This window comes from Haliotis rufescens, unplaced genomic scaffold (assembly GCF_023055435.1).
Source record: "Haliotis rufescens isolate VD_foot unplaced genomic scaffold, xgHalRufe1.0.p SCAF_21, whole genome shotgun sequence".
In the NCBI taxonomy this organism is placed as follows: domain Eukaryota; kingdom Metazoa; phylum Mollusca; class Gastropoda; order Lepetellida; family Haliotidae; genus Haliotis; species Haliotis rufescens.
In genome coordinates this window covers 98,808-242,986 of record NW_025963902.1, presented here as the reverse complement: position 1 = coordinate 242,986, position 144,179 = coordinate 98,808, and the positions used below count along the sequence as shown (strand labels likewise).

General features: G+C 41.3%; 5 protein-coding genes across 8 annotated transcripts in view; 1 reads left to right on the top strand and 4 right to left on the bottom strand.

Annotated features, from left to right (window-relative positions):
* LOC124141672 (putative phospholipase B-like 2) overlaps nt 1–7 on the bottom strand; it is an 11,257-nt gene extending 11,250 nt beyond the window's left edge. The window contains exon 1 of the mRNA XM_046509721.2: nt 1–7. This exon is cut by the window's left edge and continues 181 nt beyond it. Within this exon, the coding sequence (XP_046365677.2) occupies nt 1–7 (7 nt within the window).
* A 2,196-nt stretch (nt 8–2,203) lies between these two features.
* LOC124141674 (putative phospholipase B-like 2) lies at nt 2,204–19,942 on the bottom strand. Its single transcript, XM_046509723.2, has 11 exons — nt 19,734–19,942; nt 13,850–14,111; nt 13,636–13,730; nt 12,076–12,299; nt 10,628–10,719; nt 9,366–9,526; nt 8,417–8,503; nt 7,225–7,296; nt 5,723–5,875; nt 4,832–4,991; nt 2,204–3,530 (listed from the first exon to the last, which is right to left on the bottom strand). The coding sequence occupies exons 1-11, from the start codon at nt 19,931–19,933 to the stop codon at nt 3,321–3,323; spliced, it is 1,716 nt and encodes a 571-aa protein (XP_046365679.2). The 5' UTR covers nt 19,934–19,942; the 3' UTR covers nt 2,204–3,320.
* A 1,011-nt stretch (nt 19,943–20,953) lies between these two features.
* On the bottom strand, nt 20,954–36,866 carry LOC124141677 (putative phospholipase B-like 2). The gene is made up of 10 exons (XM_046509724.2): nt 36,647–36,866; nt 35,549–35,801; nt 34,797–34,891; nt 32,637–32,857; nt 29,637–29,883; nt 28,839–28,934; nt 27,748–27,819; nt 25,895–26,047; nt 24,975–25,134; nt 20,954–22,653 (listed from the first exon to the last, which is right to left on the bottom strand). Exons 1-10 carry the CDS (start codon nt 36,841–36,843, stop codon nt 22,450–22,452), a joined length of 1,698 nt encoding a protein of 565 aa, XP_046365680.2. The 5' UTR covers nt 36,844–36,866; the 3' UTR covers nt 20,954–22,449.
* A 188-nt stretch (nt 36,867–37,054) lies between these two features.
* On the top strand, nt 37,055–41,488 carry LOC124141678 (sesquipedalian-1-like). The gene has a single exon (XM_046509725.2). It carries the CDS (start codon nt 37,571–37,573, stop codon nt 38,357–38,359), a length of 789 nt encoding a protein of 262 aa, XP_046365681.1. The 5' UTR covers nt 37,055–37,570; the 3' UTR covers nt 38,360–41,488.
* A 13,313-nt stretch (nt 41,489–54,801) lies between these two features.
* On the bottom strand, nt 54,802–122,572 carry LOC124141682 (E3 ubiquitin-protein ligase TRIM56-like). 4 transcript variants are annotated; one of them, XM_046509730.2, is made up of 3 exons: nt 111,969–112,135; nt 104,896–104,974; nt 54,802–57,677 (listed from the first exon to the last, which is right to left on the bottom strand). In XM_046509730.2, exons 2-3 carry the CDS (start codon nt 104,910–104,912, stop codon nt 56,075–56,077), a joined length of 1,620 nt encoding a protein of 539 aa, XP_046365686.1. In that variant the 5' UTR covers nt 104,913–104,974; nt 111,969–112,135; the 3' UTR covers nt 54,802–56,074. The 4 variants fall into 4 exon arrangements, with proteins under 4 accessions (XP_046365686.1, XP_046365683.1, XP_046365684.1 ...); XM_046509727.2 differs by lacking the exons at nt 104,896–104,974; nt 111,969–112,135 and adding an exon at nt 122,297–122,572; XM_046509728.2 differs by lacking the exons at nt 104,896–104,974; nt 111,969–112,135 and adding an exon at nt 97,993–98,422.
* Between the last annotated feature and the right edge of the window lie 21,607 nt (nt 122,573–144,179).

Genomic DNA, 144,179 nt, shown 5'->3' with positions numbered 1-144,179 from the left:
TCGCCATCTTGCTGTCATGTGACTCGTCTTGATCATGTGACTTTGTACATATCAAATGTACAGGACAAGTTCATGGCCAGGTGAAAAAATTTACTCAGCAACGTATCACGAAGATAATAAGAGATAAAAGTAGGAACAGAAACGTCGCATTGTCAACTTCTGAGTGTGCAGTTCAGTTGCTTCTGGACTCAACAATTTATACCCTTATCTACTTGCCATGATGGGTGCGTGCATGGGCTAAACACTGGTTGCGTTCAGGCGTGTTTTGGTGTTCATCACCTTCTTTGTTTGTAAAAGTCGTTATACATTTTTCAGTTTCATAAATCATCCAATCATTGTTTCATAGGCATAAACAGCTTGCTCTTCAGCTGTTAATCACATTGTCAACATACTCAGACCTACTGCCGCTTATTGGCATTTGTTCATGTGTGACACCCTACATGTCATTGTTATGTTGTTGTTGTTGTTGTTGCTGTTGTTGTTGAGAGCAAAATAGGTTTTAATAGATGAGTGTTGTGCCGATTTCGCAGCATTGACATTAGAGTTCTAGGAGCAACCACTCTGGGATCTTGTATCAGTATGCTTAAGGTATAGGAACTACTTAGTCAAAGGTTCTGAAACAATATCCCCTGAATACAATTCTCCTCCTTGTAGGGATTCGTGAGCAGGACCCTAGTACCTCATGCTTGGCTGTGGTTGTTACTGAGGCGTCTGAAAAGGTGTGTAACTCACGGGAAGGGTGCTAACAAACCAAGATCATAATTAGGGTCGTCCAATCTGGGATTAAAACCCCCGATCATTGGATCCTGGAATACATAAGGGGCACAACTCTACACAGCAAATTGCAACACCTTTTTGTGCAACCTTGCTGTGGGGAGAATGATAGCATCCAATCAGCACTTCATACAAAATCCCATCTTCCCGAGGCGAGGGAGTTAATTGACTGTAAAAGTCCAGTTTCCAACCTTGCCGGACTAGGCTGAAGTGGCCAGGCTTGATCGTAGGGCCACCAGTGGCTATTATAAGTTATGGCTCTTCTATGTCCCTCCTATTGACCAATCAGATTCCACCTCTGATATCACTTGCATTTTCTCCAAACATTTTCTTGCCTAGTCAAGACGATCATATCGATAATCAATAATCTATTTTGTAATAAAACGAGTCTTACTTCGCGAAGTCCATCAAATCACGTGAGCACCTTGATTAGAAACATTTAAAGATTTGGAAAATATCTGTTGACGCCGAGTTGGTGGTACACATGCTTTACAAATTCAGCAATCGACCGAAATCTGCACGGCACTTGGCGAACCGGATGTCGATTTCGTAACGCGATTTTGATTGGACTATGCATAGACTCGTTTGTCCAGCCACAATATGACTCCATAATTGCAGTCAGGTTCGGCAAGGGTGGAAACTGGACTTGTATAGTCAGTAAACTCCCTTGCCTCGGGAAGAGGACAAGATCCCGACCCAAGACAATTCAAAGCCAGATCACTGACTCAAGAGACGGAACAGGCTGCTCAATCTGTCAGTGACAAACACTCACTCCTTGTTCCAGTTTGACGTCATAATCAAAGAACGACAACTCTTCACGGAGCATCATTTTTTTTCCAACACAGCGTCTATGACCAGAGTTTAATGGAGGACTTTGAACAAAATTCAGATACGGAGAAAATAGGTTTATTGTGAGATATAAGTCCTATGATCACATTTTCTAATCACATTCATACTCAGTCAAGGTTTTTTTCGGATCCATAAAAAACAAGTATTTGCGTCACATAAAGCCTCAATGGGAAACTGGTTAAAACACTGCGCCAGTTAAATATCGTCATGTGTTCCACGTAATGCATTCTGTGTAGCCAATAGACAGTATCCCAGTTTCAACGAGAGACAAATTACAGGATCCAGACAGTGACAGTCGACAGTTTCCTACATGTATATATGCACATGCACATTTCCGTAACCGGGGCGGTAGGGTTGCCTACTGGTTAATGCGTTCGCGTCACGCCGCAGGCCCGGGTTCGAATCCCGACATGGGTACAATGTGTGAAACCCATTTCTAGTGTCCCCTGCCGTGATATTGCTGGAATATTGCTAAAAGTGGCGTTAAACCAAACTCTATCACTCACTCTTTCCGTAACCAATATTTCAAAATTGAATTGTTTTAGATTTCTTAGAAGTTGAAGGATGACAAAGTAGACAATTTATGGATAACTTCTTTATTTTACTGTAATGGTGACGTTTCGGAAAAGATCCTAATACCGTTGTCAAGCAAGGCAGAATAATAAACATGGTACAAAATATATATAGTAGGTGGAGGATTATCAGTAACAACAACTGCATATATGAGAGAGATTAACATGATTATTTCGTTGACTGTTTAAGGTAATAATTGATTACATCTGACATCTTACTGATAAACAAAACGAAACACCCATCATCAAACAGGTGTCTTAAATTAGAAGGTAAACCTACTTTGTTTTGAAATTTGAGGTCATCTAACCGTAGATTAGATACCTCCTTTATTAATGTGGAACCGAAAGCTTTAGCGCGTGGTTTTCAATGTATAAATACGAAATATGTTCATTCTACCACGACACATGTAAGCGTACACACGGGCAAATATGCCAGCTATCGTAGAACCTGCCGAAAAGGGGTCACAGGCAGTACCAAACGTATAGACGTTCAAGATGAATTACTTGTTATTTACTTGACTAGTTCAAAATAATGGTTTCAAAAAGACATCGTTTTTCAAAAGGAATACTGATGAAATAACCATGTATTGATATATCCTTCGTTTCGACACCACGTGTTGCATATTTGGACTGATTTGGACTCAACCAAGTCATTTAGCAAATCAACACGACATCTTCCATTGTAGGGGTGACAGGTGATAGAAATAGTGACAAAAACGCGGAACTAACTTGTTTTTCAAAAAACTGATTAACTGGTTATTTGTACTTATATACCAATTGGTCCCCCGTAAAACATAACCATAATCGACAAGATTTTGACCTGATTTTAATCTTCTTTTGACCAATCATAGTCACGAAGTCTTCATAGTCGTGGTAGAATATTGATTAATTTTATTATACGATACATAACATAACATTAAAAAACTTGAGCTAGAAAATATAAATAAAAAATCTTATTTAGTAACATGAATACATTGAAATTTCGTTTATTCTGTAAACCTGTTATGTTAGGGACATTTGTGACGATCAAAATAATTAGTAACCTGATTCATTAATCTGGACATTTGTTAATCCGGACGATTTCACTGAACGGTACCGTCCGGATAAACGAGGTTTGACTGTATGTCATGTTTCTGGGTACCAAGCGGGCGTGGTAGGAGGTATTAGTGTTCCGTTAAATGACACTGGTTTAAAGTTGAATATGTCTGGCTGTCCGAAGTGGGGGTACTCGTCTGCGTCCTTGACCTTTGACCACTGGAACGGCGGTTGCTGGTCAGACGTGGGCCCCGAGACGGCATCAAACAACAGCCACTGCATCTCCCACGTCTCTACCATCTGTGACAGTGAGAAAAATATACTGTACATCTAACCCTTAACGGACCAATCAGAATGCGAGTTACAAACCGACCAATGAAACGTCGAGATAAGGAAATTAAAGAAATGGGTAAGGAGGTAACTCGTATGACCTAGAAACCTAAGCCACCGCCAGATTTAATGGACATGAAGACACCCTTACCGTCAAAAAACATTTCTGAGGGCTTTCTTATACGTGTCAGTCAGTATTTCAATGTTGAATTTCTCGCAAATTATCGCAGTCAATGGGACTTGCCGCCATGTTGTTGACAATGCCAACCTAACATTGAGGCTGGCTTGTAACTAACATCCTGATTGGTTCCTTAGACTGAGTAGCGTAGCAAATCAAATTGGCTAATGAAAATCAAGGGCAGGTAATTTGAGATCGCGAGAACCACGGGAATGGCTCAAGGGGTCAGTGTAGGTTTACCTAAAGGCGACCCCTGGATATATAGAGGAGGCTACACGCCACACCACAGTTAAAGGGGAACTAAGCGCTGGCCTTTTCGCACTCCTATCAATTTTGATTTCGTTGTTCACTCTGCAATCTTAGATTTGATCGTGCATGTCAAACCAATAGTTAATGATGACCATAATTACAGTTTCACACAGGCCCTAATTACATACCTGTGAAGATCCGGGGTAGAATAGGTCTTCTGGGCCCCGTTCCACAAAGCGATCGTAGCGCTAAGATGATCGTAACTCTCATACTTTAGCATAGGCTTACGACAGTCGTAGCGTAGTCTGTCTTACAGACCCTGATACAAATATATATCAAATACAGCCCATGCAAGTCTATAATGTTTGGCAAGTCTAGATCACTGCAGTATCTGAAAATGAAGAGAGTCACTGGGCTCCTTTTTATTATATTTTTATTAAGATAACTGAACAACTGTTTTTTTTATGTACGATATGGTCATTTCAGAGACTAGATTTGAGTCTAGTCGTAGCGCTACGATCGCTTTGTGGAACAGGGCCCAGCAACCCATGCTGGCCGTAAAAGGCGACTATGCTTGTCGTAAGAGGCGACTAACGGGATCGGGTTGTCAGACTCCTGACTTGGTTGATGCATGTCATCGTATCCCAATTGCGTGGATTGATGCTCAAGATGTCAATCACTGGACTGTCTGGTCCATACTCGATTATTTACAGACCGCCGTAATATTGCTGAGTGCGGCGTTAAACAACAAACAAACAACACCACCACGACTCAACAGATATAGCTCTCCTTTAATAGTAACAACAACTAGTTATGCTCCCTCACTCATGATTCTAAATCTGACCTTCACGTCTATAGCTCCCTCCAAAGCGTATCCCAGGTCGTCGTAGAGGTAGGTCCCGGTTTCGTCGTTCAGGTCGTCGCGAGCTGCGATGGCGAGGTCGGCGCTGTACCCAGGGGTGCAGTTGCACTTAGACAGGGGGTCGTGTTGGAAGTCGTTGTACCTGAAAATGGCAAAACGTTATTATTACGTCTACGTGGTCTCACCCGAATGACAAAGGTCAGGAGCAATCAGGGGTAATCATGCCGCAAATTAGCTGTGCAGAGTTGTGTCCCTTAGTTATGTCAGGATAGGCATTGTATGGGTAAGAATGACCGACTAATTATGATCCTTGATCTATCATATAAACGTGGTTGTGGTGAACGTCTGAAATCTGTCCTTTCCTCCAATATGTATCTGACGCAGAAGAACTGAAATGTAACCACTCACTCATTCACTGCTATGACAAAACGCGGTGGGGGAGATGAGTGTGTGTGGTGGGGTTGGGGCTGGGGTTGGGGTACTGGGGTTGCCACACTTTCATCTTAAGGGAGACGGTGTACACTAATTGTAAAGGTATTTTGGGGCGGTGGCCATGTTGGATTCAACACATGGGTACAATGTGTGAAGCCCATTTCTGGTGTCCCCCATCGTAATATTGCTGGAATATTGATAAAAGCGGCGTAAAACCATACTCGTTCACTCACTCACTGTAAAGGTATTTCAACAATATAACTAACTTGGTGATGTGTTACAACTCTAACATTGTAGTCCAGTTTTGTATATAGTCCAATGAGCTTGTTCCCCCCCCCCCCCCCCCCCCCCCCCCCCAAAAAAAAGTATAGATATTGGATCAGGAATGGAGCGTCGTGCAGTCAAACAGAATATCATCCTGGAGAACGATTGATGCGGTACCTCATTAATTGATACAGCGTCTCTTTGTCCTTGACGTTGTGGTGATCGCGGCGGAATATCTGAGCACGGCGGCACATGTCGTGCGTGAAAAAGTCCCCATACTTGTCGACAAACTGTTGTTGGCCGCTCATGTTGAATATCTTAGGGAAATATCTGCAAAAAACATTAGGCCACAAAATTATTATTTCGAGTTCAACGAATTGTTACCATAGTTACCATCCCCACACGGCACCAAAGACCTACAAGTAACGTAACCAATGCGCCTGCTCCGCCCATCAAACAACGCTATGCTACAAGCAAACTAAAACATTTAAATTGATTTAAATCAGTTATTTAAATTTAAATTCAGCTATTTTTTAATTTGCCTGATATTTTAAACTACATTTCACGCTAAGCACAAGTACAGAGAAATCTTCAATAACGTATGAGGTTTCAAGTATGCACTTAAATGTGGCCGTGTCATAAATTGCATACACCAACTGACAAGAAGACGTGGAAGCAACCAGAAGTCATTCAAGACCATTTAATGACAGTCCGTTATTTCATCAATCCCATTAAAATCAGATCTTAGTTCTCGCTATGCTAAACAAAGATCTGAGGACATCCCATTAAGGGTCACGTCAGAACGACCTTTCATCCAACCAATCAGAGCGTCGCTTACCAGATCATGAAAGTGACAGTCGCAATGTGTTTTCTAATCATGCAACCACGAAATATTTAACACGGGGTATTCCGAACGACAGATACGGGTTTTATGATTATATCCATACAATCTAGGCCATCTATAAGCCATAACAGAATGTTCTTCTTATCAGTTTTAATTTTGTTAATCGAGAATACGTCAAAATATGTTTCGAAGAGTAGTCGCCAGTTTGAAAATGGCGTCGTAAATCTCGAGAAAGCTGCCTTCTGATTGGCTAATGTCGATTTCTTGTCAGTCATTTCATTGGTCGGTCAAAATTCGCGAAAGGTCATTCTGACGTGACCCGTAATGGGATGTCCTCAGATCTTTGTTTAGCGGTAGCCAAAACTAAGATCTGATTTTAATGAGATTGTTATTTCATCGTCATAGGCAAATGCAAGGCAAACATGGCACAATGTCAACATACGGACAGCACGAGGTTACATTAAAAAGTATGAATCGAGTGCTCCGAATTGTTGAACCGGAAACGAAATAGCAGTCAAACGAAATTACACCCCACGACATGTACACAGCATGGGCAACAGACGAATAGCCTCACTGTTCTTATTATTATTGAACAGCATTCATTCAAGTACTTTATGACACTTGCTTAAAAAGAACAGGATCGACGGGTTCCTCTTTCTGAAATAACGGATGTATCTACACATTTACCCGTGGCATTAAAATACGGACAGCACCGAGATGGTGATATAAGCGATGGTGCCCACCAGAAAAAACAAGCAAAGAGATTTATTATCGCTGGCTTCAGAAAAGGGTCGGTCGAGAAACCGGAAACAGTCATATTTCTTTTTGGCCTTACGCAATGTTATAGCTGGCCCAGTAGGTGTTCTTCGTTAAGACGTCAGTCACATCTGCATATTCAACGTAGCCCCTGAAATTAAACAGTTATTAACAGATAACACATAATTAATTTGACAACATTTCAGAGATTCTGCACATTATTTCGGCTGCAGAAGGTTACTGTGTGTAATGTTGGACACAACCAGAGGTCTTCACCTAAATCAGAACGGCTTCGTTTTAGCATTGACCTTCATTCGTCAACTTGAATCAGAGACAATATCTGTAATTATATTATTTCATGGTCTCTGCTTGTATTCATTCTATTTATCTTAAGTTGTATGAGTGAGAATGGTTTTAACAAACGTCACGCTAAAACATTATGGACACGTCAGAAATGGGCTTCACAATTATCCCATCCCACCAACGAGCTGGAGCCACGAACTGGAGGCAAGTGGTATAAAACCTAACGAGAGACGCATAAAAATCCCATGTACCCCGAGTGTTCCTGCTACAACGAATCTGAATCTGAATCTGAATATTTTAATATGATTTAAAAGAATTCAAATAAATTCAAAATTGATAGATTGAGTGAGTGAGTTGGGCTTAACGCCGCTTTTAACATTATTCCAGTTATATCACGGCGTGTCAGCTTAATGTGGGAGGAAAGCCCGAAGTGATGCAGGTCTCAGACGTTTACCACTTCGGTGAAACCCACGTGCACGAGCACGGGTATGGTGCTGACAAACCTAGAAACATAATCGGGGCGAACCGGGATTCGAACCCACAATCATAGGTTTCTGGCGTGTTCAAGGGACGCAATTCTGCACAGCGAATCGCGGCGCCTTAGACGACTGGGCCACCCGTGCCCCCTGATAGATTGAGTTGAGGTTAGCTTGCGCGATGTGACGTGACTCGGAAAAAGCGTGTTGCTTTTTGCTTTGAAGCGGGATATAAAGGATTTATTCTGCCTCTTAAAAATCCACGTGTAGTCTGACTTGCTCGTGGAGGGGCATAAGAGCTTTATTCCCCCGCTGAGATGTTTATTTCCCTCCAAGGTGGGATAGATAGTATTTTATCAAGATCACGTGGATCAGTCAGATATAATCATCCTGACATGGAGGTATGCTACAATACGTTATTGACCCTGCGTACAATACGCTGTTGAATCTCCTACAGTACCTATAGCCACTGCACACAGGGTGAGTACTTACGGCATCTGCTCTACGATCGTCAGTACCCCCGGGGGTATAGTTTCTTGGACTAACTTTTGGTCCACAACCATCCACTGGTTGTTGTAGCTGTAACACACAGTTAAAACAAGTTGAAAAACAAAAACATCTGAAAGAGACCCCATTTTGTAATGTTTCAAACATAAGACAAAGGGAGATAACTCAAATAAACTGCCAAATATATGCTCTTCAAAGTCTCCATTAGTGGTAATAATACTACAACTGGGCGATAAAGTGAAAATAATAACCAACTCACATCTATGATTTACTGATCTCCTGTGTGAACGAACTGGATCCGTCAGATATCGCATAAATTTCCCACTATAAGTTTCTACAACGCCCCGCCGTGATATTGCTGGAATACTGCTAAAAGCAGCGTAAAATCATACTCACTCACTCATTTATGCCAACAATTTGAAAGTCTTGTCATTGACCACTGGTCGATCGACTGATAAATACAATGATATATTTGCTCTTGTACGTCACAATCAGCAATATTCCAGCTACATCACGGTGACACGTAAATCGTGTATAAAACCAGTGGTTGATATTATGAACAACGCTCTTCACCAACGGCGCACGATGAAAAGTATTAAGCCATGTCTGGTGCTGGAGAACCTGCAAACATAACCAAATTGAATCGAGGGTTCGAACCCATGATCATGATTTCTTCCCGGACGTGGCTCCGCACAGCGAATTGCCGCGCTTCAGGCTACTGGGTCCGTGCTTTTACGTGCAGATTTATGGGTTAACACATTGTTTCAATTTTTGAATCTACACATAACATCCAGAATTGTAATCAAACTGTATCTTGCTTTCGACCTCATGATCATGGGTTTCTGAAACGCCTCAGAAGAGGCAACTCTGTACAGCGCATTGCAGCGCTTTGGACGACTGGGCGACCGATGCTCCCGTTGTGTAGTGGACTCACGTGCCGCTGTTGTAGCGGGTGAAGTTAAGCACCCACTCCTGTCCCGTCGTGGCAAGTCTGTTGGCCGCCCACACCCTCACGGGCTCCAACACGCACCCCTCGGGCTTCGTGTGCTGGTACAGGGCGGGGTTGTTGTTGGGGATGGTTGTTTCCATAGAGACCTGAAGTCAACAAACATGATGCAATCGACAACACAACACCATCTTTCGATTTTATGACATTTTTATTTCTGGATAGTCTATTACTTTGGGTTTACGTTCTTCTTGACAATATTCAGCAGTTTTACGGCGGTGACTCGAAAATGGGTTACGATTTGGCATGTGGTGGAATGTGGTCCTGTGTACAGCACCATGGCACAATTTTTAATCAGGCGAAGTTCAGCTACATTGGTCTTGAATGTGTGACCATGTTCGCCAGATGTTGACGTGAGCTTCGTTCCTGCCCCACACTGAAGCACATGTTACACGTGCGGTGTGCCTCTGTTAACCCAGCAGTGAAGGGGTACCCGGTAGGTAATGTGACTGTTAACCTTATAGCGCATCACAGGCAGCTTGTATTATATATATTATATAGGGACTCGAACCCGCATCTTTGGCTGAGTCGCACACTCCTTAACCTCTATAGGCAACCCTACAACCTTCCACACTGTCGGTAAGGCGTTAAAAGGAAGCCATCGAGTGATCCATCGAGGCTGGATGACAAAAGTAACACGTGACCCAAAAAACGTCACAATGGATTCTTCTCAGTCTGCACAGTTGGGACTCACGTGTAGTAAACCCAAGTGACCCTGAACATAGCGTGATAATGGAAGCCTCATTTTGGGATTAATTAACTATGATATAAATGCAGCGAAAGTAAAAATATCATCATCCATGTCTAACTGGCTGTGGGGAAGCCTTGTGGTTTTTATTAAGTGTTGGCCCAACACGCTGGAGGACCAGGTTTGACTCCCCTTTTGGGTTTTATGCCCAAAGCCCATTTCTGTCCTTCATCCATGTGTTTTGCCTGGAATGGTTCTAAAAATGCGCTAAATAAGATTTACTTTAAAATAAACAAGTATGAATATACATACAAATAAATCGGTGAGTATGGCTATACAATGATTTTAACAATATCAAGGCTGGGGGCACAAGAAATTGGTTGAAACATTGTAAACACGAAAGAGTTCGAACCCGACTTGATAGCAGATGAGCAAACACTTTCACCATTGGGCTATGGGCTACCCCACCGTCCCTGAATAGGTTAACGTAATGTTCGCCTACCATCAAGGAGGAGAGTACGTAGAAGTCGTCGGAGGAGACGAGGTAGCCGGGGTAGGAGGAGAACGCGGAAACGCTGCCCATGGGTAGCATACCTGAAGACACAAGGAGGTAGTGGAGTGAGTGAGTGAATTGAGTTATAGACCACTTTGAGATGTCGTTTACGGCACGTCAGCTAAATGTGGAAAGAAATACCTGCAATGGATTCCTCAAATAGAGTCCCCGTCGGAATTCCGTCACATGTTTTGACACCGTTTTATTATAAACTGCTGGCCAAAGAATGTATACATTTGACTTGACCAAACATTTACAAACGTTATCAAAACGTTACTATTCGGCACACCAGACAATTCGTTATACCTCACTATTCGACTCTCCCCACTATTCGTCATATCCGAATATAAGTAATATCCCACTAATCGTCACACCCGACTATTCGTCATATCCGACTATTCGTCATTTCCGACTATTCGTAATGTCCCACTATTCTTAATATGATTATTCGTAATATTCCACTATTCGTCACACCCAACTATTCGTAATATTTCACTATTCGTAATTTCCGACAATTCGTAACAGCACACTATGCGACTTATCCGAATATTCGTAATATCCGACTATTCGTAATATCTCTATATTCGTGATATCCCACTATTCGTTAACCACTTTGGTGAAGCCCTAACCGAATTACAACAGTTGCAGTCACGTCAGAGAAATGTCTTCCTCCTAACCCTCGAAAATCCCACGACTGTATATAGTTTCATTGGTTGAGGCACGTGTACTGATATCTGTATTTTTCATGGACAGTGTTATCGAGGGATATAACCAATCTGATAAACGTATAATGATCCGATAAATATGCAAATGAGGAACTACTTTTATCAAGCTTTATACGAAGATGCAATGTATACTTTCTCAATACACTACTGCTTAACATCACAAACAAGTACGGATAGGGGTTTCCCGAGGGGCATGTGTTCCTGTCAACAAAACACAGCAGTAAATTATTTGGCACTTTGTAGCTGAGGTAACAGTGTATTCATACAGTTTGTTAAGTGACCTCAGTGAGTGTTTTGTTGTTTTGTTGTTTAACGCCGCACTCAGCAATATTCCAGTTATATGACGGCGGTCTGTAAATAATCGAGTCTGGTACAGACAGTCCAGTGATTGATATCATGAGCATCGATCTACGCAATTGGGTTGCTGAAGTCCTATTCAAACCGGGATCATCACAGTTCTCAATGAGTGAAATGACCTCAGGAGTTCATATAATAAACACATTATAACCGTCGTGCGTTTCCGGATCGCAATTTTAATATATACGCTCGAGCTCGAATATGTATTATTCTCACCAATGGCTCCCACAATACATTTTGTATTTGTAATAAATGATATATTACCAACTCCATAAATAAATGATATATTACCAACTCCATTGACCTACAGCCTACCCTGCATGGCGTCAGTCAGACTGTACTGAAGGGTGTATCTCTTGAGCATGCGCACCATGGTTTTGTAGTGGGACCACGTGTTGTGGGAGACGAAGACGTCCTTGAACTTGGGGTTGAGCTTGACGATGGCGGAACAGTGACCACGTCGTGGCTGGTCGACCTTGACGCCGGGTTTGTGAAGCGCTATCTCCAGGTCTTCCACGTCGTCGCTGATCTGGAACATGCTGGACACGGGAGAGGAAACTACACCAACAAGACATTGTAAATCAAAACATTTTGCCATCATTAAGTTCTTCTGTTGTTCGAGACACCTCATCTCCTCACAGGTTTTCAGTGATCCATTCATTTACGTTTCACCCGCTATTTTGCCTTTTAGGCCAAAAGGAATCAGTTTAGGTGGATAATCGAGACTGGTTATTCTCTGGCGTTGCGGTTTTATATTATAGCTTTGTATTAGTCAGTGAGAAAAGAAACAGGCAAAATAAAAAATATATTGTTGTGATATTTAAATTCGGGTATTTCCTACAAATAAACCATTTAATATCATGTCATTTCATTTCAAATAATATCATAAAATATGTTTCGTTAATGTACTATTGCCATAATCGCTTGTTTATGAATTAGGACGTGAAATCAGCAACCAATACGTGGTTATGTCGATACGATGCACATGTACATGTACAAAGCATGGCGTCCCCCATCTTATCTTTTCTTCTCATCTTCAGTGTGTCCTCTTGCCTAACAAAGTCTCTAGTCTCTAGGCTTTGATGTAGGCTTCTGGACACTCTTGCCTCGGGAAGATGTGCGTCCCATCGAACAATCCCATCTGTCTATTCAGATGAGTGAGCGAGTGTAGTCTTACGCCGCTTATAACAATGTCCCTGCAATATCACGCCGGGGGACACCAGAAAAGGGCTTCACACATAGTACCCATGTGAGGAATCGAACCCCGGTCTTCGGCAAGACAAGCGAACGCTTTAACCGCCAGACTTCTCCACCATCCTCTATCCATATAAAAGATCGGAAATTCTACTCACGTGTCAAAAGCGTCACCATTTTATCCATGGATGTCTTTTGCGGCCTAATTGCAATATTAACCCCGTTATAAGGTATGCTAGTCGTAAGATGCGACTAACGGGATCGGGTGGTCAGGCTCGCTGACTTGATTGATGCATGTCATCGTATCCTAATTGCGTGAAGCGATGTTCATAAAGTCAATCACTGGATTGTCTGGTCCAGACTCGATTATTCACAGACCGCCGTTATATAACTTCTTTGAGAGGCATTGAGATATAGCAGGACCATTGCTGAGTGCGGCGTTAAACAACAAACAACAAACAAACAAAAAATGTGCTGTGTTGGTGACAACTTCTGTTTTCCCTTTGTGAACCAAGACCTGTATGTAGATTTGACAACTCGAGTATATGCTCTGTAAACCCATTGAGCGTTTTGGGACATTGGCCATAACAACAGTCCACAAAACAAGTTTTTTTTAAGAGGCAGAGAGGTATCGTATCGGATTAAAAGATCTAATTTGAATGAGATTGTTGCTGTACTTACTACAACCCGAATGGATCTATGTCCAGCGAGGGCCTCTGAGGGTCATTGTTGTAGCCGTCGGACATCCCCCGCAGCTGGGTGTAGAACATCTCCACCTGGGACACACAGAAAATACACTCGGGTTCACTCGGCTTATTCCGCTAGTGATAATATGTTTTTTTACCGCACGATTCCTCCCCATACGGCGTTCAACGACATTCACTCACTCACTTACCTGATGCCAGTAGGGGTCATTGGGGTTGTTTTTTATGGAGGTTCGAATCCAGTTTAAGTTGGTCTCGAGGAAGTCGCGCAGACGCCGGCAGTAGGCGGAGTAAGGTTCCTCGCAGTAGCCGGCCATGGTGTTCTCCCAGTGCATGGTGATGAGGTCACGTGTGACGTAGCCCTCCACCAAGCCGGCAGCGTAGGCCAACATGGAGTCGTTGTACTTGGCATGGTATTCATGATACAGCGTGCCGACTTCAAGATAACCCCAGCTGTGAAAGTAGAACATCAAAGTATGGAATAAGAAGAATATGAAGAATATAGTGAATAATCGGGAATAACGAATAGTCGCATTTAGTGGATATGTGGCTGTAGGGACCGTCGGATATATGACAAATAGTTGTATTTAGTGAATATATGGCTACAGGGAACGGACGGATATATGACGAATAGTTGCATTTAGTGACTATATGGCTACAGGGAACGGTCGGATATATGACGAATAGTTGTATTTAGTGAATATATGGCTACAGGGAACGGACGGATATATGACGAATAGTTGTATTTAGTGACTATATGGCTATAGGGAACGGTCGGATATATGACGAATAGTTGCATTTAGTGACTATATGGCTACAGGGAACGGACGGATATATGACGAATAGTTGTATTTAGTGACTATATGGCTATAGGGAACGGGCGGATATATGACGAATAGTTGTATTTAGTGACTATATGGCTACAGGGAATGGACGGATATATGACAAATAGTTGTATTTAGTGACTATATGGCTATAGGGAACGGTCGGATATATGACGAATAGTTGAATTTAGTGACTATATGGCTACAGGGAACCGACGGATATATGACGAATAGTTGTATTTAGTGACTATATGGCTATAGGGAACGGTCGGATGTATGACGAATAGCTGTATTTAGTGACTATATGGCTACAGGGAATGGACGGATATATGACGAATAGTTGTATTTAGTGACTATATGGCTATAGGGAACGGTCGGATATATGACGAATAGTTGTATTTAGTGACTATATGGCTACAGGGAACGGTCGGATATAGGACGAATAGTTGTATTTAGTGAATATATGGCTACAGGGAATGGACGGATATATGACGAATAGTTGTATTTAGTGACTATATGGCTATAGGGAACGGTCGGATATATGACGAATAGTTGTATTTAGTGAATATATGGCTACAGGGAACGGTCGGATATATGACGAATAGTTGTATTTAGTGACTATATGGCTATAGGGAACGGGCGGATATATGACGAATAGCTGTATTTAGTGACTATATGGCTACAGGGAATGGACGGATATATGACAAATAGTTGTATTTAGTGACTATATGGCTACAGGGAACGGTCGTATATATGACGAATAGTTGAATTTAGTGACTATATGGCTACAGGGAACTGACGGATATATGACGAATAGTTGTATTTAGTGACTATATGGCTATAGGGAACGGTCGGATGTATGACGAATAGCTGTATTTAGTGACTATATGGCTACAGGGAATGGACGGATATATGACGAATAGTTGTATTTAGTGACTATATGGCTATAGGGAACGGTCGGATATATGACGAATAGTTGTATTTAGTGACTATATGGCTACAGGGAACGGTCGGATATAGGACGAATAGTTGTATTTAGTGAATATATGGCTACAGGGAATGGACGGATATATGACGAATAGTTGTATTTAGTGACTATATGGCTATAGGGAACGGTCGGATATATGACGAATAGTTGTATTTAGTGAATATATGGCTACAGGGAACGGTCGGATATAGGACGAATAGTTGTATTTAGTGACTATATGGCTACAGGGAACGGACGGATATATGGCGAATAGTCGCATTTAGTGACTATATGGCTATAGGGAACGGGCGGATACATGACGAATAGCTGTATTTAGTGACTATATGGCTACAGGGAATGGACGGATATATGACGATTAGTTGTATTTAGTGAATATATGGCTATGGGGAATCATGTCCTGCTTCCTGCTTAAATATGGTATGCAAATTGTCAAGGTGACTTAAAAATGTGAGTCTTTGGGAAATATTAATCTTAATTTCGACTTAAATGTTAAAGGCACAAGATTTTATTATGCCCTATGTTGTTTCAGTAACCAAATATTTCGTCTACATATGTATGTATTTATCATAGCTACGCGATAAATCGCAAAGAACAAAGAAGAACGAAGCGTATTGCCGTTTTCACATTTATTACGGAATTACAGATATCTCCAATAATTGTTTTAGAGATATCGGTATTTTATTTCAAGATATCAATGTTTCTAAGAGATCAAAAAATAATTAAAGATATCTTAAATTCATTTCTGATATCCATAATACAATTACTGATATCTTAAAATGTTACGGTGATATCAACAAATTAGTTTGTGATATCTCTAAATATATTTAAGATATCATTAAACAATTACCATCCTACAGTACATAGATATATTAGAAATAAATTCAAGATATCTTAATTCAATTCAAGATATCTTGAAATAAGTTATACATATCCACAAATGCATTACAGATATCTTTAATTCAATTAGAGATATCTTTAATTCAATTCCAGATGTCATTAATTCTGACCGTTACTGATATCAAACATCCAATTAAAGATATCATTAATACTTTTGATGATATCTTTATATCAATTATAGATATCAGTTATCTAATTTAAGTAACATTATTAATGTAACATCTTTAATAATGGCAACAATTGAATATATCAATAATTACTTATTGATATCTGTAATTAGTTTCAAGATATCAGGAATTGAATTAATGACATCATAACAAAACATGACATTTTGATATCTTTAAATCATATTTTGATATCAATAATCGAATTTAAGATATCAGCAACTATTTTTTTAAAGATATCTTCAATTCCACTCAAGATATCTTAAATTCATTTCAAGATATCTTTAAAACAATTGAAGATATCTGTAATTGCGTAATAAATGTTAAAAAACGGCTTGCCATACGAAGCGTGGTTTATTTCACGATAAAACATTGTTCTATCATGACGTCATTTCTGGATGGGTACAATGTGTGAAGCCCATTTCTGGTGTCCCCCGCCGTGATATTGCTGGAATATTGCTAAAAGCGGCGTAAAACCATACTCACACTCATTTCTGGAGATTCGAACATGCGCTCGCAACTTGATGACGTCGTATATTGGACGAAGTTATTTTTGAGAGGGGAGTGTCTGGTGTATTGTTCCCCATAGAGGTAGCTTGGCAACGCAGATAAACGCGATGGCCGAACGATCGCATCCAAAAGCGGGAGAGGTATGACAATCGCTATTGGGAGAAATGGTTCAGGTAATCAACATGAGGATTGTGAGAATATGCGGGAAATACCCACCTGTGCATAAAATGGACTTGTCCGACATTTCCGAAGTCGGATTCTCTTGAGGGAGTCATCAATATTGAAATGCGGGTAAATATTTTTAAAGCTTGTACATTTTATCGTCATCCTTTAAACGGCTGTACATAAATTTGACATCTCATATAAGAAATAAACAACTCGTGGTCGTTGTTTATCGTACAACAAAATACTGCAGGGAGAACAAACCACTCGGAATAAACAACTCCCACTGGTCGTTTATTTCTTAAATAGAAAGTGCTAAAGATACGATATAGATACGATCTGGTATCACGATCCGATACAACATTAGGTGAATGAGGTCGTCTATCAGGTTCTACTATGACTGAGCTCCATATAGTTATGCGTTGCTTATGTGATCGCAAAATATTGCTTATTGTCCCATAGATATATAGGATGCCCGATGCGCGAATGCTTATATAAACAAACATTGGCGCAAATCAGCTGGCACTTATCATCAATGAGGCGGTTCACTTATGCCTTGTATTCCTACGCGACATCTCACGTTACCTTTGGGAAGGAAAATATGGCTCAAACTTCAGTCATTAAAAGAATGACATTATAGGATAAAGGGATTATTACTCTAGTGTGCTTCCGTATCGTAAATATCATCTATTAAAAATAAAATATATGTATTATGATCGCTAAAGGATTGAATAATACGAGTTGTATTCCTAATATACCGATATTTACCATACGATAACACACTTGCCAAATCATCTTTGTGTAATACGGTAAAACATATTTAATTCAAAAAGTCATGAACAAATTCAAAGACATCCAAAAGGCGAGCGCCCTCGTAACGTCAATCCAAGACGCATTTATTTCGTATTTCTTCTCCAAACCACGTACCTGCCTAATGATTTAAGAATTACATACAGTGTTATTTAACTATTTAACAAAGCTTATTTGTACCATGCCACAGCGGATTCTTTAATTGTATACTCCCTTACAATAACCTACACTCTACACATTCATTCTACTCATTCATTGACTGACATCACATTTCATTGTACATCTAATATATAGAGAATCTCACCCGAGTGTCTTTTGATGTCAAATATATCAACACGAGATGATAAAAGTGGAAACATTCCGAGGCTTGCCGAGGCTCGCTAAATACAATGTTAATTGCTAATGCAGGATATTTACCATCCCCAAACACACTCGCGTGATAACCTCTATATCTCATCCAAGCGATATCTCCTATGGGAGCCAGTTTTGGATGATAAATATTTATATATCCTATCATTCGGTATAAAGGCTACAGGTCCTTGTACAAGAATTCAGCAGGAATTATTTGACCGTGTAAAGAATACCCACGAGCACAGAAATATTCCTTCGATGCAGCTCCGCTTTGGGAGCAGATGTCAGGGTGCTCACAAGCGACATCGGTGTTAGTCCTGGGTGGTCAGTGAGTGAGTGAGTGTAGGGTTGAAACACTGATGACAATTGCATTGATAACGACAAGAATTACATGTCACACAGGGGAACAATAATGTCACGCTACTTAAACCTGCTGGATATTGCCTTCAGAAATAGCTGTTCATAATGGCATCTCACCCCATTTTAGACAAACTGTTTGTTATTCAAACAAATATTTAAAATTTATGAAAACAACTTTTTTCAGAAATTTCAAAGTGAGACAAAGTCACACGAGAAAAAGATCTTTAATGTGCTAAAGTACTTCACGTCCTAGTTCACCGTACTTCCTCCAATAACTCGCCCGTCACGCAAACACGTGGTCGCCTTCATAGCGGAAGGGATATAGACTAAACACAGCGACATTGTCATATCATATTTACTAATCCTTTCCATAACAATGTACACATGCTTTCTGACGTAATACCGACAGGGACACTCTTTGAAGTAGACGTGTACAAGGTTTAAGGAAAAGACATAGCAATATTAATAAATCAATATTTCACTTCACATTAATGTTGCCTTACACAGCAATATTTCAGTTTCTTTAGGGCTCTACGTAAATATTAAATCACGGCTCTGCTAGGCAAGCTGGTGGTTGATGGCAACGACCCAACCCTTCCAGACACCATGATGATACATATTTCCACAGATTATGACTGATCATGTGCAACATTACTTCAGTATAATTCAAAAATAAATTGAGAAGATTAACATGATAAATACTTTCTCAGCCAATAATATATTAATATATTAATATTAATATTAGGATAGATGATTGAGTGAGTGCGCGCGTGAAAAAAACCCGCATTATCAAATTTGAAAATATACTTTAACACACTATGTACTTAATTAAAAATAAAATATATAAATAAAATATTAATTTGACACAAACATTAATGAAAGAAAGGCATGAAGAAAAGTGATTAATTAATTTATAGGGTAAAACCTCCCAGTTTATGATATCGTCTCGTATTTCAGCACAATGTTTGAATGTCCAGGACAATATACTTGGCAATTAACGTGAACTAACCCAGTCTCATTGACAGAGTTGATGAACTGTGCCCAAGCCAGGGCATGCTTTGTGTCGAGTCCCTCACGTATCTGGAACCGTCCACTGGTTTCATCATATACGGCGTGAACGTTGACCTTATTTGCATCTTCACCTCCAACCACCGACAACAACACCGACAACACCACAACATGCACGGCGGTCGCCATCTTGACTGTCATGTGACTCGTCTTGATCATGTGACTTTGTAAAGATAGCGTCTATGTTATCAAGACATATCTCATCACAGGAACAGTTCTTGGCCAAGTGAATAGATACATCTACTGTTATGTTGTTAAGCGCAAGAGAATATGATTTCGTTGTATTGACGTTACAAATCTGGCAACACTTTAAGTTCCTCCATTAATTGTGTCGCAGTGTTATTTTTGAGGTACCTGAACTAAATCGCAAAAAAGTTCTGACATTATTTTTCCTAAACATGTTGCCCAGCGACTAATAGCCTCATGGAAAAGGTACAACCATCGTATTAATACCCAGATGCAGAACAGCTTCCCCGTACACAATTCTTCTCCTTATAGTTCGACGTTTATTGACTGCCAGTAAATCTAAACTTTATTTCGTCACAATAGCAATCTTATTAAAATCAGACCTAAGTTCTCGCTGCCACTAAGCTTTGTTTAGTGACAGCTAGGACTTAGGTCTGATTTTAATGAGATTGTCACAATAGTTAATGAAAGTTATTATCGATGACAACAATTTCACATGGATAATTAATAGTTCTTCCCATCGTTGATAATCCTGATTATCGATCTTTTTAGCCAGCCCTAATTGTAACTACACTGATCACATGACTGCATGGCCACCTTGCCGTGAGACTACAGGGACGTGAGCCTCTAGTTGCTCATTTTCAGGTCGGGCAATCTGGGATTCAAACCCATGATCATTGGATTCTGGAATGCCGAAGGGACACAACTCTGCACAGCACCACGGGCCACTTGTGAGAAGATGGCATCACCCTACCACTTCATACAAGCTCCCGACCCAAGACAATTCCAAGTAAGACTGTCGTTGACTGTTGAGTGTGAATGGACTGTCTGTGACAAATATTCGCTTTCCAGTCCAGTTTGAGATATTTATCAAAGAAAGACAACTCTTGATAGAGCATAATTTCATTTTTCAAACACAGACTGGACCTATAAGTGAAATGTGATGGAGAACTTTAAGCATCAAGAAACTTCAAATTTGGAGAAAATAGTTTTATTGTGCATGTAATGATCTCATTGTATTTTACAAAATGAAATAATGACATTTTCTATTCATAGTACGCAGTACAAATCGCTGACTAAGAGTTTGTGACAATGGCTGGGATGGCTTGCCACAGACATAGGACAGAAACACTCATATCTCATGTTACACTAAAAAAGATGTTGAAAACATTAACCTACAGCCTTGAACCAAGGGAAGTAATTTGGCAGATCATATGGACAATAATGTCTGGATAGAGAAACGTATCAAACTGGAGTAAAACATCTATTTTAATGAGATTGAGATTTCACTACTCTGAATTTTCAGTTTAAATATCAAATATTGAGTCTTGACCCAAGGGAGGTAGTCAAGGTAAGGTTACATTTTGACAAAAGTCACAGATGTGATTCATAAAAATATATCATGTTCTAAATGATATGTATACATGTTTTACCATTCATAGATTTATTTTTAAACAATCATTCAAGCAAAACTAGAATTGACACAGGCACCTATGTTTCCGACTGACAGGCAACCTGTCACACTGTAATAGGATGCCCGGAGGTAGGGGTCAAACGATACAGCAAGGTCATGATACCATACTTCTCGATACATCGGTAACAATACGATACATATCAAAATATGCATATTTACATCAAAATGAGTGGAAACTTCTTGACAATAAATATTTCTGAGCAAGTTCTTAAGGAAAGGCTAGCTGTCATTAAACGAGTATAAAGTAATATATTTTAGCAGCTGCATAGCCCTGTATCGATACTAAGGAAAACGTACCGTGTATCGTATAGTTGACAGAAATTTACGATGTAGTGGTACACTGATGTATCATTTCACCCCTGCCCAAAGGTGGTCTAAAAGTGACCCATCACTACAAGCAAACAGCAACAAGATATCCAAATCAATAGACATGATATAATAGCAACAATAATCATGACATCACCTGTTCATCAGTCGCTTGTTTTACAGATCCTGAATTAATACAATGGAATGTTGTGTACAGAAGCTACATGAGGACAAAGCAGTTACCATGGTAACGGAACTGCACCTTGAATGACACATATGTACTCGCAAATGGCACCACACAAGTTTAATTGTTTAAGTGTATGTTACCGTATTTAAGAGATCACAGTTTAATTGGGAGAAAAATACATTTAAGTATAAACAGAGACTATTGTCTGAGGTATGTTTTTTTAAGAGACCACAGTTTAAGTAGGGGATATACACATGAGTATAAATAGCGACTTTATTAAGATATTTTCAAATATGTTAAATATAAATAAATCATATTTTTTACATACTCTCACGCCATACCAAAAATATCATTTTTGCATTTGTGGAGGCACACTGGTAAATGTGTGACATTAAAAGATATATCAATCAAATAATAGGTTGTAAAAAGAAAATTCATGCGATGATATGCAGAAAAACATTAACTGAAGTCCTCTGCTTTTTTTTATGTTGTTGCAACACCTGGTTATGGAGCAGTCCATTTCAGGTCCGGGATTGTTCCATTGTACATCATGGGGGTGAAGCGAAACAGGTCAGGGTGACCATAATGTGGACATTCACTGGCAAAGTCGGCCTTGCTCCACTGGAAGGGAGACAACTGGTCATAAGTTGGTCCGGCAACAGCAATAAACGTCTTCTCCAGTTGCATGAAGTTAGTGTAGGAGGTTATCTGGACAAAATGAAAACAACCAAGGATAAAACTAAACGTAAAAAAACCAATTAAGGTATTCAAGACTGCTTGCTGTCCTTCTGTCTGTCTGTGTGTCTGTCTGTCTGTGTGTTCACATCTCTTTCCTGTCCATCTGTTTGTTGTTCATCTACAGGTCTGTCAATCTTTCTGTTTGATGTCTATCCATCTGTTTGCTGTCTGTTCATCTGATTGCTGTCTGTTCATCTGTCTGTTTGCTGTCTGCCCAGCTGTTTGCTGTCTGTTCATCTGTCTGTTTGCTGTCTGTCCATCTGTTTGCTGTCTGTTCATCTGTCTGTCCATCTGTTTGCTGTCTGTCCATCTGATTGCTGTCTGTTCATCTGGTTGCTGTCTGTTCATCTGTCTGTTTGCTGTCTGCCCAGCTGTTTGCTGTCTGTTCATCTGTCTGTTTGCTGTCTGTCCATCTGTTTGCTGTCTGTCCATCTGATTGCTGTCTGTTCATCTGATTGCTGTCTGTTCATCTGTCTGTTTGCTGTCTGCCAAAGCTGTTTGCTGTCTGTTCATCTGTCTGTTTGCTGTCTGTCCATCTGTTTGCTGTCTGTCCATCTGATTGCTGTCTGTTCATCTGATTGCTGTCTGTTCATCTGTCTGTTTGCTGTCTGTTCATCTGATTGCTGTCTGTTCATCTGTCTGTTTGCTGTCTGTCCATCTGTTTGCTGTCTGTCAATCTGTCTGATTGCTGTCTGTCCACCTGTTTGTTTGCTGTCTGTCATATGTCTGTTTGCTGTCTGTCCATTGGACTGTCCATCTGCTGTCTGTCATCCTGTCTGTGTGCTGTCTCTCCATCTGTTTATTTGCTGTCTGTGCAACTGTCTGTTTGCTGTCTGTCCATCTGTCTGTTTGCTGTCTGTCCATCTGTCTGTTTGCTGTCTGTGCATCTGTTTGCCCTGTCTATCTGTCTGTTTGCTGTCTGTGCATCTGTTTGCTGTCTGTCAATCTGTCTGTTTGCTCTGTCCATCTGTTTATTTGCTGTCTGTCCATCTGTCTGTTTGCTGTCTGTCCATCTGTCTGTTTGCTGTCTGTGCATCTGTTTGCTGTCTGTCCACCTGTCTGTTTGCTGTCTGTCCATCTGTCTGTTTGCTGTCTGTCCATCTGTTTGCTCTGTCCATCTGTCTGTTTGCTGTTTGTGCATCTGTTTGCTGTCTGTCCATCTGTCTGTTTGCTGTCTGTCCATCTGTTTGCTGTCTGTCCATCTGTCTGTTTGCTGCCTGTCTATCTGTCTGTCTGCTGTCAGTCTGTTTAATGTTCATCTATCTGACCATCTACCTGTCTGTCCATCTGTCTGTTTGCTGTCTGTCCATCTGTCTGTTTGCTGTCTAACAATCTGTCCATCTGTTTACTGTCTGTCCATCTGTTTGCTGTCTCTCCATCTGTTTGCTGTCTGGTCATCTGACCATCTACCTGTCTGTCCATCTGTCGCTTTGCTGTCTGTCCATCTGTCTGTTTGCTGTCAGTCTGTTTAATGTCCATCTATCTGACCATCTACCTGTCTGTCCATCTGTCGGTTTGCTGTCTGTCCATCTGTCTGTTTGCTGTCAGTCTGTTTAATGTCCATCTATCTGTCCATCTATCTGACCATCTATCTGTCATCTACCTGTCTGTCCATCTGTCAATATCTTTGTTGTCTGTCAATCTGTCTATTTGCTGTCTGTCCATCTGTCTGATTGCTGTCTGTCTATCCATCTGTCTGATTGCTGTCTGTCCATCTGTTTGCTGTCTGTTAACTGTCTGTCCATCTGTCTGTCCATTTGCTGTCTGTCTATCAGTCTGTCTGACCATCTGTCTGTTCGCTGTCTGTCAATTTGTCTGTCTGCTGTCTGTCATCTGTCGGTTTGCTGAGGCCTACTTTCTGAATAAAGTATTTTATTACCTATGAGGGGTTCTAGGTGCCCTAGGGTCATATCACCTCACGAGACAACAGTGTATTGTTTCCGTCATCCGGAAGACATTGTTGATGCCATTCATATCCTATTGTGATGTGAAGTCGGAATGACATTACACTAGAAACGTGTTGATGCCATTCAACAAATTGTGGTTCCGCTGCTGTAGTGACTTGCTGTCCTTATAGCTTAACACTAAAATTTGTCTCTGTATGTATACATATTCTTGGGTAATAAACAGAACATTATTTGAGTGTTCATGTCATATTATGTTTACGACACTCGTGCCTAAATTCTGGTATTTCCCTCGCTCTCGCTGGGGAAATACCGGAATTTAGACACTTGTGTTGTAAACATAGCATGACACGAACACTCATACAATATCCTCTATATTATATATACCTTGGCATCAATGCCACCGTGTGACCGATGACCCAGAGATGAAAAGGGGTATTTCCCATTCTTGGGGTTGAGGTCTGAGCGGGCGGAGATGGCGTTCTCGGCGCTGTATGGCGGCGTACAGTTACAGCGAGAGAGAGGGTCGTGGGTGAAGTCATTGTATCTGGAAGTAACCATGGTAACCAGTAAAGCAGCATGGCAGTGTAGCTCACCTGGTACACTACAGTGATACATTTCACATGCTTGCAGTAAGAATAAAGATAAATGTAATAATATTTCAGTCGTCAAAAAAAAGTTTTATAAGAAAAACCATATATATATTTCAATATCAAGTAACTCGTGATGGGTAACTAAGGTACTCTGGTCGGGTGGGTACACATTCCTTCCGACTTTATATGTTTGCATAAAGATAAAACTTCAGTCAACTTCAGTGTATGCCTGACCAGATCGGTTTATACATGTATCTAAATTTATTTTGACAGGAGTACGGTCAAATGCTATTTAATTGGACTTTTTGGTACCTATCTTAAGACCTACAGTGGGTACCTGGGTAGGGTCGGGTAATAGGGGTTGGGTACTCAGGTAGTCCCAGCCGTAGTACTTTTACACTGAAACTTGACTTATATATGTTATTTAGTAATATTCCTATTGTACAATGCCTGTATTTGAAAAGATGAAAATAATAATAATAATGATAATGATGATGATAATAATAATAATAATAATAATAATAATAATAATAATAATTTTTTTTTTTTTTAAAATAAGTCGTCGAGCCTGAAGCCAAAATAGAAAAGAATCCTGTACTTTCATCTGGAATTTTTCCCCCTTGCTAGGTTCCAGGTACAGCATGTTGACGTGAGATGTCACTATGTTCAACAGCCAACACGATGGCACGGCAAGTCAGTCCTACATTACAGTACCTCATGAGTTTCATCATGGAGTCCATGTCCTTGACCTTGGAATGGTCGCGGCGGAAGATGTTGGCGCGGGCGGTGTGGTCGTAACTGAACCAGTCCCCATACTTCTTCACATTCTCGGGGCCACCGCTTGCATTGAAGATTTCAGGGAAGTATCTGCAGGGAGAAGATCAACATTGTGTGAATGTTACTGTAACACTTTCAGAAACAGTAATTTGTGAGGTAAGGTGAACTGGGTTTTAACGTCGCATTCAAGATTATTGCTCTCATATAGCGACGTGCTGCTTGTACTAGTCCGGACTAATGCCGATTTTATAGCCCTAGCCCACTGAGATACCATGTCACAGTTTAACATGAATACCCCACCCAGACACAGCATACTGACTCCGAGCCGACCAGTCCTTGTTTTAGCCCCTTAATGCCGAGCACCAGACAGGGTAACAACAAGTACCATCTTTTAACATCTTTTGGTATGACACGGCCGGGGACGAACCCCGACCTTCCGCTCTCCAGGCGGATGCTCAACCACGAGACTACGGAGGCGGTCGATTTGTTGTTATAAACATGATAAGGGGAAAAATATTACACATGTGACAGAAATTGTATCAATTCTGCATTTAATTCTTTACATAATAGCAGCTGTTTATTTAGACGTGCTCGGAGTCCAATATTCAGCCCCAAGTCAGCAGCACCTGTCAGTACAAATTCCCAGGCTGGAATGAAAAACTTCCCAGTTGATGCAGGTATGGCCATAACTAATATGATGGCTTTGGTGAGGTGACTTGTGTTTCACTGTCAGCAGGGCCATGATAGAGGAAGGGTCTGAATAATTAGCTAACATTACCACATTGAATGCAGTGTTAAACTTCTACATGTCCGTTGTTAAAATACTGCATTTAAAAACATAAAAACTCTAAAAACCATAAACATTTTTTAAAACAAAATAACCTCTTTTCCCCAGTATGCCCGTGAAAGACACTTTGTTTGGAATCCTAGATACATTCCACACTTGTTATTCCTGGTACTTTCATTGGTTAATTGATTCATTGATTCAATTGTTGTGGAAACATTTTACTTTAAATATGCAGACATAGTTTCAGGATACGCTGTGAAACATAACTTCATGTTAGAAATACTCAAAATATATTGTATTATTACTTTTTACAGAAATTAAAGAAGGTGTTATCCATAAATTGTGTCATCTTTGTCATCTGTCAACTTCTAAGTAATGCCTATCAAACAATGTATATTATAACTTCTTTAAGTGGCATTTAGAAGTTGGAGTGATAAAGTAAGACGAGTTCTATGGATGAACAAGGTATTAGGATCTACACTGAAACGTCGCACCAATTGTAATAAAGAAGTTGTTCATCCATAGAACTCGTCTTAATGTATATTATACATTTATATCCGGCAGGTATCCAGGTACAAGTATCTGCTCAAATTTGGTCCCCAAAATTGGATCCGTTTGCATTCAAGTTAATATTCTCAACTCCCTGGGGAGTATACAAACCAAGCTGCCTACAGGGTTTTTTACATCCACCTTACATACTGGTTACCCATTCCCTGCTGGGTGAACAGAGGCACATTTGAACTAAGTCACTTGCCCAGGATGACACCACACATTTTGACACTTGCGTTTCGGGTGTCTGTCGAATTTGTGTTCCCACCATCTGGTCTTCTACCATCGGACAAGACGGTTCTTTTGAGTGCACAGGGTGTAAATACATGTGTTGACACATGTGTGAAGCCACTTTCATTCAACTAATTTCATTTCCCCGACTGATGATTCACAGAAGGAAATATGTAAACTCAGAAAACAATATTGCAAATCTGACATGTCTTAAGATACTTACGCAACATTGTAACTTGCAAAATAGCCTTTTTTTTCCAGCAAAGAAGTCAAGTCAGCGTACTTGATCATATTCCTAGTGACAAAAGAACAGCAACATAGGTGAAACAAGTTTGATTGTTTGTTGGTAAATGCAGTACTCAGCAATATCCAGCTTTATGATGGTGGTCTGTCAATAATCGAGTCTGGACCAGACAAATCATGACAGACCATGACAGACCATGACATCAATATGATCATTAGCATCAATCTCTGAACACGATAACATACATCAACCAAGTCAATCTCATTAAAATCAGATCTTAGTTCTCGCCTCCGCTAAACAAAGATCTGAGGACATCACGTCAGACCGACCTTGCACGAAGTTTGACCTACCAATGGAATGACCAATCAGAAGGCAGCTTTCTCGTGCTTTACGGCACTAATTTCAAATTGGCGACTACGCTTCGAAACATATTTTGACAAATTCTCGATTACAAATTTGAAACCTGAACAAAAGAACATTCTGGAATGGCTCATAGTTGGGCTAGATTGTATGGATTCAGTCACTAAACCCGTAACTATCATTCGGAATAAATTTTTCGAGGTTGCATGATTAGAAATCACATTCCGACTGTCACTTTCATAATCTGGTAAGCGACGCTCTGATTGGTCGTATGAAAGGTCGTTCTGACGTGACCCCTAATAGGATGTCTTCAGATCTTTGTTTAGCGGTAGCGAGAACTGAGAGATCTGATTTTAATGAGATTGCAACCAAGTCAGCGAGTCTGACCACCTGATCCAGTTAGTCGCCTCTTACGACAGGCATGGGTTGCTGAAGACTGATTCTAGCTCAGTTCTTCACGGGAGAGACAAGAATTGGTTGCTGAAGACTGAACTTCACTGGGTGTTACACAACTAGTCATAAGTAGACATTCATTCTTGAGAAACAGTGGAATATTACAAAGTAGGCATTGGATTCAAACACAAGAAGATCCTGGTGTTACCAAGGAACACAACTCTGTGTGGTGAAGCACAGAGCCAAAACATACATACATTGAGAATAAACTTAAGAATACAAGAACCAAACCCCAGAAGATTCCACACTTCACTTACGGTATTTGTTCCAGGACAGTCAGCAGACCCGAGTTCAGTGATTGGCTCCTTGGTGAAAACCTCTTCATATCGACAATCATCCACATGTTGTTGTACCTGGTTACCATGGTAACAAATACAAGTCATTATTACACAAAATACTACAGTGTACATCTTGGAGTTCTTGAACATAGACAGATCATACAAGGTTAAAAAAAACAATCCTGGTTCACTGCCATCCATAAACACCCTTCCTTGAAGCAATGATGTGTTATATATTTCTGCTGGCGGAGCCACAAAACTCGATAGCTCGCCTGTTTCTAAATATTAGATCAAATCAGAAAGGTCATACAAGGTTAAAGAAGGTAAGGGAAGGGATCCAACAGTTTTAAATGGGAGGGGTCAAAAATATGAAAATCCTTTCTCAGATAAGTTTACTGCCTAGAACATACAACACTTGGTTTTCATGAGGGGGAGAGGGGTGCATGTTCCGGAGTCCCCCCCTTCTGGATCTGCCTATGAAGAGGGAAAGGCTGTCAGGTGAACTTGTGATAAAACCAAGATCTTGAGAGACAGATGTTCAAGGGTTAATTAGTTTTCAAATGAAACTGCAGAGGGAAATTCTTGGAGCACTACCCAAGTGAAGGTCATATGAGATATTAATTTCTTGTCAGCTTATTGTACCATTGCTCAGAATACATCAAATACATCAAATGTGGTTAACCATTGAGCCTTTATGAAACCAAGCTTATTCAACATCTCTAGAGAATAGTCTTTGTAACTTTGGTCATTAAGGAGTCACGGAGTGATCTCCCTTACGTTCCACTGTTTTCTTGGGAGAAGTAATACGCCCATTCCACTCCTGATGTTGCCAGTCGGTTCGCAACCAGGGACCGGACACCTTCCAGAACTGACTGGGGGGTCACATATTGCCATAGGTCGTTGTTGCTGTTTCCTATTGTAGTTTCCATGGAAACCATATCAGATGACAGGTGGTAGTAGTCGTCGCCGGACATGATGCTGCCAGGGTAGGAGGAGAACGTCATCGTGTCCCCTGGGGCCAGAACTGGAGGGAGGGAGGGATGTCAGCGTCATCATCATCATCATCATCAACAATCATCATCATCCACAATCATCATCATCGTCATCATCATCATCCATCAATCATCATCATCCATCAATCATCATCAACATCATCAACAATCATCATCATCATCATCATTATCATCATCCATCAATCATCATCATCATCATCATTGTAATTCAATGTAACGATTACATAACTGTCCACTATTAAAGTCACTAAATAGTACTTTGGTAATCTTTCATTTATGTTACTGTATTCACCATATTAAGCGCTCTAGGCACTTAGAAAATTGACAGAGGGATGTACCTTTTAAAACAGTACACAAATCAAACTTGTTTTCAGAGATTGAGCAAGTGAACAAGCATAGTTCAAATATTTATGCAACTATATATATGTAATAATATACCCAATCTGTGCTGCTGTTTCTGTTAACAAAAGTCTGTGAAAGACAGGAGAAAATATGGGACTTTCATGTTATCTTTCACTCTTAGTAAGGGAGCTTATAAACAGCTTATAAACATTACTTGCAGATTGGTCTAAACGTTTATTGGGGTGCTTTCTTGAGCAGGGTGATTAATGCAGTGACTACGGTCATGGTCAGAAAGACTTCATATTGAAACAGAAGGTGTAGCGAGACTACCAGGTGGAGGTGTTTGATACACATGCTGCTATGTCTGCATGTCATGTCATCAACGATCTACTGTGAAACCAACACTTCCACAACATCCTCCTACAACCTGGTCGGCATTTCAGAAGTTTTTTTAGTGGTCTTCATTCGAGTCAAGATACTTTTTCAGTCACCACTTCTTCAAAACTCACAAAGGCGGAGAACCCAAACAAATTCATTTTTTTCACAGCTAATTTATTTCAGGACTATGGCATGTTAACCCTCTATATCTTCAGGGCTATGGCATGTTAACCCTCTATATCTTCAGGGCTATGGCATGTTAACCCTCTATATCTTCAGGGCTATGTCATGTTAACCCTCTCTATCTTCAGGGCTATGTCATGTTAACCCTCTCTATCTTCAGGGCTATGTCATGTTAACCCTCTCTATCTTCAGGGCTATGTCATGTTAACCCTCTCTATCTTCAGGACTATGGCATGTTAACCCTCTATATCTTCAGGGCTCACTTTTCAGATAGCCTTCACTATCCCCTGGATCCATCTCAAATTACCTGCCCTTGATATTGTTAACATGTTACCGCTCAACAAAGATCTGAAGAGATCCCATTAGGGGTCACGTCAGAATGACCTTTCATACGACCAATCAGTGCGTCGCTTACCAGATTATGAAAGTGACGGTCGGAATGTGTTTTCAAATCATGCAATCTCGAAAACTTTAACATGGGGTATTCCAAACGAAAGTTACGGGTTGAACAACTGAATCCTTACAATCTAGACCATCTATTCGCCATTCCAGAATGTTTTTTTTGTTCAGGTTTCAAAGTAGTAATCGAGAATTTGTCAAAATATGTTTCGAAGCGTAGTCACCAATTTGAAATTTGTGCTGTAAAGCACGAGAAAGGTGCCTTCTCATTGGTCATTCCATTGATGGGTCAAAGTTCGCGCAAGGTTGGTCTGACGTGACCTGTAATGGGATGTCCTCAGATCTTTGTTTAGCGGTAGTGAGAACTAAGATCTGATTTTAATGAGATTGGTTATGGCAGAGACCATATAATAGATTATTATTATCTATTATATGGTCTCTGGTTACGGACAAATCAAAGGTCGAAAAAGAAATTTGGAAAGGGAGACAACCCTTAATACTGCCTAGGAACAATATCACAGGTAATGCTTGGTAGCAAAGGGACTTTCCACCATCAGTTTTAATGGACAGAGACATCCTTTAAATCACAAAGATTTTTTTAAGGCTTTTCTTTGCGTGTCAGTCAGTTTTTCAATGTTGAATTTCTTGCAAACATTATCATAATCAGTGGGACTGGCCACCAACATTGAGGCTGGTTTGTAACTTGCGATTTGATTGGTCCGTTAGACTTGAGTAGTGTAGCTACAATCAAGGGCAGGTAATTTGAGATCATGAGCACCGTGGGAATGTGACCACTCAACATATAGAGGATGCTACATGCCCAGTGACTGACAACTTATTTTCAAACCTGAGAAGTAATTGTTTTTTATCCAGTGCATCTATTTTTAGCAAAGATTTTCTTTCTAAACACCACAAACATAATTTCTTATTTTTAAAAGTTACTGACAGCGGTAATATTAAAATCAAACTATTTTGGATGTGGGAAAATTTGAGATAATTTGTAATTTTTAAAAACTAACAGAAAAGTGGAAAATTTAAAAAAAAAAAAAAAATCAAAATTAGAATACCTATAATCATATTAATCCAACACATCCTTAAAAATTGATGTGTTTTATTTCCTTTTAAATATCTGGGTTCAAAATTTCTTGTATTAAAGAGCCGATGTCATGGTTAAATCATAAGACACTGTTAAATGATCCCAGAGACTAGCATTTTGCTGTAGGGCACACACAGTAATCACATTTTTTTACAAAACAGTTCCTTGTGAAACCCGTGACTATGAGACTATGCATGCACATCACCATATAAATGGCATACCCTACTTTAACCTGACCATTAACAGTGCCTTGGGTCACACTACATGTTAAAGCTTTCATCCATTAAAAAAACCGAAAGGGTATTGGCCTATTGATGTGACGTCATTGCACAGCTGTGAGTGGCTGCACACAGGCAGTGCCCTCACCATCCTGATGTCCGGATGCTGTAAACCCAAGTTTGTATCTCTTCAGGATCCTCAGCATGTTCTGGAAGGACGTCCATGTGTCCTGAGCTACAAAGATCTCCTCATTCCCGGGCAGCACCTTGACAAGTGCTGAACACGACCCGGAGCCGAGGATACGTCGAGGGACAGGCTTGTGGAGGACCTCCTCCAGATCCTCGAGGTCACCACCATATTGGAAGGCACTGCAGGACACAGGATTATATGATAACAAAAGTTCCGGTGACATTGAATAAGATTTAATGCAAAGTTATGTTTTTTACCAAATCTGAGAAAATTTTGATTTGCAACAGATAGAAAGACTCCTGTAAGTGTTCAAATTGTTTAATTTGCCATACTGACTACATAAAATGTGTGATTTCATAAAAAACATGAACATGCCAAAATGTCAATTTACAAATCAATAGCGTGTGTGTCCACCTCTGGTTGCGATGCAAGCAACACATTTTCATCTCATGGAATGGACCAGGCGTCTCACAAAGTCCTGTGGGATATCTGTCCATATCTGCTGGAGCATGCTTCGAAGTTCGAAGTTCCTGGAGTGTCTGTGGAATGTGTGGTTGACGTCGAAGGCGCCGATCCATCTCATCCCATGTGCTCGGTTGGTGAGAGATTAGGGGATGACATTCACGTTGTTTTGATGAAGAGAATCCTGAACAAGTCGAGCAATATGAGGCCGGCGTTGTCATGTTGAAAGGTAATTCCAGGGCAATGACGACGCAAAAACGGTAGAACAACAGGGCCGATGATCTCGCCGCGGTAGCACTGTCCATTGAGATTTCCCTCTACCACTATCAAACGGATCCTCTGTCTTGCTGTAATCCCACCCCATACCGTAACGCTACCACCCCCGAACCGATCTTCTTCTATGACACAATGATTGACATAACGTTCACCTCGACGTCGGTACATTCGAATCCGTCCATTGCTGTGGCTGAGGTGAAAACAAGACTTGTCAGTGAATAGAACTTATCCCCACTGCATGGCCGTCCAGTGTAGACGTGCTTGACGGTGGTTTCCTGTCAAAATGGGACGTCTGGCGGGTCTTCTGGCGACAATCCCTGCACATCTGAGGCGGCGACGTACGGTTTGTATAGATATTTGTCGAAGGCCTGGGATGCTTCTTGCAGTCACTGTTTCTGGCTGGAATTGATTTCGTAGGTGTGTTCTTCGAATCCAGTTGTCTTGTCAATTATTGGTTTACGCGTGGCCTGCCACTCCGAGGATGGTCTCTGACTGCAATTGTCTGTTGCCAACGTTGCCATAAACACCAAATGGTGTTTCTGTGGACGTTCAATTGTCTTGCAACATCACGTTGACTCGATCCTGCTTCAAGCATACCAATGGCTCGCAGACGCTCATTTTTCGACAGGCGTGGCATTTCGTAATGTTGAATAATTGCGTAGTTTTGATGTTTTTCTGAGTGGTTGTTGTCAGCATGATGCTTAACAATGCATATGGAATCCCGTTAACGCACATGTTTATATACCCATTCTTGGGTAGTGAAATGCATGGGGCTTGCATAAAAGTCAACTTTTGCATGGAATGCATGCTTTTCTGTAGCAGTTGCATTTTTGTTACTTGATTCCATACATGTACTACAATATTGAAAACCAAACTGTACTTGTTTGAAAAATACACTAAAATATTGGTGTCTTTTGGAACTTTTGTTGTTGAGTATATATATATATATATATATATATATATATATATATATATACAGAGAGAGAGAGAGAGAGAGAGTTACATGTGTATTCAACAGCTTTACACACACACATGTATACCACAGTGAATATCTAAATAGCACAACTTTATATCTATAAACCATACCTTTAAATAAATATACCATTGCCTATATCTATTTATAATTCTCTTGGTTCTTGTGTTAATGTTTTTTCTATTCTAAATCCAATACTGAACTTGAGGTTCATATAGTTTTGCTTTCTCAGAAACAATGTGGGGAACATTTATTTCCTGTCTGGCAATTATGAAATGAAATATGATCACCTGCGCCTTGTAACACCAATAAACAACAACTTTCATAAACAATTGTCATGATTCCCACAAACAGTTACATAAATTTGTTGAAGCCTCACAACTCATAAGCTGCAATTGTTCACCTACTATAGGCCAAATAACTCTATGTCCATGTTGACTTGTCGAACACTTTTGGAGTAGCCATCCTGAAGACCAGCTAGCTGTTCATAGAACAACGCAACCTGCCGGAGACAAGAGGAAAGAGATGACCTCAGAAAGTAGTGAGTTTACAAGCCACCATCTTGTAATATCGTACATTAACATGACCGTGGAACTAAATCATATAAACAGGAATAGTGAGTGAGTGAGTATGGTTTTACGCCGCTTTTAGTAATATTCCAGCAATATCACAGCGGGGGTCAGGGGAGGTTGTAAGAAAATCACAAGAATATGATCAAAGTGATAGCATTCACACAGGAGCAAAGCTTGGAATATGGTTACGACACAACAAACATTAAACTTTCCTAGCCAATGTTAACAGGAAGTCTATTGTTCTGATTATTAATCATGAGCACCTAAATTCTTTCTTGGTTATATTTCCTTATCTGAAAAAATAAAACCTTTGAAAGGATGGGAAAAGATAGGTTATTTTAATGTTGCGACCCATCCTCTAACATCAGGATACTCCAGTGTATTACATCTCCAGTCTATGATTACAAATACCCTGGACCCATTAACCACTGTAGCTTCAGTTGGGACACGATGTCAGCGTCTCCATCTCCCTTCTCCATCACCAAACTAACACTGAGTTTCCCTCACTCATTTGGTAATCTGACTGAACGACTATCTTTAGCTTAGCATCATTCCATCACAATATGGCTAAAATACTGCTGAGTTACGTGATGCCAGTATGGGTTGTTCCTGTTCTTCCTGATCTGTTCCTTGACCCAAAGCAGGTTGGCATTGAGGAAACCCTCGAGACGTTGACAGTAGTCACTGTAAGGCTTCTCACAGTAGCCAGCGATGGTGTTCTGCCACTGGAGGTTGATGGACTCTCGTGTCAAGTAACTCTCGGCCAGACCGGCTGCATAAGCCCGCACAGAATCATTGTAGGCCACGTCACTTGAAGCTGCAATATCCAGGAAGGACCATCTGTGGAAAGACAAGTTGAGTGGGTGAGTGGTCAGTTTGGTTACGAGGCCAATAATTCATTCTGAAGACCTGATATCTGGGACCGGTCATTTATTATAGGAGTGGGTCATGAAGAAACGACACAGAGAAAGAGGGAGGTGGTTGGGGTGGGGAAGGGGAGGGGTTAACAATATGTCTCACAGCTATGGGCGTGATTGTGTGTGAGGTGAGGTGCGGTGAGGTGCGGTGAGGTGAGGTGAATTGGCCTGTAAGGTCTTTCAAGATTATTGCCCTTATATAGCAACATGTGTGTGTGGGGGTGGATGTGGGGCTCCTTGTACTAGTCCAGAGTGATTTTACAGTGCTAGCTTACTGAGATACATTGCCTCAGTGTAACATGAATACCCCAGTTAGACACAGAATACTGATGCCAAGCTGACCAGTCCTTGTTTTAGTCCCTTAATGCCAAGCGCCAGGCAGGGTAACAACAAGTACCATCTTTTAACATCTTTTGGATTGATGCGCACGGAGATCGAAACCTGGACCTTCGGCTCTCCAGGCGGATGCTCTACCACTAGACCACAGAGTCTAGTAATTAATTATAAGAAGGAGAGTTATGATGAAAATGTTACATGTATTGGGGGTGGGGGGTCCCAATATAATCCAGTCCTAATCAATCCTGCCCCAAGCCTACCCACAATAAATTACCAGTCCCACAGGACATGTTCCCAAGTTCAGCGATAATTGTAAGGATGGAAATTATTTTGTAAAATTACCAAATTTGAAAAAAAATCTTTTGGGTGTCAAAGTCCTAGGAAATAAATCAAATCTTATAGGCCTAACACATAACAGTATTGAAATTTTACCCGGTCGCATTCATAGAATCCACGTAGTTTGCCGACACGACATATTTATTTTCCACATTCTCGGAGAACTTGAATGTCTGTGTTGCATCATCTAAAATCACGTAAACGGTTTTAGGACCGTTATCCTTCAGAGACAGTGTTGTCGAAAGAAATGACAACAACAACACAACCAACGTAGACTGGTAGGCCGCTGCCATTTTCCTGTCATATGACTTGAACCAATGGTCACGTGAATGAGGAATCTTTGCGTATCATATATCAACACAGCAATATATCATGAAATATGGACCTGGCACATTGAGAAAAATTAGTATTATCATAAAATGTTAAAATAGTACCAGTTGGTCTTCTTGAAACATTTGGAAGTGGTTGAGTTTGAGCACAGTTCAGATGTATTTTCTACGCAATTATTGCTCCCTAGCGGTGGGCGTGGCCAAAATGGCAGACTCGGAGATGTCTCAGTTAGTGAGAATATTAACGGATCTGAGAACAAGACATGACTAATCTATTTAACGGTAATATCCCAATTGAAACCGACTTTGTCGTTGGTGGTGTCTTTATGAGGAATGTCAACACCATATGAATGGGATCCACAGACATGTCGGACACCAGTGAGTAATCATTTCACCAGTGAATCTTACTTCAATCAAAATATTACTTTGCATTCTCTAAATGCTTGCACTGTAATAGACGTAGATATTCACTTCCAACTTATTGTAAAGAAGTAAAGGAGTAAAGAAGAAATAAGCCACGGTTATAAAAGGATTTGTTGCCCCAAGTCTTCATGTATAATTGACGGAGAGATTGTTCATGAGATAGTCATCTGCATTTCCTGTCTTAGTCAAGACATGTCAACGACAGTGATTATTCATCCAGATTCATCATGGTGAATTAACTGAATGGTGTGTTTTTTAAATCCAAACAATGAAGATTTTGAACGACAAAGCCTTGTGTCGCTATGCCAGTTCTGGTGGCCCTTCCGATAAGGAGGGTTATTTGATGAAGAAAGGTGAAGTCAACAAGGGATTTCAAAGGCGATGGTTTGTGCTGAAAGGAAATTTACTCTTTTACTATGAGAAAAAAGGGGACCGAGAACCCTTGGGTGTCATTGTCTTAGAAGGCTGCACTATTGAGCTTGCTGAAAATTCAGACAATTTTACATTCCAAATAAATTTCCTAGGATCGAGCAGTCGAACATACATTATCAGCGGAGAGACCCAGGAATTAATGGAATCGTGGATGAAGGCATTGTCGGCGGCAGGATATGAATATGTCAAACTCATGGTGAGCGAACTTCAGCAAAAACTGAGAGAAGCAAACTCCGAGGAACAGAGGAAAGTGGTAGAGGAGGCAGAACGACAGAGTCGAATATTGTCCCAAACATACATTGAGAGACAGGGTTTGGAGGTCAAAGGGAACCGCCAGGCTGTGCTTTGTGGCGATAAGAGAACAAATCCGTTTAATCAGAGGTTGAGTTCGGGCTCGGAGTGGGAGTCGTGTGATTTGTTCAATGTAATGGAATCAGGGGCGCCAGGGCCCTACAGCCCCCACACCAGCTGGGCACAGAAGCCTCCCAGGTCGTTTGTGGACATGCACGAGGAGATCTTGCAACAGGTGGAGAAACTGGGCGCAGAATGGCGAAAACGGCGAGCAAACATTTTGGATGAGAAGAAAATGAATGGGCAGATTGGATCCCTCGGACCTCTCAGTTGACGACGGCAGTGAACGACTGAACATTGTAATGTAGGAATAGATGCTGTAGGGGCTGTAGAAGAGGAGGATATTTAACACATCACAGTGTAGGTTTTAGTCATGGCACTTTTCTTGATGAGATTTGTGAATCGTAGTGTATGTGCTTAATTTTGAAGTTCTGTGTTTGAAATTTAGGATGAAAGTCAGTGGGTCCTTGTTATTAAACTGAGGTGTAAAGATGCATACTTAAGTGTCATTAGATGAAGTTACTGCAGCCGGGAGCCTGACGGACCACTCTCTCAGCCTCCTTTCTAACTCTGACATTGATATTGATGAAAACAAACATGTGGTGTTTATGATTGTAAATGTTAAATATAAAGCAGTTGTACTTAGATTTATTATGATGGCATGGAGCTTGCTGTAAGAAGGTCATAGAAAATTGCTCCATTTATAAATTTGGAAGGATTTTTCTATAATGTTTTGTCATGTATATTTCAATCATTCCATCAAACTTCATTTAAAAAGTTTGTTATTTTACACAAGATTATTGCCATGTTTAAACTGACACACTTGATACCATCTATACCATTGTCATACTTGTCATACAGTCACACCTAATAACTCCTCAGGCCCTAATAATATTGAAAAGTTAAATTAGATCATAAACATGCTGACTTCGGCTTATTGAACCTCGTCCAAAAAGCAACGTACTCTGAAATGTCTTGTCTTTTTGTGTGTAATTCCCCAAGACTACTGACACAATCGTCTTTAAACCACACAATAAAGTAAAACTCTGGCCCAACTGTGTGATTAAAGTTTTCTCTTCCCATACTCCCATTGTAAATTGAGTTCAGTCTAGGTGTAAATCCCCCCACTCACTAACTCTCTACAATGCTCTCCCTTAGACATGGAGTATTCTTCATAATTGGATATGTCCCCACGCTCTCTGTGATAACTGTTGCCATGTCCAGGAAGGTCTCTCTGTCAGGGGTCAAGGCTGACTTTCAGTTTAACTGCGTTTGAGTCTCAGGTAGAATGTTGACATGATTGAGTGCGGGTGTACTAATGTATTGATGCACTGCGAATTTACACCGAGCAGTCCCATACATGATGCACCTACCCAGGGTTCTAAATGAAGCTTGAGAGTCCAAGAGTTCTTAGTCCCAATGTTTAAACATGATTTAGGGGGTCTTTAGACTCAAATACTACACCAACAAACCTCAAGGACCTCTTTATTTACCCACTTTACCTACCCATGTATTGATCTATATATATTTCCAAATGTTGAGATTTCTAGTGTGTATAGTAACTTGTATGTAAGTGAAATGTTGAGCACTCAAATATACCGGTCACATCACCATATTGAGCACTCGCTGTTGTCATGCCTACCTCATCAATAGGATCATGAGGGTTATTGTGTGATGTTGGAATGTTGCTGTCATTGCAAAATTTGGCCAGATCAATTTCCTTCTTTTTTTTGGTCAATAAGTCATATGCAAGATTTAATAATATGAATCAAATCGTGGTATTATGTGAAAAGAGGCCACTTGTTTTAGTTCATCTGAAAAGGGGAGATAATCACATTTTGCATTTTTGCATTTTTTATCAAATCACAGAATGTTTTGATTTACTGTTTTTGAATTAACATAAATGTAAATTTGGTTTGGTCTAAATGTAACTTGAATGAAGCAATAAAGAGCACTGACATCAGCATACCATGTACATACAAATATATTGTAGACAACACTTGTGCTTTAGTGTTGACTTACGATAGTCGTAGCACTAAGACTGTGACAACACCCGTGCTTTATTGTTGACTTACGATAGTCGTAGCACTAAGACTGTGACAACACCCGTGCTTTATTGTTGACTTACGATAGTCGTAGCACTAAGACTGTGACAACACCCATGCTTTAGTGTTGACTTAAGATAGTCGTAGACCAACAACAAACCCAGATACAATTAGCAGCAATATATTATTTCAAGGCCGCAGTAACAACTTTGTTTCAGGGAACCTTCCTGATCTGGAAAATACGTCCAACTGGAAAAGTTTTTCACAGCCTTAACTTACGTAATGACTAGCATGACTATAGGGGGTAGGGGTGTCCGTGGATCAGCCACTGCTAGACATACATATTACATCAGTTTTAGATTGACAGGCAAATCCCAGATGGGTCACAGAGGCTGTAGCTAAGTAAACAAGGCTATAAACAATGAAGGACAATCATATCAGTGTACATAGACTGGTATTGATTCCGTTGTATTGCACCTGGAGACATGCACTATGACTACAGGGGTCATCTCAAAAGTTTTCTCAGCCTTTTTGGTGATAATCAAACTTTTTGGCTAATGTCACAAAGTTTTTGAGCTTAGTGCTGGGATAGAGTCAGGGGCTGGTTTCTTTTGAGAATCAAATTTACCCCTGTAAAGATATATTAAGTTTGAATAAATGCATATTTCCATTTGGCACCATCCCTTAAGATCTGTACTAAGCTGTAAATGTAGTACACCTTATGTGTCATGTTTTTTCCTTGTCCAAGAATACGTTCTCCACGGCGCCATAAAGAACAAACTTTATAATGATTAGTCATGTCTTTTTTTAGTATGTGTCTCTGCTTGCATGAGATGTGGCACTACAGTGTCACTAGTGGATCAGGGAGTGGGGTAAACAGATTTATTGCTGCTTCCTGGAGGTCCCCAATGAGTCATGGGGGGGACAAAAACTCTGTGTACAAAACTGGGTGCTACAGGGTTAGAAACTAACAGTTTTTGTCCACTAGTCCTTTATATAATGATAACATATGGCAAAACCTTTAAAATGGGCCAATTTCTACTTGTCCTTAGGATACCTTTACTATTGGTCAGTTTGGTAAGGACTATAGGACTAGTGCCAATTTCTAACGCTGTTTTAACAAATGATGATATGTTTTATGAGGTTCGTTTAGGATGTGTTGGTGACCTGCAGAAAGGCAATTTCATTTTGAAGTACACATACTTGGGCTGTGTGTTACTTGAGGTCTTTTGCTATAAGTTATTCGTTTATTTGTTGTTTAACGCTGCACTCAGCACTGTTCCAGCTATGTGACGACGGTCTGTAAATCGTATCTGGACCGGACAATCTAGTGATTGACAGCATGAGCATCAATCCACGCAATTGATTACGATAACATGCATCAACCACGTCAGAGAGCCTCACCACCCGATCCCGTTAGTCGCCTCTTACAATAAGAACAGTTGCGTTTAACGGCAAGAATGGGTTGCTGAAGACCTATTCTACCCCTGATCTTCACGGGTCTCTTTTGCTATGAGAATGGTAAATAGCAGTGACAGAAACTAACTGGTCTACATGGTCTACTAGTCCGTATAATGATAACGTGTAGCAAAACCCTTAAAAATGGCAAAGTTGTTATCATACCTTAACTACTGGGTAGGTTGGGAAGGACTATAGGACTAGTGCCAATTTCTAACGCTGTTTATAGCCTTGAGTGAGTCTGAAAACAAAGAGACTTGAGATAACAGTTTTGCTAAGAATCTAAAAATTGATTTATTCTTGGCTCCTATTAACATGATTAAGTTTATGGATTTTTCATATTATGATGGGTTTCTCGGCAGGAGAAGGCCAATGGATATAAATGATATCCGTTGAGGTCATATGCGGATAAAGATGCACATATAAAAGGTCAAGTAGGGACTACTTTCAGTGGGAATCTGGAGAAATTACGGGGATAATTGCTATCATTATCAAAAGAATAGTCTGATATACTAAAAGTCAGTGTCTAATTGTGACGTAGCTAAGACATTTTACAAGTTTAGGCAATTTTGGAGATATAAATTGCACCAAGGCTCGCTAAATACAATGTTTATTTGAAATACAGGATATTTACCATCCCCAAACATACTCGCTTGATAATCTCTATATATCTAACAGTGAATGGTATGTTGTGACTGCCTAGTTCCTCCTCACCGTGAGTGGGAAGGATGTTCTCCTGTGTTATCTACTGTAGGATAAATACAGACTGGATTGTCATGTGATATTTACTTGTATCACCATAAATACTGATGTTTGAGGAAAACAGTGTCACTTATGTAACTTTTTCCAGCAAGATAAAGATAGGCATGATTTTCAAAAACTGAATATACCGGTATTTTCCAAACATATTGTCATACATATTCATTAGTATTCCATATCGTAGTATACCGGTAATACCGCACACCTCTATTAAATAACTGTACCGCAATTTTTTTAAAAGATTCGAACATTGTTGTAAGATTCAACACATTCAAAATGTTGTAAGATTCAACACATTCAAAATGTTTTTTTACTATGTTTCATATTTTGACCTTATTTGGAAAATATTCTTAAATTCTCTGAAAGAGGAAGACTGACTCAGCTGGAGTTGGGCATGTGTGTTTCAGCACACAGAGCACTTATGCACAGTGAATGCTGTGCTATACAAATGCGTAAATTATTATTGTTATTATTTCTCCTTCTGATGACATCATATTTTGTTCAAATCATTAGATTTTAGTTTTAATTTTTGTACCTCCATATTTATGCAGAAAATGTTTGAATTTCAAAATAACGTTTGTTACGTGTTGTCTTTGTTGCCACTTTGATCTGTTCAGTAGATGTTCAGGAGACCTTCAGTGCCGTGGGACTGCTTTAAGTACTTATGGGGCGGTCGGGGTGGCCTAGTGGTTAAAGCGTTCGCTCGTCACGCCGAAGACCCAGGTTCGATTCCAGACATGGGTACAATGTGTGAAGCCCATTTCTGGTGTCCCCCGCCGTGATATTGCTGGAATATTGCTAAAAGCGGCGTAAAACCAAACTCACTTACTTACTTTCAGTACTTATTTAGCAGTTATGGCATATATATAGTTACATAGATACTGTGTCCAGGTTTGCCGGGGGCATGGTGGTCCTGTTGTCTTAAGTTGCCGCTATTGCTGTAAACCTTTGATTGTGGGCTCGAAGCCCGTCTGCCCAATTATGGTAATAGGTTTGTCAGAACCATACCCGTGCTCGTGGGTTTCACCAAAGTGGTAAACGTCTGAGACCTGCATCACTTCGAGTTTATCTCCCACATTCAGCTTTAAGCATTAAGACACATCGAGATATAACTGGGTTATTGTTAAAAGTGGCAGTTAACCCAAAAACTCACTCACTCCAGGTTTGACACTGGGGATACAGGCCCAGATGAATACATTACTGACCTTCCTCAGACATTTAAGTAGATTTATTTCTTTAACTGAAAATATCTGAACTATTTATATACTCTGCTCAAGTGTTATAGGAACATTTGAGATATTTTATGTTTTTGACCATGTTTACATTATGAGTTATTAGACTGGAACAACATCATGGTCAGGATATAGAAGAATATATCCCAGACAAAAGGCAAGTTAGGTTTAACACCTATTTGCTGATATATTAGTGATATTAGTAGTAGTTGTTGCCTTGGTTACTGTGCACAGGCCGCTGTTGGCTTGAATTGGTTTCCTGGAGGTCAAAGTGTCAGTTACATTCAGTTATCAAAGGTCAAAGTTTCATCCTGAATAGGAAGTTGTGATATCCCTGAGTAAATATTTTCTGTGACTGGGCGACTTGGCGTGGTTTCAGAGGATTATTTTCAAATGTACCATGTTTCATCAAGTGTTTGCCAAATGTACAAAAACTAACTTTCACAAATGTTTACACCATTGTACACTAATAATCTTTTATATGTAAAATGTCACAGTGTTTAAAAATCTGAACACCATGTTTTTTACGGGCACCGAATCCCGTTGCATTATGGTAGTTCTTGATGGGAAACCAATTATATAAGGCCGAAACAAATAGATTATATGTTCGTTAGAATTGACCATTGTTACTGCCACCATCATTAACATGTAAAAAAAACCCAGAAATTCTTTAATCTCATTTTGATAAATATGTGATTTATTTGTTACGGCCCAATATGAACATTATGAAATTATTTAGTGATGAAATTAGTTAGACATGACTAGTTGTGTGTTGTTGATGAATAGTATTTAGGGAAGTAGCATTAGTGAGAATGTGATACACCATGTGATAACAAACCTGCACAATAATACCTATAGAATAGGCATAATAACATTAACACTAATAATGCTAACAATGGGAGATAATTTGTCCACATTGAATATTGTCACTGAATGTTTTCTGTATTCACTGTTTACCATGGTTACATCTATTCAGTCTCCAGGATCTAAAGAGATTACACAGTATAAAGTACCCAGCTTTGATAGTGTGATAGTTACTCCTGTCATCGGGTTATGAAACTGAGCTCAGGTATATTTTTAAGTTAGCTAATCGTTTAGTTGTATTAACTTTAATGAAGCTAAATATTTGTTAAATCTATGACAGTAGTGAATACTATTCGTATGGCAACACATCTAAGCTATTAGTCACATTTAGTCCCATGTCGGACAATCAGAATATTGCTATCAATCATTGAGTAGTGTGTTATGTGACTATAGATGTAATCCAAGACAATCCAAGTACTGTGATCCAACAGATACAAGCCCAGTGTCGGGGGGGGATACAAGGAGATAACACCCTTGAAGTGAGCTGTGGCCTTGTGGTCTCCATGAGAATCTAGGCTCAGCTCACGGTGGATGTAAACAATTTGGAATCAGATCAACAGAGTTATTCTCTTATTTTCACATCTACAAACCTTATCTACATGGATCTGGCAGTGTCATGTTTACCTGATCTACATGGATCTGGCAGTGTCATGTTTACCTGATCTACATGGATCTGGCAGTGTCACGTTTACTCGATCTACATCGATCTGGCAGTGTCACGTTTACCTGATCTACATCGATCTGGCAGTGTCACGTTTACCTCATTGACATGAATCTGGCAGTGTCACCTGATCGACATCAATCTGGCAGTGTCACCTGATCTACATGGATCTGGCAGTGTCATGCTTACCTGAAGTACATCAATCTGGCAGTGTCACATTTTGGGGTAAACACATGAGTTTGCATTTGGTGGAATCTAAGGAATAGTGATTGTCAGATTTGATTTTATATCTGCTTTTTCGATTTTTAGTGACATCTATATATATCTCTACATGACCTGCATCTATTGTAGTCCTCTGACACATATTAGATGAACTCGACGACTACGAGAGGGTATCAGACCACTTCTCTCACACCAGTGTTGTAGACATGGAAGGGAAATATACTGCTTGAAAGAAGTTAAGGACCACCCAGTTCTTATATATTACTGTACTCAGTCTCTATGGCCTGAGAGGGCACGGGTGGCCCAGTCGTCTAAGGCGCCGCGATTCGCTGTGCAGAGTCCCTTGGACCTCCAGAAACCTATAATTGTGGGTTCATATCTCGGTTCGCCCTGATTATGTTTCTAGGTTTGTCAGCACCATACCCGTGCTGAGATATAACTGGAATACTGTTAAAAGCGGCGTTAAACCCAACTCACTGACTAACTGTGGAAATATGAAAGGATTGGGTGGTCCTTATTTTCTTTTGAGCAGTATAGTCGAGTGTCTGGATGCATTTTGATCTGGATGATGCTCAGAAGAAAGACAAAATGTTGATTGTGAGGCTGATCACATTACAGACTTCCGAGTCTCCATGCCTCTCGACTCCTGAGCTTGTTCCTGTTGGATTAAGTATGTTTGTTTTAATGGTGAGATAATGTTAACCCATTAGTTCAGTATTATTCTAAATAATGCCATAATCAAATGATGTCACAAATATTTCTCATTTTGAGATTTTTCAAGAATTTACTTGTACAAACTGGACATTATAGAGCAATATTTTTTCCTACTGTTTGAACGTAGGTAAAAGGTAGATACCAGATTTTTAATCAGTCAAATAATGTTATTTTACGATTTGACATTAAGTACAAGAAATAGTTGTATATTTTGTATTAGACAAATAATTAAAACTTGGTTTTAGGCAACATGTTTTTTACTGGGTCGAGTCTAGTTTTTTAAGGTCATAACAGTGTGATATATACCACACAAAACAAGTTAAGGAACACCCTGAAAAAGGAAGTCTGTGCCATGACAGATTAGGTATGGTGATGTAAGAAAATTGGGTGGTCTTTAACTTCTTTTGAGTAATATATTAGAATTTTTGTTTCATTTTTTCTGAAAATAGAAATAGAATGCTTCCATGTTGGGGGAACCCCAACCGCGATTATCCAGACCTCGTACCTTGCTTGCTAAAAGTGTTACAACCGCGATTATCCAGACCTCGTACCTTGCTTGCTAAAAGTGTTACAACCGCGATTATCTAGACCTCGTACCTTGCTTGCTAAAAGTGTTACGATCTACACCTGAATGTCGCCTCATTTGTAATACAGAAGTTGTTGATTCCTCAGGACTTGAAGCAGTGTCGTTTGAAAGACTTGAATCTGTGTTGCTTTGACTGTTAATTGGGCGGAGTTTGGTCCTGTAACATGCCAGATTCAAGAAACCATTCAGTGATCATGTGACAACAGACATGCTAAAGGAAAACATGACGACTGTCAAACTCATGCCTGAATCAATTTTAAACAGACAGTTTGTAAGGATAACGCGTCCTGTGTCACATGATTTGCAACAGGAAGAGTCCATAGGTGATCCAGAGAGATCTGGAACGACCAAAATAAGGACAATGTAATATTGAACAAATTGCATATTTGTAAACAGGAAAGTAAAAACTTAGGATGCCTGTGTATCCTGGTTGTTACAACTGCTGCTGTGTGACCTGGCTTCCTGCAGCCTCCATTGTTGATCCCGGCTGGGGGGATGCTGCGTTCAGTCCCTGCCACTACATCCTGGTGTTGTACTGTTCCTTGCCAGACATCACAGTTTAGAATTTGTTGGATTGTAAATAAAAATTTATTGCTTATTGTCAACTTGTTGTTATGTATTTTCTATGTTGTCCCCCCTGGCGTGCCAGGATCCTGTGATTGTGGGTTCGAAGATCCACCCTGAGTTTGATTCTTGTTTGTCAGCTTTGTACCGGTGCTCTTGGATTTATTAAAGTGGTAAACTTAGTGAGAGAGGATTGTTTTATGCCCTTTATGCAATATTCCAGCAATATCTGGGTGGGGACACCGGAAATGGGCTTCACACATTTTACCAATGTCAGGAATCGAACCCGGTCTTCAACGTGACAAGTGAACACTTTAACCACTAGGCTACCCCGCCGTCCCTAAGGTGGGTAAACTGACCTGCATCACCTTGGGCTTCCACCAACAATAAACTGACACATCCGGATACAACCTAAATTCTGTTCAAAGTGGTGTAAAGGTTCTACTACACCAAATGAGAACCAGTTGGGACAGTGCGATATTCGTGGGGGAGCCTTCAGTGCAGATAAGGAGATATCAGTGCAGATAAGGAGATATCTGCAGGCTGTGATTCGAGGATATTGTGTAAGATTTTCATGTCTTTTAAATGTACATCCATCCAGTTATTAAAACTGACCATGTTTTTCTATATTTAGTACTGTCTTTTTCAATATGATGAGTTATGCTGAATGTGACCACAGCTATTTTCAAGTAGGTGACATTTGGTGCGAAACTGGGGGTGGTGTGTTTAGCTTCCTGTACTCGGAAAAGGAGCTGGCTAAGCAAGTCATCTTTTTGTTTTTATTGCTGCTCTAAGGCCAAACTGTGCACACACGTACAGGTAATAGCTGTTGAATGCTTAGTTATTTTAAAAAAAATATAACGTTACTATAGAAGTCTATGGGAAACCATTTGGTTGTGTGTAACCTAAAGCCATACGTGGATTTAGGGGTTTTGCAGGGGTTGTCTCCCTTTCATTAGCACACATTTATGTATTTTGTAGACAAAGTATACTAACTCATTCATAAAACACATTTCTTTTGCACATTATTTGCAACCATTCAGCAAATGTATATGAAGTACATCTTCCTTAACGAAAGTCACACGGTCACTCTGAATAAATTGAAAAAATAAATTCCTGGGGATTCTAAAAAAATATTTATATTCCCTAAGCATACTGAACATGCTGAATGTAACATGCATCTTGTCAGGGGATTCACGATAGAGATTTGACCACAGTTATTGGGGAGTTTGGACCAATTGAACTAATGTTTGGTATATTGCCCACGCAGAGTGTACCATATCAATGACTTACACCCACAAGGTAATATTAATTTACCTTTTCAATCACCATTTATTGTGAAAAACTCTCCTGGTGATAGCATTTGCAATGGCGTTGGGGTAGCCTAGTGGTTAAAGCGTTCGCTCGTCACGCTGAAGGCCCGCGTTCGATTCCCCACACGGGTACAATGTGTGAAACCCATTTCTGGTGTCCCCCCGCCGTGATATTGATAGAATATTGCTAAAAGCGGCGTAAAACCACACTCACTCACTAAAACATTGCTGGCACGGTACCCGGGGATCGATCTCCTGATGGGTACAATGTGCGACGCCCATCTCTAGTGTCCTCGCTGTGATATGGCTGAAAGGGCGGTAGGTGAATTCGCCAATTTGTAGCCATGGAGAATTCGTAGCCACTCCCACCTTGTAGACAAAATTCACCGTGAACTCGTAGACAAAACAAATACAAAAGAGAAAAAGATCTGAATAATGATATATTTCTGATCACATCTAAATATTGAATTATTACGCGCCAAATGTATTTCAAATCTTAAATTTTAAATGAAAATAAATACTTGATGACGTGATGCGGAAGTCCTGCCTGTCCTGTTTTCTCGAGAGAGATGCGGAAGCTGTAATTAATCTCCTCAGCTTCGATCTGTGGGCAATCCACCCCACTCATAATTGTCTCTTTCGGCTTGGATATACTTACCTGATAATTATCTGAAAATAACAGTCTGTTAAAATAATAATACGATATTTTGTAGTAACAAACAACCCTACAAATCCTATCAAAACAAAATTACTAATTAATACAGTAATCCACTCCACCCATCACTTACCTCATGAACCGACCCCTGAAGGTGTTCAGCAACCCATGCTGGCCGTACAAGGCGACTATGCTTCTTGTAAGTGGCGACTAACGGGATCGGGTGGTCAGACTCGCTGACTTGGTTGATGCATGTCATCGTATCCCAATTGCGTGGATCGATGCTCATGGTGACAATCACTGGATTGCCTGGTCCAGACTCGATTATTTATGGACCGTCGTCATATAGCTGGAATATTGCTGAGTGCGGCTTTAAAAAAACAAAACAAAACAAAACAAAAAAACAACCCCATGAGCCTCTTTGTCCGTACAAAGACCATGTCGGTACATGGTCTCTGGTCAGTAATACTGTTGTTGGGGTCAGTGAAAGACACAGGTAGGAATTATTACCATTCAAATCTAATATAAAACATGTGTTGACGAATTCACCCTCTGTTTGTTTACAAATTCACCGTTAATTGTGTCTCCGAGTTGGGAGTGGTTATGAAATTACCGTTTCCCGCTGAAAGCGAGGTAAACAGTAAACACTCTGATGTCACAGGTGGTAAAAGTACTGAAACGGACATAAAATATTCACAAATTCGTTTTTTTTTAAAAACAGTTTCTGAAAGATTTCTCCTCCACTCAGACACGTGGCGGAGTGGTAATGGCGGCAATGTGACAGTCCAGGGCCCACGTGCACAAAGTGATCTTAGCGCTACGACTGTCGTAACCCTGCGTTAGGGATTGGGGGTTACGATTATCTTAGCGCTACGACTGTCGTAAGCCTTCCAAAAATACAGATTTTATCTGTTTAGATTTTGTTACAATGAAGAGGAATGAGAATTGTGCCATATATGCTTGGATCAGAGGCTTTATCATCAGGTCTAAGTGAAAGGCATTACAACACTTAACTGACATCAAAAGGATTATTAAAATAAGCTTTCTCATAATGAGATTAGCAGTACTTGAGTAAAATCTTTTTATTTGGTCAAGATGTTTTTACAATATTTGCTATATAATGATATGGTCAAATCAAATCACTTCACAATCATGGCTAGCGTTGATTTAAACATAGTTTTTCATAAATGAAATCTGGATTGGTAAACAAGCAAAACATTGCTTACACAAATATGCTCCAGGAAAAACAGATGAACACGGATGTAAAAATACATATCATTTCTAATATTTGCAAAAACGTCGCTGGTAGGGACTTGACACACTTCAATAGTAAAGTTTGTTTTAGTTTTTATCGTTAATGGTTTGTGATGAGTGAGTGAGTGAGTGAGTATAGTTTTACGCCGCTTTTAGCAATATTCCAGCAATATCACGGCGGGGGACACCAGAAATGGGCTTCACACATTGTACCCATGTCGGGAATAGAGCCCGGGTCTTCGGCGTGGCGTGCGAACGCTTTAACCACTAGGCTACCCGACCGCCCTGGTTTGTGATGAAGTGGAAATATGTGAATCAGTGTCAGTAGTATTGGTCAGTGAATCGTACAGTCTTTATGATTCTACTCCCCCTTCTGAACAAAGCGATGAAGATACGCCCCGATGATTCCTTTACACCGAGAATGGGGTTTTATCCATAAGTATACTAGTTAGAAACACAGTTCAGATTAAACGCAGACTGATGGGAAAAGCATGAGGAAAAAGACTCAAGTTCAAAACATAATGTCAGTTTTTCAAATCGATGATAATCCTGAGTGCTATTATACGGTACGTTGGATGTTGGATATCTGTTCTAATATGAATATATGAATGACAATAATAATATGGAGAAACTCGTGTTTAATGTAGTTTATTGACAATTCTGCAAACTGGGATCTCTGTGGACGATATCATGTCAATGAAAAGATGGGAAAGCAGTTAATTGCAGTGCACTCAACCTTGTCTTTTGTTATGAGCTGTCTGCAAACTGGCGTGTGTGCAAACTGGGGTGCCTGCAAACTGGGGTGTCTGCAAACTGGCGTGTCTGCAAACTGGCGTGTGTGCAAACTGGGGTGCCTGCAAACTGGGGTGTCTGCAAACTGGCGTGTCTGCAAACTGGCGTGTCTGCAAACTGGGGTGTCTGCAACCTGGGGTGTCTGCAAATTGGGGTGTCTGAAAACTGGGGTGTCTGCAAACTGGGGTGCCTGCCTGCAAACTTTGGTGTCTGCAAATTGGGGTGTCTGAAAACTGGGGTGTCTGCAAACTGGGGTGCCTGCCTGCAAACTGGGGTGTCTGCAAACTGGGGTGTCTGCAAATTGGGGTGTCTGCAAACTGGGGTGTCTGCAAACTGGGGTGCCTGCCTGCAAACTGGGGTGTCTGCAAACTGGGGTGTCTGCAAATTGGGGTGTCTGAAAACTGGGGTGTCTGCAAACTGGGGTGCCTGCCTGCAAACTGGGGTGTCTGCAAACTGGGGTGTCTGCAAATTGGGGTGTCTGCAAACTGGGGTGTCTGCAAACTGGGGTGTCTGCAAATTGGGGTGTCTGCAAACTGGGGTGTCTGCAAACTGGGGTGTCTGCAAATTGGGGTGTCTGCAAACTGGGGTGCCTGCAAACTGGGGTGCCTGCAAACTGGGGTGTCTGCAAACCGGGGTGTCACCGTGATGAATTGGTCCACCACTAACTCCATCCCACCCCACCAATAGCTAAAGCCCTGGTTCGTCAAGCCCCTCGTGAGTATGGTTTGTGGCGCCTCTTTCTGGTGTGTGAAGCCTCTTTCTGGTGTGTGAAGCCTCTTTCTGGTATGTGAAGCCTCATTCTGATGTATGTTTCCGTGATATATATGGAATATTACTAAAAGCGGCGTTAAACTCACTCGCGTAGTCTGGGTAATGTGTCAGAAGGACAATATCAATTCAACATGGCTTCTGTTGGTGTCGGGGGCGGTCGGGTAGCCTAGTGGTTAAAGCGTTCGCTCGTCACGCCGAAGACCCGGGTTCGATTCCCGACATGGGTACAATGTGTGAAGCCCATTTCTGGTGTCCCCCGCCGTGATAATGCTGGAATATTGCTAAAAGCGGCGTAAAACCATACTCACTCACTCACTGTTGGTATCGTGTTGATATCTACATTCCGTTGACGCTTTTGGCAGATACCATTGCTTGGATCAAGCATGCTGTCTTCAACTGTCACTGCCTTATAGAGGTCACGTCATGTGTAAAGGTGATGATAGCTGGACGCTTCACAAGCGGTTGGAGACTTTAACGCTGATAGTGGTATGGGGTCTGTAAATAACTAACCATACAGTAAAAATAGAAAGCGATATCAAACTGAAAGAGCTTACCTAGCATATTTAGAACGGTTAAGTAGGATCATGTCATTTATTAGATAGATCAATATTTACTTGTTGCGACACTTAATCCCAAATTGCCTTCAAGGCTGTGTGCAGCAGCATTGCAAGAAGCGGCTGTAAAATATAATATTAGGTCCACAACGTTTGAATGCAAAACCGCCAGGGCTTTGGGAGTGTTCAAATGCGTCACATTAATGTATTCAACCCAAACTGGAAAACACATTGTTCATAGATTTGTATTGGATTTGCATGGAGATGCTTTCTTGCTAACACACTGACTAATCATTTGCAAGATTCACCGTTAACGATGTTGTATCAGTTGTTTCAGAAGTGGAGGTAAATGCTGATTTTTGTTGTTCTTTTTTTAACATAAGAATATCGAGTGGTTGTGGGATGGTGGTGGCCTAGTTGTTTATGACGTGCCCCTGCCATGATGGTCTGGGTTTGGGTTCAAATCCCGTGTTCATTATAATGCTTGGCAGGTCAACAGCAAACTCGTTTTTATTTTACTGGAACCTGTGCACCAACCATCTTGTTGTGAAAACAAATTCACAAACAAATTAACGACATAAGCTGATCGATACTCCCGCGGAATCACTTCGAGATGTACGATAATCCTAAACACGAGTTTAGATCATCTTTAAAGCACAAAATGTGTCCAAAATTGTTATATTTAAAAACGTTGGTGATATTTAATCATTTTTGCGAGAAAAGTAATTTTTTAACAAAATCACTGTTTTCTTAACATCCTGTGTATGCGATGTCCATGAAGAGAGGGGGCACGGGTTTGCAGAGTTACGTCCCCTGGGCAGGCCAGAAAACCTATGATCGTGGGTTCGAATTCCGGTTCGCCCCGATTATGTTTCTAGGTTTGTCTCTTTTGCCGTACCTGTGTTCGGTGGTTGTTCTAATTATGGGATGTCAGCACCATACCCGCGAGGTCTCACCGGGTTTCTAATCAAAGAGGCGTTATACCCCGCCCACTCACTCACTAGTCCACGTGCCGCTAATAGATTTAACCTCCCGCGGGAAATCCGGGTTAGAATAGTTGCCAAGCAGCCTATCCTCGTACCCCGTTGCTCATAGTATCAATCACTGGATTGTGTGGTCCAGATTCGATTACTTACAGTCTGCCGTCATTTAGTTGGACTTTTGTTGAGTGCGGTGTTAACAACCAACCAGAATATTTACGTGATGCAGAGTAAAGCAGCATTCACTCACTCATTCACTCACTCACCCACTGCCTCACTCCATGGAGATGTGACAGAGATGTTGGAGTTGTAGTCGCCAACATACGTCCTTATAATTGTACTGTGTAATCGAGGCACTGAATCTAACCACAGTTCAACAGGTTGAAAGCTACTGTCAATGGGTCGGGTTGGGTTTAACGCCGCGTTTAACAGTATTCCAGTTATATCACGGCGTGTCAGCTTAATATGGGAGGAAAGCCCGAAGTGATGCAGGTCTCGGACGTTTACCACTTCGGTGAAACCCACGAGCACGGATATGGTGCTGACAAACCTAGAAACATAATCGGTGCGAACCGGGATTCGAACCCACAGCGAATCGCGGCGCCTTAGACTGTGCCACCCGTGACCCCCGCTGGGCCTGTGATTAGGTCTTACCGTTCTCTGGTCCTGCATGATCTCGTCAGTCATGTGGAGACCCTGGTCAGATCTACTGGTCAGTCGGCATATTTCCTCTCATCTTCCCGAGGCAAGGGAATTGACTGAATGTAAAAGTCAGTGATCTCCCTTGCCTCGGGAACATGCAAGTACCGCTGTAACATATCGTTCGTGCAACATTGCGGCCGATATTATGAAACTTGTGGTTTTGACAGAAATTATGCAAACACTTTGATTTGACGACAACCAAACACAAACTTTCACAGCTGCGAAGGCGTTGCTGTGTCACGTGATTCGAAATAGTTCCAATATGGATTCCTTCCAGTGCTGGCCGAGGTAACGAACATGGACTGAGGTGAACCTGTGGTGGTTTGGTGCCGATGTTTCGTGTTCCAGTCTGGGTAGCTGAAGCTCCCCGCCCCTGAATCTCCCAAGGGGAAGACACATGCTGGGGGCCTATTCTGTCCGCACGATGAGAAACGCCTAGGGTGAAGGGGTCCAAAGCTGCTCCGAAATCCCCACAGGGAGAAAGTCATGCATGGGGGAGCCTCGTAAGCTAAAACAGCGCCAGCCCCATGGCACCTTGAACCAAAATAATAATGAAATCCATCGAAAAAAATAAATACAGAAGACTTTTGTTATGCTACATCACAGCATCATATTTATTTTACACACGTTCGGTCTCACGCCTTTGGTCAATTATTTCTCACTCTGAAGGGGTATTAAAACAGAGGAATTGCGTAGCTTTTTATGAAAAAATTACTATTTTTTTAAAACCTTATCACTCATGAAAATAATTTTGCTTTCGGTAGCTTACTTAAATGAAAAAAACCCATTGATGTTTCTAATGAACATAATATTTTCTTAATCAAAATATAGATTTGATTGTAAAACGAACATTGTGGAGGACTATGACTGGAGGAGGTGATGTACACAGGCAACTGTGTCGCCTGTATCAGGGAGATAATACTGTTTGCATCTTAAGAGGGATAAAGTACGTTATCTTTGGAACTATCACATAATACCAGTGTTTGTGTAGCAGTAGTTTCCCATACGTCACAGCAGCAACGCGGCTAACATTCCCCAGTCATCTCTACCAACGAACCATACGTCATGATGACGTCATCCTAACACGGTATATATCATACATCAACACAAAATGTCCTCAATAACGTTATATCTAACGTATAACGTGACGTCATCTGCTTGACGAAGAACGTCAGTACATTTTGTGACGTCATGCTGATGTAAACACATTTTAATCCACTGGTCAATATCACGAGTTGTTTGAACGTATTCGTTCCGTCTGTCTACGAGCGTACATTTAAATTCAGCCATAGCGCCTCATTTCTTTTGATTGTGTATATCACAGAGCACTAGAAGAATCTGTAGAAAATAAAATACATAAAAACAACGAAACTGGTCGTCTCTCCGTAGTGCACATCTGAACACATGCCAGAAAATATTCCTGGACTGTTATTTTTCACAAGTGTCCGTTCCATTGGAACCTCTTCCTTTTGAGGATTTGTTGACGCTGTGGTAGTGATACTAGTATATATAGTTCGAAACGGTTTTGATTTATGATAATACAGAATGAATAAATTACGGTAACTTAGTCGTATAGATACAAATACGTGTCACTACATACATTATGTACAGGGGTTGATATGCTGAATGCCAGTTGCTTCACTCATTCTGACACGAAACATTTCACGGATACATCACACCATCCCTTCTAGACATGGTACGCTTTAACTCGAACTTTCACACAGCTTCAAAAGTTCATAACGTGACTGTGGTCACGTGACAAGCCACGTGACCACTTCGAAACGACAGCGTGTTCGAAACGTAAAGTTGGAGTGTTAAACTTAATACTTTTTTTCTTTGTGTAACTTGGTTTACTTGTTTGACCTACACCGGCGACGATGTCGCGTTGCTGTTGCTGGAGGCGTCGTAAAAATTGTCGTCGATGCTGCTGCTGAACGAATACGGCGTGTATTCGGGCGAGTTGGTTGTCGGCCTAACTGATACCTCCACGGGACGCGGGCGCTCTCTGCGTCGACGGTGTCTCCGGGGGATGGGAGACGACGTCGGTTCTGGTGACGTCACTTCCGGGGGCGTGTCTTCCCTCACCTGGTTGCTGTAACGAGATCTTGTGTTGACGGCTTTCTCCGAGGTGTCGATAGAATCCGTTGCTATATACTTGTCAATGGTTGGAGATGGCTCAGGCTCCTGAGGAACGTCCGTCTGTAGGCATCTATTGCACATTTGTACCTTGACAGGCGCGTCTGTCTGTGTTTCCGTCGTCTTGATGTGCAACTCTGTCTTACCAGCTTGAGGCCTCTGTGACGGTAGTTTCTGATTCACATTATCGGCATCCTCCAGCATGCCTATATCCAAGGTTCCGGGGTTAAAGTTCACGACCTTGCTGACCGTTTTGGGCAGGTCCTTGATTTCGATATCCGACAAACAGGAAAGTTTTTCCTGCACCTGTTTCTTGAGGAGGAGCAGCTCGATGTCCTTGCCCTTCAGGACCAACTCGGTGAGGCTGCAGGTGCTCTTTAAGCCATCGAGGTTTGCCTGCATCTCTGACCTCCTGGACACGTATTCCATCAGTTCCTTGCCGTACAGTGTATGCAGGTCGTCGATCAGAACCTTCTCTTTGTTCCTGATCTCGCTGATGAACTGGATCGCTACGTCTCGAATCTTTTGTTCGGCAGCCTTGATGACAGTCTCGCATTTACTGAGGAGGGTCAGCTGAGCGTCGTAGACGTCGATCCTGCCCTTGCAGTTGCCGAGGAGGCTTTGGATGGCCTCCTTGTACTTTATGACAGCGTCTGAGAACTGTGATATGTCGTGGTCTTTGTGTTCGTTGAATGTGCACAGGACACAGATGCACGCTTCGCAGGGCTCACAGTAGAAGCGGACTACCTCATCTTTGTGCTCTTTGCACTCAATGTCCTTCTCTATCTCCACGTCAAACAGACTGTGACTTTTCGTCACCTTCGTCTCCTTGTGTAGGTCGACGCATTGCTTACACAGAAGCTTGTTACAATCCAGACACTTCGAGGTAGCTTCTCTATGCTTGCGGTTCACCAACTTGCATATATCGCAAAATGGAAACTTGGAAGGGCGCTGCCTTGAGATTGTCTCGCCCAGACTTGAAACCAGGAAGTTGTCCGGAAGTTTCTTCACGCCCCCTATCGGCAGCTGGGTTCGTTTCCGGCAGAGAGGGCAGGTAAACTCCCTGTAGTCGCTGTATTTCTTGTAGGTGCATTCTGACATCACATGGTTATCGATACATTGCTCACAGAAGGTGTGCAAACAGTCGAGGCATTTCGGTGACTTGAAACCTTCCAGACAGATTTTACAGGTGAGAAATTCGTCGTGTATCTCCTGAGCTAGTTTCCCCCCCGACGTTGTGGCCGCCATGTTGGAAGTCGTTGTGGACGCGGCGGAGGGCAGTTCCACTGCCTGAGTGTAGTACCGTTCACGCTCCAATCGGCGACGATACCTGAAGCACAAATATACGAGTTTACTCATTGGTACAGAGGCAACAATTACAAGAGACAGTGAGTGAAAATGGCTAACGTCGCTTTCACCAATGACACGCTTCACATAATCGGAATCGAACATCGACGTGGTCAGCGAATGCTGTAACCACTAGGCCACAAGCGATATACAACTACTATGGGACGGAACGGGATGGAGTAGGGGTGAGGGTGTAGTTGACGAGAGTTGGAATTTGGGAAGAAACAGAAAAAAACCATTTTGGTCACACTCTTGGACATACAGAATGGTTAAGCTGACAATCCTTTTGAACTAACTTTCCAGTATTTTCGGGAACATGTAGTTATATGTCGTTATATATCTGAACCACGATTGTCTGGTAACACATGCTGGTCTGAAGAGGGAGCATGTTCCCACCTACACATGAATACACCGTTACCTCAACGTATACGGGTCAGGGGTGGCCCAGTCGTCTAAGGCGCCGCGATTCGCTGTGCAGAGTTGCGTCCCTTGGGCATGCCAGAAACCTATGATTGTGGGTTCGAATCCCGGTTCGCCCCAATTATGTTTCTAGGTTTATCAGCAACATACCAGTGCTCGTGGGTTTCACCGAAGTGGTAAACGTCTGAGACTTGAATTACTTCGGGCTTTCCTCCCACATTAAGCTGACACCCCGTGATATAACTGGAATAATGTTAAAAGCGGCGTTAAACCCAACTCACTCCCTCACTCACTCACTCAATGTATACAATCGCGACCTAAGACCTACACTTCGGGCTTTCCTCCAACATCAAGCTGGTGTGATATAACTATAATACTGCTAAAAGCGGCGTTAAACCCAACTCACTCACTCATTATAGGCGTTTGCACTTGTTAGGACAGAGATGTAGAACTGCTGCCAGAGTTATGATACCGTATCGTGGATGTAGAACACACAGCCACGCTGATCCTTCTAGTGCTAGACACATACATCATGCACCATACAGCCATACCACTCGTACCAACATTTGCTAGAGAAATATACCGTATTATCTACACCAATATTTCTAATGCTATATATCTAGTGAGATGTATTTCTAATCCAAGACATATAACCTACAACGCATATAGTGCTCTATCTCCTGTATAATCAGTGGTAACAGTTGCTATTGAAATATATCACTTGATACTCTCCGGCATCTGCCAGAACTGACGTTCATGCAGAGCACGGCACACAAAAAGAACCATCTTGCACAGCACCAACACGCCTAGACTTGCACAAGTTTCGAAGGCAATAATTATTAATTTACCACATAATTTCTATATTATGTAAATAGTGAGAACAAGTTGTCCATGTAGGAAACGGGAGTCCTGACTGTCAACACATCTAGACTTGCTTATTAGAAAGATGGAATTACTACACAACCGTGGACTTATATTTCAGTTCAGCCTTTCAGCAAGGCTACAACACGCCTTACAATCAGGGGAGCTTTGTAAGCGGTGTTGATGTAGATACACCGCGAGTCTGGTGGGAACAGATCTAAAATAACTGCTGACGACAAAACACAAGTTGTATGGAAAACCTTTTTCAAGATAGAGGTATGAGTTATCCATCCTGACAGTATGGCTTACATGCATAAAACATAACCTCTCATAATCATCCCTCAAACATCGTCAGCTCGTGGACTTTCTGACATTGGAGTTGCGTAACTAGGCAACCGTGCAGGCAGGTACTACAGAACCAGATGTTCTGCGAATAGAACTGAACGCTGACTTATCAATGAACACTATTGCTTCTCGCAGAACAAAACTGTGTGAAACACAGCCCCAACGACCTTCACCAACGCTGTCTCACATTACCATTATGCAGTGCCAGTCTGTCTGTAGATTGTATAGCGAGAGGAGAGCCGGAATTCATGGCATGTCCAAAGCGTTGTCTGTTAAAGACTGTAGGCTTGCTACAAAGGTATGCCTGTTATTGTTGGTAACTGATGCATTAGCTGGTCGCATTCGTTGGGAATAAATGTCATTCGTGTTTGAGAACGGGGATAAGAGAATGGTCAGATGATAGACTTGGGTCACCGCACGTGCACTAAAGATGGATAGTGTCAGATGACCATTACAAATGGCAGCTATCGTTGACCTTGGGAAGTCAGAATGAATGTTCCGTTATATCATGATTGACATGCCCTTTGACCCCTGCAATAGACTGGCTATATGTATCAGTTGAGGAAGTATTTAACGCATGGTTCTTGGTCTTTGGCAGACTTGTAGCTTAATCTGACAGAGTTTACAGTTCTGAAGATTTAGGTCTACTAATCTGATAATGTCATATTCATATATTTAAATATTCAGTCTACTTGTGTCTTGTGTCTGTATGTCCGATGGCCCACATGTTACTACACATACTTGTATAATTCAACTAAAACATTTGATATTCGTGTATAGATAAAGGGGTAACTTACTTTATAACAAAATACATTAGGCAGAAAACAGTTTCTCTCTGCGTGCGTGTGTGTGTGTGTGTGTGTGTGTGTGTGTGTGTGTGTGTGTGTTAGTGTGTGCGTGTGAGAGAGTGTGTGTGTGTGAAAGAGAGAGAGAGAGAGAGAGAGAGAGAGAGAGAGCGAAAGTCAATACATTAATACATTTGTATAGACATATATGTCGATTTGTCATATTTCATACATTAGGCTAGGTACGCCATAAGACACGTGATTAAATGAAGAAAACTATCTCTTAAGTAGATACTTAGTTTATACATAACCCATGCACGTGTCTGTACCCTGAGCGTCAAACACGTCATAGATAGACACATCTGCCCTTTGGGGATGGTTGAACAACAACAACTTCCCCATGACGACCGGTTGTATACGTTGTTTGTAAATAAAGTTGGGGTCGGAGGACACTGTATATATTGTTGTTTATTTCCACTCCGGGTCTCGCTGACGGGAAGAGGGGGGAGAGGAGACTCGGACCCCTGATTAACGCGGGGCGGGTTCTTACAGGCCGCTGAAGAATGCGGAGTATTCTCTCCGCGGTGTGCAAGCAGTCGGGGCAAGGTGCAGCGGGGGTCTGAGATTTATGATTTCCTAGCAGTGTGGGTTTTAATCAAGGGAAGAGTAACCAGGTGGCTCAAGCGGTCGGGTCTTCCTAAATAACGGATAATAGTTAGTGAAGAGTGCGGTAAGGGAAGTATGTAAGACATTTGTAATATCAGGGAAAGAATCGACCTCTAATACGGGACTGAACGCTTTGGTGTTTTTCTGGTTAACCTGGTTCCAGCTAATATTTAATCTAAATGCTATATAAATAGGAGAGACAAGGTCTATTGGCTAACGACGTAAAAACCAGGTCTGTTTTTTAAGGTCGGTAGTGCTGAGTTTTTAATGGGGCGTCCCGTGAGGGTGGGCGAGCTAAACGATCAACTAAGTAGGCGGGTGGAGTTTGGCGTTTCTGGAAACAAGGCACTGGCATGGGACAAAGAGTTTGTGATACAGCACCGATGGATGAGAACCATGTTAATAGCATCCGCATATCTTGTCACTCGATCATCTAAATACGTCATTTATTTATCGGAAATGGTTAACCATTCATGTTTCCACCCCATTCACAGAAGCACCTGGCCCCAATGCTGCATATGTATTATTCTTACTGGTTACGCTTGTCATGACTCAGTCTCAGCGAATGTTTAGAGAAAGATTGGCAGGGTGAAGAAAATCTTTTTATAGCTCAAAGACTCCGATGGTGGGGTGAGAACTCGGTACCACCAGAGGGCGCTCTTTGACGTCATGGAAACGTTTTCATGATAGATATATTCTTCATTCTACTCTTTCAAGACTATATCCTTGACGACTTGTTCAACCAGAAATATTAATAATGGTTGTGCTGAACATATTATGACCTACCATGATCTACCGTAGATTTGAAGTTCACTGTTTGTTCATATGACTTGTATGACCAACATAAATAGTTTAGGATATCTCTGACAAAAAAGCAGAAAGGTCATCAACGAAAAGCATTTCCTCCCTAAACAGACCCAGCCGTTATTCCTCCACCGTGGAGAACTTCAAATACCATCCCTGACGCATGAGACACGTGATGCTTGCCCTGCGCGCGCGGAATATACCTGTGCTGACGTCACGCACGCGCCGCCATAACTTAGGGGCCTAAGTACACAAACATGACTAACTTGACGGATAAGAAACAGATTTCTCTCTGTTTTTCCTCTACATATTTGATATTGGGCTTCTCAATCATGATAAGGCTAATATTTGGGCCATATTGAGTTGCTATGCTATTTAATGGTTATCATAAGATACCATGGTCTCTGGTTACAGAAATGAAAAAACCATTATCTGACACTGGCATTGGTTCAGTGATAAGTACGTTTCCAGTGAGTATTAGTGAACCGTCTTTCACAGAGAGTTCAAATACTGAACTAAAAATCGGTTGGTCACAGAAAAGATTTGAAATCATTTTGAAATTTCAATACTCTCAGTCATATAATCTTATTTGTTTTGGACTTAATAAACGCCCGACTTATATTTGTAAATGAAAACACACGATTTTACCGTTTCTCTACCAGTACTTACAACAAGTGTAAACAACTTGTGATATCATATTTGGCATTAATGAAATACCCACGATGATTGAATTTTTATTATTAATGTAAAGGAAATTTCATGTGAAAAGATATAGTTAAACAATGAAATAATTAATTCAACTGAGGCCCGCCAAGGCTCAGACATAAGCATAAATAATGATATTAATTTGTTCGACAGGGAAGTAACGTATTTGAATTACGTTTGAAATATCAGTATTCTAAGGAATAAAAACCTACCTCTTTCGTCCGATCTTGGCAATTAAATCAGTATCGTCAACAGACATGGTATTCATCGTTTGGAATTATTCCACAGAGAAGTACCAACATATATCACACATCGAACCAGCACCATCAGAAATAGGTTCTAGCAGGAGTTGCGGGAAACTGTGTATCCTTTGTAGAAACTTCACTAATTGTCTTCTAATACTTTGTAGCACTAGAAGCGCGACCCTCTGTCCGGATGTACAGTTAGTGGCGAATATATAGACCTGGTCCTCCTCACGCCCGTCCCCCGACTGCGCGTCTGGTTGCACGAGATGTGAGCGCGGGAATACACCAGATAGATAACCCGGGCGGGGGTACCGTAAAATTGGCAGCTTCAGGGTGCAAGATGGAACAGCCGAGAAAGACCAGTGGCTACGGTTTTGTATCGGAGATGTCAGACACTTACCGAGCTGGGAGAAGAATGAGTTACGGGTTTAGATATATACTGTATATCTTATCATACAGGGGGATGCCCATCACTGAGTCAGGGGTAGAGGCATCTGACAAGCTTGACAAGGATGGGTATCAGACGAGCTTCATGCTTCGTTTGTGGTAGGCGTTGCGGGGATTCGTTCGCTGACCCTGATGCGAAGTATATGAATTCAAAACAAACGTCTAATGTGATCAGTGCGTTACGTTCAGTGTTTACTGACGTTCATTTGCCATAGTTCACTATAAATAGAGGGGCATTCTGGAGTCCATATTAATGTTCTGACACTGACAAACAATCGCTGGATGTCTTCATCCGGGTCATGTCATGGGGGTCACGCCAGGAAAAACTTCTAAACTTCAAGTCTCTTCCTATACACGCAATTTAAGTGCAGAAAACCTTAACGCGACTTTAAACCCCATCGGTACAACTCATTTCTCTAGAATGTAAAAGTAACCCCCCAGACGTTGTGCCATCCTTGATTATCGAGGGTATTGATGTCTCATTCTATTATGATAAATATCCTGGATCCATTGGAAACCATATCTTGAGTGAGTGAGTGAGTTAGGTTTAAGACCGCTGTATTACAATTATATCACGGCGTGTCAGCATAATGTGGGAGGAAAGCCCGAAGTGATGCAGGTCTCAGACGTTTACCACTTCGGTGAAACCCACGAGCACGGGTATGGTGCTGACAAACCTAGAAACATAATTGGGGCGAAACGGGATTCGAACCCACAATCATAGGTTTCAGGCGTGCCCAAGGGACGCAACTCTGCACAGCGAATCGCGGCTCCTTAGACGACTGTGCCCCCCATGCCCCCTAATTAAACATAGAACCGGGATTCGAACCCATGACCACAGGTTTCTGTCGTGTAACTAGAGGCGCCTTATACGACTGAGCCACCCGTGCCCCCCAAATAACGGCATAAATGGGAGATAAGTGCACCATGTGTCCTCATCTCCCCCACGCTAGCCAACACCTTCCACTTACACTTTGGGTGGGGGAGAATACCCACCCTGCCACCGTATTCTAAGTTAAACTTGAAGGATATCGCTTTTTAATGTAACTGTTCTCGTGGGTATATCAAAGATTGTCTGTCCCTATGGACGTTAGTAGCAGGTCACATGACTTTGGTATCACGTGGTTTGAATCACGTGATCAGCCTGGCTAGTTTGTGGATCATGTCGGTGTGTGTTGGTGGAGGAGGTGGTTATGTTTACCTGGACACCGCTGTGTCGAGTCTGACACCAGACAGGGAGGCACCCGTGCGTCTCAAGTCTCAACAGTCTGTACCACACCAGACTCTGAATCAGGTCATCAGGACATCTGATGGAAATGAGGTCAGCGAAATAGGTCAAACCTGAATTATTCCAAGAAAACATACGCCCTGTTTAGACCATGTTGTCCGCCAGGATTTCGACCAAATAATTATAAGAATCAAGTTACTGATTCAATTGATCAAATGATGCAAGGTAATTATGGTGATTCAGTTAATGGTTTGTGAATTTAGATGATTCAAGAAATGAGATATGAATCCAGATGATTCACGTAATCAAATCTGAATACAAGGAATTGAAGTACTTAGTTCTGAATCCAAGAGATTGAAGTATTCAGATCTGAATTCAAGGGATTGAATTACTCAGATCTGAATCCAGGTGACTGAAGAAATCAGATCTGAATTCAAGGGATTGAAGTAATCAGAGTGAGTGAGTCTGGATTTACGCCGCTTTTAGCAATATTCCACAAGGCTACCCGACCGCCCCTGAAGTAATCAGATCTGAATACAAAGGGATTCAAGTCATCAGATCTGAATACAGGTGATTCAAGTTGTCACCTACCAATCCAGGTGATTCGTACACACATTGCATATACAATTTCCACACAGTGTGCACAATCCGGCAACGTGGCCAGATTACAACAGAGAGAGACACGACGAGGAGGAACCTGCCGACCACACAAATGTACACAAGGTGCCTGTACCGCAGTACACTGGCTGGTCGCCCCACTCCCTGATGTACCCGTAATGTCCAGCCTGTACCGCGGTACACTGGCTGGTCGTCCCGCTCCCTGATGTACCCGTCATGTCCAGCCTGTACCGCGGTACACTGGCTGGTCGTCCCGCTCCCTGATGTACCCGTCATGTCCAACCTGTACCGCGGTACACTGGCTGGTCGTCCCGCTCCCTGATGTACCCGTCATGTCCAGCCTGTACCGCGGTACACTGGCTGGTCGTCCCGCTCCCTGATGTACCCGTCATGTCCAGCCTGTACCGCGGTACACTGGCTGGTCGTCCCGCTCCCTGATGTACCCGTCATGTCCAGTCTGTACCGCGGTACACTGGCTGGTCGTCCCGCTCCCTGATGTACCCATCATGTCCAGTCTCACATGATTCATATTCCGCTACTTCATCAAGTGGGGAACTACTCACAGAGGTGCCAAAATATTTGGGTTTCTTCAGTGTGTGCTGACGGGATTCCCAGCTTGGACTGTTACTGTTACACCGCAGTGAGAAGACAGCCGCACACTCTCGTGTCGGTTGTAATGTATAAATATTTTAAAACGTATTGCTCGTACACTCATCATTACTTTACATCTTCATAAAACACTGGTTCCATATATGGATCTCGTCCAGCTCGTATACAGACTTATACATAGTCTAGGAAAACCATTTCTTAAAATTATTGTTTTTCAGTGGAACCTTTCCCATCTGGTTTCGTTTTGTGGAATCAAGGAAGCTAGAGTTGTTTTTTATGACCTAGACCTGCATTGGCTTTTAGAAGAAAAAAAGAAAAAACTATTTATTCCACACGCATGGCGTAGGAAAAGTTCGTATATTGTAACCCAGCTTAAAAACATTTATCTTGAGACAGATTTGTAAGAAGCGTTTCATGACATGCATTATATGTCTCTGAGAAGAAGCGCCAAATCGATTTATTTTTAACTCTCAGTACATGGTTCTTCAGAACACCCAGTGGAGAAACTATTATATTTCCAGCATTTCAGGAACAGGTTATTATATAAAAAAATTCCTAATATCCAAAAGTATTTAATATATTTTCCATAATCGGAAATTTAATGACAGAAGCAACGAATCTATTACTTCAGCTTGCCCATCAAATACCGAGGGAGATGGACAAATTACTACGAAGTGATGACCAATTTCACTTGTCTAATAATATTGTAAAGGATAAAACCGATACATTGTCCCATCGTTATCCAAAAGGTTGATAGTATTTGTGTCAGCAAATAAACACGGGTTTGGAATGACTCGAATCAAGTTAGCTCAGCTTCCCAAATTACCCGGGCCCAGGGCGTTCGAACCACTTACAATCCGGCAGATGTCATCTGAGGATGGCGCCGTACAGGGCATAGGTAAACTAACCAGGTCCATGAACTTGTTCCTGAGCGCTGTGGCATGCAGTGCTTGTCCACATGTAGACCTGTTCACCAGGATAGCTATAACTGCCACGTGAGAGCATTAATGAGCGCTGTGATCCATCACGAATCCCCAGCAGCTGTATTAATTCTTGCAACGTTCGGATAAAACTCGAAATTTTCTAAAAATACCACCAAGACACTATGGACATCTCGTTCCCAAGTAACACAACACCAGACTATATGGCATAATAATCACACTACAGTCAAAACAGTTAGCACCTCGTGCAGCTAGTGTCACCATGACACCAAGGGAAGCACGTGTAATACAAGACATAATCCCCTAGCACCTGTGAGTGACGTCATCCGAGAACCCCTTCCTTCAGTAGGATTCAAGAACTGGAACCAGCACATTACACCACTAAAACAGCTCTGTAGTACATGCTGTTGAAGGTTAAAATAGATGGGAGTACTTTGCACTTTAGTGCAACACTAGTGATTGAGACTTGGTGGAGGGCATGTTTACACAGTGACTATCAGATGAAGCAAGCCCTTTGTTTATTTGAATTTGTTGTAGAAAGACGAGAACGACTTGTAACATATTGCCCAGAAATGGACTGTACCATAAAACGTCTACGCCATGATTAACCGTTATCCGACGAAGCAGATTCCATTATGCGTAAGAGGCAAAATAGCGATGAAACTTATATGTATGGACCACTGACACTCGGTGATGACACCAGGTGTTCGCGAAAAGGGTAATCATGTCCTGCTCTGTAAAGAACTTGAAAACCCGGAAATACCATTTTCTATGTCTGATCCCTCTTCATTGTCATCAAATGCAAGACTTTTTCGTTTAGAATTGACAAGAGGTGAGGTGAGGTGAGGGGAAATGGGGTTTAACGTCGCGTCCAAGACTATTGCACTTATATAGCTGCTTGTACTAGTCCGGACTGATGCCGATTTTATAGTATTAGCTCACTGAGATACCATGCCGCAGTTTAACATGAATACCCCGCTCAGACACAGTATACTGACTCCGAGCCGACCAGTCCTTTTTTAGCCCCTTAATGCCAAGCGCCAGACAGGGTAACAACAAGTACCATCCTATAACGTCTTTTGGTATGACGCGGCCGGGTTTCGAACCCCGGACCTTCCGCTCTCCGGGCGTACGCTCTACCACTAGACCATGGAGACTGTCTAGTATTGACAAAAAGTGGCAGTACAATTTCACTGAAAATTCCCTCGTAAGGGGTTACTAAAAAACGAAAGTTAAATATGATTCATTCTCGATCATGCTGTATCCTGTGAATATTCCAGATGCAAAGCAACATATGAAGATGGGTGATGTAATGGAAACCAATCAAGTATCGGGAGTCCTAAAACGCTATCCTTAATTAGGCTGATATCAAAACCAGGTGTCATTTTCAAAGACAAACCAATGCGCCACTGTCAATATCTCACATCTGTGGTGTTAAGTTCATGTGTGGAAGGGTGCAGCGATCCACCACGCGAGGCCAGGAGCCATGCCGTTACCGCTGACATCAGCATTGAAAGCTGTTGTAGTTCGCTCGAAAGGGTGCGGCAAATATGCTTCTACCTGGGAACGTCAATCTACCCTACAAGAGTGATTCGGCGAGTACAGGTGATGTTCCGCAGGTGTGGACATTCCTCCACGCCAGGAATGGTTCATCAAAGACTTCCAGGAAGCTAGTTCCTCAGTATTGGCTGCATTGTAGGCGTTGGGAAAGTTCATTGTAGAGTCATTGGAACAATAAATACTGAACACGGGGAGAATATTCCGCTGATGATGTGTCGACAGAAGGTGGTGGTTCTCGTTGTAAACACAACGACTTCCACGCAGGGGGCGATGGATGAGTGGACAGGTATGGTGTGGTGATTCTTGAATGTTCCGCAGGGAAGGATACCTCACGATATCAATGGACGAACAAGGATGTCCCTATGAAGAAGGTGGCCCCTGCATTGGTTTAACGTTGACGATGCGGAGTCAACTTGTACCTCACACAGTCAACACAGATGACACATTGCGTGGCGATCCTAGCGATAACAAGCACAGATCAAGAGAAATAAAAACTATTTAAGTTTTGCTGAAGAATAATATTGTTTGTTTTGTTTGTTCTTTAACGTTACACTACCGATATTCAAGGTATATGACAGTAGCTTGTAAATATAAGAGTATGGACCAGATAAACCAGTGATTGATATTATGAGCAACGGCCTGTCGGGATACGATGTCAGGCCATCAACTTAGTCACCCCGCCTGACCACCTCTTAAGACTACCAATGGTCTCTGTAGATATATTCATACTCCGATTCCCCACGGGTCGTTGTGTAACGAGGATAGAATTAATTAATATCAATTAAGATATAATAAAGACACAAAGTAAAGTTCCAGTAAAGACAATAGAGAGACAGATAACAATAAGGGGTCAAGAACAATAAGGGACCAAGAACAATAAGGACCAAGAACAATAAGGGGCCAAGAACAATAAGGGACCAAGGACAATAAGGGACCAAGAACAATAAGGGGCCAAGAACAATAAGGGACAAAGAACAATAAGGGGCCCATACCAATAAGGGACCAAGAACAATTAGGGACCAAGGACAATAAGGGACCAAGAACAATAAGGGACCAAGAACAATAAGGGGCAAAGAACAATAAGGGGCCAAGAACAATAAGGGACCAAGAATGATAAGGGACCTAGAACAATGTGCACCAAGAACAATAAGGGACCAAGAACAATAAGGGACCAAAAACAATAAGGGACCAAAAACAATCTACGTGTTAAAGGCGGACCCTGTCATAATGGTCCTGTAAGGTTTCTGACAGGAATCAGATCCGGAGGTTTCTACAAGTGAAACGTCCACAGAGAGACATTGCAGGTCCAAGACACTGATGCTCCAGAGCTGTCAGCTGTTGAGAGGCTGTGATACCATGGTGAAGACGTCCCAGTCCTCGGGTTATCCCAACGTGTATCTCCTGCACATCCTCGTAACACATGGCGAGAGGGGAAGCGACACCCACGCTCAACACTCATTGCATTGATGACACCAGGTGTTCGCCAAACAGATGCGCATGTCCTTCCTTAACCATTGTCAAAGGTTCTGAAGCCTGGTGAGGAGAGGTGGAACTATGTGAGTCAGCTGTTAGTGACGGTGTGACAACTACAGCAACACTTCCTGTTCATGCGAAGGACACGGAGGCAACACTCGACTGGTTTGTTTGTTTGATTGATTGTTGTTTAACGCCGCACTCAGCAATATTCCAGCTATATGACGGTGGTTTGTAAATAATCAGTCTGGACCAGACAGTCCACTTATTGACATCATGAGCATGGATCAACGCAATTGGGATACGATGACATACATCGTTCGTCGCCTCTTACGACAAGCATAGTCGCCTCGTACGACAAGCATGGTCTGAAGACCAACTTTAACACGGATCTCCACGGGTCCGCTCCACTGAACACATACTGACACGTTGGTCGGCATCAGGGAACAAAATAGGTTGCTACGCGACCACTGGCAATGAGGATTGGCCAAGAGGGCAGGAAGGATGGGTCGTTTAGCAGAACTTGAAACTCGACTGACAAAACATCTGGAACACACTCGAGAAGGAGTGTGCATCAAGACACATGTAAGATGCACTGAATCTTGAACGATGCAAGAATCGGTAAGGTCAAAGAAAACAAAAACGTGAGATAATGTCAATACGTTAATAAAAAGGTTACCGAAGCACACTACGGAAGTCTTCTTGTTAACACTAACATGGTTCAGACCGGTATACATCACGTCTTGTTTGTTTTTTGTTTAACGCCGCACTCTGAAATATTCGAGCTATATGCCGGCGGTCTGTAAACAATCGAGTCTGGACCAGACAATCCAGTGACTGATGTCATAAGCATTGCGCCACGCAAGTGGGATACGAAGACATGCATCAACTAAGTCAGCGAGCCTGACCACCCGATCCCGTTAGTCGCCTCTTTCGACAAGCATAGTCGCCTTTTACTCGGGGCGGTCGGGTAGTGAAGTGGTTAAAGCGTTCGCTCGTCACGCCGTCCTCACAAGGCGATTTTAGTGCTGTCGCAAACCTATGTGGGAGTATAGGAGTCTGTCTTAGCGATATTTCTTGAACATATATCGCCTTACAATTCAAAGAGAATTTCTTTGTACAGGTGGGCCTTGCGCCTCGTTCCACAACGCTACCTTAGCACTACGACCACGTTTAAGCAGAGGATGGTCGTAGCTGAGATCACTTTGACCGAATGTGCCCAGTTTGACACAACAACTACGTACACATACCGTTACATCAGACATTAATTAAACCTGTCAAGGCCTTACCGTATGTCTGACACTGAAGGAGTAGTTAGTGAGTTAGTGAGAGTTCAACGCCGCTCTAATCAGTTGTTCAGTAACATCACGGCGCGGATCCCAAAGGCGCATATAGTAGACGTTTACCTACTTGGTGAAACCCACGAGCGCGGGTAAAGTGGAGAGGAGAGGAGAGGAGAGGAGAGGCGTGTAACATTAGAATAACTCATGTGTAAAACACATTGCCGGATGCCAATAGACACGGGGCATATGTAAGACAAGGAAACATCGCCTACTGCTGTTACACGTGACATACAGCTGCTCTGACTCACTCACCCAAGCGATAATGTACGCTAACACACAATGTTGTTTTTGTTGTTAATTACTCAGGCTGTTGTTACGTGTCATGCTGGGGTGTTGTTTTAGTTTTCATATTTTCATTTCAAGGTCCTTGTCAGGCCTTCTCCGGTCACATCTGAATACTTCCGATATGTTTACCTACGTAACCTGCATGAGAGCGAGTAAGTGAGTATGGTTTTACGCCGCTTTAAGCACAATTACAGCATCACCGCGGAGGACAACAGAAATTGGTTTCGCACATCGTACCCAGATGGGGAATCGAACCCGGGTCCTCGGTGTGATGAGCGAACGCTTTAACCACCAGGCTACCCCAACAGCCAATGTCTTTGAAGTAGAGTGCCAGGCATCTAGTAGACTTGCACAAGTCTCTAAGGCATTAATCAATAGTTTAAATCATAATTTCTAGATAATGAAAATAATAAGAACAAGTTGTCACTTTGAGAGACTGGGGTCTTCATATGTACTGTTCACATATCTGGACTTGCTCATTAGGAAGACTGAATTACCACACATTCGTGGACGTTTCCTTCAGTGCAGCCTGAACAAGGGTATGCATCTATGTTAACCTGGAATTAGCTTCTTCACGCCGAGCGTTGCTGTGACCGTCTGGTCGATAAATGCCGATATGCCAACAATGAATCCAGTAATGACATTTCAAACAAGATGGGCCCCCCCCCCCCCCCAAAATGGGAGTTATAAAGTTCAAGAACCAAGACACACGAGTCAAGCTGAGGTAATGACACACAAGATGTTAAACTGTTCAATTTGAATTCAAGAGAGACAGTGTGTTTCCTAACCGTCTACGAAAAAAACATGAACTTTTCAAGCATCCCCGAGCTCCCCGCAGTGACTAAAAGGAGGGAGGGGCGTTGATAAGATAAAGGTCAACCCTGTACGGGAGCCCCGTGAAACATGTCTGACGTAAGTGTTATATAGCACGTAAGTTTGGCACCGTGTCAAAACACAGGTCGTTGAAAATCTGTAATAATTTCAAATATGAGATGACACAGCAGATTTAAGCTGCTTTGGGACCAATAATTATGATACATCGCCCCTCAAATCATATTTTGAAAATTTGGATTTTGATGCGATTAAGCTGACACGAATTTGTTGATATTAGGACATGAATAGGTCGACAAGTGTACAGAGAATATTGAAAATAATCCGAGAGAAATCCGAATTCAAACATGGGATTTCGCGGCTCAACACCTGACTCATCTTTGAACAAAAAACGTTACGGACATGTTAGACCATGCTTTGACTGACATAATAAGTCTATTTGTTGTAAACGACGCACTACACCAGACAAACAAGTGATTGATGCCATGAGCACCGCCCCACACGGCGCACATACAATCAAGTATAGGCAGATGGAAACCCGAAACCCACACGGCAAGTTCGGTGTAAGTCCTGGTTGTAAAAGCGTCATGCAACTGCCTGTGAATCTGATTGGCACAAAGAATATTATACATCATTCTTATACATTTGAATTAATGCCCAATTATATGCACTGTATTTAGTGTAAATAATTACATGTTTAAATTCTAAACACGTGTAGGTAATTAGGATAATACATAATGATATGCATTTTGTCGTAAACATGTTTAAATTCTAAGTAGGTGTAACTCTAAACATGATAAAACATGTTTAAATTCTAAACGTGTTCAAACACTAAACATGCTAGGATTGTGAACATTATTAGTTATTAAACCATGTTACAATTATAAATATGTTTAGATAATGGGGAGGTTGTGTTTAGGTGATGTTTGACGATACATCATTTCATGTTTAGACCCTAAACGTGTTACGATACACACACCAAATGTATATTCCGTTTAGAATTTAAAAAAATTCCTAAACATGTTTTGATCTAAACATGTCTTTTTTGCGTTTACATCCTCATTGAAACGCTTTTTTTACTGTGTACTTCCGGTGTTCGGGTCATGAATATTAATGAGTTGATCCGCTGACAGGCAACCCCAATGGGACACAGTCACGTGATATTGAGACTATACCACAGTTCCTTTGTAGGTTCAGTGTGTCACTAGAAGATGCCAGTGAATATCGAAGAGCAAGGCAAGTAACAGCACAAAGACCGTGATAGGAGCTGATAGACATCTGGTACATTGTGGCATCAGCAGGTCCATGGGCACCGTGCACGACACCATGCTGGGGAATAGGCACACGAACATATTAGACAGTAGACAGTAGACAGTAAACGGCTAGACTGCGCTAACGATGTGGCCTGACATCCTGTGACAAAACACAATGCGTCTAAAAATGCTTCAAGGACGAAGCGTCAATTATCTCTACAAACTGTATGTGACAAAAATAAACAGTGACCTTGATTTTTGCATACATCTTCAGTGTTAACGCTATAAGCATCCGCTACTTGTCAGACAGGTAATATGATTGATGAGAAACGCTAAAAAGTATATGTAGTATATACAGTTACATACATCTTGCAGGATTATCAGCCGACTGACACAGTATCATACAGATGCTATGTCATGCCCTACACTGATTTGAAGGGCACGGGATCCAAGTTATTTCATTCGCCGCAATTCGTTGTGCTAGGTTGCGTCCCTTAGCAGTACCAGGATTCGATGATTGTTGTTCGAAATCCGGGTTCGAACCTCTTATTACCATTGATATCTCATTACTGAAACGTGCTCGTGGGATTCACTAAATCGGTCAACGTCTACGACCTCCACATCAAACCGATACGCCCAGAGATAAGTCAAACGTCGTATCGCAGTACCATAGGCAGGTAACAAAACAATAGGTGCTATGAGGTACAGACTATCCCGTATTCTACCACGAAGAATGCTTGATTCTGATTGGAGGTTTCCTTTTTGTTACGGAAACCCCTTTTAAATACATAAAGCCTTTTTCACACAGAAAACGTGCGCATGACTTCATTGATAGCCTACATATCGATTAAAAAAATGGCTGCCGATCGATCACCCATAGGAACTGTAAAACGTATCGATATATCCTCTATTACACGCTGGGTCTTAAAATCGAAGGCATATCTAAAGCGCTCGGTTCCAGATTTAAATAAGAGGTGTCTACTCCACATTGGGCCTACGTCAAATTTCAAAACACAGTAGGTTTATCCCCTAATTAAATACAGTAAACTACGGTTATAACGAACACGCTTATAACGAACTAACGGATATAACGAACTAAGTTTTTAGTCCCGACAATATGCTGTAGTTATGCTGTATATATGTTTATATCGAATTACGGCTATAACGAACTAAAATTAGTAGTCCCTTTGAGTTCGTTATAACCGTAGTTTACTGTACTATGATCTAAGCTGCAGGGAAATGTATCAGCAGATTGGAAGTTATCATGAATATGATTCTTCGATATTGTTTATTAATAACTGATGAATTATTTATCATTAACTGATTAATGATAGGTCTCTAACCTCCATCAACCACATTAAGCGTACAGATGAACCCACAAACAATATGTATTTCCACGTGAAATAACGCACTAATGTGATAAAAACAATATTACCTACACGTGTTTCCAACGTGGTGCTAAGTTGTTGTAGCATTATCTGTTGGCGTTCCCGCGATCCCCACATAATACCTAAATACCCCAATAAGTCGACGAGGGCCAAATATTAATCCTATATTATCCAGACTTGATTCTTTTCCACGGGTCTAAAGCTGATGGTTGGCTGCACTGACTGTACACTTGTAGTAAGGTCGGTCTCGTTTCTGTTTCCATATATGGAAGGTAGACTACAGTGGAGCCCCGTTAACCCGGACGGTATCGGGCTGAAGTGAAAGCGTCCGGTTACACAAATGTCCGCATTAATGTATGGTTTTCCGCCGCTTGTAGTAATATTAGAATCGTATCGAGGTGGGCAACATCAAGAACTGGTTTCGTGCAATGTTGGGAATCGAACCCCGACCTTGGCGTGATGGGTGAACGCAATAACCAAGAGGCCACCCCATCCACCCGGATTAATTAATATTGGGTATGGGTTATTTCCCTTTGTATGTTTTCGTGTTGCAGATGTCGTTAATGTATCTCCAAATAAATAAGGCATTTGTGTGCATTAAACTACGCAAAAGGAAGAAACCAAATGGAATTTGTGGACATAGCGCTCGAAAACACACTTTCAAAAATGACACGGGTTGTTTTGAGATTTTGAAATTCAAATTACGTAGTAAAGGCTGGGGAGCTTTTTTTCAAAACAAACTATCATATGTTCAGTCTAAAACTACACCTTCCTCGGGTCAAACCACTCGACGGTATCAGAAGCTGAGATAAGATCAGAAGCACTGGGGAACACCCTTTGAACCTCCTCTGCGCGTGACGTCATCCAGCCAGAGAGGATTGCCGGAAGCCGGTGTAAATCACGGTGGAGTCACGTGATACACAACGAAAGTGGAGCAAAGTTTGAAAAATATATTTTTCATCAGGGGGGAACCGTTCCTCTGAATGAGTGACTGTTTAACGCCACATTCAAATAATAGTAAATAATAGAGTCTGGATCTAGCAAACCAGTGACGGAAAGTATGAGCAACTATCTAGCTGTCAAGGCATGGTGACAACAATCAGACAAGTCAGCCTGGCTACTCGATCCACGTCAGCCGCCTCTTGAAACAAGCACGGGTTGCTGGGGACCGATTCTCGTAGTGGCCTAGTTGACAGTGGCTTAGTTGACAGTGGCTTAGTTGACAGTGGCCTAGTTGACAGTGGCTAAGTTGACAATACTTCCGTACATGTTTTCAAACTGTTGTGTTGGTTAATACTTGTCGTGTTATGAAAGTAAATACTTAGTCGTTGAAACTGTCCATAGGGAGAAGTTGAATTTTCTCAGAAAACAAACACCCGGTCTAAAATAGAAGCATGCTGGTTTATACTCGGGTTTCCTTATCCGTCGTCAAAAAGACATTACGCCCAAACCACATGACGTCCAAAATCTAGGACGCCCAAACCACATGACGTCCAAAATCTAGGACGCCCAAACCACATGACGTCCAAAATCTAGGACGCCTAAACCACATGACGTCCAAAATCTAGGACGCCCAAACCACATGACGTCCAAAATCTAGGACGCCCAAACCACATGACGTCCAAAATCTAGGACGCCCAAACCACATGACGTCCAAAATCTAGGACGCCCAAACCACATGACGTCCAAAATCTAGGACGCCCAAACCACATGACGTCCAAAATCTAGGACGCCTAAACCACATGACGTCCAAAATCTAGGAGGCCCAAAACACATGACATCCAAAATCTTGGACTACCAAAACACATGACGACCCACGTGCATGAAACAACAATATGCCATGACGTCAAGCACCGTGTCGCCCAGAAGGAATGATCTCAGAACACCGGGATGTCCATAACAAATGAGGTCCAAAACCCGGAACGTATAAGTGAGTGAGTGAGTGAGTGAGGTTTTACGCCGCTTTTAGCAATATTCCAGCAATATCACGGCGGGGGACACCAGAAATGGGCTTCACACATTGTACCCATGTCGGGAATCGAACCCGGGTCTTCGGCGTGACGAGCGAACGCTTTAACCACTAGGCTACCCGACCGCCCCCCGGAACGTATAAACCCATGACGTAAGCGCGGACAAGTTGAGTAGTCATTGCCTCAGTTAAAAAACAACCAACAATATTTCGAAAGTTACTACTTTGTTATCTCTTTGAAATATTAAGGAAGATATAGGATTTTTCTCCCTTCGATTTACGATATATACCATGGATCCATTTACCGTCGCTCCGGAAGTGACGTCATCGTCTCCACCTTATCGCTGACGGATTTCTGTTGCTCTTGAGTCCAGATTGATTTATCAGAACTATCAGAGGTCTTCTTTTCATTTCTTTGACGTCGAGAATATTTGCTAATACGACGAGTTAACTTCAAAACCTAATCTGCTACCTTATCAATGAATGATATAAAATTGATGGAAATGTATCTCGTGAAGTCTCGTGGTTTCACTTTACTGAAATCTCGCAAATGAAATCGCAATATACGTCTTTCATTCTGAAAGATACCCGACTTTATCAACAAGCCGGTTTATACTCCGGTGATCTGTAGATATATACTTGTTCTCATCGCTTTATTGCTGGAATAATGCCGAAGAGGCGTTAAATTTTAACTCACTCATACTCAATATGCCAACATTATGTACCGCCATTACACGGGGAAACCGTCTCACACAAACATGGCCCCTGTTACCAGCGCGGTTACCAGAGTAGCCGTTACCAAGGAGTCCATACGAAGATGCAATACTCAGTGGAACAAAAACTGCAATGCTGTGGTTTTCAGACAACAGATCCCGTGACAACACACGTTCACATGCATGTACACAGTACAACGGTCGTGAAGACCTCGCCAATCTCGCCCTGTCTGTAATTCTCGTCTGAGCAGCGAGACCAAGAAGTAGGTAACGCCATATCATCTGCAGCAGCTGTTCGGCTCAAGGTGTAGACTTATGCCTGCTAATAATAGCTGTATATCCAGGAATGTTTATTGGCTAATGTATACGGGGTCTTATTTTCAGAAGAACACACAAGACTGACATTTCGTGCATGGCAGCCATTTTGAATTTCCGTCCGTACCAAAACTAAGAAAAAGAGATCAAACCCCTTATCATAGACTGTGGCCGACTGACAGGAGTCAGCAAGGTTCCATGTTATTTCGAAGCATGTAGTTTTTTCATTTTCATTTTTGATATGGGTTTGTTTTTCTATATCAGATAAGAAATACTTATGTACAATGTTAGACAATTCTTCGGAATCTTGTTTACATATTTGTAACCTCGAAATTCATGAGCTCGAACGTTAACTTCCTAACAAAATTGTGACACATCCTTGATATAATATAACACAGCTACCTACCTATATGGCTTTAGTAAACGTCAATAAGACCATAGCATGTTAAAAGTACACACATTGCCTTCAAATGCATTTAACGAACTTATAAACAATATATGTAAGACCACCGCGTAAACACAATCACTACACCCAAACGTAAACTCGACTACCATGAGGTGCAAAGAACCAATGTCTATTGTTGTAGCCCCTGTCTTTACCAGCGTCATCTACAATGACGTCTCAATTGCCCGTGTCTATTCCAGCGTCATCTACAATGACGTCTACATTTGCCCTTTTCTATTCCAGCGTCGCCTACATTGACGTCTATATGCACCCGTGTCTATGTCCATATTGCAAATAATGTAGCGCTTTGAGCATGCTGAGGCTGTGCACTTGGGGCATCATTAATACGCATCATCATCATCATCATCATCATCATCATCATTATTATTTATTAGCATGTGTATTCTTTAACGCCACACTAAGCAATATTCCAGCTATTAGACGGCGGTCAGTACCAGACAATCCAGTGATTGACATCATGAGGATCGATCCACGCAATTGGGATACGATAACAAGCATCAACCAAGTCAGCGAGCCTGACCACCCGATCCCGTTAGTCGCCTTTACAAAAACATTATTATCATCATCGTCATCATTATTATCTACAACGGCGTCTAAATTAAAGTCCCCATGTCTATTCCTGCGTCATCTACAATGACATCCTGCACGTAGCCTCAGAAGCAGCAACGTTATCTCACCATCGTGGATTACCTGCTATAGAAGGGACGGACTGACTTCCCTAGTGATGAATCTAGCAGTGTTAGCATGTGAAATACTGCTGGTGATATCTCCACGAGAAAGTAAGGCGTCGCTGGCTGCAGATGGTATCGACTAGGTGATGCGGGCTCAGCTGATACCTGGGACCGAGAGAGCATGGGAACAGGGTCAGGGAGGATGCGCACTAAGAATAGCTAGACGCTTTGTGCAGTTTCGTTTAACTTTGAAAAAATTCATGCTGACTCATCACAATTGATATCGCGGTTGTTGAACTAATTTCCTGTAAGTTAGTTTTGTTAAAATGTAAATTTGCTTATAACATCAGACACGTCAGCACCTTAATGGTATCATAGTTATCTAAATAAACAAGCAAGAACATACATTCTCGATAAACATATATTGAGGACACCGGGTGTTCGGGATACCGTATTTACCAAGAATTGGCACACAGTACAATATGGTTAGTAGCGTCTGTTCGTGAAACTAACAACCAATGCTGAGAAAGTCTTTCAAAAATGGCCTTAAACGTTGAACATGCTTACACTAAGGCAAACGAAGAATGTGCATATACAACCTCGACGCCAGAGAGTAATCAGTCCCGATTATCCGCCGAAACAGAATCCTTTGGCCGTAAAAGGCTAAATAGCGGTGAAAATGATATGAATGGATCACTGAAAATCAGTGATGACACTAGGTGTTCACGATAAGGGTGAGTATGTCCTGCAGTTCTGTCATTGAGGGTTAGTAGGTGTCTGTTCATCGCTGAGGTAAATGTTTGTGCCGGATACAAAAAATTCACCGACACTTTTGCATCTCTGTCTTTCTAATAATCGGAACTTGGCATTTACATGGAGATCACGTTTGATGGAATTTACTTTCGATTTATAAAACAATGAAACGTGTAGTCACTAATTAATGTTCTATGTTTAATTTGGGGGCATGGGTGGCACAGTCGTCTAAGGCGCCGCGATTCGTTGTGCAGAGTTGCGTCCCTTAGGCACGCCTGAAACCTATGATTGTGGGTTCGAATCCCGGTTCGCCCCGATTATGTTTCTAGGTTTGTCAGCACCATACCCGTGCTTGTGGGTTTCACCGAAGTGGTAAACGTCTGAGACCTGCATCACTTCGGGCTTTCCCCCCTAAGCTGACATGCCGTGTTATAACTTGAATACTGTTAAAAGCGGCGTTAAACCCAACTCACTCACTATGTTTAATTTGCTTCTTGTCAATTTGCCTTTCTCAACAAATGTTCACAATAGAGACAACTGAAAACAATGAAATGTCACGCATTAAATGTTTATAGCAATAAATGTTTTAAAAAAATGGAAAAAATAGAAATAAACATAAATTGCAATGCAATGAAAGTATATACCCATGTTTGAGGGTGGCTAAAAAGAAAACAAACTTGAAATGGTTATCCGATGGTGATGTATTCGATACGGGTATCACAGTTGTGTTTTGGGCTTTATGTTTGCAGTGTTTCGGCGACTTTTTCCAGCCTAGTGAAGTTTTGATGACGTTTTTCAGTTTTAGGCAACACAGGGCATCCAATACGATGTACTACGTACTATCTACTAGTAAACAAAATGGTGGCTGTTTCAATCTAAAAAAGACCTTATCACATTATACATTTACAAGCAGTTTTGCTCCACCGTTAAAAGTCCACAGTGTGTGGTCTTGCGTGCGGGTCAAGTAGGGGTATAGCTTACTATAAGGAGAGCTATTTTGGAAGATAGATAAAACTGGTTGAAAGAGCCAGGTGACTCACGAGTAATGTACCTCTAAACTCACACTTTTTATCAACAAGGCGTGTCCTTATTTACTAAAGACTTATATTCTTAAAGTAACCCTTAAACAGCTGGGTTTTTTTATTGACTTAAAACAGAAGCCCGACTCTCCCACCAACAATAATATGTAATGTATCTAGAACTGACAGATTGCTTGATTGATTTTACGTGGAATTTATTCATATTCCGTACTACAGGTGGGCGCAAACAGAGTTACTTCAGACATTGTACCTATGCGTGGAATCGAACCCGAGATGATGACGTCACGAGCTTACACTTGCACCACTCGACCACCCCGCCTTCCCTAAAGCTCACGATGATGGCGTTCCTGCTGATGAAGAAGAAAGTGATGATGGTTTTGTTTGTTTGTTTGTTAATTGTTTAACGCCGCACTCCGCAATATTCCAGCTATATGACGGCGGTCTGTAAATAATTGAGTCTGGACCAGACAATCCAGTGATTGACATCATGGAGATCGATCTACGAATTTGGGATACGATGACATGCATCAACAAAATCAGGGAGCCTGACCACCCGATCCCGTTAAGATGATGATGATGATGATGTTTTATGATGATGTCGAGTTTGCCGGGATAAGACTACCCCCGACAACCTACTGAGAACACATTTCCTGTGCAGTGGGCCCTGGTAGATCATAAGGTCTGTCCAAGCATATACGATGTAGCTAGCCTCGGAGCTGTCAGTCTGTATAAACATGCCGGGGATGAAATAAGCATCGAGTGTGTATTTCACCGTCAATCATACCGCGCTGTGATGAGTTGCACGTGACGCTGGCACGTTCCACGCGGGCAGGTGGGAGCATTTCAAGATGGCTGCCGATTAACGTTAAGAAAGTGACAAGATGTGAACACGTGTAGATTCTTATAAACATAGACAAGCATGCTTTTTTAAAAAAAACGTTAATTCATCCTCAAATCTAACTCATGACTCATTTCGTTTGGTTTATTGCTACATTAGAACTAATATTAGAACATAATAATACAATACATCAAACATTTTCTCTATGTAAACACCCCGTTCAACACAATATATTACGTATGTACACGTTCCATGGTAAAAAATCAAAACATATGGAACCAAAAAGTATATTGTAATGGGTGTATTTAACACATGTTCGTTTTAAACATAATAATGGCATAATGCCCCGTCTAACTAAATTGCATGTTTCGTCGGTTTTTTAACAATCAGTTTACGCAAAAACGTTTCCCTGAGGGTCAAAAACCTGGACACAGATCAAACGAGAGGGTGTTTTCTGAGACAGTATGGCATCAATTTGACTTCAAACAATTTGGTCAGCCAAAGCATGTCTTCATCACAAGTGTTGACAGTATAGGGTTCCAGAATAAACCAATTGAGTAAATTAGCCGCTAGCCCACGAGATCTCTGCCTCTCTGATGATGGAGGGGTGAAAAGAGGACAAGGGAGATAACTAGATCATTATCAGGGAGGCACGGAACAGGTGCCCGGAGTCGGAGGGAGGCCAGAGGGTTGGGCTTGCAGGAAGGGAAAATTAGCTGAGTCAGCTGAAAATTAGTCATGGTATATTGGCTAATTGGTACATTTAATACTTTAATACATGTACAGTGTAACTGTAGGACGAGGTTGGGAATTTGCTTTTCATGTTTGTAAGAAAAGATGACTTTATATATCTAACGAAATGACCCCTAATCATTTATATTTTCAGATACATGTACATGTATGTGGTATTTTGTAATTGCACAGTCAGCGATCGTAGTGACATGAGCTTGTGAGTGATACACACGTACACGAATGAAGATAACAAATCAGTGTTAAGTTAAAAGTGCGTGCTTATCCAGACTGCACACATTCGGGAGTCTCTAGACTAAAGCCCCATTCACATGGACAAAATTTACTCATGTAAGCAGATATACTCATGGAGTATATTTACTCATGTAAGCAAAAGTATATTTACATTGAGTTCACATGAAGTTTATGCAAGGCAGAAGTAAACATCATTTCATAAATAAATTGTGGACTTTTATCACTTGAGGCCATGTCGCTGTCGAAGATAGTCAACCAGAGGCGAAAGAGAGACTTTCCATACTTTCTTAGTATGGGATTAGTCTTAGGATTATGCCAGGAAAGAGAACTGTGGAAGAGAGAACGTTCTCAACAGTGGTGGAACAATGTCGTCAAACGATCATTTGATGATAAACTGTGGATCGATAATTTTCGCATGACACGCGAAACATTAAAAAAAAATTTTTTTTATGAACATGTTATGTTCTTTGCAAGGAACTACAGCCTTATTTTCCTGATTATCAGTATCTTGGATTTAATATGCTTACGTAAGCAAATAGATAATCTATTCACATGACCAGAAATTCTCCAGGAGCATTTATACATATGAGTAAATATACTTTAACTAGACCTCATCAGGTGTAGCAAATATACTTTTACTCATGCCTCTTTACTCCTGGAGTATATGTACTCACGTAAGCAAATGCGTTCACATGCCACCATAAGTAAATTTACTTATGTGTCCATATGAATGGGGCTTAGTATACACTAGAATAGAGTCTCCGGACTCTCTTTTATGTCACTCCTTTCTTAATATGTAAGATTCTAAATCTAGTCGGACTCGACAAAGTTTATATTGCGTGATTTGATTAAATTAAATGCAGTTATTTAAAAGTGACATGCTGTAATGACGCTTCCAAGGACTGTGTTTCGGCTTTTAACATATATGAGGTGAAGAACCGGCAAGGGATGGGAGCGACAGCTTTTGATATTTTATACAAATATAGGAAAAATAGGAATTTCTTACCACCAAAATTACTTTGTTGCATGGTGTTTGTCTTAAAAAGAATAGGCATATAGTTTAAAATAAATTAAAAAAAACATATCTGGTTTTGTAATTGTAGCTGTAAAAAAAATATTCAATCTCGATACAGCCCCTCACACACAGCGAGTGTGTGGTCGGACCCTCGAGGTAGTCTGTTTATTAGAGCATAAGACAAATTAATCATTTGAATAATTCATATTGATGTTTGTTTTATTTTAAGCGGTTTGGAAGTTGGAATATAGAATTCAAGTTATTTGTAACGTTGATATACGTGTCTATCTATTTTGAGGACTTCCTCACAGAGTATTTCCATGTAAAGATCTTCAAAAGTGAATAACATATATTTGCTTTAGGTCTACAGATACTGTAAACTTTGGTTGAATCATTGAGCACGCTGTTTCTACAGTACAACTGTAACCACTGAACCTCGACTGTATCAAGCATGTACATAGACGAGGAATTTAATGAATGCTCAGTAGGGTGCAGCAACCTGCCCTTGAACTAAAGCGCTACCCATGTATGGGGAGATGGCTGCCCCGAACTCACACATCGACAGGTGTGTTCAACATTGGGGACGGGTCCAGGGGGGATACTTACATTTCCCAGAACGAATTTTAATGAATATTCCAGCTATAAAATAACATTTTATCTCGGAAGCCAGGTTTTCAAAGACAAGATGCTACTTCCGAAACGCTGAGATCTAAATCATTATCACGATGAGGCCTGTTCGGTCCACATACCTAAAACGTAAGAGCAAGTTCCAGTGAACAGATCACGAACTTGGCATCAGGGAGTATTAAAACTGTTCTCTTACAAGCTAAGAGTCGGAGCGAAGACGGACCCGGCCAAATATAGACGTGAGAGATCGACTGGAGAAGGCAGCGATCACGCGCATCAGATAGTTGACCGGAAATCGTCTGCTCTGCCATGCTGGAGATTCAAAATGGCGTCGTAAGCGATAAGTCTGCTGCTTCATTTCACGTGGTATCACAGATAAGGATAGTGTTGTAGATAAACAGCGTGTTGGATGAAGCAGGGGGTGATACCATGGTAGTGGGTTGTAGATGATTCAGCGTCAGAGTGATGGTGGTCAACAGCAAGCCTTTTAATATGACAAATGTTATATTTTGGATAACACTTCCCAAGTAAACAACGGATAGCCTTCACTTTTCAGAGCGGTACACATAGTACGTGATCTAGACTACCAGTTGTGGGACTTTCATTTCAGCTTCGGTGGCTGAGGGGGTTAGATCGGCGACTTTGCGCGCTGGCGATTTGGTGCCTCACACTGAGAGTGTGGGTTCGAATCCCGGATGGGACTCAACCCAAATTAATATTAGAATTTGTTATTTACTTAGAAAGTGTTATACCAAATATAACATTTGTTACATTTGACTACTTTCTAAATGGCACTGTGTATTCAAAGCGTTTTAATATGTCTGTCACGGGTGTTTATTGAAAAGAATTTGAAATTACCTCATGATAACTCGATGTCATCTGACTTTATCGTGACATTAGGAGTCAGAGGCCACAACCTGCCCACATTTCACAGTGTTTACAGCCTAATTCTAGACAACATTATGTGAATACAAACATTCACTATATAAAACTGCCTGGCAAAAGAAAGGATGCCCCGTGTCTGATGGTGGCTAAGAAATGGTCAGTCGATGGTGGTAGGTAGTTGACAGGGTAGTCATGTTCAGCCCTGTAACGTTCGTAATGTTTTGGTCGAATCTAATTATCAAGTGTATGCTTTCTTTTGTCCGGTAGCATAACTATGAACACACCTTTGTTCCACCTCAGATGTGTAACTTATAAATAAGTATATTTAGTATAATAATTAATGAAAGGGGGACTATTTAATGTAACACACTGATTAAGGCGAAATGAGACTTCTGGGGTATAGGGTCTACTGTCACCCTTTGAAAATCACACATGAACACAATCAAATAATGGTATAAATGAGCAATAAATGGCATTATGAACATGGGTATTATAAAGGTAGTAATATGCCGATAGAATACATATATAACGAAGATATATATATTATCTGATATTCTGATTATCTGATTGTTGATAAAAAGTTAACAAAAAAGAGCGTCGGGTGGATACGATTTGTGAGGTCATTGACGAAATCTCTTCGCAACAACAACAACAACAACAACAACAACAACCTGGATTATTGCTCATGCACTACTGAAATAGTGATGACAGCGGCATCAAACAACAGTCACTCATTCACTCATGACTGCTTGTACCAGTGATGAAAATGCGCTTTAAAGACGCCGTCGCTAGGCATTGAGTGCACGACAGATATATACTTCACATTTACTAAGACTTTGTTTGTTTCTTTGTTGTTTAACGCCATAGTCAGCAATATTCCAGCTACATGACGGCGGTCTGTAAATAATCGCGTATGGACTAAACAATCCAGTGATTGACATCGTGAGCATCGATCTACGCATTTGAGATACGATGACATGTATCAACCAAGTCAGCGTCCCTGACCACCCGATCCCGTTAAAAGTGATGATGATGATGATGATGATGATGATGATGATGATGTCGAGTTTGCCTATAGAAGACTACCCCCGACAACCTACTGAGAACACATTTCCTGTGCAGTGGGCTCTGGTAGATCATAAGGTCTGTCAGGGCGTATACGATGTAGCTACATGTATGACAAGCATAGTCTAAGCCGGATCTTCACGGGTCCATTTACTGAGAACAACACACACAACTATCAAGGTTTAACCGCGCATATTATCACACTTCTATACAGGTGTCTGTAAACGCTGGAACTGGTTTTCCTTCCTATGAAAATATTATAGATATTCACCATGCACCAAACATAAGCGTTCTGTGCTGCACATCAGCGGTGAGGGGGCCAAAATAAACCCTTCCTAGACCATTTATCATCGAGCCACGCCCAGTTTCAACAGCTTGGCTGCCATCAAAGGTCACGTGAAATACATACTGTATCACGCGGGGTACCTCGGAGATACGGGAGCCGCACCAGCAACCTGGATGTGAGGAGCCATGTTGGAGCCATGTTGGAGCCCCGGAGCTGTGGAGCTCTGTCAGGATACAGGTGTGAACATATGGGTGAGGGCGTTACACTACTGCCTCCTTTCCATTTTAATCGGAGAATAAACAGACTGTTGACTGTGTCAGTACACTACTGAAGGGAAGTTAAAGAACACCCGATTTTTGTATATAACTATAGTTCATATGTCATGCAAGATTAACTTGAATAATATGAAAGAGTTATAAGATTTGTCCATCCTGTATTCTTTGTGAAACCTGCAAAATGTTATTTTACTATCACATATTGTGTGTTTGTTTGTTGTTTAACGCCGCAATATTCCAGGTATATGACGGCGGTATGTTAATAATTGAGTCTGGACCACACAATTCATTGGTTGATATCATGAACATCTGTCTCTGCAATTTGGATACGATGGCATGCATCAACCACGTGCCTATCCCGTTAGTCGCCTCTCACGACAAGCATAGTCGCCTTTTATGATTTTAATATAAAAACAACTCCGAGTAGATAAAACATACGTTTCTAAACTTATTTTGAGTGATGTTAATTCGAGGATCTGTTATGAAAAAATCATATAAAACTATTTTATATCTGTTGAACCCTAGCTGCAGTAGTTAATAATGAAATAAAATTTAAAGAGCGAATTTTATTAAATTTCGAAGTAAAAACCTGATTGTATATACCTTCACGTTATTTGGTCGGGACATGCTCAGAATTGTCATTTGCTGCTTCTAAATGTTCAGCATTTTTGCCTACAAATCTTTTAATGAACTATTCTAACAACCACCACCATCTACGACGTAGTCTTGTCTGCTCTAAATTTAAATGACTCCCCCGGTAAGTCGCATCACCCGAAGCAGTTTCAGGTTGCTGGGTGTGACGACGATCTACTCTGTCTAGCTACGATACGCTCCGAGGCTGTGTTCTGGACCCCCCACACCGCACCTCTAGGGGCATATTTCTGAAATATACATGCTTTCTTCTTGAACTTTTTTTCTACAAGAGACGTCTCCGCATATAACCTTGTAACCTGCATTTTGAATGTGATTTAAATGATTAATTATTCTTATACCCTCCACCACAGCATGTGGCGTACGGCCAAACCTTTATGAGGCTGAGTTAATTTAATTTAAAGTTAATTTCTTTAATGTGTCTCCCGACCCTGGGAAAAGGGGGGATACTGTTACAAGCGTTTGGATATTAACATCCATGACTTCTCCCCGGGGAAACATTTCTCCCCAGTACCCTGTACCCGGGGTAACACTTCTCCCCAGTACCCTGTCCCCGGGGTAGCATATCTCCCCAGTACCCTGTACCCGGGGTAACACTTCTCCCCAATACCCTGTCCCCGGGGTAACACTTCTCCCCAGTACCCTGTCCCCGGGGTAACACTTCTCCCCAGTACCCTGTCCCCGGGGTAACATATCTCCCCAGTAGCCTGTTCCCGGGGTAACACTTCTCCTCAGAACCTTGTCCCCGGGGTAACACTTCTCCATACAACCCTGTCCCCGGGGAAACATTTCTCCCCAGTACCCTGTCCCCGGGGTAACACTTCTCCCCAGTACCCTGTCCCCGGGGAACCACTCCCTATACAACCCTGTCCCTGGGGTAACACTCCCCAGTACCCTTTACCCGGGGTAACACTTCTCCCAAGTACCCTGTCCCCGGGGTAACATCTCTCCCCAGTACCCTGTCCCTGAGATAAGAGTTTCCCCTGCCAGCTTGGCGACGGAGTAATCGATGTTCCAACGTTGACCAGCTGGCAGTCTTCCTTCTACGTGCGCTTCAATCACTTCGTGATTACATTTCTTTCACCCCAAACCGGGATTACTTTGTACCAACTTACGCCAGTAAACTGAATACAGTTATACAGGCTATTTCGGTTTGACATTACACGTAGAAGCAACATTTGTTTACATCGTTTTCTGCTGAGATTTGCTTATGTTTCAACCCTGTTTGAAATTGTGTTCATGCTTGAATCATAACGTTAAATATCTTGAAATTATATTTGCCTCTTCCGATAAAACCAGTATTCTGTATTTAGTTATGTTAACATATCAAAACAGCCAAATTTAGGATAACATTATACATATGACGAATTTAATTTCAACAATCAAATCTGAACATACAAAATATAATTTAACAGAAAGAACATGAGAAGCCGGCATGAAACCAGAAGCAAGGTTAGATACATTTTACGTGCGCTTCAGTGACATTTCCACCGTCGGCCACATCACAGCGCACCCTGACAAAAACAACATGGGGTGATATCGCCATGGTAATTTGATAGGACAGCGTCGACTATGACCATTTATTCACAATGAGGGTCACGTTATAAATCTTCGTTTTATCCACTCCAATAAAGAAACAGTAAAACATGATACTAAGGTGTATCCGTGGAGAATCTAAATATAGTATATTATTATTTTATTGTATATGTAAAGTTTTGTATGTATGTTAATGGAAAACATTTAGTGTCCTTACAAAAGTGCAGTTCGTCATAATCGTGGTACAACATTGGAGACACTTAGTAGCCCAGTAGGTAGAGCGATCGCTCATCTGGGTAAGATATCTCTGTTCGGTTCAGTTCCGTGTACACGCGGACCCGTCTACAGAGTCTGGATCACGTGACATTGTTTCTATCCCGAAATTCAGCTTCTACAATACCCTTGATTGTGCTGGACGCGAAACCTGGTTAATCCGGACGATAACGTTATCAGTGAAATCGTCCGGATAAACATTTTCCGGATTAACGAATCATAGATTAATTGGAGTGAGGTCCCTTTAAATAAATACATTGTATTGTGTTCCCAAAATGGTCGCTGGGAAAGACGGATTTCCAGTTTAACGGGGTCCTGGCTGCCTCTTATGCCATGTGACGATCGTGTTGAAATTTCACATTGATAAAAATCCCTATTTTAATTCATGTTCATTTGATAATCTTCCAGAGCGTGTTCAATACCCTGTACGGTGGATAGTGTCCACTACCCTGTATGATGGATAGTGTCCACTACCCTGTACGATGGATAGTGTCCACTACTCTGCACGATGGCTTGTGTCCACTACCCTGCACGATGGCTTGTGTCCACTACCCTGCACGATGGCTTGTGTCCACTACCCTGCACGATGGCTTGTGTCCACTACCCTGCACGATGGCTTGTGTCCACTACCCTGCACGATGGCTTGTGTCCACTACCCTGCACGGTGGATAGTGTCCACTACACTGCACGGTGGATAGTGTAAGTAGACTTTGATATAGGCTAGTGGACACGATTGTCTTGTGAAGATGACATTAGGTATCTCCAATATGTCATGAAGACCCACATCATTAGCATCATTGACAGGTTACAAGTTTAATTTCACAGGATGGTTGGTTGGTTTGTTGTTTAACGGAGCCAGCAATATTCGAACCATATGACGGCGGTCTGTAAATAATCGAGTCTGGACCAGACAATCCAATGATTAATATCATGAGCATCGATCCACGCAATTGGGATCGATGACATATATCAACAAAGTCAGCGAGCCCGATCCCGTAAGTCGCCTCTTACGACAAGCAGGGGTTGCTGAAGACCTATTCTCCCCCAGGTCTTCACGGGTCATCCCAGGATGGGCATATATTAATAGCTTCAAGAGAATAACAGTTCTTCCGTTGAGTATCACCATTAAACATGATCAGTAGATCGTAGATAGCCGTGTCAGTAGAACAGTTGGATTCCTACATCCCTTGGGCTTCTACATTTCTGACCGACTGACGTCAGCAACACGACCGACTTCAAAGAGCGATGTGCTGAAAGAAGGGGGCACAACTCTATCAGACTTATCGCTAAACACCGCTGAAGTTTTTCGACTGCGCGCTCGGAAATAGTAAACTGGGTGCTTGTCTTCGTGCCGACAAGGCATTCCAAACAGTGAACCAGCTAACGGTTGTAATTTCCAGGATCCATCAAAGCGCTGGAAATAACACACCGATTCCCTATGTTGGGAACAAGTTTTGTTGTAATTGCATTCCTGGAGATCATGCGAGATAGTCGGGAAGAGAAACAGGAGATATTTACACTCAGACTTTAAACATTATATAAACCTCAACGTGCATTTTATTGGCAGCGTTAAAGAAATGTAAATACAGATAGCAAAGCTGTTGTTGTGAGTGCGTTTTTTTCAAAGAGGAATAGCATACACACACTTCCCATTGCACTCAATGCAAACTCTAGTCAAGTATATCTCATTAACTTGAAATACGCTCTCATAAATCTTTTCACATCTCTCTTTGTCCTGTTTATAAGTGAGAGGGTTTAGGGTTAATACCGCTTTGGACAGTATTCGTTTCTGTTACTACAGGGCGTGTCAGCTACTATGTAAGGAAATTAGGGGGCAACCACTCAATTTTCATGGGGATGGGGTGGGGGAGAGATGTGTATGTGTGTGGTGGTGGTGGTGGGGGGAGTTTGAGATTAGCGTATTATATTTTTTAGGAGTTGAATTATTTAAATTAAATATATAATAAACTATAAGCTTTTGACACTTGTCTGCAAGAAAAGGGAGCATTGTAATATGTATGCATATGTCATTTGTTTTCAGTAAAACATGGGCTTCGTTATCTTTTCGAAAAAAGAATTCCCGGATCACTCCCACTCCTCTGAAACTCAAATGGATGTTTCCTCCTCTAACGCAAGTCGAAGACGTTGACTAATTGTTCGAAACCGAAGAGAATGCTTTGGTGCTGTCGAACCAGTGATCATAATCAGAATCTGGGATTCGAACCCACGACTAGCGGATCCTGGCACTGCTGAAGGACACAAGTCTGTATATGGAAGTCCATATTATCTTGTGACGCAACATATCAACACAACACTACTGTGATGCATGTCAATAGTAGACTGTTTATGTTTACCGTTGTAAACTTGTGATAATAGTGTGCATCTGTCGAACTGATTACACTAGAGACGGGATCGAGTTTTATGCTGTGTGGTAGATTAACAAAACATGCATCGGATGCTCGCGAACAACCACTTAAGACGACATATTTGAACATATGATAATTATTGACCAATGAGAAACACAAGTTGCCAAGCAACCGAATACGAAACTTTCATTACATAACCAGCTCTGTAGCAATTGCAAATGGCGTCACTTCCGCCAGATGTAGTCTCGCATTTCTTAGAGATGAGTGTTCACGAGAACTTGGGCAGTTTCCAAGTAGCAGACAGACAGATGAGCGTTATGCCAGCACTAGCTTCTCAGGGCACGGTGGGGAGTTTATGACAGTGGGGAGTATTATATGGCCGATTCCTCGTCTGTGATCGACACTTATGCACGTACTGCTGGGCAAATCATTACTTTGAAGGGCACCCTTATCAGTTCATTTACCCCCGTGGTATAACTGTTAATACAACGTCATTGATACATCAGATACACCCGTCAGAGGATATACATGGGCACCTTCATTGCTGTGTAAATATAGAACTGGGATGTAAGAATCAGGTACAGCCATTTCGCATGTCATCGACTGAAAATGAGTGCAGAAATGTGCATGGTTTTACGCCGTTTTTCAGCAATGATATCACAAGGGACACCAAGAACTGGCTTCAAACGTTGTTTCCATGCCAAGAAGCGAACTCAATCCTTAGCTTGGCGAGCGAACCCTTCAACCACAAGACTACTCTACCGCCCCTCCGAACAACAGGTGGTTTCTTCCATTGGCGTCATATTATTTATAATTTGGTTTAAGGATCCGCCGACCCTAAATACACGGATATGGAAAGAAAGTTTCAGTTTGAAATCTTTTCTGTTATCCCCAATTACCTTTCACTAACGAAACCAAATTCGCAAATTGTTTCTCCGTCCACCCAGACAAGTGATGTCATGTTTGCTAAATGACCCGTATATGTTCGCTCAAAGCATGACATACAGCCACACAGAGTCTGGCTTTGTTCCAACGTAAATACCACGGACCTTAATAACGGTTATTTAGGTCCGTGTTAACACTAAATCACTAGAACACTATATTACGATACATATTTGGTTACAAAAGCAAATAATGATTAAAAGCCCAAATTGTATCTTTATTTCAATTTCGACCATCGACCAAAGGTTAACACTAAATCACTAGAACACTATATTACGATACATATTTTGTTACAAAAGAAAATAATGATTAAAAGGCCAAATTGTATCTTTATTTCAATTTCGACCATCGACCAAAGGTTTTGAAAAAAACCCGGATAAAAACGAAGGGCATTAGATTGTTAATCCGGATCAATTGTAAAAGCCAGATGAAAAGGTTAAAAAATATAACAAACCAGTTTTTAAGACGGCTGCTTCACGTACACGATAATAATAGTAACATGATATACTTGTTTGTCTATATAAGAAAGGGTGTCTTTTTTATGACGCACTCATTTCCACTACTGTTCCGCATACAACAGTTTTTATTTACTTTGAACTAGACATAAACATATAGTTGAGATTACTGTGACTTGAACCCCGATGTAGTAATAACTAAAGTATTATTAACAATATTCTTGAAAGAAGCCAAATATACATTACGGTGCCATAGCAACATGTTTTTAAACCACTGGCATCCAGCTTGGTATCAGACATATACATTATTGTAAAAACACAGGCTCGTGTTTATCAGTCTCCACACAACAAACACGAATGAAAAGTATGTCATCGTTCAGTGAGTTGACACTAATTGTCCCGTTATCTTCAACACAAGTATTCCGTGTGGAAGTCGGAATTCAGTTCTACCATAATTGATAAGATGTGTTTAAAAATATTAAGAAAACTTACCGTCGTCTGGAGAAACGATCTTACGTCGTCCACCACTCGACTAGATTCAGGAACAAGTCTCTAACCATGGCGTGCCAAATGCTCGTCAAGTGTGCAATGACAGGGTTTGAACTCTGGCCAAGGGAGTACCTATGTATGTCAAGTTGGTTTTGCTAGATGACTGTACGCGGTGTTGCGGTGTATTCTACTAATACACTTCGCAATACTGTGGCACATTCCATAACTAATAATCATTCGGCTCACACCAGTGTCATTGGTCATCTCGGCCAACTGGGAGGCATCCATATTAGAACTAGATTCACCAGATTCATTCGTTCACTTGGCTATCTCAATTTGTCAGAATTGGTCTTCAGCAACCCATGCTTGTCGTAAGAGTCAACTAACGGCCAGGCTCGCTGATTTGATCGATGCACGTCATAGTATCACAATTGCGTAGATCGATGCTTATGGTGTCAATCACTGGATTTGCAAGCTGTCTTCATATAACTGTTGTATTGCTAACTGCGGTGTTAGACAACCAACAAACGAAAATAATTTGACGGCAGTCTTCACTATCTCATAAATGTTGCCCGACATTACATACTAATATCTATTAACCATAAAAAAATCTCTTCTCCAAATCAATCGTCATTTTATACAAATTGGATGAGAAGGGATCGGTCGGTTTGCGGTGCAATATCACTACTCTATTGCTACACGAGGTTTAATGTAAATAAAAGAGACAACACTATTTCCATAATCATAAGGAATGTCTACTGAAACCAGAGGCCATTGTACAATTCCGACTATAAGCATGTGTTTAGGAATCATCAAATAGTGATGCTGCCTTGTGTAGATAACGGAACAGGCCGAGTGGATCCGAATAAACGAAGAATATTTAATAGCCGAGTCGGTCTTTGTGATTCGTGCAGTTTCTTATCGTACGAGCTCTTCCAGCGCCTTCCCCTTGTATTTGACAGAAATACAAATATGGATACATCAAGGCCTTGCTATTGTTAATGTCCTACATTATTTGTACATTGCATAATCACAAAACACAACATGGATTAAGAATGTGCGAAAAACATTCCTGCATTCCTGTAGAATAGTGATGTTCATTATCACACGGCTCTCTGTTGACAGTGACGTCATATTGACGGAATATCGGAATTAGTCACGTGAGTCACTAACCACTACATCCTGTACTAACCAGGAAGTATTTGTTTGTTTGTTTGTTCTTTTGTTGTTTAACGCCGCACTCAGCCATATTCCAGCTATATGACGGCTTTGGAAGTACTTCATTTCAAATACGTCAACATATGTATATGAACGTTATGAAGCCATAACTCAAGAAATATAATAATTGACTTGCCTTTGCTTGTGTTTGTGAGGGTGGATAGGGCAGGATACGCACACTTTTTCGCGATCACCTGGTGTCATCACTATTTGATAGTGATTCATAAACACGTGATCATGATATAGTGGGAATCGTACATTCGACTGTTTTTAGCAGAGAGTGCTTATGAATAGGGAAAGCATTTTGTCGCTTTTAATTGTCATTAAGAAATATACATTTACTTAGTGTTCAATAAAAAAACAGTGCTTTAGATAATAATCAGATAATTCTCTCATTATAGATTATTGAATAACGAAACAGTAACTATTTTGTAAAAAAACTACTTTTTGTTTTACTTTAAAACTATGTTAATATTCCAGTCATTTTCTTTAACGCGGTACCTTCGAAATAAAACAATGAAACACAAAGCTGAAATGTCAAGTTATGAAAGTGGAAAGGAAAATATTATCTCGTTCATGATAACGCGCGTTCTACAGGAAAGAGATTAGTTTGGTTCGGAGGTTTATGGCAAACGACAGATAATCAAGAACAAAAAATAGCAAATGACTTCCACCTGTGAGTCTATATCTTGGAGTTAACCTTCCACCACACAGGTGAGTGCATGTGTACATGCCCGCCCCCACGTGGCCGCCATCACCGACCTGTACCTGTACTTCCTGTAAACACAGTTACACCTCTGGACCCGACATCAGCATCATGACGATATCTTACCAGTAAACTGTGTATACATGTTCCTGTGGAACCCCAGGAAATGATCGGTCACCGAAGACCAAAGTGATATCCTATACTACTGGCAGCTGACATGGACATTGCGTGGAACCGATGACATACTTTATGGTCATATTGTGTCATACGAGTGAGTGAGTATGGTTTTACGCCGCTTTTAGCAATATTCCTGCAATATCACGGCTGGGGGACACCAGAAATGGGCTTCACACATTGTACCCATGTGGGGAATCGAACCCGGGCCTTGAGCGTGACGAGCGAATGCTTTAACCACAAGGCTACCCACCGCCCCTAACAGTGAAAGCGAGTGACAGATTCCCCATAAGTTCTATTGGTGCTGTATGTCTCTGTGTGTTTTATAACTGTGATTCCACTGGGTGTAAAACTCATGCATTGGCTGAATCTGCATTAAGAATTGTGGGTGCCTTTAGAAAGGTTCTGAGATCTACGGAATTGAGATCTGGGTCACGCGAGAAGATCTAAAGTAATTCTTATCATTCGACTATGCTACATTGACCCGTTTAAGTGATAACAGACGTTCTTGTTCCAAACACGCTATCACTGTTTAGAGGTACAGTGTATCTAGACTCGTAGTTTGCATACATTTATAGGTAGAATTGTGTCGCAGTATTGGCATTCCCAAAGTGTCTTGAGATCATCATCATCATCATCTATACCAACACTATCATCAACATCATCACCATCATTATCATCATCACCATCATTATCATCAACACTATCATCATCATCATCATCATCATCATCATCAACACTATCATCATCATCATCATCATCATCAACAACACTATCATCATCATCACCATTATAGTGAGACACCAGGTTTTCGCGAAACGGGACACCTGGTGTAGATGCAACCTCGATATTATCACACCATCTGCTACAATGTGACCTACACAACCGATACGTATACAAACACACAAAGGTCAGTGTAAACACTCCAACCACACGCACGAAAACCCCAGGATGCAAGAAAAGAAAACAGTTATCAGCATGAGAAATCATCCCAGAAACTCGCAAGACCTACACAGTAGCGCCGGAAGAGCAAACGTATGGAAAGAACCCAAAAGGACACCCAGTGGATACATCACCATAAAGTGCGTTTAGTTGAGGTGCTCACAGAGTGAGATGCACCTCTTGACAATAAGGGCGACAGAAGTATGGAACACCGCCAGGGCCAAGCTCCGGGAACTCCTACCTATCTGGTAATCAGCTCTGATGTGCCAAATGGATGGCCACCTGTTAACAAAAGATTTGCCCTACTTATGTATTGTGGGTTAAAGGGGAAAGGGTAAGCAGAGGTCATCTTGATGCATCGCCAACAGGAGTACCTTGTGTCTCACGGTGTGCGTGTCATCCATGGAATGCTTCGAGAAACATCCAATGATATGATGCATTGAAACAACAGCCGGGGAATGTTATTTGCACCTTTGTTTGTGACAAGTTTTTGTGTTTTTTTCTCTACAGTAAACTACGTTATAACAAACTCAAAGGGGCCACTCGTTTTAGTTTTAGTTTACAACACTGTACTATACAGCAACAGGAGTTCGTATAAACTGGAAATAACTTATAATACATGAACTGAAAGTGTGTCAAAATAATGCTTTGATTACATATTGACTACTACATATTGATTCTAACAAACTGACTACTACATATTGATTACTCGTATTACATATTGATTACTACATATTGATTCTAACATATTGATTACTACAATGATAACAACATATTGATTACTGCATATTAATTCTAACATATTGATTACTACATTGATTATAACATATTGATTACTGCATATTGATTCTAACATATTGATTACTTCATTGATTATAACATATTGATTACTGCATATTAATTCTAACATATTGATTACTACATTGATTATAACATATTGATTACTACATTGATTATAACATATTGATTACTGCATATTGACCACACATTGATTATTACATATTGATTACTACATATTGATTCTAACATATTGATTATTACATATTGATTACTACATATTGATAACAACATATTGATTATTACATATTGATTACTACATATTGATTACAACATATTGATTACTACATATTGAATACTATATATTGATTATGGAAAATAGATGGATCGTGGTAATGGGTTTGAAGCTTTATTAAACATCTGGAAAGTGAAGACCAAGGCTAGACTACGTAAAGAAATCAAGGATCAGACAAGGAGCCTTATTTCACCTACTTCTTTTGTACATTTTGATTATAAAGCAAGCGGTAACGTCAGTGTCTCAACGCCACTACCCAATAGCACTGAGTACGCCCCATAGACATACAGCGACGTTCGGGTTTTCATGTTAATAGAGACAATGATTTTGACATGAACAAGAAAAGGTTTTTTTTAATATGTATCACGATAAAGTACAAGGCCCTTAATGAAAACGACTCGTTGATAAAAATAGTGTATCTAAAATATTAATTTTGATTTGGAAAAAACTCCAACAACGTATGCACGACCACAACCGATTATGCAACTACATATATGAAAGTAGTTGACATGAAGTAGTTGTAGTAGAAGTGAAGCAGTTGACATGTAACATTAACGATGAAAGAACTTTCCATATACCGTGCGCGTGTACCTTCATTCTACATATACATGACCAGATACAGCTGTAGCAGTATACATGTACATCAAAGGAATCATAATCAGCATCTTAGTCGATTAACCATATTTGGTCTTTGTTTTAATTGTACCGTGTGTCCTCAAGACAATGAAATAACCACAGATATTAAACAAAACGTCAAATACTCACTCTTGCCAATGCGGGAACATTACTTCTCGCCCGGGATTCCAATTGGAAACAAACACTGCCTGTCACACAGCTACCTACATATATACAATCCTTTGGCCCGACTTCAAATGTAAGTTACACGGACACTGCCTCTGAGTGTCCTACAAGTTGGTCAATGACCACAGGGAGTGACCGCTCCGTACGGTAAGGTTGTTTGGCACTGTTGGCTCGGAATACTGGGCCAGGATGGTTTTTCTTAGTGGAAGACCGACTGTGACGTTAGCAAATGCCAACAGGTGTAGCTATCGATAACTGTTATAACAAACCGGAGGTCGGGGATAACGTTGGGAGCAGCATCGTCTGACTTTGGGGGACCCCGCTCCCAGACAAAGACAATATGGTTCAGGGAAATACAGCTGAATATGAGGTTTGAAAAGGTTCTTGAAGAAGTTGCACCTTTGTATGAAGGGGATTGGTCCTCGAAGAAGATGTCGGTAGTATTTAGTGCAGGCAGCACCTTATGATCACACTCCCATAGCGTCTCTCAGGTAAGGTGTGGGAACGACATCCCTTGTGTCTTTATATTTTGTATGTGCCATACTATACCACGTGATGAAATATATATCCTATTTTCCCTGAACATTTTTACTTCATTTCAGGGTACATTGTGGAACAACCTACAGATGCCAATGATCTCACTTGGATAAATGTCAACGATACTGACATCTAAATTTAAACAAGTATTAAACATTATCCTAAACTCTCAATAGAAAGCACATTTGTATTTCATTGTCAATCAGAAATTGGTACTGTAAATAGCATTAAATCAACGAGCTTGTACCTCTCAAACCTGGCTTTCGCTGGTAGCTTAGCAACCAGAGTATATATGGTCTGACCTGGTATGTTAATTAGTGGCCATCTCCCATCGCCCTTATTGACGGAGCTGTTTCTACGATGTAGATCAGGCGTTCGCATGTCACTACAACCCATTAGAACAATTCTTGGCGTGTGTATGAATTCTGGGCAAATTGGACGGCTCAAATTAGGTAAGGATTAAGAGCGACGTTTCGGTGTAGGTTCTAACACCGTTATCAAGCAAGTGATATAAAGAGTGTGGTTGACAAGTTTATCACTTAACCTCTTAATTGAAATAAAGAAGTTGTTCATCCATAAATTCTTATCCTTACTTAGTACTCCAACTCTAAATGCCTATCAAAGAAGGCTCAAATTAGATGGTATTGGGAATTTTTTTCAAACTAAATCAATGCTTTTCTTGGCTAATGATCGTTAAGTTTTGTTGTTATTGTAAAATTCTTAATATTGATCGAAAGGATACCGATGACCACTTACGACTGAATACATTCTACATGTATTTGTTATTATATAATCACAACAGGCTTAGGAAAATACAATAATGAATAATATCACGGCATTACAAACATGTGTCGCTAACTGTTTTCAAACGAGAATGTGTAATATCTGATTTTAATGTCACTTTTAATACTGAAAGATCAAATATGAAGAAAAATATAATCAATATTTCATTCGAGTGAAATAACACTTTATGGTTGAACTACTTTCAGCCTGCTAGTGTCAACTATTCACTGGAAATGCTGAAATTGTTAAGACAATTGTAAATTGTTGTTCTCAGGAAATGACATATATTCATATATTCCATTTCTGTACGCAAATATGTTCATTCAATTTAAAACAATATGAGATATTTGAACATTAATTTTTATGAGCATGGAAAAGTTTTTTGTCTTTTATTAATTTTTAAAATATGAGATACTTTATTCAATATGGTTATCGCTTAATATTTACATAACTTTATGACGTCACGAGTGAGAAATATAGAAGGGGACACGTCGCCTTGATCCGGTTATAATTTAGGTACATTTACCGCTTCCTCTCGAGTATCGTTCTACCTTTGGTCGAATATACAGAGGTCATGTTAGTCTGGGTCAAATGTTGTGCCATGGTGTGCCATGTTCTGCCCACAGAGAGGCAGACTGAAAAAGTAGTTCCGGTAAAGAGTGTTATCTCACTGAGTGGATTAACGAGCTGGTGTTTTCAAATAAACATAGCATTTCACATGAAACACATGAATAAAGATACTTACACGATTGCATCTGTCGTACTGATGTAACGGAACGAATGTCAGAATTAATGTGAAATACATGTTTCTCTTAAACAGGTTTTCTAAAATCAGTTATATTTAATTAAATTAAGAGTAGTGAAGGAATAGTGTATTCTATCGACAAAGCCACGTCTCAAGCTAACAGGGCCATTCAACCTTGACAGACTGTTCCAGTCTTATTATATGTATTGTGACGTCATTGAACACGATGTCAACTTTGCTTTCTGTATTTTACGTCATTATTTTAATTTTAGTTAAGTAGTGCACACCTAACTTGTATTTCTGCCTAAATGTGCCTAAATGTGCCTAAATTTTGTTATTAATTATTCAGATGCTGCTTAATAACTGTAGATACACCTTTGATCCCATTCAACACATCTTAGAAAAATATGTATTTAAAGAATACTCCAGAGTGCACACTCATCCTCATGTCATCTGCATTCAAACATACCAACGCTCCTCGTGTAATCCGAACTAGAACATTTGTTACATTTGACAAACACTCACTGCTACATCCTCGGGTATCTTCTACTTTAATACACACGTGTTGATGTATTTGGAGTCAAAGACACTTTTTATAACATAAACACTGTAATTGCCCGTCTGGTATCTATATCACCGATAGTGCGTCTGCTGAATCAGTGGGTGACGTTGATACATCCACTCAAGTAGATATTGTAATCTTTGTGAGATTACTTAACGTGTTTCCTCCGGGGCTCCCCAGGGACGGTACAGGCCGGGTTACCTGGGACTCATCGTACGTACACGTACACGAGTGAGTAAGGCAGTGAGTAAGGTTTTACGCCGCTTTTAGCACATTCCAGCAATATCACGGCGGGGGACACCAGAAATGGGCTTCACACATTGTACCCATGTCGGGAATCGAACCCGGGTCTTCGGCGTGACGAGCGAACGCTTTAACCACTGGGCTACCCGACCGCCCCCGTACACGAGTGACACCAGGTGTCTTTTTAATCATATTTATGAATAAATGATATCAACTATAAAATACAACGCCAGAGAATAACCAGTCTTGATTATCAGGTGAAACAGATTCCTGAGGGCGTAAAAGGTAAAAATATGCGACAGTTATATGAATGGATCACTGAAAATCAGTTTTGACACCAGGTGTCGCGAAAAGTGTCAGCATATCCTGCTCCGCCGGTAGCACCCGCAACTCAAGCAATTCGTACATAAACTTTAGTGTTGTTTGTTTGTTCATGTTGATAAACACGCGTTTACACTGTTGTGAGAGATCGCTGAGATTAATGTTTTTGTTTTTTCTGGTGTTTATTCTAGATATACGACGTGACAACCCCTGACACCACTGCGTGAGCTGAAATATAAGAAGGGGAGACAACCAGGGCACACGGCACAAGAAAACCTAGTCCACTACTACATGGGAAAACCCCAACCCACACAGTTCAAGGCATGGATGGGACAGTCAACAGCACACCATCACACAGAAACCAAGTGTACAGATTCATAATGAATATTCAAATATATCACATGGATAAAATAACATAGGACACAGCTGTTAACGATACTGTCAGCTGTTGACTTATAAGTGAGACGTGCGAATTGACTCCACGCTCTTCCAGCCTTTCACAGGACAACTCAAATTGTCTTCGTACATTATATCTTCTTGGAGAATCGAGCCCGATCTTACATTATTTACAGTTTATCAATAAAAAAACCACTTGTTCTGCTCCAGCCATCTCGTGCATACAAACATGACGTGTAAGGCAGTAGCAGTCAGGAGGCACGGGTGTCTAAGGCGCCGCGATTCGCTGTGCAGAGTTGCCTCCCTTGGGCACGCCAGAAACCTATGATTGTGGGTTCGAATCCCGGTTCTCCCCAATTATGTTTCTAGATTTGTCAGCACCATACCCGTGCTCGTGGGTTTCACCGAAGTGGTAAACGTCTGAGACCTGCATCACTTCGGGCTTTCCTCCCACATTAAGCTGACACGCCGTGATATAACTGGAATACTATAACAAAAGCGGCGTTAAACCCCACTCACTCACTTAGTAGCTGTCAGCGTGTAAAAATATAATGGAATAATGGATGATAGCATATGTTTTTGTCAAAATAGGAGTGTTGAAAATATGAGACACAAACTAGTTTACATAACACCAGGTGTAGGGGGATGCTGAGGCATACTGTATACGTTACGTCAGAGCTCACACAACATCGCCCTATATGCGTCAGTGGATAGAGTCGCCCTATTTGCGTACAGTCGAGCAGTGCCAACATTCCACAACCCACGTTTTATGTTTCTAATCCACTGAAATTATAAAAGAATCGATCGTAACCAGCATACCACATAAAGTAAATATATACCTGTATATTTACCTGATATGATTTGGTGGTCCCACAAAACAATTAGAATCTTAAACTATCGCTGATTGGCTTTTGAAATAGTTCCAAAGGGTTTGTGCCTATTTTCTGCTTAAAAATTACCTGCAGAGTAACATCGTTCTTGAGTCACTGTATGCCAGCTGAAAATAGTTTCCGATGATGTAACAGCCTCAGGCTTCTAACTGGTTTAATTTGTTTGTTTGTTGTGTAACGCCGCAATCAGCAATATTACAGCTATATGACGGCGGTCTGTAAAATAATCGAGTCTGGACCAGACAATCCAGTGATTGACATCATGTGCATCGATCCACGCAATTGGGATCGATGACATGTATCAACCAAGTCAGCGAGCCTGACCACCCGATCCCGTTAGTCGCCTTTTACGACAAGCATAGTCGCCTTTTACGGCAAGTATGGGTTGCTGAAGACCTATTCTATCCCGGAATCTTCACGGGCCTCTAACTGGTTTAATACTGCACTATGATATCATTAAGCGATCAAGAGTAGAAACAGTGCATTTAGGACTGACCCACGATTTAGCAATTATTCCAGCATTATACCGGGGACACTTGACTTCACACATTGTACCGAAGTCGGGAACAGAACCCAGGTCTACGGCGCATTGGCCGAATGCGTTTCCACAGGGTCACCCAATCGTCCCTATAGCATACATCGTACCAAAGACTAAATAAAAGCGACAAAAACCTTTATTACACAATTATTATACGATTCTGACCATATCATGAGTATGACTGTGTTTTTGAATCACTTTCAAACTAGTAAACACTCGTATGACATTTGACGTATTTCACGTGCAGGCGTTTCATAGTGACGTATTTCATGTACAAGGTATCATAGTGACGATAAAGGTGCATTCTCGTGCATTATTATACACATTTTTTATTCAAAACAAACCATAAGTGATGAGGGAGTAACACTATATATTTTTATCCCAACCAGAATACGAACAAGCAAGAAGTTAGCATTTAGAATTTGCTTCCAATAACGCGAAATTTTAGAAAACAATTTTCTATAGGCAATATGAATGACTGACGCGCTGAATGAAATGTGATGCGCCGATGCTTGAGAAACACTTTTGTTTAGCCTTAGCAGTCCAGGTGTGACGTAATGCAACATACCTCTTTTGGATGGTCGGAGCATAAGAAGATAATTATATACCATAGGTAACCAGTGCGTGTGGCATGCAAGGTGGTGACCTATATTAACATGCCTCCATGACGGGAGAAGTGCAAGAGTATAGAAGTAATGACATTGTCAAAACAAGGTTGGGGGTACAGACATTGTAACTATAATATAACCAACATTGACAACTGTGTGTATATTTATATAGTAACGTATTCACTTGAATATATTTAGACTTTAGCATTGCATATGTGTGCTGATGTCGCTTACTGTATGCCCTTTAATACTACAGATATAGGTATTGGGTGAAACCCGTTAATCCGAACTGCGCGGAGTGAGGTGAGGTGAGGTGAAATGGGGTTTAACGTCGCGTCCAAGATTATTGCACTTATATAGCTACGTGTGTGTGTGTGTGTGTGTGTGTGTGTGTTTGTGTGTGTGTGTGTGTGGCTGCTTGTACTAGTCCGGACTGATGCCGATGGATAGTGCTAGCCCACTGAGATACCATGCCGCAGTTTATCATGAATACCCCACTCAGACACAGTATACTGACTCCGAGCCGACCAGTCCTTGTTTAAGCCCCTTAATGCAGAGCGCCAGACGGGGTAACAACAAGTACCATCTTTTAACGTCTTTTGGTATGACGCGGTCGGGGATCGAACCCCGGACCTTCCGCTCTCCGGGCGGACGCTCTACCACTAGACCATGGAGGCGGTCTCGTGCCGAGTTAAATCGTCCAGATTAGAAATCAGTGTATGCAGTAGTGAGTGAGTATGGTTTTACGCCTCTTTTAGCAAAACGTCAGCATGTCACGGCGTGACAAGCGAACGCTTTGACCACAAGGCGACCCCTCCAGTAAAGTATACGTAGCAGTGGCCATTGGAGTTCATTAACTTTCACAACAGTTCTCGCCCGGAAGTTGTGGTTTACATAATACCCTGTCCGGATGAACGAGTTTTCACTTTCCTGCTGTTCATACTGATATAGGCAACAACTGTATGTTAATGTCAAAATCATTTGTTTTATATTGAGTGTAGACACTACATGACAGCTACGATAACGACTCGGTCCTGGGACCAGACTAAACAAACAAACAGTTCAAACGTTCAACAGAATAGGAACAGGATCTGGTTCTACACGTTCATTCATAATTGAAATACCAGGCATGAATACACAACTCCATATTCTTGTAACAGTATCTATACAGACTAGTGAACTTGGACACACAAGAACGTCAAGACCGGAGAAGATGGGACAATCGTAATGGACTTGTCACTCACCAGTGTGGATCCGCCATGTTTGATACCCAGAGGCACTATGGGTCAAGGTCAACGCCTTCCTGACCAATGACGTCACACCCTTACAACAGAAACTGCACGTTGTCAACGTTAGGGGTAAGATAAGTGCAATAAATGGCGGTACCTTGCTGTGAAGATGATGAAATGAGGGGATAGAGATCTTTCATGAGACTATTGGCTCCCTGGGACTGGTGGGATACGTTAGATACATGTAACTTTGTACTCACAGGGTCACCTCATATGGAGTATTTATTGGAACAGGTTCATGAAGCGACTGTTAAGCAAAGAAGACACACGAAGGGGAGATCATGAAGCAGAGATCTTAAAGCAGAGATCCTAAAGCAGAGATCATGAAGCAGAGATCTTAAAGCGGAGATCCTAAAGCGGAAATAATAAAGCAGGTATCATAAAGCGGAGATCCTAAAGCGGAAATAATAAAGTAGGTATCATAAAGCGGAGATCATGCAACGGAGATCACAAAGCGGAGATCTCAAAGCAGGGATAATAAGCCGGTATCCATTAGCAGAGTGAGTGAGTGAGTTGGGTTTAACGCCGCTTTTAACAATATTCCAGTTATATCGCGGCGTGTCAGCTTAATGTGGGAGGAAAGCCCGAAGTGATGCAGGTCTCAGACGTTTACCACTTCGGTGAAACCCACGAGCACGGGTATGGTGCTGACAAACCTAGAAACATAATCGGGGCGAACCGGGATTCGAACCCACAATCATAGGTTTCTGGCGTGTCCAAGGGACGCAACTCTGCACAGCGAATCGCGGCGCCTTAGACGACTGGGCCACCCGTGCCCCCTATCCATTAGCAGAGATGATAAAGCCGGTATCATTAAGCAGAGATCATAAAACGGGTATCATAGAGCAGAGATCTTTAAGCGGAGATCACATAGCAGAGATCATAAAGCGGAGATCACAAAACAGAGATCATAAAGCGGAGGAAACAAAACAGAGATCATAAAGCAGAGGTAACAAAACAGAGATCATTAAGCGGAGATCACATAGCAGAGATCATAAAGCGGAGATCACAAAAAAGAGATCATTAAGCGGAGATCACAAAACAGAGATCATTAAGCGGAGATCACATAGCAGAGATCATAAAGCGGAGATCACAAAACAGAGATCATAAAGCGGAGATCACATAGCACAGATCATAAAGCGGAGATCACAAACAGAGATCATAAAGCGGAGATCTCATAGCACAGATCATAAAGCGGAGATCACAAACAGAGATCATAAAGCAGAGATCACATAGCAGAGATCACAAAGCGGAGATCATACAGCAGAGATCATAAAACGGAGATCACAAAGCGGATATCATAAAGCGGAGGTAACAAAACAGAGATCATAAAGCGGAGATCACAAACAGAGATCATAAAGCGGAGATCTCATAGCACAGATCATAAAGCGGAGATCACAAACAGAGATCATAAAGCAGAGATCACATAGCAGAGATCACAAAGCGGAGATCATACAGCAGAGATCATAAAACGGAGATCACAAAGCGGATATCATAAAGCGGAGGTGACAAAACAGAGATCATAAAGCGGAGATCACATAGCAGAGATCAAAGCGGAGGTAACAAAACAGAGATCACAAAGCGGAGATCACAAACAGAGATCATAAAGCGGAGATCACATAGCAGAGATCATAAAGCGGAGTTAACAAAACAGAGATCATAAAGCGGAGATCACATAGCACAGATTATAAAGCGGAGATCACAAACAGAGATCATAAAGCGGAGATCACAAAACAAAGATCATAAAGCAGAGATCACATAGCAGAGATCACAAAGCGGAGATCATACAGTAGAGATCATAAAACGGAGATCACAAAGCGGAAATCATAAAGCGGGGGTAACAAAACAGAGATCATAAAGCGGAGATCACATAGCAGAGATCATAAAGCGGAGATCACAAAACAGAGATCATCGGCGTCAGTTAATGTGATACGTCAAAGCTTCATATTTACATGGGTAATTTTCGTTTCGTTTCAGACAGACTCGTGGTGGAGGAGAGACAGACTTGCGAGTTGTTCACCTCGATGTCACCGTTCTTCTTCAGTCCTACTCAAAGATGGTGAGATCTGACAGAATGTCCGCGGATGACCTGTCAGCATGTTATTCAGGGTACACAAGGAATGAGTGAGCAATATTCCAGCAATGTCACGGCCGGGGTCACCAGAAATGGGCTTCACACATTGTTCCCATGTCGGGAATCAAACCCGGATCTTCAGCGTGACGAGCGGACGCTTTAACCACTAGGCTACCCCACCATCCAGGATACACAAGGATGTACCATCAGTAATACCACATCATGCACTGGAACAAGGGTAACGTCACCCCACAATGACTGACGTTTCTGAATGTGACCGTTCGTAAGACGGGGTGTCCGCACTAACGAGGTTTGACTGTAAATATACAGGTATGTACGGTTTGGAATAAAATGTGCGCAACTGGTGATGAAATTAATACACGTAAATCCTTCAACGATGCGAGAAGAATGTACTCACTGATTTGCCTCTGCCAGCCTACAAAAAATGCGTCACTTTTCAGACTCCAGATAAATATGATAAACATGTTAACGCTCTATCCGCCATTGTAATGTCACTGCGCATATGTAGAGAGTTTGTACCATACAAAGTTTTTTTCGCTTGTGACTTACCAGCAGTAAGCATTAAAATACGTAGAACGTCCCAGCGCGTTCCATGGCAGTGTGGGAATCACATACTGCCAGAACACAAGCAATATACACGCAACCCACAGCAATAGCCCCTCAAGCATCTATCTACATTACCTCGACTGGCACTTCTATCAGAATATCCCAGTCGTCTCCAAAGCCAATGCCGTATCGTCTGTAGGTCGTTATAATGAAGTATATATCATATCCCGCGACTCCCAGGTAAGATATATAGTGTATATCTCCCAGCACGCGCTGTCACTGTTACAGAGGGTCTGTGGCTAGAAGCGTGAGGGCTGGGTTATCACTTGTTATTTTTGTGGGGGTAAATTGGCACAATGTTTGTCAGAAGGCTCTGGAGTCTATGGATTCTTCCCGATCTGTGTCACGAGCGGTTGTTAATGGAACATCTATTTAAGACTAGTTCATTTCAAGTGTATTAATACATTTGGAAAGGGGATAGTTAACTATATATATTCGTTTCAAAACACGTTGTGTTGCACTAGACAACTCATAGGGACACCGCAGTTGTGTCCCCTAGCCGTACCAGGATCTGCAGAATTCAAGATTCACCCTGATAATTAGCCTTGATTTGTCACTTTATCCGTGCCAGTGGGTAGCGCCAAATTGGTAAACGTCTGACACCTGATTCACTTCGGGTTTTTGTCCTACATTAAAGTGACACGCTGTGATATGTCTGACATATTGTTCAAAGCGGCTTTAAACTCACTCACTCACTCACTCACTCATAGGCAAATTTCGCAAGAAGATTGCGAATGCATTTTACGTAACCCTACTGTCAGGCCATTTTGGGGACGTTGTTTTGGATTGGTTGAATCTTTTAATACAGTGGCCAGTTGCCAATGTAAAGAGGAAAAATATACTTATCTGAGAATCAAGTTTTGTATCGGCCAACCAATTGTACAAAGGTATTGAAATTACCTCATTTGCGATGTATGATTAAACACCACACATAGTCTTCTCTATTAATCCGCTATCTTAGATTAGAGCTATAACTTACATAGATAGAACAGTCATGGACAACATATGGTCGAATAAACCTCTGTATTTTGCCTGTAGTGTATATATATATTATCCAGGCATATTGTAGGGGTGTTTCCGTCAGTAAACCTGACCCAATCTCCGCTTTGCATCCACCTGATCACCATAGCAACCAGACACGACTGGTGGGGGTGTGTTCCTTGCGGGTGGCGAGTAAACTCGACAGCAGCAGCCCGGATGCTAAAATGTCAACGTTCTCGTGTTCAGCGCTGGTGTAAATATCTCGAGAACAATTCGTAAACCCAATAGCACTTGCTGTAAAAAGCAATTAGGGAATATTTGATTGACAGGTATATGCGAAATAGGCAACAGAACAATGTCAGACTGAAAAAAGGTCTAGATATTTTCCCTATCGAGGGAAATGGCCGCCAGATAAAATATTTACTGCAAGACTTTGTGTTTAGTTAATGGCATTTGCCTTGCAGACATCACATATCTCAATTCCCATAATCGTTTTACAATAAAAGCATTTTCGTCATATCTTCCCTGAGATGTCCACATCCTCACATATAAACCGGTTGCAGATAATCCGGATTCGGTTTGTCTGACTGTTGTGTTGTTTCGTGGGAAGTAGTATATGCCAATAATCTCGTTTTTATAGGAATAGCCTATCTTTTATAATTCATAATACAATACTTAAAGAATAAAAGGATGATTTCATGTGATGGGTTCACGCCATCTAAAGGATTATTATATTTCAACAAATTATCTTAACATCGAGTTTATTTTTATAATTTTTAGACATTAATCCTGCAACATTAGGAGCTCAGTAGATTAACGCTTAGTATCTGAAAACATTTAATTTTGTCTAAACTTGCTTTAGGGCTATAGCATTACAGTAAAGGCTGGTCGGAAGGCAAAATATACTAGGAGCTCAGTTGTTGGCGACTGTATTTATGAATTTCTTATGCAGGCCAATGTTGCTTTACAGTTATTGATCAAAATACTCCCATTTATCAAAATGATTTATATTTTTCGTGTTTGTCACGAGTTATGAGCGTATCGGCAATATTGAATCCATGTAACGACCAGCGCATGCCAAAAAATCATCTCAGAGACGACAAGGACTATTAAAAGTAATATATTCACTACAAAACTTAAAGAACGGATACTCGTTGACTGATTGGATAAACGGTCAATTGTTATTAACAAGGTCAATCTGTATACAGTGGCCACCGCCGAACACCCCTCCCAGACATGCACGTGCACTCTCCCGGGTTTCATAATGGCCCCCATGTTTACAGTATGTGCGTGAACACACTCCTCCAGTCCAGATAATCAACACAAAGGCAGTATTATGAAACCGTCCCGACCCCCTCCCGGCCTCATCCCTCCCGCGTGCCGCTCCCCCCTCTCATGCATCGGCTATGGTATACATGCGCATATCACACCGCTGAGGTACGTAGGAATTTGCTTATAACTCATTCGTGGTAGATATCGTTGCCATGACAACTGAAACACTATCTGCAGGAATCTGGGCATTACGAGTGGAAATGGTAAGGAAGCGTTACTACGGTAAACTCGCTCATTCACAGAGAAAATACTGGTCCAGCGTTACTAGCCACACTAGGAAATTGCTTTTTTTTTAAATAAACTTAAAATCACAATTCTGTACACTCTAGCAGAGTAGCATTCAAATAATGGTGTTTTCTTAAAGCAGGAAGGAAGATGGTGATAAAAAAGATGTGCCAAGTTATATTTGTTTTCGGAAGTGGGTATATTCATAAAGAAGATATAAAATCAGTGATTTAAGTGCCTTAAGTGGGACAGTCGACAAGTTGAAATAGTTGAAGATTCGTTTTGTGCCAAGGATTAGAAAATATTTTCCTTTTCAGACAGTCAAAGTTATCGAAGATCCTAGACATGTCACTGTTGACACTTTTGCCGGCGCATGACAATAACAGGGATAAGACAGAAACGGGCGGAGCAAAGAAAACTGATTTTGTTGTGTGTGTGTGTATATATATATATATATATATATATATATATATATATATATATATATATATATATATATATTTGTCCAGAAGGAAACAATTAAGTTTGTGTGGACTGAACAACGTATATTGCCTGGTGTGATTTAAAAACAGTGTAAATAAAGTATATACATACAATTTTAAGAAACCATATAAAATAAACTTCATATTAACACATATGTACATGTATGCTGGATACCGTTGTCGGTATTATGATGTAGATATATAAAATTAACGTAATACCATTGCTTTAAGTAAGTGATATATTTATCAACATCTTCTTGAAGTAAATCAGTCACACGTGTAGATATAAACTGTAACATGAATGGGGATTTTTCAGGCGATGTGGCGAGTACATAAGGAGAGGGGGGGGGGGATACGCCAGGAGATGAGGGGAGTTAGCCCGGAGATGGGGGTGGGGAAGGTACGCCAGGAGATGTGGGGAGTACGCCAGGAGATGTGTGTGTGTGTATGGAGTGTTTACATTGTGCTGTTTCATCACAGCGTCCGACAAGTTCTAAACATCCACCTTCCTGCTTCAGGGCATATGGTAATGTTCCGTGGGTTGGGTTACACCACTGAACGCCACCATTTACAGCAGGGGGAGGGGGACTGATGAGTGTTCCAGATGATGAAGGTAACTCACTTCTTCCCAAACACATCAATATACATCAAGGTACACAGTGATAGGATACATCAAGGTACACAGTGATAGGATACACTTGAAACTAACAATTAATACTTCTTCAGTTATCCACATATTATAGAATTTGAACAATTTGAACAAGAACAAACATTCAATAATATTATATACACCATCTCCCTACCGATGCCCCTATTGTTCGAATGTAACAATACTGTGAATATATGTGTTTCAAAACATTATATCAATTCTTCTGAACGATACTATTAATAAATAGACATTTACTTCACGAAATCATTTTCATATCCTGATATTCAAAGATTTATTAATGTATTGATAAAAACAACGATGACAACAATAGACACACTTGGAAGGCAGATCCCTTGAAACACTTGCCAGGGATGAAAGCCTCCACACATGCCATGGGTATTAGTAAGCTTAGTGATTCAGAGCTCTAGACCCATCTTCTTCACGGATACACCTCTTTGTTAAACTACCACATGATTCACAGCAACATTCTTCCACCAACCCCTCAATACAAGCTATGACCAATTACCACGATACATTACACCGGTGTTATATAATACGGGTGTCTATTTATAGATGTTGTCTGTAACAAACAAGCCTATCCTTTGCCCTTTAACGACTTCCTTACAACCGTAACGTTTTCTGTGAATATTGTTCTTACCGGTAGGTATCGATATACTGTTTATCCGAGTGGTTGCGCCAAATGGGTGTCTGTCCGTCCGTCGGGTTTGTTTCGAAAGGAGATCTCACCGAATTAACTATCAAGCTGCACGGGATCTTCTAAACCCAAACGATGTTGTTCCCCATTTTGCACATGCGCAGAAGAGTCTGCGACTGTAAGCACCGACTGTCAGAGAATATAGTGTCTATTTATGGATTCTTGGGGAAGAGTTTCTCTTCAGTGACGTCAACTTAACAAAAACTTTGTTTTATTTGGAAAAAGGTCTTTTTAAGAATGGAGACTTGTTAACGCTATGTGGGGAATAGTTTAACGTTGTAGGTGTGTGTACATGAGATCAGATAGTCGCATGGAGCGCACATGTCACAGCCTTTGTCAGACTAGACAGATTTACGCGTGATATCGCTCGTGTGATTATATACAACTCCTTGGCGGCTGCTTTGGATCTCGACGGGATGCCCAAGTCTTTAAAGCGTTTTCACCGATATTTGATCCGATTAATGAATAAATGATAAATGATAAATTTTATCAGGAATGCATTGCGTTTTTGACATATGAACCAACTTGGATAATTCAATTGGATTACGCAATGATTATATTATTAAGACTTAAATATTTGTTTCACGTTACAACACAATATCAATGAAACTTGAGTTGTTAATAAAGTAATTATTGTATTAACCTGATACTGCAACCTAGGCCTATTTTGAAAATATATTTCCGTATATATGTGTAAATAATGTTTCATTTTGAGCTGGCATGAAGGGCTGACGGCGAAATGGTCTCCCATGTGTGTCCATTCTGACGAAACAACCACTGACCTTTCAGCCAGGAATAATTGCAGGCCTACCAGCAACTTGCTTACATCTTTGTTTGTTGTTTTACTCTACACTCACCAATATTCAAGCTACAGGATAAATAATCACGTCTTGGTTACACAAACTAGTGGATGACACTATGAGCAGCGCCGTCGGCGTACCGTCATAGCGTGAGGGAAGGTGAAGGTCACAATTTGTCTTGGCGGAAGAAAACATTCTACGGCCGATTCACGCTAATGGTTGGTCGTTGTAATATACACTGACGTATTAAGATTTGTTTGTTTGTTTGTTTGTTATTTAACGCCACACTCAGCAATATTCCAGCTATATGACGGCAGTCTTTAAATAAACTGGACCAGACAATCCAGTGATTGACATCATAAGCATCGATCCACGCAATTTGGGATACGATAACATGCATCAACCAGTTAGTCGCCTCTTACGACAAGTATGAGTTGCTGAAGACCTATTCTAACCCGGATCTTCACGGGTCGGCAGATTCAGGTAATCTGATTATGACGAAAATATGTTGTCGGGTATGAAAGTAGTTCAGGTTTGAATTGAACTGACGCAGGCGAAGACTTTGATTTTACAAGAAATGGACGCATTACACTTACGGAGAGGAGTGAGTGAGTTTGGTTTTACGCCGCTCTTAGCAATATTCCAGCAATATCACGGCGGGAGACACCAGAAATAGGCTTCACACATTGTACCCATGTCGGGATTCGAACCCGGGTCTTCGGCGTGACGAGCGAACGCTTTAACCACTAGGCTACCCGACCGCCCCCTTACGGAGAGGAAGAAGACAGCAATGTTCTCAGCACGGTGCTCTGTTGGTTCGGCGTTATCGCCTGTTAAAATGGTTTAAAGTGGGCGCACGGGGCATTACTCCCACCTAAACTGATGTTTAACATTAACTGTCTTAACTGTAGCCACACCCATACTTTAACATTGGCTTGCGATCTGGGTTCGATTCCCCGAATTATTTGATATGGGTCAGTGGTGAGTGAGTGAGCGAGTATTGTTTTACGACGCATTTAGCATCATTCAAGTTACATCAACGCGGGGGACACGAGGAATGGGCTTCACACACTGTACCCATGTCGGGAATCGAACCCGGGTCTTCGGTGTGACGAGCGGACCCTTTACAAGAAGGCTACCGCCTCTATCCGTCATTAAACAACATACATTCGAAGCCAGTGAGTAGTCGGCAAAATTACAATTTATTTTCAACATATATTCAAAACCTACTTCCTGAATATTGAATTTATTCATTCCCTATTGTGACTTGTAATATATGTATCGTGCTTTTTCAGATGAGCAACTGACTTGCTTTGCTTATAACGGGTGCCATCGTAGAGCAGGATACACTCGCCTTTTGGCGAACACCTGGCATCACCATTGTTTGATGATGATTCATAAACACATGCTTGTGTCGGAATCGTAAATAGACTCTGCTTTTGGCAGAGATTTCTTACGATTATATGGAAAGGGGATAAACAAATACGTTGGTCTACTTGAATATAGTGTCTTCAATCCTATGCACATAAACATTATCAGTGTGTCCTTGTTAACTTGTTACTGGAGCTTCTCGCAATCGTTTAAGACGAAGTGACGGTTCGATCCTGAAAATTACGCATGGTTTAATATCCGCTTGTCTCGAACTAGATAACACGACATAATCGATGGGCCCAAGAACTTTGAGGTTTAACTTCATATTTTAATTACAGTTTTAAATTGAGACATAGGCATGTACTCTCGCAACACGAGATTGTTGTGTGAGAGTCTGACTTAGACCACATGGCTCACAGCGATGATGACGTATGGTACTGCACCATTGTATTCTGGCTTAACCAAACAGAGCATGCGCGTGATGCAGCGCCCCCTAGCAGCGAAACACTCATGGTTTTGTTAAAACCTCACATACTTGCGTTATGTTATATCATCAAAATGAATCTGGGTCCTGTTCTATCGGAAGTGCAAGTATATTACAGGATAATTACAGGATATTATAATTAACTTACTGTTACTATAGTTACGTAATGTGGTATGTTCAAGGAACGCTAGTGGTTGCCAACGGGCAATGGGGGTAATGTACGTGAATGTATGGTACTCGATTCTCACTGATATATATTAGTCCAAGACCTGCATCACTTCGGGCTTTCCTCCCACAGCACGTTGACAAGCTGTAATATAACTGGAATACTGTTAAAGGCTGTTTCACTCACTGACTCACTCACCCACCCATCCACTTACCCACCCACTCACTCACTCACTGTATTTATTTCAAGACTGTTTGCAGCTGCTGATGGAGGCTTTAATGATGTTCATACTAAAACACATTAAAAAATGAACACAAATCCAAGACATTGAAGCCAGGAATAAAGAAATAGAGCACTGTCGGGTAACAGTGATGACACCCGGTGTCCGCGGGTCTGGGAGCAGGTCCGGCCCTACATGACACCCGGTGTCCGCGGTCTGAGAGCAGTTCCGCCTTCCATGACACCCGGTGTCCGTGGGTATGTGAGCAGGTCTGGCCCTACATGACACCGGGTGTCCGCGGTCTGGGAGCAGGTCCGGCCCTACATGACACCCGGTGTTGGTATTTGGAAGTATCATTAATTTGCATGACAACACTTCATAGACTTTCAGAAGGACTTAACTTACACTGACATTTGGTCCCAGAAATAAAGTTATCTTGTTTGAAAATATATATCTACAAAATAAAAAATAAAATCCAAATGGAGCCCAGAACAATGCTAGAGCTGAGGCAATCTAGACTTACCCAATAATTTTAGACTTTAGCTGGACTACTTTTTTATTTTATTCCCTGGGGTCTGAGATAACATCTTCCAGAGGCAAGGGAGTTAACTGTCGATAAAAGTCCAGTTTCTTCCCATGAGCTTGGCTGGAATTATGGGGTTATATTTTGGCTGGACTAACGAGTCTATGCATAATCCAATCAAAATCCCGTAACGAAATGGGACATCCGTTTTGTAAACTGCCGTGCAGATTTGGTTCGATTGCAGGATTTCAAAACATGTGCTCCGTCAATAAAGTGTCAACATATAAATTCAAAATTTGTTTATGATTTTAATAAAGGTTCTCACCTGTTTTAGATGCACTCCGCGAAGTAAGATCCGTTATGTTACAATCAAGATTTTGAATATCGATCACTGTGCGCCGCCATTTCAATTTTGTTAAAACCAGATGACTTTTACCGTCAGTTAACTCTCTTGCCTCTTGACGATGCTGGGGGACAGACTAGACTTAACTCTATTTCAACCTTTGTAATATAAAAACGTTTTACTTTCTCTTACAAATCGAGTTAAAAATAAATAAATTCTAGTGTAAAACTCACACACGTCATTGTATGGAGACATTTGACAGAAAAGGGAAAGGTTGAAATCTGTCGTCATTGATACTACAGTTTCTAAATACCACTGATGTCAGAGATACTTTCCCAACAGACATCAAGTGGCTCTGTTACATATGGACATAAAGTTCGTATTTTGGTTGGTTTGTTTGTTTGTTTGTTTGTTGTTTATCGGCGCACTCTGCAATATTACAGCTATCTGTAAATAATCGACAATCCAGTGATTGACATCATGAGCATCAATCTACGCAATTGGGATACGATGACATGCATCAACCAAGTCAGCAAGCCTGAGCGAGTGAGTGAGTTTGGTTTTACGCTCATTTTCGCAATATTCTAGCAATATCACAGCGGGGGGACACCAGAAATGGGCTTCACACAATGTACTCATGTCGGGAATCGAACCCGGGTCTTCGGCTGATGAGCGAACGCTTTAACCACTAGGCTACCCGACCGCCCTCAGCAGGCCTGACCACCCGATCCTGTTAGTCGCCTCTTACGACAATGGATTGCTGAAAACCTAGCTGGTTGTTCCGTGTGAAAACAGACCAAATACATGCGTAACTTTGTTACCAAATTCTTGCGACAAGAGGGCGGTCGGGTAGCCTAGTGGTTAAAGCGTTAGCTCGTCACGCCGAAGACCCGGGTTCGATTCCCGACATGGGTACAACGTGTGAAGCCCATTTCTCGTGTACCCCGCCGTGATATTGCTGGAATATTGCTAAAAGCGGCGTAAAACCATACTCACTCACTTGCGACCACAATCCGACTGGCTGTGAAGTGTTGGGACGGTAGTACATCAGACTTCAACCTGAAGCTGCTACAATAAATACATGCCTTGAAAACTATACACCTGGAAAAAGCATCTTCAATATAATATGACCATTTTCAAACAAACAATATTCTGTCTTTTTTTTGACGAAACACATTTATTTCTATTTATTAAGTGACCTACTCATTTTGGAATACCGAAGTCGGTTATTGAAAGACATTTTATTGTGTTTGTATCGTGACATTTGGTTTCTTCCTTGGATTCTCTGCTTCTTTCCACCGCGGGCAGCGGAAGGTCCGGGGTTCAATCCCCCGCCGCGTCATACCAAAAATACTTGTTGTTACCCTGCCTGGCGCTCGGCATTAAGCAGGTAAAACTGGCATTGTATGATATGCTTACTCTATTCGCTAACACCTGGTGTCATCACTGATTTTCAGAGGTTTTCATTGATATAGTTTTCGCAGCTATTTGACCTTTTCGCCAAATTTTAATCTGTTTCGATGGATTATCAAGACTGGTTATTCTCTCTAATTGACAATTCATATTATCTTGGGAAACATACAGTTTTCTTGTGCCAACATTTCAACGAGTATTGATTGTTTCTTTGATTGTTTCTTTGATCTATATCATATACAGACATTCCGGAAGATTCCTGGAAGTACGGGATATACGAAAAGAAGGACATGCTAGTGCTGAACACTTGTACTGGCGCAGATATATATCCACCGATATATCCACCAATATATCAACTAATATATCCTCAATATATCCACTAATATATCCACCAATATATCAACTAATATATCCACAATATATCCACTAATATATCCACTAATATATCACCAATATTGCACCAATATATCCTCCAATACATCCACCAATATATCAACTGATATATCCACCAATATTTCCACCAATACATCCACCAATATATCAACTGATATATCCACCAATATTTCCACCAATACATCCACCAATATATCAACTGATATATCCACCAGTATATCCACCAATACATCCACCAATATATCAACTGATATATCCACCAGTATATCCACCAATACATCCACCAATATATCAACTGATATATCCACCAGTATATCCACCAATACATCCACCAATATATCAACTGATATATCCACCAATATATCAACTGATATATCCACCAATATTTCCACCAATACATCCACCAATATATCAACTGATATATCCACCAGTATATCCACCAATATATCAACTGATATATCCACCAGTATATCCACCAATACATCCACCAATATATCAACTGATATATCCACCAGTATATCCACCAATATATCAACTGATATATCCACCAATATTTCCACCAATACATCCACCAATATATCAACTGATATATCCACCAATATTTCCACCAATACATCCACCAATATATCAACTGATATATCCACCAATATTTCCACCAATACATCCACCAATATATCAACTGATATATCCACCAGTATATCTACCAATACATCCACCAATATATCAACTGATATATCCACCAGTATATCCACCAATACATCCACCAATATATCAACTGATATATCCACCAGTATATCCACCAATATATCAACTGATATATCCACCAGTATATCCACCAATACATCCACCAATATATCAACTGATATATCCACCAGTATATCCACCAATACATCCACCAATATATCAACTGATATATCCACCAGTATATCCACCAATACATCCACCAATATATCAACTGATATATCCACCAGTATATCCACCAATACATCCACCAATATATCAACTGATATATCCACCAGTATATCCACCAATACATCCACCAATATATCAACTGATATATCCACCAGTATATCCACCAATACATCCACCAATATATCAAGTGATATATCCACCAGTATATCCACCAATACATCCACCAATATATCAACTGATATATCCACCAGTATATCCACCAATACATCCACCAATATATCAACTGATATATCCACCAGTATATCCACCAATAAATTCACAGTATGGATTCACAGAAAGAAAGACGACATTCCAGTAATTTGTTTCCGATAGACAATACTATTATACCCTCCAATCTTAACTCAGCATGTTGGTGTGGAATTCTAGTTATCCGAATGTGCGGTGTAGCGAATTATGCCGGATTTGTTTGTTTACGTAATAGTTACTGATTAACTGCACACTACATCACAGTATGTTAAATGGTTACCCAAAAGACGGCCTTCATGGTGCAGTGGACAAAGTGTCTGCCAGGCATGGACTGGTCGTCTAGGACTGAGTATACACTGTGTCTGAGAGGGATATCAATGTTAAACTGTGGCAGGTATCTCAGTGGGCTAGCACATTGTCTGTCTCACAGTCCCTGTACCATATTATTTTCCCTCCCGCCCAGCCGTTACTGTAATGCTATAACCTTAGCTGAAGCAAGTCTAGATTCTCCACGTCGTTCACACATCGCAGTGGGCTCCTTTTCAATGTAAATGGAACTGTTTGTTTCTATCAAAATTATATATTTTTAGAGAGTAAGCTCCAGTCTAGACTAGCACTATACACCCGGCATAAGTCCCGAAGAGTACAAGCAGCCACACACAGGCCCCTATATATCTTCAATAAACTTGAATCTCTCCATTATATCTACCATGGTCTGTCTATTCATTATTGATTTATCTAAAACGCTGTGGACCGCCTCCGTGGTCTTGTGGTACAGCGTCCGCCCGGAGAGCGGAAGGTCCGCGGTTCGATCCTCGGCCACCACATACCAAAAGACTTTAAAAGATGGTACTTGTTGTTACCTTGTCTGGCGCTCGGCATTAAGGGGCTAAAACAAGGACTGGTCAGCCCGAAGTCAGTATACTGTCATGGTATCTCAGTGGGCTAGCAGTATAAATCGACATCAGTCCGGACTTGTACATCAGCCACACACACGTACATGCACGTCGCTATATAAGTGCAATAATCTTGGACGCAACGTTAAACCCTATTTCACCACACCTCTAAAACGTTGTGTAATTATAAAGACTAAAACACAGACCTACCAACAGCGAGCAACCAAACCGTTGAATAAGAACACACTTTAAATGAAAACAGCCCTACAACTTACAAACAACAGTTAATCCCCATAAAGTGTGCATCGTCATGATTATTTAAAAGCGTCATACCACACAAAAATGAATGCGTGCGCACTCGGTTTGAAGCGGCCTGCGTGATGTACTGTCTGCTTCCAGAATGTGCCGAGTTCTTATCATTAAGATGCAAACTTAATGGGGATCGTATCATGTTTGCAATTTGTGTGGCTATGTCTATTTAAAGTGTGTACATCTCCCATAGTTCGGTTGTCTGCTTGTTTTCCTAGGCAGGCCCGAAGCAGTTCAAATCCATACATCGTGCGCCTATCAAAGCCCCAACACACCTTAGTGTTACGACATCGGTCGCCAACCGTACGTTACGAGCTGACCATGGTCTATTAGACTAGACGCGCATGTGCGTCTACGGCTCCGATGGCCCATGTACGGCTAACCCCGCGGGATGGTCTTCTCGAATGACAACGTGCAGAAAGAGCAGCACCCCATCAACCTACATGTAGGAACGCTCATTAACCGACGGCCGGGTTCTGGACGAGTCAGCGAATGGTATCAGCGTTAACACAAACACATCCCTCCTTGTGATGGATGGGCTACAATAACACACACAAACGCCGGCATTGTCTATCGTTAGCTGACATAAACATAAACGTGATACGCTATCAAAACATATTTGTGGATCTGCACGGAAACCCTTTCAGACATTTTATGGATAAATCTGAAGATGCTGTAACAACCACGAATAATTTTAACCGCACCTGCCTTTTAGAATTAAATATGAAAGCTATAAACACCTGAGCAAAAGAAAGTATACACCATGTTTCATGGTGGCTAAACATGAAACAAACAAGAAATGGTAATTCGATGACGTATTAGATACGGGTATCACAGTTGTGTTTTAGTGAGTGATTGAGTACGGTTTTACGCCGCTTTTAGCAATATTCCAGCAATATCACGGCGGGGGACACCAGAAATGGGCTTCACACATTGTACCTATGTTGGGAATCGAACCCGGGTCTTCGGCGTGACGAGCGAACGCTTTAACCACTAGGCTACCCGACCGCCCTTAGTTGTGTTTTAAACCAACGTTTGCAGTGTTTCGACAACAGTTTTCAGCCTAGAAACGTTTTGATAACGTTTGTAATTATTTGGTCAAATCCAATTTGTATACTTTTATTTGCCCTGCAGGTTAGATGGAAGTTCACAATTAATGTCCAACATATAGGAAAGCTCGACTATTGAGTATTACATCACTTTGGCTGTGACGAATGGAATCTTTCCCATTAATTCGTGATAGCCGAAGTTTGTTCTTGCCACCAGTAGAGGATAAAAAGTAGGTTCGTTACAACCGAACTTTCGGTACATCCGACACACTTGGAGTTTGCTGTTTATCATTACACTCATTGGTGTAGCCTTGCTCCAAGGCTGTACTGAAAGATAAGTCAATGGATGTGTAGCAATTCTATCCTCCTAACAGGCAAGTCTAGATAAGCGGACAATACGACCTAAGAACGCCAGTCTCTTATAGGGACAACTTGTTCTTGTATTTATATAATCTAGACATTATGATTTAAACCAATATTTGTTGCCTTAGAGACTCGTGCAAGTCTACCATTGATGAGAATATTCGTTTTAGGTACAACAGTGTTGTGGGCGTAATGGATACAAGGACGAAACGTCATCGATCTCATTTTCAAATTCTGATATATCAGCGATCTAGTGACATACATGCACGTAGACACGTTTGACATTTTTGTCTTGAACAGATATTTAACTTAACACGTACACGAAATGCAACACAGGCGCTCGGACGCCAACTTGTCATTACACAAGTCGTTTTGTTCACTTCCTTTAACACACGAACCATGTTACACTTGCAAAGTGGCCAGTCTAGACAGTATGGTAAATATATAAGTCCTTAGAGTCTGTGGAACTCAGGATAAGAACATATCACACGACAGACATTCGCAGTGTAGCCATCAGATCTATATTTGTACACTGTACAAAACATATGGCCTTGCCGGAACTGTCAGACACAATCTAAAGCATCCATTTAACTTGACAGCGTCGATATTTACATCCCAACCCAAAGCACACACCCCTTAATATGGTCATGCCCAACACACGTTCAACGAGGCCTTTCCAGAATATAGCACTTCAGTTCCGCTCCATCTGTTGTGTTCTGGACCAATACCCGCAACATCCTTAAAGGGAAGCGATATCTTTTAAAATTAAATTTTGAAACTTACTTTGGCCGCTGTTGTTCCTCGTCTGGCGCCGGGGAAGTGTCCATGACGATATGTACTGCAGCGAGAGCAAATGAAGAATACTGCAGAATTAATTAGTATCCCAGCTTCTACACCTTGTACTGGGAGGGTTCAGTCAGCGTGTTCTGCAGCCACTAGTACTTGCCCCAACTGACAACCTCTACGGTGCCCGCGTGTAACTTTGGAATCTTGTCAAAATAGCCTACATAATCAAAACCACGTGGATACCAATAGTGCAAAAGTTGCAAACTAACCAGATCGGTCTTGTCAGAGGAGACGCTCCTGCTATGCACTGTAGTCCTTAAGAATGATCTGCCGTGCAGCTTTAAACAGGATTAAGGCTGGTCGGTGTTGGGTAACGGGAGACGGGAGGGGGCCAAGGAGCATGGTTACCCCCCACTGTGTTATAGCTGAGGGTGATGGTTTGCCCGGTACTCAAACGTCCTGTCACAATGGCAGCCACGGACCTCTTGATCTGCCACTGTTCAGCAACCTTCTGTTGTGATTCTACAGTCCAGATCAGTTGGAGGTAGTCGGGAGAGAGACGTATTTGGTGGGGATTATGTGTTATTCTAAATATCACCTGGTTTTTTTACAACTACGTGATATCATCTCTTCAATAGGTTAGACGTGTAATGCAGATTCTGTGACGAAAGTGAGATTTGCCTTTCTGGTAATGTGAATATCCTCTGTGGTTTGATTGTGAAAGTGTCTATATATACATACATACATACATACATACATACATACATACATACATACATACATACATACATACATACAAACATACATACATACATACACACGCGCACACACACACACACACACACACACACACACACACACACACACACACACACACACACACACAAACATACATACATACATACATACACACACACACACACACACACACACACACACACACACACATATATATATATATATATATATATATATATATATATATATATATATATATATATTACGATTGTCGTTAATTTTGAAGGACATACTGAAACTGTTTTGTTCACCAATTTAATACACACATGTATGTTCGTTATCAAGATAAAGTCAGCGGCCTGAACGAATCGATACTATTGTAACAAAAACATGGAATATCCTGTTAAATAATCTAAACACGGGTCCTTTTCAGTTTTGAAATTCACCAAATGCTTGACCGATACAAATGAATGCTAGGAAAATGTTTATGAAACAGAATATAAGAGGTGCGGGTCAGGTGCATGATTTGTTGAGGACATAGCATGCATCGAGTCAGCCATCTCACAGGAGACTGATTGTGCTCCTTGCATCTTCATCGCGATGGCCGTTCGCTCGTCACGCCGAAGACCCGGGTTCGATTCCCGACATGGGTACAATGTGTGAAGCCCATTTCTGGTGTCCCCCGCCGTGATATTGCTGGAATATTGCTAAAAGCGGCGTAGAACCATACTCACTCACTCACTCACTCACTCGCTCACTCACTCACTCACTCACTCACTCACTCTGACAACCTGTATTGAACCCAGGACATGGATATGAGAATCTATTGCACCTTATAATTCCCGAATATATGCACCCACCTGAATAGAAAGACATAAACTAAGACGGACCTCGAGAGTTGCTGACTTGAACTGTTGAACCAGGAGCCCCCACAATTAGTGATGGAATTGAAAGAGGTGGATCAACATACTGACGACACATTCACATTGTGTCAGTTTATCTTTGTTCATTCAGGTTTGTTTGGTTGTTTGGTTGTTCAATTTGTTTGGTTTACACCGCAGTCAGGAATATCGCATCTTTACATATCACAGCATCACGTAAATAAACCAGTGGTTGATGTCATGAGCAACGTCCCACGCCGTCGGGTTACGATGGCACGCGATAAACCGAGTTTGACCACCCGGTCATTTGAATCGCCTCATACGACATGCAGGGCAGTGTTGGCCTGTTCCCACCCGCTGACCACGGGTTTCGGGATTAAAAACTCAGCATCTATTGATGACGGGAAATATAAGAAGTGTACTATGTCTTCACGTCACAGACGCTGTATTATCACCGTTAATCTCCCCTCATCCGGGCACCGTGGTATAATACACAGACGCTGTATTATCACCGTTAATCCCCCGTCAGCTGGGCACCGTGGTATAATACACAGACGGGCGTGTTTGGAGTATGGCACGGTCGTGGGAAATGGCTTCACAATTCGTGATGCGGCGTAGATAGTATTCCCTCACTCACCCTCCTTGCATGAAGAACAACCACAAAGCCATCTGAACCTCATGTCACGTGTCTCGTCTACCTTTCTACATTGACCTATCAGCCTCACGACAACTTACGAAGTGAGTGAGTGAGTTAGTGAGTTGGGTTTAACGCCACTTTGAACAGTGTTCTTAAAATACCACGGCGTGTCAGCTCAATGTGAGACGAACGCCCCAAGAGATGCAGGTCTCAGATATTTACAACTTTGGTGAAACGATATGCTGCTAAAAACAAGAAATCACAATCATGGCGAACCTGGGATTCGAGCCCATGATCAAAGGTACAGGCATGCCTAATTACGACGCTAATGACCTCCGAGGTCTTATCCTGTGCGTGCATCTGTCACTATTATTTATATACACCCTTTCATGCCGGGGCGTCTTTAATGAGGCGCTAGACCAGCAAACTTAACTCCGAGCAAACTTAACTACAATTACTCAAATCTTGTTCTTCTTCCAACAAATTCTAACCAACTGTGAACATGAATTTGTATCATGTATCTCAGCAATAGGTAGTGATGGCCATGGAATAACCGTGACTCTGACTGACGTTATATTGTATACAATCAGAGCCATTCGTGACCAACTTGTGTTATTCCGTGACAAGCCGAATAGCGACTCGTGCCCCTCCCATGGCCATTATTGCGACCGGGCTCCGTCATACCGAAAACAATTGTCAACTCGTTGCGTAATGGTTCACATATATTTCCCTAAATATTATATATATTTCAGATGCAATTTAAAGCACATCGGGGCATGTGGAATTATACAGTATGATTGAACACATTTAACTGTGTCTTGGGTATATTTTTAGATGCATGACAAATGTAAAATCAAAAATTATTTCTGAGGGATTCTTTGACGAAGAACTTGAAATCATACACGCATTCTGATTGGTTTGTCGTATTTTCGCACATAACATTCATCGATGGAGTCTTCTTGCAGGTTACGGAAAGGGGCGAGTGGTGACGAATGCAACCAGAGCGCGATCTTCGGCTTGAAAGTATTGCCAAGTATGTTTTAAAATAGTGTGATATTGTCACCACCTGTGATTACGGCAGTCTGTGCCACCCGGGGTGTTAATGCGGTGTAGAATTATTGTCCTTCTGTCATTGACTCATAAGTGCTATCGTAATCAAAAGTAGATACGTCAGCTGTTGTTTTAATGCTTTGATTGTTGGTTTATATTTACAATTGGCTAGCATTATGTACATTCACTGGTGAATACAGGTGGTATACATCCTGCCGGGGAATCATGCAGGAAGCAGAGGTACTGCAAGTCCTCACGATCCCCAGTAAGATGGTCTAGCGTTGGTTCCTGTACTATTTTCGATGCGATGTAAAATTTTAACTCACTCACTCACATTATCTCATTGAATAAACATAGGCATGTACAGAAGCAGGACTTTCCACATCACGGCTGGTCTGAGACTTGAAATGGGCAGCACATGTCTAAAGTATTTTAAATAAGCATAGTCAGCTCTTCTTTGACTCACTCTTGTTTCTTCTCAGACCTTGCCATGTCCATCAGCTCTACCTTTCCGTTTTTCAAAACCCCTTCAACCCACAAACCTTCATGTCAGTTACTATAGAGATACAATCCTAAAATACTTTCTGACAAATCAATCAGTTAAACTTCCGCCTGGCTTACGTCACTTCCGGTATCCGAGGAGCAGACGATAATAGAAATCCCAGGTGAATAGTTCGAATGAGATCTACTTGTGGAGGTATGGTGAGGTATAACTGAGGTCGGCTATCTTAGCTGAGTTCACAGGACGAGCAGGCGGTTTTAGTATGTGCACGTGCCAATGCCAGGGCGCGTGCGGAAAGTCGAGTAATTACGTTCTCGAGTAGATCTTAAACTGTCTCCTGTAACTGTAGAAACGCGTTAGTTTCAAGATATACTTCTAAACTTCCCATTTGTGTATATTTAGAATTTATGTATGAATAAGTGAAGAGATTCTAACGCCACTTCAAATTGTGTTGGGTTATACTTGATGTGACAGGAAAGCCTAACGTCTTTGACTTTCGTCATTTTCAGAAAACCAAATCAGAGACAATAATTTTGCAACACGACCAACGGATCCCGGCACGGAAAAGGGACACAACTCTGCACAGTGGATTTAGGCACCTTAAACTATTGGGCCAGCAGTTTTCTCATGGGGGACACTGGTTAGGTGTTCCGCTCAGGTTTTACAAAACAAATAACAATTCACTTGGCATGGTGATTATCATGCATAATATATGTTGTGGTTCTCCCAAACATCGTTTAGTTTCTCCTTTCAGAGAAAACAATGGATACCTCAAAGCAGTGACAGGAAAACATTGTGTCCCTGACAAATATGCATTGTTTTGCAACATGAAAACTACATAACTCGTTCTGAAAGAGATTGTAACCAATGTCTCGGTATTTGTTGTTTAACGCCGCACTCAGCAATATTGGTGCGGTATGCATAAATGGAGTCTGAACCAGACAATCCAGTGATCGACGTCATGAACATCGATCCACGCAATTGGGATACGATGACCTGAACCAACCCAGTCATTGCGCCTGACCACCCGATCCCGTTAGTCGCCTCTTACAAGTATGGGTGGCTGAAGACCTACTCTGACTAGGATTTCCATGAAGTAATATGCAAGTGTACATGTTAGAATGACAGTGGATAATGACGAATGGTGTTAGTTATGTTCTTCTGTACGTTCAAACATGACAGTCCTTCACTTCTCAAGCAAAAGTGTCAGCGTTATTATCATTAATGTAATTTTATCATCTTAAACCCATAAGAATAATCTTTGTGTGGGTTTTTTTTCATCGAGGGGGACCGTTGTCGCTGCAATGGCGAGTCAAGTGTTCACCTGAAAAAAAACCCACGAGAACATATGGTACAAGTCAAAATAGGGAATTGCATAGAACATCAGTGCCAAATTTGCAAATGTCCTCCACATGTCTACCAAAAAACTGTTTGAAAGCTTTACTGAGGCCTTGAATGTTGTAACCTTGATGTGAAACAACTACTTGACAAGAGTCGTATGACGCTCTTTGAAATCTTGGTAGAAAGGTGAGGTGAAATGGGGTTTAACGTCGCGTCCAAGATTATTGCACTTATATAGCGACTCCGAGCCAACCAGTCCTTGTTTTAGCCCCTTAATGCCGAGCGCCAGACAGGGTAACAACAAGTACCATCTTTTAACGTCTTTTGTTATGACGCAGCCGGGGATCGAACCCCGGACCTTCCGCTCTCCGGGCGGACGCTCTACCACTAGACCACGACGGTCTCCTTGGTAGAAAGAGCAACCTCGATTGAACCTCAAAAGCTATGAAGTGTGGACACCAAGGGCTGGAGCTGCAGGAATGATGCTCGACAATCCCCCATCCCCATCCCCATCCCCATCCCCTCTCCCTGAATTCAAATGGTTGTTTCTTAATCGGCTGGTTGTGGGAAGTTCGGATTAGTGGGTCCATACACACGCTATTCCACTGTAATGGGATATAAGCAGTTAGTTGCAAACAAACCTAATCTCTCCGTCTGTTGATGTACATTTCGTACCGTGCATCTGTCAAAATACAAGAACAAATCCAAAACGCGAAGCCATTGGTTGGGTATTTCTTTGCCAGCACCACCTGTTCAGGATAAAAAAACCAAATGTACACAGCCATCGTTCTTTTTGTTCGTGTTTTGACACCGCACATCATAATGGAGGCATTCCACGTGAAGACGGGATAAACAGTTTACCCTCCATTCTAGAAATAAACAATCATATGCCCATCCAGAGCACCGTGATGACAGAGAGCAACCATCAATCATCACGTGATCAACATGTTGCTCCATGACGTCATACGGTAACCATAGAAACGTCTTGGACCTGGTCGCCACGTGCAGTGACGTCACGGAGAGTCAACTCCCGCCAACGTAAATAAGTATCGTTAGTTCATATGGTAATATTGGTGGAATCGAGGGGGTGGTGATGGCGGGTGTTTTATCTGTTCTACACGTGAGGTTACATACATACAAGCAGAACGGTATCGGCATCCATTACAAAAGAACTACTCGTCAAACACACGGGGAAACAGATAGCTGTAGTGTTACCGTTGCTTCACCTTGGTTCAGCGAACATACTTGGATTGTTTTCTTAAATAGCATGTTTATCTGCTCAAGTGACCTGACTAGGTTGATATTTTCACGAGTGGAGTTTCTTCAGTCGTGCTTGACTGTAGGGGAGGTTTGATTAGATGGTCTGATGAGAAAGCCAACTCTCCTGAGTTCTGTATCCTCCCCTATATACTAGTATACTGACGGCCGAAAGAAACTTTACCATAATTTTAAATCACTCTAGATTTAAAACCACAAATGATAAATGCATGAATAAAAACGTATTGAAGAGATTAAAATCTCCACGAGAAATGACAGTCATACAGCATCCGATATTGGCATGACAGTTGCCCGGATTAAGGATGGATAGCAAAAGCAGCTTTCAACGTAATAGACAATGGGCAAACACATCTAAAACTGCTCAAGTTCAGTAGCGTGTATGAGCACCCCCTGTTTACAAGACACGCAAAAACTCTCCGGCGCACAGAAAAAGTCAGTCGTCTGATGACGTCACGTGGGATACGTGGCCATTCTTCTTGAAGGGCCAGGATCAGATCTTGTCGGTTGGCTGGAGGAAGTGGTCGCTGTGGAACACGACGATCTACGACATCCCAGATGTGTTCTCTGGGGGACGGCACCACACCGTACGGTTCGGGCTTTATAGGGTCTGGCGTTGTCATGTTGAGAAAGACGTGGCGGCTGCTGTAGAATAAGTAGGACAATCGGACGAAGAATTTCATCCGTGTAACGCTGAGCTGTCAAATTTCCGTTGACGATGACCAGTGGTGTTCTCTCCTACCAACAAATTCCGTCCAACATCTGAACGCAACATACCGCCGTTCGTTCTCCCCTTCGTTCCATCAGCTCTTAACAGAAAGAACCGACTTTCATCAGTGACGACGACCCTGTGCCAGTCACGTTGCTGCCAACGACGTACAGTCCGGACCAATCTCAACCTCTGAAGACGATGTTGTGCTGTCAATAACTGTCCCTGTAAAGTCTGTAAGCCCTAATTCCTTGAGCCCTGAGTCGCCTGTTCACTGTCTGTCGAATAACCATATGCCCTAAGGCATTCTTCGCTGATGATGTCACTGTCAGGAATCGATTCGGGAGATGCAAAGTACGCAAGTACCGGTCTTCATTGGGTATAGTTACCCTGGGTCTACCTGTTCCTGGCCAGTCTGATGTGTGGCCGGTCTGTCTGTAACGTTGTATCAGGCAAGTTACAGCAACACGGGAGCAACTAAAAGCTCCACCAGTATGAGCATGGGAGGCTCAAATCTGTATCATACCCAGAACATGCTCGCGTTGCTTACTGTAGTATCTGACATGGCGTATCATTTATATACCCTAATTGCACGTGTAGTTTTGACTGCCAAAGCGGCACGTGTTTTTCACTTTTTCTACAAAAAGAAACATGCCGTGGACGTGTATCATTTTCTGCATTGCGCATTGTTGTGTTTTGACGCTGTGTTTTGCATTAATTTAGTTTGAACTTGTGTTTTCAATTTTTTGCAATTTCATTTATAAAATAGTAAAGTTTCTGATATTACCAAAAGGGGCAAGGACATCTGTGCAATTATTTTCAGTAATTCTCATTGGGCATATGTTTTGCTTTCTGTTGATTGGGTAGTTTGTTCCAAGTGTTCCATTGTTTGCATTGTTGGCAAAGTAGCACCACGACGTCATGTGAACGCATTGTAGCACCACGACGTCATGTGAACGCACTGTAGCGTCACGACGTCATGTGAACGCACTGTAGCACCACGTCATATGAACGCACTGTAGCACCACGACGTCATGTGAACGCACTGTAGCACCACGACGTCATGTGAACGCACTGTAGCATCACGACGTCATGTGAACGCACTGTAGCACCACGACGTCATGTGAACGCACTGTAGCACCTTGACGTCATGTGAACGCACTGTAGCACCTTGTCGTCATGTGAACGCAGTGTAGCACCACGACGTCATGTGAATGCATTGTAACACCACGACGTTATGTGAAGGCACTGTAGCACCACGGCGTCATGTGAAGGCACTGTAGCACCACGACGTCATGTGAACGCACTGGAGCACCACGACGTCATATGAACGCACTGTAGCACCACGACGTCATGTGAACGCACTGTAGCACCTTGACGTCATGTGAACGCACTGTAGCACCACGACGTCTTGTGAACGCACTGTAGCACCACGACGTCATGTGAACGCACTGTAGCACCTTGACGTCATGTGAACGCACTGTAGCACCACGACGTCATATGAACGCACTGTAGCACCACGACGTCATGTGAACGCACTGTAGCACCTTGACGTCATGTGAACGCATTGTAGCACCACGACGTCATGTGAACGCACTGTAGCACCACGACGTCATGTGAACGCATTGTAGCATCCTGACGTCATGTGAACGCACTGTAGCACCACGACGTCATGTGAACGCACTGTAGCACCACGACGTCATGTGAACGCACTGTAGCATCCTGACGTCATGTGAACGCACTGTAGCACCACGACGTCATGTGAACGCACTTGTAGCACCACGACGTCATGTGAACGCACTGTAACACCAGGACGTCATGTAAACGCACTGGAGCACCAGGGACGTCATGTGAATGCATTGTCGCACCACGACGTCATGTGAATGCATTGTCGCACCACGACGTCATGTGAACGCACTGGAGCACCACGACGTCATGTGAACGTACTGTAACACCACGACGTCATGTTAACGCACTGTAACACCACGACGTCAAGTAAACGCACTGTAACACCACGACGTCATGTAAACACACTGTAGCACCTTGACGTCATGTGAACGCACTGTAGCACCACGACGTCATGTGAACGCATTGTCGCAGTAATTAAGAATTGACTTTCACTTGTGTGAGTTCATTGGAGCATGAACTTTCATAGAGTGAGGGCCAAACGAGCTTATGACGACGTTTATATAATGTTAGGCCCTCACTCAATGAAGGTTACTACCCAATGAACTCACACAAAGTGAAAGTCAATTGTTTTGTTTTTTTCATACATTACTACTTCTTACCTCGAAAGATGTAGGCCTAGATCCACACACAACTGTATGTCACTAGTGTGACTTCATGTTTACACTGATAGCCATACAACAACCAGCTGTATCAGAGGAATAAAATAGTTCCTCAAAAAGAGAGGTGACGTGAGCGTATGTATGCTCAACTTGCTCTACAGGAACATATGCTGCAGTTTGTTTGCAACAAATGTATTCAAATAATAACATCATTGGGTGAGAAAGGTGTGTTAAGGACGTGACGGGAGAGATTTTCGAAGTTGTCTAAGGACCTGTTGTGGTTACATGTTTTGGTCATCATTGATCAAATGGTCGATCATTGAAAGGTGATTGTAGAGATGTGTCAAATAGATACTAAGGTAATTCATAGACTGTGTAGACTGTCACTGTCAGTCAAGACACGGATCGAGTCGATACGACTATAGTGAGGATATGCTTTTCTTCGTTTTGTTCACTAGGGTGGGTCGAAGCGAGAATATTCGTGAACGATCATGCAGTCAAATTCTCTCACGTTTCTCAATGTATACTTAAACGCTGAGTTCAACTCTGTCAGATATTTTGAACATAATATAAATGTAGGGTCATTCTCTTTTCTTATCAAATAGTGTCCACCCCATGGAAACACGAGTGCTCTACCAGACAATCCAGTGATTGACATCATGCGCATCGATCCACGCAATTTGGATACAATGATATGCATCAATCAAGTAAGCGAGCCTGACCACTCGATCCCTAGTCCTGCACCATGACCGTGGAATATATTCATTTATGAAAAGAAAACAAATCTAGAAATTGTATAAAAAAAGGTTTCAGAGACTAAATGTTAGTCCACTCGAGCCCGTTAGTCGCCGCTTACGACCATCTTCCCGAGGCAAGAGCGTCGTCCACTGGCCGGCTTTGATATAGTCTAGTGGACACGCTTGCCTCGGGGAGATGCTAACGACAAGCATATTCGCCTTTTACGGCAAGCATGGGTTGCTGAAGACCTACTCTATCCCGGATCTTCACGGGTATCAAACTGTGACTAAGAACTTATACATAACAGATGCAGAAAAAGAAAAGATTTTTGTAGGAAACAAATATAACCTGGGTTGTACTCATCTCATTAACTCTTACTCTCAAAACAGTGTACTCAGACAACGTCATAATTGCATAGTTATGATGAGTGTGCGTGTAACCAGTTAGAAAGATGCGTAAAATAATTTAATTATGTAAAGAACACACGGTTTACCAGGTATCAGATTAAGTGAAAGAATGAATGTTGCCCCGCGCCGCAGCTAGTACTATTCCAACTATACCACGACGGCCGGTATGTCCTGGAGTTATATCTAGGCAAGGCACTGACCGCGTGGCACCGATCTACATGATGCGGATACAATGCGATGCAATGAGCGCCGAGACTGACCACCCGATACTCTTCAGTCCACCCGGTTTTCATGACAAGCTGGGACACTGGGGACCTGTTCTTCCCCGGAATCTCCACAGGGTAAACAACACCTATCTATGGAGTAAACAACACCTATCTATGGAGTAAACAACACCTATCTATGGTGTAAACAACACCTATCTATGGAGTAAACAACACCTATCTATGGAGTAAACAACACCTATCTATGGTGTAAACAACACCTATCTATGGAGTAAACAACACCTATCTATGGAGTAAACAACACCTATCTATGGAGTAAACAACACCTATCTATGGTGTAAACAACACCTATCTATGGAGTAAACAACACCTATCTATGGTGTAAACAACACCTATCTATGGTGTAAACAACACCTATCTATGGAGTAAACAACACCTATCTATGGAGTAAACAACACCTATCTATGGAGTAAACAACACCTATCTATGGTGTAAACAACAAATATACTTGGAGTAAACAACACCTATCTATGGAGTAAACAACACCTATCTATGGAGTAAACAACACCTATCTATGGAGTAAACAACACCTATCTATGGAGTAAACAACACCTATCTATGGAGTAAACAACACCTATCTATGGTGTAAACAACACCTATCTATGGTGTAAACAACACCTATCTATGGTGTAAACAACACCTATCTATGGTGTAAACAACACCTATCTATGGTGTAAACAACACCTATCTATGGTGTAAACAACACCTATCTATGGTGTAAACAACACCTATCTATGGAGTAAACAACACCTATCTATGGAGTAAACAACACCTATCTATGGTGTAAACAACACCTATCTATGGTGTAAACAACACCTATCTATGGAGTAAACAACACCTATCTATGGTGTAAACAACACCTATCTATGGTGTAAACAACACCTATCTATGGAGTAAACAACACCTATCTATGGTGTAAACAACACCTATCTATGGAGTAAACAACACCTATCTATGGAGTAAACAACACCTATCTATGGAGTAAACAACAACTATCTATGGTGTAAACAACACCTATCTATGGTGTAAACAACACCTATCTATGGAGTAAACAACACCTATCTATGGAGTAAACAACACCTATCTATGGAGTAAACAACACCTATCTATGGAGTAAACAACACCTATCTATGGTGTAAACAACACCTATCTATGGTGTAAACAACACCTATCTATGGAGTAAACAACACCTATCTATGGTGTAAACAACACCTATCTATGGAGTAAACAACACCTATCTATGGTGTAAACAACACCTATCTATGGTGTAAACAACACCTATCTATGGTGTAAACAACACCTATCTATGGAGTAAACAACACCTATCTATGGTGTAAACAACACCTATCTATGGAGTAAACAACACCTATCTATGGTGTAAACAACACCTATCTATGGTGTAAACAACACCTATCTATGGTGTAAACAACACCTATCTATGGTGTAAACAACACCTATCTATGGTGTAAACAACACCTATCTATGGAGTAAACAACACCTATCTATGGTGTAAACAACACCTATCTATGGAGTAAACAACACCTATCTATGGTGTAAACAACACCTATCTATGGTGTAAACAACACCTATCTATGGAGTAAACAACACCTATCTATGGAGTAAACAACACCTATCTATGGTGTAAACAACACCTATCTATGGTGTAAACAACACCTATCTATGGTGTAAACAACACCTATCTATGGAGTAAACAACACCTATCTATGGAGTAAACAACACCTATCTATGGTGTAAACAACACCTATCTATGGTGTAAACAACACCTATCTATGGTGTAAACAACACCTATCTATGGTGTAAACAACACCTATCTATGGAGTAAACAACACCTATCTATGGAGTAAACAACACCTATCTATGGTGTAAACAACACCTATCTATGGTGTAAACAACACCTATCTATGGTGTAAACAACACCTATCTATGGAGTAAACAACACCTATCTATGGAGTAAACAACACCTATCTATGGAGTAAACAACACCTATCTATGGTGTAAACAACACCTATCTATGGTGTAAACAACAAATATACTTGGAGTAAACAACAAATATACTTGGAGTAAACAACTCACCACGGAGTAAACAACAAGTCTCCACGGAGTACACAACAACTTTCCACGAGGTAAACAACAACTGTCAATGGAGTAAGTAACAAATAGTCTTGGAGTAAACAACAACTCTCCACGGAGTAAACTATTCATGGTGTAAACAACAACTCTCCACGGAGTAAACTATTCATGGTGTAAACAACAACTGTCAATGGAGTAAACAACGCACCACGGAGTAACAACAAGTCTCCACGGAGTAATCAACAAATATCCACGGAGTAAACAACAACTATCCATGGAGTAAACAACAGCTCTCCACGGAATAAACAACAAGTCTCCACGGAGTAATCAACACATATCCACGGAGTAAACAACAACTATCCACGGAGTAAACAACAGCTCTCCACGGAATAAACAACAAGTCTCCACGGAGAAATCAACACATATCCACGGAGTAAACAACTATCCACGGAGTAAACAACAACTATCCATGAAGTAAACAACTATCCACGGAGTAAACAACAACTATCCATGAAGTAAACAACTATCCACGGAGTAATCAACAAATATCAATGGAGTAAACAACAACTCTCCACGGAGTAAACAACAACTATCCACGGAGTAAACAACTATCCACGGAGTAAACAACAACTATCCATGAAGTAAACAACTATCCACGGAGTAATCAACAAATATCAATGGAGTAAACAACAACTCTCCACGGAGTAAACAACAACTATCCACGGAGTAAACAACTATCCACGGAGTAAACAACAACTATCCATGAAGTAAACAACTATCCACGGAGTAATCAACAAATATCAATGGAGTAAACAACAACTCTCCACGGAGTAAACAACAACTATCCACGGAGTAAACAACTATCCACGGAGTAAACAACAGCTATCCATGAAGTAAACAACTATCCACGGAGTAATCAACAAATATCAATGGAGTAAACAACAACTCTCCACGGAGTAAACAACAACTATCCACGGAGTAAACAACTATCCACGGAGTAAACTATTCATGGTGTAAACAACAACTGTCAATGGAGTAAACAACGCACCACGGAGTAATCAACACATATCCACGGAGTAAACAACATCTATCCACGGAGTAAACAACAACTATCCACGGAGTAAACAACAACTATCCACGGAGTAAACAACTATCCACGGAGTAAACAACAACTATCCATGAAGTAAACAACTATCCACGGAGTAATCAACAAATATCAATGGAGTAAACAACAACTATCCACGGAGTAAACAACTATCCACGGAGTAAACAACAACTATCCATGAAGTAAACAACTATTCACGGAGTAAACAACAATTATCCATGAAGTAAACAACTATCCACGGAGTAATCAACAAATATCAATGGAGTAAACAACAACTATCCACGGAGTAAACAACTATCCACGGAGTAAACAACAACTATCCATGAAGTAAACAACTATTCACGGAGTAAACAACAATTATCCATGAAGTAAACAACTATCCACGGAGTAATCAACAAATATCAATGGAGTAAACAACAACTCTCCACGGAGTAAACAACTATCCACGGAGTAAACAACAACTATCCATGAAGTAAACAACTATTCACGGAGTAAACAACAGCTATCCATGAAGTAAACAACTATCCACGGAGTAATCAACAAATATCAATGGAGTAAACAACAACTCTCCACGGAGTAAACAACTATCCACGGAGTAAACTATTCATGGTGTAAACAACAACTGTCAATGGAGTAAACTATTCATGGTGTAAACAACAACTATCCACGGAGTAAACTATTCATGGTGTAAACAACAAATATCAATGGAGTAAACAACAACTATCCACGGAGTAAACAACAACTGTCAATGGAGTAAACAACGCACCACGGAGTAATCAACACATATCCACGGAGTAAACAACATCTATCCACGGAGTAAACAACAACTATCCACGGAGTAAACAACAACTATCCACGGAGTAAACAACAAGTCTCCACGGAGTAATCAACAAATATCTATGGAGTAAACAACAACTATCCATGAAGTAAACAACAGCTCTCTACGGAATAAACAACAACTATCCACGGAGTAAACAACAACTGTCAATGGAGTAAGCAACAAATATCTTTGGAGTAAACAACTTACCACGGAGTAAACAACAAGTCTCCACGGAGTAAACTATTCATGGAGTAAACAACAACTGTCAATGGATTAAACAACAAATATATATGGAGTAAACAACATCTATCCATGGAGTAAACAGCTCTCTACGGAATAAACAACAACTATCCACGGAGTAAACAACAACTCTCCACGGAGTAAACAACAGCTCTCCATGGAGTATAAAACAAATATCCACAGAGTAAACAACAAATGTGTTAGTTTAATTACAGCAACACAATTAAATCAGTGTTCATCCATACCAGCTCCTGGCCCCGTATTGATATGGTAAAACTATTTTTAACAAACGATATCAATGTTGATATAATGTATGTGTTACGTTGGGGTGGTTTAATGTATGGGACAGCCTCGGAAGGTAGAAACACGTGCAGTCCGTCACAGGAACTCGGTGATAGCGTGTATAACATAATATATTCGTATAGAAATTAATCACATCCCTCTATATACATAGAGAGAAAAATCACACCCCTCTATATACATAGAGACTATGTATATAGAGGGGTGTGGTTTTTTTCTACACGAATATATTATGTTATACCCGCTATCATCGAGTTCCTGTGCAGTCCGCGTAAAGTGTTCAGTCAACTCAAGTCTGCCGTGGCTGTGCCATGCACGGAACACCTCCCGTTTCGCCGCACATGTGGGTATTAACCTGTCCGTGCACTAACTGCACAACCGGTTTAGTGATATAAGGGAAGTAACTCTGCCTTCCTTAACGAGCGAGACAGTTGTGGGATGAATTGGGATGTGTCCTTCTGTAAGACCAATAGACAATCCGTCGACGAAAGAAATGTTAGCAAGTTATAATCACTAGACTTCGTCTTGGTCAGTGTGGGTTAAATGCTTACCGCAGTGTCATTGATAAAGAAATCTCCCTGTGTGTACCCACTGTGACTTCCGAAATAGCAAAGCGTTGTTTAATTGAACGCCCAGGCAACAATCACATCAGATTAAATTTATACCGTTACTCACTTTGCTCTTACAAAGTAGACACAATTTATGGATAACAACTTCTTTATTTTACTGTGATGGCGACGTTTCGGTATAGTTTCCTGTTTCACTGGCTTCCTCATCATGTGTCTCTGTCCATCATGTTGTTTCAGTATTATCCTGTTGTTGCCCATTACTTAACCTACTCATGTTAGTCTCTCTCTCTCTCTCTCTCTCTCTCTCTCTCTCGCGCGCGCGCGCTCTGTCTCTCTCTCTGTGTCTCTCTCTCTCGCTCGCTCTCTCTCGCTCTCTCTCTCTCTGTCTCTCTCTCTCTCTGTGTCTCTCTCTCTCGCCCTCTCGCGCTCTCTCTCTCTCTCTCCCTCTCTCTCTCTCTCTCTCTCTCTCTGTGTCTCTCTCTCTCGCTCTCATATGCAATTGTTGTTACTGTTAATCCTTCACCTACTATATATATTCTGTACCATGTTCATATGTTCATCATTCAGTCTTGCTTGACAACGGTGTAAGCATCTAATACCGAAACGTCGCCATTACAGTAAAATAAGGAAGTAGTTATCCATAACTTGTGTGTACTTTGTCATCCGTCGAAATGACCATCAAACAATTCACTTTGCGCTTATTTAGAGTTATTTGATGTGATGGGCGCAAATGACAATTACTGGTCCAAGTTGACCTAAAACACCATACCAACCACGACGGAGACCAGTCCCAAGGTTCAGTAATTCGTTGAGAAAACAAAATGTAGTCCAATAAGAGTGATACTATTGAGTCAATGTCCTTCTCACCCGTGAAGATCCGGGGTAGAATAGGTCTTCAGCAACCCATGCTTCCCGTAAAGACGACTATGCTTGTCGTAAAAGGCGACTAACGGGATCGGGTGGTCAGGCTCGCTGACTTGGTTGATGCATGTCATCGTATCCCAATTGCATGGATCGGTGCTCATGATGTCAATCACTGGATTGTCTGGTCCAGACTCGATTATTTACAGACCGCTGTCATATAGCTGGAATATTGCTGAGTTAAGCGTTCAATAACAAACAAACAAACAAACAAACAGACAAACAATGTCTTTTCCATACCCGTAACTGTTTTACTCGAGACACGCGTGCGAATCATGACAAAGTATCAATAAGTTTTTATTTCTCCAAAAAAATCTGGAAGTCATTTCCACAGATGAAATGATGCGTCTAAATGTGAGCTGTCTCTAGTGGGGGGAACATACTTGAAACCTACAAGGAATCGTGCTGTGTCCGTCGTCTGCGTTGACGTGTTGACAAGCTGAGGCCGGTACACGTTCAGTGTGTTAGAAGTAGGGACTGTCTTTTTGATATTCTGAAAATAAGATTTGTTCCCCAAAATACTAGGAAAAAGAATTTGGCCCTAGGTTTTACGGACAAGAAAATATTGTTCTCTGAAGGTGCTGGGTGTGTTGTGAAGTAACTTTCCCGGCTCCACATTTCAATACTGGTCTGAAAGCAGTAACTGAGAAAATACGTTGGCTCAAACAAACCCGCTCCCAAACCACCGACCCCTTCCCTAACACTAGCTCCCTGACACCCGACCCACCCACGACATCCCTCCCCACCTGCAAAATTGGTCGCTTGTAGGGGAACTGAGTGGGAAGGACGGCTGCTCTACCGTTTAACCTGAGACGTTGTTTCTGTTATCATTCTGGCGCTTCTATCAATTATTGTAGGCCGCCGCTGTGCGTCTTACACTCGTATTTAGCATAATTTTATTCTGTACAGCGGGTGACATTATAACCAAATATTCTTCTCCCTGAAAACAATAGTATGCTGGGGCAGTGATGGGCTTCACACTATGTAACAATGACGGAACAGAACCCGGATCTACAGCGTGGCGAGGGTGCTTTAACAACTGGGCAAAACTTAGCTTTGGTTTAGGTTATATTAAACACAAGGGGAATTTAATATTGAAACACAAACACTAATTCATCTTTAGTTTACTGGTATAATTCCATAATTTTATATATGACAGTTGTTGACAATGTGGATTAGTTTGACTCACTAAAACTGGTCCTGCGAAGAGTTTAGGTTAGAATTGCTCGATGCTCGAGATGTTAATCACTGGATTGTCTGGTCCGGGCTCGATTACGTACAGACCGCCGCCATATATCTGGAATATTGCTGAGTGCGGCGTTAAACAACAAACAAACAAACACTAAAACTGTATATGTGTCTGCGGTTGGTTATAACGGTATTTCACCACATGTGGTCAAACCTAAACTGATAGAAGTCGACCCGTGAAGATCCGGGGTAGAATAGCTCTTCAGCAACCCATGCTTAGATCGATGCTCATGGTATCAATCACTGGATTGTCTGGTCCAGACTCGATTGTTTACAGACCGCCGTCATAGCTGGAGTGCGGCGTTAAACAACAAACAAAACAAACAACTGATAGAAGTCCAACATGTTTCCAATCATCTTATCGCGGCAAAGGTGTTAACTGACTTTATATAAAAAAGGCCAGTTTCCACAACCCTGCCGCGGTAAGATCATTTCCAATATGATTTGTTTCATACAAAAATGAGAGATTCACTTTTTCCTCGTCCCTGGTGCGTTCCGAATGCACAAATACTTTGGGAAAGCTTTATTTTTACTCAATGTTTCAAATGTTCTTGATGAATTTCGTTTGTTTGCTTGTTTGCAATTTGATATAGTATTTACATTTTATAGACTATAGAATATATTGGCCACCAGTTTCATTAAATGATGAAGAAGGGCGTTACCTACCCTACCCCTAACACAACCACCTCGAAGGGTTGTAAATATGAATTATGAATATGTTCTTTTTCTTGAGATATATCTAGTATTCGTCGCATCATTGGGTGGCGAGCAGATTCCATAATTGCAGCTACATGTTATATGATATACTGGTGGGGCGGTCGGGTAGCCTAGTGGTTAAAGCGTTCGCTCGTCTCGCCGAAGACCCGGGTTCGATTCCCGACATGGGTGTGAAGCCCATTTCTGGTGTCCCCCGCCGTGATATTGCTGGAATATTGTTAAAAGCGGCGTAAAACCATACTCACTCACTCATATACTGGAGACGGTTCAACTCAAGTCAAACCTAGAATTGTTCTGTACTTGCACTTTCATGGGCGTGTTTACTGTTTACTATTTTATCAACTGTCGGGCAAAAGAAAGTATACACCCATGTTTGGCGACGAAGGGTTAGAATCACAATACAGTTGCTGAATATTTCACATTGAACCAGTTGTTATATTGTTCAAGCTTCCGTTAGTAATGAGTTTTATCCCTCGTCTTTGCACTTCAAGTGTCTGTAAATCTGATTTTGTAAGTATTTAACGAATTTGGATTTAAATTTGAAACTTCGGAGCAAATTATTCAAACATTGAAATAGAGACATTGTGTTTTGTATATATACTGACGGGCAAAAGAACATATACACCAATGTTTGAGGATGGATATAAATGAAACAAACAAGGAATGGTTATTCGATGGTGATGTATTTGATACGGATGTCATAGTTGTGTTTTGTACCTTAGTTCACAGTGTTTTGGCACTTTTTTCGACTTAGTAACGGTTTAATAACAATTGTCATTTTTTATCACATCCAAATTCAAGTATATTCTTTAATTTGCCGGCCACTTTTGTTTTGTTCAACATACTTCACAATACAATAGACACAAACTTCAAGTCCTACGGTGTGGTAGCCTAGTGACGCCGAAGACCCGGGTTCGTTTTTCTTCATGGGTGCAAGGTGTGAAGCCCATTTCTGGTGTCCCCCGCCGTGATATCGCTGGAATATTGCTAAAAGCGGCGTAAAAACCATACTCATAAGGAAAAGGGACCCATTCTAACTCGGAAACACTAATTGAAAGTTTAGAGAAAAGGTGCGACACCCACAATGTTGAAAGATATTTACTAAACTACAATGTGTGAAGCCCATATCTGGTGTCCCCCATTAAAGCCTCGTAAATGTGAAAAAGTCTCTCTCTCTCTCTCTCTCTCTCTCTCTCTCTCTCTCTCTCTCTCTCTCTCTCTCTCTCTCTCTTTCTCTCTCTCTCAAATCTTTGAAAGGCATTTAAAGAGGCAAATATGAGGCTTGAGACTTATTGCTTTGATCTTTGTCAGTGCCAATTATCCGGCCTCCCGGTTGCCCATTGTCATTTACCTATCAGGTATAATTTAGTTCTGGCTTCCACTTGTCCATACAATCGGCGCTAATTACTGTAAAGTGTTGGCTTCCATTGTCTATTGCTAATCGCCTATCAGCGTCAATCATATGTACGTGTTGTCTCCCCTTGTTAAGTTTCCACCTTTAGGTATGTTATTACTTTTGTTGTTGTTGTTGTTGTTGTTGTTGTTGTTGTTGTTACAGGTACATATATATGCCCTCTGCCTTATATCATATTTTCATCTGATGAAGGAGTAAGCATATACTCCGAAACGTTGTGTTCCTCATAATACAGAAGTTGACATCCATAAATTCTCTTCCTTATGTCCCTGAAATCGATTTAAAAATTATAAAAAAGGTTGATGTTGAAAAAAATGTTAAAATATAATTTTTATTCGACTGGAATAAATGACCCAAGAGGCAGATTCTTTTCAATAATCGGAAAAAAAAGGTAAATCTTTTCATATAATCGCGAAAGAACCTACACATAATTCATACGACTCGTTTTCTAGATCTTTGATTCAATCAACTTTCCTAATGTGACGATGTTTTCACCTTGAAAAATTCGCTCTGTAAAGATGACTAGCGGACGCAGCATCCCATGCCTCGTTTGATCAGGGAAACTTTCTTTCGTGGGACAGTCACTTCGTTTCTTCCCTCCCCTGATAGACCTTCCTGCTATAACGTTGACACATCTCCCCCAGGTTCACGTGCCGGGACCCACACCTCTCCAAGAACCCCTCACACCTTGCCCCCTGATTGTCACGTGACCTCGAGTCGCGCGACAACTCGACCTGTAAAATGGATTCTCGGTGGTATAACACGCGCACCTAAAGCTGCTAACTCGTAGCGTTAGTTGCGCGATTCTCTTGAACAGATGGAAAACCCGTCGGAATCGGTATGACATCGCCACCTCTGGCTCGCTCACAACGCAACCTAGCCTCGTAGCGACACTTAAACAGATTTTCAAATGACCTTCGGGACAATTTTTTACGAAAACATGAGGAAATTCCTCCAATGATTTTAGAAAAGACAGAAGCAAGCGTTTGTGTGATCCCTGCTATAGCTTATGAGAAGAACGCTTTCATTTAATTGCTTTAAACTATTTTTTCCAGTTATCGCCCTGTTCGCTGAAAAAAAGAGTTTGGTGAAATTTGATTAAAAAGTCTGAGTATCGATGAAGAATGGCCTCGTGGGAAGGCCCGCCAGATTTAAACACCCAGCTCGGCGCCCTTGGGAGAGTCCACGGAGAAGTTTGAATAATCTTAACGGCGATTTCAGTGTGTTAGGATTAGAAATGTTGGGCAGATGACGCTATATTTACTATATGAATAAGACATTTATTTATTTTATTGTAAATATTTTCTTTACTCTCCTTTGTTATTTAAATGTATAACGTGTATGCATTTCGTGTGTTATTGAAATTTATATTTTTTTACACAACTTGATTTTTTTAAATTATTCGAATCGGTAAAGGTGGGAATCATGTGTTATAAAATAAACAACTCACACACAACTGAAACAAAATAAGTGAGATTAAATTTTAAATAAATTAATTATAACTGAAACCAAGGCTTGACGCTCTACTGAACTCATGTGACCTTTGCATTTAGAAATTGCACGTGGATACTTACATATGACAACGTTTCGGATATATACATAACA

What these genes read in the sequence shown, in the direction of transcription:
- LOC124141674 (XM_046509723.2), bottom strand. Translation starts at nt 19,933, where the DNA reads ATGACAGTCAAGATGGCGACCGCCGTGCATGTTGTGGTGTTGTCGGTG. An exon ending in ATGACCCCTACTGGCATCAG is followed by an intron (nt 13,731 to 13,849) that starts GTAAGTGAGTGA and finishes TGTGTGTCCCAG; the next exon opens with GTGGAGATGTTCTACACCCA. An exon ending in ACGATCGTAGAGCAGATGCC is followed by an intron (nt 7,297 to 8,416) that starts GTAAGTACTCAC and finishes GTTTAATTTCAG; the next exon opens with GGGCTACGTTGAATATGCAG.
- LOC124141677 (XM_046509724.2), bottom strand. Translation starts at nt 36,843, where the DNA reads ATGGCAGCGGCCTACCAGTCTACGTTGGTTGTGTTGTTGTTGTCATTT. An exon ending in TCCATGATGAAACTCATGAG is followed by an intron (nt 25,135 to 25,894) that starts GTACTGTAATGT and finishes GGTTACTTCCAG; the next exon opens with ATACAATGACTTCACCCACG. An exon ending in ACGGTGGCATTGATGCCAAG is followed by an intron (nt 22,654 to 24,974) that starts GTATATATAATA and finishes CATTTTGTCCAG; the next exon opens with ATAACCTCCTACACTAACTT.
- LOC124141678 (XM_046509725.2), top strand. Translation starts at nt 37,571, where the DNA reads ATGAAGATTTTGAACGACAAAGCCTTGTGTCGCTATGCCAGTTCTGGT.
- LOC124141682 (XM_046509726.2), bottom strand. Translation starts at nt 62,548, where the DNA reads ATGAATACCATGTCTGTTGACGATACTGATTTAATTGCCAAGATCGGA. An exon ending in GCCAAGATCGGACGAAAGAG is followed by an intron (nt 57,678 to 62,492) that starts GTAGGTTTTTAT and finishes TTTGTGCTTCAG; the next exon opens with GTATCGTCGCCGATTGGAGC.